The sequence below is a fragment of the Homo sapiens genome, chromosome 7 (assembly GCF_000001405.40).
Source record: "Homo sapiens chromosome 7, GRCh38.p14 Primary Assembly".
NCBI lineage: Eukaryota > Metazoa > Chordata > Mammalia > Primates > Hominidae > Homo > Homo sapiens.
Genome location: NC_000007.14, coordinates 21,402,706 through 21,524,601, shown reverse-complemented (window position 1 = coordinate 21,524,601; position 121,896 = coordinate 21,402,706). Strand labels below are relative to the sequence as shown.

At 39.2% G+C, this 121,896-nt stretch overlaps 1 protein-coding gene and 1 non-coding gene across 10 annotated transcripts, besides 4 other annotated features; both read right to left on the bottom strand.

Moving 5' to 3' along the window:
• Nucleotides 9,780–96,519, bottom strand: SP4 (Sp4 transcription factor). Of its 9 annotated transcripts, none has more exons than NM_003112.5 (6): nt 96,344–96,519; nt 95,810–95,925; nt 93,759–95,313; nt 47,295–47,523; nt 42,479–42,678; nt 9,780–13,580 (listed from the first exon to the last, which is right to left on the bottom strand). In NM_003112.5, exons 1-6 carry the CDS (start codon nt 96,348–96,350, stop codon nt 13,333–13,335), a joined length of 2,355 nt encoding a protein of 784 aa, NP_003103.2. In that variant the 5' UTR covers nt 96,351–96,519; the 3' UTR covers nt 9,780–13,332. The 9 variants fall into 9 exon arrangements, 8 of the variants coding, with proteins under 8 accessions (NP_003103.2, NP_001313472.1, NP_001313471.1 ...); NM_001326543.2 differs by having other exon boundaries at nt 93,759–95,279; NM_001326542.2 differs by having other exon boundaries at nt 95,810–95,920.
• Nucleotides 43,441–44,064: an enhancer, noted in NCBI's record as "OCT4-NANOG hESC enhancer chr7:21520156-21520779 (GRCh37/hg19 assembly coordinates)". NCBI's record gives its function as "activates a minimal SCP1, AML or CMV promoter by ChIP-STARR-seq in primed H9 embryonic stem cells {active_cell/tissue: H9 hESC(primed)}" and the evidence as "EXISTENCE:reporter gene assay evidence [ECO:0000049][PMID:30033119]".
• MIR1183 (microRNA 1183) lies at nt 53,456–53,544 on the bottom strand. The gene has a single exon (NR_031594.1). It is a non-coding gene; the product is annotated as a microRNA 1183 (primary transcript).
• Nucleotides 70,277–70,571: a silencer, noted in NCBI's record as "tiled region #5184; HepG2 Repressive non-DNase unmatched - State 23:Low". NCBI's record gives its function as "represses a minimal TATA promoter and a strong SV40 promoter by Sharpr-MPRA in HepG2 cells {active_cell/tissue: HepG2}" and the evidence as "EXISTENCE:reporter gene assay evidence [ECO:0000049][PMID:27701403]".
• Nucleotides 96,226–96,815: a silencer, noted in NCBI's record as "silent region_17996". NCBI's record gives its function as "represses an Ori minimal core promoter by ATAC-STARR-seq in GM12878 lymphoblastoid cells {active_cell/tissue: GM12878}" and the evidence as "EXISTENCE:reporter gene assay evidence [ECO:0000049][PMID:35858748]".
• Nucleotides 97,196–97,585: a silencer, noted in NCBI's record as "silent region_17995". NCBI's record gives its function as "represses an Ori minimal core promoter by ATAC-STARR-seq in GM12878 lymphoblastoid cells {active_cell/tissue: GM12878}" and the evidence as "EXISTENCE:reporter gene assay evidence [ECO:0000049][PMID:35858748]".

Genomic DNA, 121,896 nt, shown 5'->3' with positions numbered 1-121,896 from the left:
TGTTGAATTGAAAGAAGCACTACAAAGATGTTAAGGAGGGAGGGACTTCTGTGACCCAAGAAATTCCAGTCAGGGAAAGAGTTAGAGCCCCTGAAGGAAAAAGGGGGAAGGATAAATCTGTAAAAAGAGATTTAAATTCCAGGTAATCAGAACAGGAAAGAAGCTTTATTTTAGGAGTATTAGCTCCAGAGAAGGAAGAAGATTTAGGGATTAAATAAATTCATCCAAAGAACATGAAAGGGAGTTAAGTTGTAGGGGGTATAAGCACAATTATTTCTGAACTTCTTCTAAATCGTATTAAACATCATTATTTCTATTTTTGTTCCTTACACCTTTCCTTGAAATCAGAAATGAAGAGAAAGCTCAGAGAAAGTGGTCAAAGTCAGGCACAGGTGGGAATTAAATGAGGATCTGCCACTCTCTCAGCATTGAGGCAGCCCACGTATGTAATTAAAGTGTACATTGGTCTAGTGCTTAATAGTTTAAAAACCTTTCCATACGTGATATCTTACTTATTGGAGAAGGATTAAAGGAGGATATCAGTGTGGTTAGGTCAGGTAAATCTCTGTCTTTATTTTATATTTGCTTTGACTATGCACCCGTTGGGTGTGGCACTGCTAATTGTTTGCATTCTTGCTTCTCTCTCTCTCTCTCTATATATATATATATGTGTGTGTGTGTGTATGCATTACCTAATATGCTGGTAATGAATTGTTGCAAGATATAGACCATTACATGTAACTGAAATATTTCCAATTCTTTAAAGATTAATATGCCCTCTTTAAGACCCAAAATTCCACCAGCATCATAAGCTCCTTTCCCAACAACCACCATCACCACTTACCCAGCAATTTCAGGACCCCACAAAGAAGGTATTCCCCTTTGTGACACTCATAGCAAAGGTTTCTTGGGCTGAGAAATGTTTGAGTTAACAAAGCATTCTTTCAGTTCACACCAACGGCTTTTCCCCCCATAACCATACAAGCCCTGTGCGGTGCATGTAAAGTGGAGGATGTAAATACACTAACCCTCTACGAACCTCAGGTTTGTCCTGAAATGGACAAGATCAAGTTCTTAGAGAGAGAAAGGGGTTGATGGAGGCGGAAGGCAGATAATAAACATGACCTAAAACGTCTTTCACTGATTCTATGAAGCACATTTTCCCCCGTATTTTAACATCTTTGAAAGAGAGATGTGTCATTTGTGGTCTGCCAACAGGCAGGTATGTTGTAGGTATTATTGCCCATATATCTCCAGCAAAACTTGTAGAATGTATACCATTAGTGTAGAGAAAATTCCCAAAGATAATAATGGAGGCTCCTTTTAAGAAATGCTGCATCGTTTATGCTTTTAAGGGCACAGAAGGTATTGGTCGAAAATTGTTGACTTACGGTATATTAGTTATCTATTATTGCATAACAAATTACCCCAAAATGTAGCAGTTTAAAACAACAAACATTTATTAGTTTCTGTTGGTCAAGAATCTAGGACCAGCTTAGTTGGGTTTGCCAGTTCAGGGTCTCTCATGAGATGTAGTCCAAATGTTGGCTGGGACTGCAGTCATCTGAATACTTGACTGGGCTGGAGGACCACTTCCAAGCTCACTTAGGTGGTTATTGCCCAGATATCTGAGCAATATTGGGCCTCTTGATAGGATTATGTATGACATAGTGTGTGGCCTCCCTGAAGCAAACAATCTAAGAGAACTAAGAGGGAAGCCACAGTGACTTTTTATGACCTAGTGCCTGAAATCACAGCTGTTACATCCACTTTATGCTATTCATTAGAAGCAAGTCATTAAGTCCATGCCACACCCAAGTGGAGGGGACTTAGGCTCCATCTATTGAAGAGAGGAATATCAAAAAATTTGTGAACATAGTTTTAAAACTACCACTCGTGGGCAAAAACATGATAAGGTTATCACTGGCCAGGCATGGTGGCTCACATCTGTAACCCCAACACTTTGAGAGGCTGAGGCAGGAGGATCACTTGAACCCAGGAGTTTGAGACCAGCCTGGAAAACATGGTGAGACCCTGTCTTTACAAAAAAATTAAAAATTAGCTAGGCATGGTGGTGTGCACCTATAGTCCCAGATACTCAGGAGGCTAGGGTGGGAAGATCGCTTGAGCCCAGGGGGTCAAGGCTGCAGTGAGCCGAGATCATTCCACTGCATTCCACCCTGGGCAACAGAGTGAAACTCTGTCTCAAAAACAAACAAACAAACAAACAAACAAACAAAGTCACTGATGTGAAGAAACTATTTCATTTATATATGTATGTATTTCAAATTGGCACATAATTGTATGTATTGTGTAATGATCAAATCAGGGTAATTGACACATCCATCACCTCAGACATTTACCATTTATTTGTGTAGAGAACATTCAAAATCCTCTCTTCTAGGTATTTTAAAATACACTATAATTTATTGTTAATTATAGCCACGCTGCTGTGCTATAGAATTTATTACTCTTATCTAACTTTAATTTTGTATCAATTAACCAACCTCTCTATCCCTCTGCCAACTCCCTACCCCTCCCCAGCCTCTGGTAACCTCTATTCTATGAGACCAACTTTTTTAGCTTCCACATATGAGTGAGAATGTGCAGTGTTTTTCTGTGCTTAGCTTATTTCACTTACCATAATATCCTCCAGGATCATCCATGTTGCCAAAAATTACAAATCATTTTATTACAGCTAAATAATATTCCATTGTGTATATACACCACATTTTCTTTACCCATTTGTCCATTGATGGGTGCTTTGGTTGATTCCATATCTTAGCTATTGTAAACAGTGCTGCAATAAACATGGGAGTGCAAATATCTCTTCAACATTCTGATTTCCTTTCCTTCGAATATATACTCAGTAGTAGAATTGCTGAATTAAATGCTATTTCTATTTTTAGTTTTCTGAGGAACTTACATACTGTTTTTTATAATGACTGTACTAATTTGCATTCCTACCAACAGTATATAAGAGGCCTTCTTTTTCTGCATCCTTGTCAGCATTTGCTATTTTTTGTTTATTTGATAATAGCCATTTTAACTGGGATGAGATGATATCTCATTGTCATTTTGACTTGCATTTCCCTGATGATTAGTGATGTTGAGTATTTTTTTCATGTATCTGTTGGCCATTTGTATGTCTTCTCTTGAGAAATGTCAATTCAGATTATTTTGCCCATTTTTTAATCAAGTTATTTGCTTTTTTGCTCTTGGTTGAGTTCCTTATACATTTTGGATATGAATCTCTTGCCAGATGGATAGCTTGCAAATATTTTCTCCCATTTTTTAGGTTGTCTCTTCACTCTGTTGTTTTCCTTTGCTGTGCAGAAGCATTTTAATTTAATATAACCCCATTTATTTTTGCTTTTGTTAACTGTGTTTTTGAGGTCTTATCCAAAAAAATCTTTGCCTAGACCAATGGCTTGATGTGTTTCCCCATGTTTTCTTCCAGTGATTTCAGTTTTGGGTCTTACCTTTAATTCTTTAATCCATTTTGAGTTGATTTTTGTATATGGTAAGAGATAGGGGTCTAGTTTTATTCTTCTTCATATGGATAGTTTTCCCAGTACCATTTGTTGAAGAGACTATCCTTTCCCCATTGTATGTTCTTGAACTCCTGGCCTCAAGTGATCTTCCCACCATAGCCTCTCAAAGTGCTGGGATTAGAGGCATGAGCCACCACACCCAGCCTCCGGTTATATGTTCTTGGAGACTTTGTTGAAAATCAGCTGGCTGTGAATACGTGGATTTATTTCTGAGTTCTCTATTCTGTTCCATTGGTCTACCTAGACTGTTTTTAGGCCAGTATAATTCTGTTTTGGGTACTATAGCTTTGTAATATATTTCAAAGTCTGGTAGTGTGATGCCTCCCAGCTTTGTTCTTTTTGTTCAGATTGCTTTGGCTATTCAGGGTCTTTTGTGGTTCCATACAAATCTTAGCATTTTTTTCTATTTCTGTGAAGAATGTTGTTAGTGTTTTGATAGAGGTTACATTGAATCCATAGATTACTTTGGGTAATACATTTCACTTGCATTTCTAACGTAGAAAGAAGAATGATATATGATAAAATATATCAACAAGTCTAACAGCTCTTTTATAAGTTTAAAAAAGCTTTTAAATGATATTAAAGTAATGGATTATAGTGTAATTGGCAGGGTTTTTTTTAGTGGTATATGAAATAATCAATTGTGTCTTATATTCAATAAATACAGTTAACAGATTTTTTTTTGAAAAATCACTGAAAAGACAGTTTAGGAAGTAATCACATTTGTTGACATACAAACCAGCTGTAATCGTCTCCCTTTCTCTGATTTGCCTTCTAAGATGGTTTGAGGCATCATAATCCACTGAAGCTGCATCTTACATACATTTTACAGGAATTTTTGAGTCAGTCTTAAGTATCCTGAAGTGAAATGACTTTTCCACTTGCATTTTCCCTTGATTTTCATGTTTCTCAGCAAAATCTTTAAGTAACTGCATGGGCCTTTTTATTATCTTAATAACTAAAATAATGGTTTTGGGATTGGGTTTTTCCATCCACATACTGGAAGTCTGAAGCATGGGTAGAGAATAAACGCACCTACTCAGGGTGCACATTAATCTGGGACACCAGTATAACCACACTGGTTGGTTATTAAAATATTGACATAATTCTATACAAGGAGGCAATTCCATACAATAAACTTCTAGTTCCTGACTCCCCTACTACTACCCCATGACCTCCCCAGAACCCAGCAACTAAGGGGAGGGAGGGAGATTGCTCTAGGACCTTCTTCCATTACTATGTCCAGCATCCCTTCTGACTGATGAATGCTGTGCTGTGTTACAATTGAACACAAGAATAAAAGTACTTCCAGCTACTTATCAAATTGGTGGACATATTTACACAGACTTTTAGTACAAATTGGCATCCACAATATCGTGAAAAGCAGAGCAAAACAAGGAGAAATGAGTTTTTTTCTACAGAACCCAAAACTCTGTTCTAGTCATAACTTGCTCCATAGAAACGAAAATACAGGCTGAGCACGGTGGCTCACACCTGTAATCCCAGCACTTTGGGAGGCCGAGGCGGGCAGATCATGAGGTCAGGAGTTCTAGACCAGCCTGGCCAATATGGTAAAACCCTGTCTCTACTAAAAATACAAAAATTATCAGGGTGCCTGTAGTCCCAGCTACGTGGGAGGTCAGGAGTTCTAGACCAGCCTGGCCAATATGGTAAAACCCTGTCTTTACTAAAAATACAAAAATTATCCAGGCGCCTGTAGTCCCGGCTACATGGGAGGCTAAGGCAGAAGAATCACTTGAACTCGGGAGGCGGAGGTTGCCGTGAGCCGAGATCATGCCACTGCACTCCAGCCTGGGCAACAGAGTGAGACTCCATCTCAAAAAAAAAAAAAAAAAAAAAGAAAAAAGAAAAGAAAAGAAAATTTAAACAAGGTTGTAAGTGATAATCAGAATAGGGCTTAATTTTCTAACAATTTTATGTCTGTCCACATAATTAAGGACAGAGAATAAGCAACTATAATGCCAAACCATAGTAACATAAATTTAATTCTGCCTTATAAACTATAAACATATATGATGCTCCACCTAACATGTACACACATACATTTCATGTGTACATATATGAACCTGACAAAGAATAAGCTAATGTAAAGGGCTGCAAAAACATAAAATACATTAAAGTGGTAACTGTTTACAGTATTACTGAATTGGGTTGGAATCTTTTTTCAGTTAGCTTATTCTTTGCCATTAGATTATTTTCCTCAACAGTGATTTTCAGACTTGTTAAGGTGACCAAATACTTGGAAGCCATAATGCCCTTCACACAGCACCATGATTTACTGATGTATTTAATTCCAGCATAACATTATACAAGCAAGGAACAATTTTACCAGCAGAAAATATAACGTTATTATGTTTCCACATCTAAACATCTAAAAAATACTACTACTATAAATAAAATATTTATGAAACCACAATTCATAGCAGGATAATAAATAACAAAATTTGAACCAAGCCAACCACCTAGAAAGACATGATTCAAAGACAAACTGGCGTTTATGACAACTGCTCGTTTAATTTTCTCCTGTTCCCTATAATTTGCTTTTGTCTGATCTTAACACCCACATCTGATTTCTTAAGTCTCTGACCCTGACTTGAAACCTGTTAACTTGCTTCAGATTACCTGAGCCTCGGCTCCTCCCCGTAGATATGGTCTCAATAGACTCCAGTATCTCTGCAACTGCTGGCCTGCCCATTCCTAGGCATAGGGTAAATGGATCTCAAGGAGCTCCAGAAATCCAGCTGAGGTTGGGATGCAAGAAGGCAGAGTTAGCATAGAAAAGAAAAACAGCATCCCTTGTGCCTGAATCTGACACACAGTAAGTGCTCCATAAATGTATTAATTGGAAAAAGCATCTCCAACAAAGGTAAGCTTGGGAATGAGCAGAGCAACTCAGAGTTAAGAACAGGATCTGAAGCAAAGGTAAGAGTTAAATGGGCAAGAAGGCTGTAACTGGACAACTGAAGCTACAGCCAGCAGAGATGCCTCAGCCTTGCAGGGCATTATAAGTTTAGACATTTATTCTATATCCTATCTTATTTCACAAAGAATCTAAAAAGCAAAGTAAAAGTAGAGCATCCTATTATCCTTTTCTGAACCAAGTCTGAGAGGAAGTTGTCTAAGAAACTTTTGAACTCCACATTCCATGTTTTCTTTTTTTGGCTGCAATTTGGTAGGTAGCTGAAAAGAGGGGTACATTTGCCCTGTATGCCTGGGTTTATTTAACACATATATTTCTAAATATAGAGAATGCTTTTAAATATAGAAAATCATCCACACATAAACCCACAAAAGTTAGTGAACAACACATGAGCAGCTGTTTCTGTTTTTCAGTAATTGGTTTGCTTCTTGTTCACCGGTGTGCTTGTCTGTTATCACTTTGAGGTAGGCAAACAGTAATTGTAATTAACATTTAAAAATTAGGAATTAGGCCAGGCGCAGTGGCTCATGCTCGTAATTCCAGCACTTTGGGAGGTGGAGGCAGGCGGATCGCTTGAGCCCAGGACCAGCTGGGCATGGTGGTGTGTGCCTGGGTGACAGAGTGAGACCTTGGCTCAAGGGGGGGGGGGGAAGAAAGTAACTAAGATTTAAACCTTTTATTTTTCTTAGAATTGGAAAAAGACTGTCATAAAATTTTGAGGTAGAGTATGGCAAAGTAGCTCACAGTTTGAGAAAAATATGTTTGAATTTGGAAATTCCCACTGAAATTTCATTTTTAAAATGGGATTTGAGAATTAACTTTTTGATGTATTGTTGCCCATTTTCAAGACATTTCAGCATTGGTCCAGGTGGGAACTATTCCATGCCCCCTGCTATGGTCTGAGCAGTTGTGCCCCCCAAAAATTCATGTTGAAACCCAATTACCAATAATATTACCAGTGATATTAAGAGGTGGAACCTTTGAAAAATGATTAGATCATGACAGTAGAGCTCTCATGAATGGGATTAGCGTCATTACAAAAGAGGCCCCAGAAAGTTGTCTTGTCCCTTTCACCATGTGAAGACACAGCTAGAAGTCACCATCTATGAACCAGTAAATGAACACTGAATCTGCCAGAATCTTGACCTTGGACTTCCTAGCTCCGAAGTGAGAAATAAATTTCTGTTGTTTATAAGCTACCTAGTCTAGTTTATCTTGTTATAGCAGCCCGAATGGACTAAGACACCCGTCTGCCTTTTGGGTTAACTTATAATTAACAATAATAACGTATTAAACACAACTATGTGTTACTCAATATAGTTTTCTTGTTTGATCTTAACAGACCTATGTATTATTCATAATGCTTAACATTAATAAGCATTGCTCTTTTATTCTATGAAGTAGAAAAAAATAAGTGCTTAAAAGTTCAATAACTTGCCCACGGTTGTGTGCCTACTAAGTGGCTGAACCAGGAATCCAGCCTGAAATCCTCAGACTCTCCGTTGATCTCTTTTGGCACGGTGCTTAGCTATTAACCAGGGAGATCAACCCACTGCATTATAAATAGGCCTTTATGCTCCTTTTCCTTTCCTTTCTCTCTTCCTTCCTTCCACTATTTCTGCTTGACATTACTCTCAGGTATCCAAAAATAAATTATTTCATTGCCACCTGTTACTAAGAGGAACAGAGCCCAAGGTTTATGCTAATCAGCCAATCTTAAAAGAATGGAAAATACATGCCTTAAAAGTCCTGCTACCGAATTACAAGTTGGTTGTGTGTATATTAAGCAGACATTACTGTTCAGGCAGTAAATATAGCAATATATTATTCAGTTTCACAAAGGAATAAAGTATTTCAAGTTTGCTGTGACACTTGAAGTCTCTGCACCCCTGAAATTAAGCATCTGAACTTTTAATTAAAAAATAAACAATACTGTATATTTTTCTATTTTCAAGTTGTCATTACCAATGGCATTGTAAACCACACCCTATTAGTATTGCTTTTAGCACTGCTTCAGCTTTCCTAACTTACTACACCAACAGCTTTTGTCAATTTTCAAGGTGATTTATCCCTTTTTCTTTATTATTGTCTTTTTCATGTGGCTGAAATTTCTAGAAGTACAAGAAGCAAACTATATTAAAAATTGAAAAACACAATGACATTTTCTAATTGCATTATCCTTTTTTTTGAGACAAGAGACTCGCTCTGTTGCCGAGGCTGGAGTGCAGTGGCGTGATCTCAGCTCACTGCAAACTCCACCTCCTGGGTTCAAGCAATTCTGCCTCAGCCTCCCGAGTAGCTGGGACTACAGGCGCACGCCACCACGCCCGGCTAATTTTTGTATTTTTAGTAGAGATGGGGTTTCACCATGTTGGCCAGGCTGGTCTTGAACTCCTGACCTCGTGATCCACCCACCTCAGCCTCCCAAAGCTCCGGGGTTACAGGCGTGAGCCACCTCGCCTGGCCTGCATTATCCCCTTTTATACGATATCATCCTGATGCTTTCTAATGCGAATTTTTCAGGTAATTGAAGTGTATCTTTACTTTGGATAGAAAACATCCTTTGACAATTCCTTACTGTCTTATTTGACAGAGTAGCATAAATTCTTTGATTCAGTCAGTGTTATGAACACATTATTTTACAAAGTTGTAACACAACTATGCCTTTAGGACCTTGCTGTACAAGGTTCTCTGTCCAAACACCTTGTAGCCCCTGCTTACTACCTAAAACCTAGAGTCTTTGGAGTCTTCTGTCAGTGGGCCAGCGTACTTCTCTTGCTGCCTAACATCCTACCTCCGCCACCCTGGGCCAAACCCTCGCTTTGCTATGTCTATATCTGGTGTGAGTCTGGAAATGTGTTAGCTGAAGTTGTTACAATAATGTATTCATTATGTTACTAAAGGTCTTCATGAGATTTGCAGGGCTCTCCCAGGAGGAAGACAGTTTCTGCTTGTAGTCTTTGTGGCATCTATGTGGCCTATATTGCTTCTCAGTGATTCTGTGAGCTTAAATAATATTTTAATTATGTTTTTCGTTTTCAGGTCTTCCTATAATTTCCTAACATTGATTGCTTAAAATATTTAAGTAAAAAGTGTCTCTAAATCAAATTTTAATTTCCATAAATGTCTAGAGCAATGGCTACAAATTAACATGCAATTTGAATTGGAGTTCTTTGGCGGTATGTTCAGAGAAATGGTGACCAGATCTCAATACGAGGAATTACGAACGGTGGCCAATGTGTTCTCCAGTGAGAAGCATTTAACTCTCCAGTGTTCATGATAAGTAGGTTGATAGTTCAAATAATTTATTGCTGCTTTATAGTATACATAATTAAATGAAACATGTTAAACTCAAGGGAATTTTTAATAGGTTACTTGCAATTGTTATTGCAGGCAACAACTTGTACATGATTTTATTTCCAAATCCACAAAAAACAAATTTTATACAAATCAGCACTGTAAAAATGTCAATTACAGCCCCAGAGGCTTTGCTGGCAGAATAATTGTCTAAATTCTAGAATATGGGAAACAGGTTTTTTTCTGGATTCATCTTTTTTTTTCATTTTTTTTTTTTTACAAAAAAAATTTACAAGTGAAATGTTACTACAAAACTTTTTATAAGGAATTTTTGCAAAACATTTACATTTTACCATCAACTATTTCTGTTTTAAAATCATTATGTAGATTTAATACCCTATGCTGCACATCAATTTATGTGGGATGACAACTTAGTGACATGCATAAAAAAACACCACAAGGCATTAAAATGGAGACTTAAATACAAATATTGTTGCAATAAAACAGTTATAAAATTGAAAAATAGGACCTAAACATCATGCTTATCTAAGTTTGACAAATTAACTTTTTCTCCTAGATTACACACTTTTATTACTGCTCTCATGAGAGTGTGATAAATGACTTAACATCAAGTTCTAATGTAATCAGCAACACATACACAAACCTAACCAAAGAAAGTATACTGTAAGAAAAAACTATTCTAACACTGGAGTTTTACCATGATAAATACATAGCTTTGCACTGATAATTACAATAAAGAAAAGTTTTATAACGGTGGTAAAGGGAATGAACAGTGAAATGCCATTAAACAAGACTCTACTGCACATCTGTGCCCTATTACTTATAACAGCTATATCCCACTGAGTCAAATAAAGGACACTGAAATTTACGATTCTTCTAAAGACAGAAAAGTAGACTCAGAATGGTATGCAGAACAGACTGTCAAAATATTTCTAATTTCAGTGGTGAAATGTGCACCTGCTAACACAAATTAACATATTTTATATGCTATAAAGCTATCTAGATTCATCTGATAAATTTATAATAGGCCTCATTGTTGATTAAAAAATAACTTCCATTTCTAATGGACATACATAGGTTTGCATTAGAACTGGTTCATGGAATAATGATGCAGAGTGTTCATACTTGGTATTAACAACAACAAAAAGTGTCACTCTGAGGAAACATGATTAAAACATTAAGAAAGTTTCTTTGCATAAAAAAATTTATAGCACTGATTGTGTAGCATAATGATAGATAAAATATATATTTGATGTTTCAGCTCCTATATAATAAAATTAAAATGAACACTACCAAATGCTCCTCTGTACCAAACAAAACAACAAACCAATTCTGATGTTTTAAAGCCAGATACATCAGTTGTTAAGAGTACATTAAATAAAATATACAAAACAATTTACAAAATCCAACTTAAATTTAAAGACTCTGTTACAAGTCTACAAAAGCTTTAAGAAACTTGAAATTTATAACCACAGTGTAAAAATTTTTTTTTTCCTTTAATCTCAAAGCTTTTTTATACAAACTGAAAGCACAAAAGACCTTCAGTTTTATATAACGCTACAAAGGGCTGGCCTAAAGTGTACATAGTGTAAACAGTGATCATTACAGTATTTCTCCTTCATCAAAAATACAAGAAACATCACAATTTTGGAAGAGAATTCGCATTAGTACTTTTCCTGAAATTATAGAGAATGCACAAGAAAACACGTACCTATATTCAAACAGTCCCCAAAGCAATGATGTTAATAAATTGAGCAGGTAGGTAAAAACTTTTAGTTTTCAAATGGTCAATTTCACTGATTATGATTCTGTGTAAATACTTTTTTAAAACATAAAATATCCTTATTAATATTTAAGTTACTGGTTTATAATCCAATTTTTTTCATATGAAACTTTTGGCCATCTTTCCTAGTAAGACCCTTTCCTAGCCGGGCATGGTGGCTCATGCCTGTAATCCCAGCACTCTGGGAGGCCGAGGTGGGCAGATCACCTGAGGTCAGGAGTTTGAAACCAGCCTGGCCAACATGGCGAAACCCTGTCTCTACTAAAAATACAAAAATTAGCCAGGCATGGTGGCAGGCGCCTGTTAATCCCAGCTACTCAGGAGGCTAAGACAGGAGAATCGCTTGAACCTGGGAGGCGGCGGTTGCAGTAAGCTGAGATCGTGCCATTGCACTCCAGCCTGGGCAAGAGAGCGAGACTCCATCTCAAAAAAAAAAAAAAAAAGACCCTTTCCTGTAAGACCCTTGCATAAACAATAATATAGTTTTTTTCTTTAGTCACTTACTTCACTGAAAATTATTCTGCCTTTTCAAAAATAAAAGTTTTGCTTCATAATATATCTATTATATATTAGGCTAATTTTTAGGGAAAATTCAGTTATTGATGTAACATAAAAACATTACTGTGTTATAATTCCTAATTACCTTCTTACATAGCACTAGAAATAAAATGGGACTGGCCAATTTTTAGTAGAGGAAAACAAGAATTACAATGTAGTTAAAAGAGAATTTTCTGCTGGCCTTGGAAAAAAGTGTAATTCTTTCTTTGGCTACCACATCAAAGCATAAAGAATTCTGCACATTGTCAACATAACTCATATTTACAAAATATGAAACTACAGAACAATTTACACTCTATGCAAATATTTCCAAATATAAACATTTTAAATGAAATTTTGTGGTTCAACCTAGGGTTAGGAATATAATCAATCCTAACTTTAGAACATTGCATGTTAAGATGCCTCATTTTATTTTTCTGAAGCTATGATGAGTTTTGTTTTAACCATTTTTTTCCCAGCATTTTCCTAAGGTGTCAACCTAAAATTTAACCTAAGATTTAACTCTATGTTCCTCTTGTGTCTCCAAATGGAGAAAGTAATTGGACTTCACTGATTGTCTGCATACACACTACTATAATGTAGTGGTAATAAAGATCTGAGATGCATCTCAGATTACTGTTTTGGAACTTACCTAATTCAACTGTTGAAGAATTTCTAACATTTAGAAAAGACGGCCAAACTATTTTCGGTTGATTTTCCAAAAATCAAGCTAAGGAAATACAGTATTATCCCTATCATCAGTTAACTATCTGTTTTCTGTGCTATAGAGAAAAAGAATACACGTAAATTATTACTGACTGAATTTATAACAAAGTACTTTCAAAGAAAATAAGTCCAATTAAGGTCCAGCCTGCAAACTACTAAGGTCTTTTTAAACATGTTAACACATGATATTAAGAGATGGGAAGATTCTGTATAAAGGTTATGTGATATATTTCCAAACAACTACAACTTATAGTATGGAGGAAATACTTTTCTGTTTCCAGTACATCAGTCTGCTTTTTGTATTTTTTAAAATTCAACACTTCACGTGTTGACCCCAAACCCTGGAATACTTAAAGAAGCCAAGAATGAAAACATAATTTCCTACTCTGTAATCCACTTGACCAGCCCATTTCCAGATTTTCAAAGGTGTGTAAACAAGTGCAGCACTAGAGGTCTCTGTTATAAATAACTTTTCAGAATTCTTCCATGTTGGTTGAAACATTGGGAGTTGCTGGATTCGAATCTTGAGAAATGGCTGCAACTGTGACAATTCTTGGGGAGCCAAGCACCTCTGTAACAGATGAGTCCAGTTCTCCCGAGGTAACAATGGCAAGAGCTGTCCCACCACCTTTTTTATTCTGGTGCGTTTTGACATGTTTGGAGAGATGATCACTCCGCATAAACCTTTTAGAACATTCCGGGCATTCAAATCTCTTTTCACCTACATAGAAAAACAGTAAATGGCGTTATACACATTTTGCTTAAGTGAAATTATAATTTTTAATAATCTCCCTTCTGGTCACATTATATGACTTTTTGTACAGTTTCACTAGTTGCAAAATGCTTTGTTTTATTTAAAAACGTTATCAAATACACAATGCAAAGAGAAAGACCATGTGATTGAGACGAAAAGACCTGAAGTTTAAGTCCTGCTTCTGCTATGAACTGGAAATAAAAGCTGGAGCAAGTAAATAGCCACTGGAACTCTCAGTTTTCCCATCTACAAAGCAAGAGGGTTTTTAGCAGACAATTTAAAATATCTCTATCAGATGTAACAAATATATATAATGTTCAAGGCTCATGTCCACTCTTCTTCAAAACTGCTAACCTGGGTTTTAGTTTTAATCTTGGAGGCATGAAATATCTTGGAACTATTTCAAATAAACTAAGTTAATAATTTAATAGCATACTGAGTTCTTTACAAGGCAAAAATGGGAGGCAGGCACATGCTACATTCAGAATTTAATAAAGTTTTTAGGTTTCATAAGATAACAGTTTCTGTTGTCCAAAGCAATTCTTAAATATGTTTTCTTCAAAATATAAGATAGTTTTACTGGACCGACTTCTTTGTTTTGGAATAAAAGCTAGTTTAATGTTAACTAAAAACAAAAAGGCCTTTTTGTTTTTGTGTATAATAAATGAGGCATATCAAAATTTGGTTAACTGGTTTATCCTGATGTGCACAATGAATAACTGTTAGCCGTAGATCTTCCCTCTAAAATTGTTACTTAAGGGACTGAAATGTTGTTTTCCCAGTCTGATAAAACTTGGGTAATAAGTGATAGGGTTTGGCTCTGTGTCCTCATCCAAATCTCATCTTGAATTGTGCTCCCATAATTCCCACATGTTGTGGGAGGGACCCAGTGGGAGATAACTGAATAATGGGGGTGGGTTCCCCATACTGTTCTTGAGAATAAGCCTCACAAGATACGATAGTTTTATCAGGGATTTCTGCTTTTGTGTCTTCCTTATTCTCTCTTTGCCTGCCACCATCCACACGAGATGTGATTTGCTCCTCTTTGCCCTCCACCATGATTGTGAGGCCTCCCCAGCCATGTGGAACTGTAAGTCCAATTAAACCTCTTTCTTTTGTAAATTGCCCAGTCTAGGTATGTCTTTATCAGCAGCATGAAAACAGACTAATATAATGAGAAAATTCAATTTGGATAATTTCTTTTCTTGGCCCTGCTTTTGACTTACCAATAAAAAAAATCTATAGGCTCAAGTTGGTCCACGTCAGATATTCTCTCTTTTTCTTTACATTCTCTTTTTCTTTACGTGTGTGCTTTTACTTTTGAGTAAACTTTGAAAAAACCATTAGTCTTCCTTATTATTGTTACAAACAAATATTAAAACTTACAGGAGCACTGCACTCAATACAATATTGTATTAAACATCCATCTGAAGTAACACAAAGAAGATGCACCTCCATGTCATACCACACACCAAGATACATGCTACAAAGATTTAAAACCAAGTATTAAAAAAAAAGGAAAATATTTCTATAACCTAGAGTTTGAAGGTACTTTAAAAAGTACAACAGGTTATTTAGAAACTATAAAAGAGAGAATAGACAAATCTGACTACACAAAAATAAAATACTTTGTATGACTTAAGATTCCATAAAGTTAAAGGAGAGAAAAAAAAGGTCAACAGAAGCATAAAAACAGTGTGATAAAATTTAACACATTTTGATAAGAGCTCTTGGCAAACCAGGAATAAAAATTTATTTCTTTTACCTGCTATACCCCTACATATAATTAATGGAGAAACTTCTGAACTATTACTTTATACATCAGGAACAAGATAAGAATGCTATTATATATATCATTACTATTTTCAACATAATATGAAACATTCTGACGAAGCCAACATATAAGACAGTAAAATGAACTGAGGTACAATCACTGGAAGAAAAAAATTGAAATAGATTATTATTTACAGTTATTACTATTTACATAAATAATCTGAGAAAATAAACAATTAGAATAAATTTGTCGTGGCCAGATTCACAATCAATCGATAATAAGCAACACCATCCATTAATTATATAAATCAACATGTAATGCAAATGTTGAGGCTACAGTGAGCCACTGCACTCTAGCCTGGATGACAGAGCACGGCCTTGTCTCAAAAAAAAAAAAAAAAAAAAAAAGTGTGTAGACAAGGCCCTGACCCCAGGTCAAACACAAACTCTATGCCAAGCCACAGTTGGCAAGCCTGGTCTTGGTATCTTATTCCAGGGTCTAGCTAGGTTCTGACAGGAGGAACCTGGGATTTCTCTGTACAAAGGTGGAGGCAGTGGCCTACTTAAAAAAACAAACAAACTGTATTTAGGCTGGGCGCGGTGGCTCACACCTGTAATCCCAGCACTTTAGGAGGCTGAGGTGGGTGGACCCTGAGGTCAGGAGTTTGAGACCAGCCTGGCCAACATGGTGAAACCCTGTCTCTACTAAAAATACAAAAAAAGTAGCTGGGCGTGGTGATGCACGCCTGTAATCCCAGCTACTTGGGAGGCTGAGGCAGGAGAATCGCTTGAACCAGGCGGGGTGGAGGTTGCAGTGAGATTTGGATGCTAGGAAATAAATTACCTGCTGTAACTGCCCCGGGTGTGCCTGCCTACCAGACACTCCATCTTGCAAGACCACCATTAAAAGTCTCGCTTCCATTGTTTGTGTCTCCAAGTCCATTCTTTGGGTTTGGACAGGTGAATCTGTGTTTCTCACAAACCTGGGGGCCTGTCTGGGATCTCTGTGCCTGCATGGAGTGGGACTCCAGCCGAGAGGGCAGAGGTGTCCCACCCGATTTGGGTGGCCCACTCTGTCCGGGCATCCTGGCTCCCCACAGAAGCCACAGACAAACCTGAGACTGTTATTCAGGAGGCAGCAGAGGCGACACAGGGAGAAAAGCAGGCACTGCAGCAACCAGGCAACCTCGTGCAGAAGCCAAGGGAGGAAAATTGGACTGTAAGTACTGTCTTGGTGGTTGGGCATTTTCAGAGGTTGAGTGTGTGTGACTGAGATGTACCCTAGATATGAAGCAAGTGCAGAGTCCCAATCCATGGTTCCGTTCTCCCGTGAGGAGAATGGACAAAGAATGGCCAGAGAATGGATGAAGTGATTCCATGGGTGTGCAAGAAACCTCCAGTAGGGGGTGCTGAGAACACAGGGAAAAGCTCAGACACAGACTGACCAAAAATGGGAAACAGAAATTCTAGGCCTAGGGGACAAGGGAAAGAGGGAGCCAAAGAGACTCCCTCTGACATTTACCAGCATAGTCCTATGGCCTAAGTTTGGCTCAGATAAAAATTAGGTGTGCCAAGCTTTAATTCTCTATGTGAATAATAAAACCCCAACCTCACAAGAGACAGGTTATGCTCTCTGCTGGATCAAGGAATTAGCCCCATATTCCCACTTAAAGAAGAAGAAAAAGAGCCTAGTAAAAATCCCTCACCCAGGGAAAAGCCCTGGGACCCTATCATCCATGCCCCTCCATACATCTCACAAAATAGGGGACAGGAAAATCAAGGGGCAGCAGGAGGGTTAGAGGAGGAAAGACCTGGACACCATGGCGGAGCCAAACCAACTGCTCCTCTAAATCCTTATCCAAATTTAAGAAAAGAACACTGTAAGAGGGATATTGAGAACTTCCCTATTCCTTCCACACAGCAGGCACCTAGCATGTTCCCTCTTAGGGGAGTTCCCATGGGACAGGGAGAGACTGGCTTTGTAAATGCTCCTCTTGCAAGTATTGAAATTAGGAATTTCAGGAAAAAAATGAAACCACTCCTAGAAGATCCACTCGGTTTAGCAGACCATCTGGACCAATTCCTAGGATACAGCTCTTACACCTGGGCTGAAATGATGTCCATCAAGAATATCCTATTCATAGGAAGAGAAAGGGGAATGATCAGGAGAGTGGACATGACCATCTGGGAGAGGCAACACCCTCCCAGGCAAGAAGTCTCACCAGCCAAACAAAAATTTCCAAATGTTAATCCTGAATGGGATAATAATGATCCCAGGGACTGCGCCCAAATGTAGGATCTCCAGGAACTAATAATTAAAGGGATCAAGGAGTCCACTCGTAGGACATAGGACACATTCACGATTCAACAAGAAAAAGAGGAAACTCCTTCTGCATTCCTATATAGGCTCAGAGATCAGATGAGAAAATGCTCCGGATTAGATCTAGAGGACCCAGTAGGGCAATGCCTTTTGAAGGTTAACTTTGTAATTAAGAGCTGGCCTGACATTACCAAAAAATTACAAAAGATTGATGGATGGAAAGAGAAACCAACTGAGGATTTACTGAGGCAAACTCAGAGGGTCTTTGTAAGGAGAAAGGAAGAGAAGCAGAAACAAAAAGCAAAAATCATGGTTTCCACTGTGGAAGAGGTAGTCAGAAAAGACTTACATCAAGATCCCCCACTTAGGAGACAAGGGAATTATAGATTTCAACACAAAGAAAGAAGGGAAATGCAGGGAAAAGGTCCTAAGACTATGAGTGGATGTTACAAGTGTGGAAAGACAGGGCATTTGAAGAGAGGATGTCCTAAATGGAAAAAAGAAAAGGTGATACCCCTCATGACTATTGATGAAGACTAGTCGGGGGCAGGAGCACCTTCTGAGTAGATCCCACCAGGAACCCTTAATAAATTTGAAGGTGGGACCTGAGGGAGAAGTGACATTTTTGGTTGATACTGGGGCAGCTCACTCCTCCCTAATTCACCAACCAAGGGCTACAGAACTCTCTAAGGAAAAATTGAAAGTATCAGGGGTAAAAGGGGAGGGATTTCAGGTTCCAATATTTAAGAAAATTTTAATTACATCAGGAGCAAAACAAATTGAGGCGTCACTTGTTCCTGAAGTAGGAACTAACCTCCTGTGTCGAGACCTGATTGTGAGATTGGGTTTAGGATTAGGAATAGAGGAAGGACAAATAAAAGTAATGATGGGCCTCCTGACAGAGGAGGAGGAAAGAAAAATTAAATCCCCTTGTGAGGGTTAGGGAAGGCAACAGAGGGTTAAAAATCACACCCTTACAGATTAACCTAAAACAACCAGAAGTAGTTTGCAGAGAACAATATCCCATTTCCACTGAAGGGAGAAAAGGTCTCCAACTGGTAATAGAGGGATTGATTAACGATGGACAATTAAAACCCTGCATGTTACAATACTCCAATTCTCCCAAAGAGCCTGATGGGTTGTATAGATTGCTACAAGATCTAAGGGCTATAAATCAAACTGTCCAGACCTACCACCCTGTGGTGACTAAACACTACACCCTCTTTAGTAAGATACCCTATGAACGTAAGTGGTTCAATGTGGTGGATCCAAATGATGCATTCTGGGCATGTCCCCTAGACTTTAGGATTAGGGAACCTCTTTGCCTTTGAATGGGAAGATGCTATAACTAGGAGAAAACAACAGTACCCCTGGACTGTGCTGCCACAAGGTTTCACAGAAGCCCCAAACGTATTTGGTCAAATCTTAGAAAAAGTCCTGGAGGAATTTCAACCTTCCAGGGGAACCCAGTTGTTACAATACATAGATAATCTTTTAATTTCTGGGGAGAGGAGGACCGAGGTATCAGAAACCACCACAAGCTTAATTTCCTAGGAGAAAGGGGATTGCGAGTATCTAAGAACAAACTGCAGTTTGCAGAAAAAGAAGTTAAATATTTAGGACACCTGATTAGTGAAGGGATGTGAAGAATAAACCCAGAGAGAATACTGGGAATAGTGGGTCTGCCTTTGCCTAAGACAAAAAGAGAACTCCAAAAATTTTTAGATTTAACTGGCTACTATAGGTTATGGATTGACTCATATGATCAAAAGACAAAGACTCTATATATCAAGTTACTAAAAGAAGAACCCAATCCCTTGCAATTGTCCTCAAAGGAAATTCAGGTGGTAAAAGAGCTAAAGCGGGCCCTCATTACAGCCCCGGTCCTGGTCCTCTCATCTTTAGAGAAACCATTCCATCTGTTGGTAACAGTGGATCACCCTTGGGGTGCTCACTCAAACCTGGGGAGGGAAGAGGGAATCTGTTGCTTTTGCCTCCAAGCTTCTCGATCCTGTCTCTCAGGGGTGGCCCAAATACGTGCAAGCAGTGCTGCCACAGCCCTGCTGGTAGGAGAGTAGAAAGCTAACCTTTGTTGGGGCCCTAATAGTAAGCGCTCCACACCAGGTCAGGAATATATTAAACCAAAAGCCGGGAGATAGTTTGAACACGTTCTTCATAAAATATGAAGCCATATTATTAAGAAAAAAAATTATTTGCTTGTAACAACAAATATTTGCCTAAATGCAGCCAGTTTCCTATGGAAAGGAGAGGAGATCAAAGACATCAGACCAGAACTGCTTAGATATCATAGAATAACAAACCAAAGTAGGACCAAACCTTAGGGAAGCTCCACTACATGATGGGATAAGGCTCTTTGTGGATGAGTTGTGACGAACGAGAGATGGCAATGCTGTCACTGATGGAGATAAACACTCCCTATGTGAGAAAGGTAGATTACCTAATGGCTGGTCAGCCCAAATCTGTAAATTATATGGTCTTAACCCGGCCATAAAGCTCCTTAAAGCCAAAGAAGGCACTATATATACTGATTCTAAATATGCTTAATGGGTTGGAACACACTTTTGAAAAAATCTGGACAGAGCAGGGTCTAATAAATAGCAGGGGAAAATAATTGGTACCTGGGGAACTGGTCAAACAGGTTTTAGAAAGCCTCCTCCTTCCAGCAGAGGTAGCCATAGTTCATGTAAATGGTCATCAGAAAGGGAACACTATAGAAGCTACAGGAAACAGGCTTGCAGATGAAGCTGCTAAGCAAGCCTCCCTGGACGAAGAAATTAGACTATGTAGCCTGCTCCCAAACATCCCTAAGCTAGTATTAAGGCCCCAGTTTACCAGAGAGGAGGAGGAAGAATTAGACAGGACAGGGGTCACTCAGACTGAAGATGGCAAATGGGTACTTCCTGAAATAAGTAAACCCCTAATGAGAAAACTAGTATCTACATTACACAAATGGAGTCAATGGGGACCCCAGGCTTTGTGTGATACAATACTTAGGAATTATGGGTGTATAGGGATTTATACCCTTGCTAAACAAGCATGTGGAAATTGTGTTAACTTGTCAAAAGATAAACAAAAAGGTGATTAGAAAACAGGAAGACCTCCGGAGTAAGACCACTTCAAAGCATTCAAGTAGATTTCACAGAAATGCCCAAAGTAGGAAGACTAAAGTATTTACTGGTGATGGTAGATTACCTTTCAGGCTGGGTAGAAGCCTTTCCCCTTCCAACAGCCACTGCTGGGAATGTGGTCAAAATAATATTAAAACAGATTCACCTAGCTTTGGACTGATGGAAAATATTAATTCAGACAATGGAAGCCACTTTACCTCAAGGGTGTTAAGGTGAATTATGGAAGGTTTACAAATTAAATGGGATTATCTCACCCCTTGGCATCTCCCTTCCTCTGGAAAGTAGAAAGAATGACTCAAACTCTCACAAAGCATATCACCAAACTAATCTTAAAAACTAAAATGCCTTGAACCAAATGTCCCCCAATAGCATTCCTTAGATTAGAACAAGCACCAATAAAAGACTTGGGATTGCCCCTCTACGAGTCATTATATGGGCTCCTATATTTGCGCAGAGCTACAGATCTTCCGGCTATGGAAACCAAGGATCAATTTTTAAAGAAATTATATAGTGGCCATATACTCCACCCTGTCATCCCTTAGGTTAAAACGACTTCTAACTCAAACTTCACCTCTTGAGTTCATGGCTCACCACTTTCAGCCTGGTAACTTGGTGCTGATTAAGACTTGGAAAGAAGACAAGCTCCACCCAAGCTGGGAAGGTCCCTATCAAGTGCTCCTGACCACTGAGACAGCCATGCGAACAGCTGCATGAGGTGGACTCACTATACTCGAGTCAAGGGACTGGTAAAGGAGACCCTGGAAAGGAGGGGAAAAGACCAGTGGAAAGTGCATGGGTCACCTAAGGAACCCTTAAAGTTAACTCTGAGAAAAATCTAAAAAGAAAACATGGGCTGGCCCCAGTTCTGGAAGACTCTTGGTTATATGGGTTAGGGGCAGACATCACAGGGAAAGACCCTGTAGGGCGATTTATTCTCAAACTCATCAAAAACTCAACCCCCCAAGTGTCTGGTACTACTCCAAGCCCAGGCCCTAGTAAACACTTTAGTCCACCAAATAATGATCCTAAAAGGCTAAAAATAATTGAGGTAAAGGATGTAAAGCAAACCTTAAAAACTGAGGGTATGGGGATGTGAATGCCTGGGTTGAGTGGGTCACATTTTTGGTACAAGCCCTCAACAAGAGTAACTACTATGCATGTGCTGCGGGAGGACCTCAGGCATGGGTGGTTCCATTTCCCCTAGGATGGAATACTGATCCTGAAGTAATGTGTTGCATGTTGGCTCTATACCGAGACAAGGATGCATGGGAAAATGAGACTTGTAAGAGTCTGTCATTGCTCTTTCCCGCATTGTGGAGAGAGGTCAGAACCCCTCATTCTCTACAGGGAATATGAACTACTCCTCTTGCCTCTCCAGGCAGGGGGCAGAGTTCAATAAGCCCATGGGAGAACTCTCAACTTGTACCCACATCCTAAGCATCACAGGTTGAGTCAGGCAATGGCAATTACTCAGCTCTCCATACACCACGGCTGATGTCTGGTGGTACTGTGGGAAAAAAGGATGATAAGTTGTTACCGTCCAATTGGACTGGGACTTGTGCTTTAGTCCAGTTGGCCATTCCCTTCATCCTGGTATTCCATAAGATACCCGAAAATACACACGGCTACCAAAACCGGAGAGATTTGACGTATCTTTTGATCCCAATATATATGTTAACTCTATAGGAGTTCCGGGGGGGGGGGGGTGCCTAATGAATTTAAGGCCCGAAACCAAATAGCAGCTCGGTTTAAGTCAGCACTCTTCTGGTGGTCAACTATTAAGAATGTGGACTAGATTAACTACATCTATTATAATCAACAGAGATTCATCGATTATACTCGGGACATCCTCAAAGGGGTGGCTAGCCAGCTAAATGCCATCAGCCAAATGGCCTGGGAAAACAGGCTTGCGCTAGACATGATACTAGCAGAAAAAGGGGGCGTATGTGTTATGCTGGGTGGGAAATGTTGTACTTTCATTCCCAACAATACTGCCCCAGATGGGACCATCAGAAAAGCTTTACGAAGACCAACAACTCTAGCCAATGAACTGGCAGAAAATGCTGGAATTGATGACCCATTTATGGGTTGGCTAGAAGATTGGTTTGGAAAATGGAAAGACATGGTAGCCCTCAATCCTTACATCTCTCATAATTGTGGCAGAAGTCTTAACAGCAGTGGGATTTTTGTATTAACCCTTGTGTGGGGGGACTAGCACAGAGATTAAAACAGCTATTAATAAACAAATGCCCATGACTTAACCAGCAAAATAACCTGGTACTATTAGAAACAAAATTAAACTCAATCTCCTATGGAGAAAGTAAAAGACTTCTAGAGCAATTCAAGGACAAAAAGGATTTAGATGAAAATGAGACCGAAGGAAGTAAACAGAAAAGAGGAGGGACTTTGTGAGAAAATGTTTTAAATGATCTATTTTCAAGGCATGATAAATCTAAATATACTGGCAACCAGCCTGCGGATGTAACAAACTGCACGGCTCACGCACCTAGAAGGTCACAATGAGCAAACAGAATGTAGAGAAGGGGTCAGCCCATAAAAGCGAAGAAAGTTTCATTATTGGGAAATCGAAACTTAAGCAGGGAAGGGAAGATTACACCCTTATTAGGGGGATAATGAAACTTGGATGATGTCCGGGAAGATTGTAACCCTGTAATACTCGACCTATGAGGAACTAGGGGAGGGATTTGCATGCTAGGAGGTAAATTAACTGCTGTAACTGCCCTGGGTGTGCCTGCCTACCATACGCCCCATCTTGCAAGACCACCATTAAAAGTCTCGCTTTTGCTGTTCTTTGTGTCTCCAAGTGCAGTCTTTGGGTTCAGACAGGCGAATGTGTGTTTCCCACATTAAGTAACATGGTAAAAGGGACTGTGCAGATCTAACTAAAGTTATGGAGCTTAATATAGGGATATTATTCTGAATTATCCAGTAGTGCGTAATGTAATCACATGAATTCTTAAAAGCGAAGAGCTTTCTTTAGCTAGAATCAGGGAGATTAGAATAGTGAGGGGAAACGTGCCCTGCTGTTGCTGGAGGGGGCCACATGGACAGTATGAGAAGGAGTGTGGGCAGCCTCCAAGTGTAAACACTGGAGGCTCCCAACTGCCAGCTGGCAAGGAAACAAGGACCTACATTCTACAACAGAAAGGAACTGAATTTAGCTGACAATTCAAACGACTTTGGAAGCAGGTTTCTCCCCAGGGTCTTCAGTAAGGAATGCAGTCCTGCCAAAGCCTTGATTTTGGCTCTGTGAGAAACTGAGCAGAGCACCCAGCTGAGGCCCCTTGAACTCCTGACCTAGAGAAACTATGAGGTAATAAGTGTGTGTTATTTTAAGCGGCTAAATTTGTGGTAATTTGTTGTGGCAGCAATAGAAAACTAATCTAGTTACATATGATATAACCTTATAAAAAATTTAAAGCCCAATAAATTATAGCTGACCTAATATATGGCTCAAGATATGTAAAACATCTTCATTACAAATATCCAAAGTACGTCAAGAACAAATTTCAAATTTCATTTCTTCATGAAAATCTCAATGTATCCCAAGAAATTTTTAATAAACTGAGTATAGGAAAAAAAATGCTCCTTTTGCCTAGATTATCTAAGAGAATACCATGCTTTATCACATTAAGAAAATGTAGTCTTTTAAAAGGATTTAAATACAATGTTCCAGAAACTACATTCGACTACTTACTATTTTAATATTCTTAACAGTAATTTCCCTTGGAAAAAATTTGCTGAGATTTCAAATGGAATGATAGATTGGAATGGATGAGTGGAATAAACCAGATCTTTTAAGCTTTCTGTATCTGAAGCACCTATCAAGAGTCAGTTATCTAACTGTCAGAGTTCTGCCTATAATCTGTTTTTCAAATTGCTACTCTCAAAACTAAGCTATGACAATGTATGAAACATACTTTTTAAATTACTAATGCTATTTCTAAGTTTGTCATTTGATAATATACCTCCATATTTATAAATTAAAATTAATTTCAAGAGCAAATTAAGGTAATATATTAGTTTCCTCGGGCTTCTATAAGAAAATACCACAAACTGGGTGGCTTAAAACAACATAAATTTATTTTCTCACAGTTCTGGAGGCCAGAAGTCCAAAATTAAGATCTCAGCCCAGCCTTGCTCCCTCCAAGGACTCTAGAGAAGAGTCCTTTCTTGCCTCACCCTAGCTTCTGCTGACTGCTGGCAATCCTTGGCATTCCTTGGTTTGTAGCTGCACTGCTTCAATCCCTGCCTTTGTCTTTGCCTGGACTTTTCCCCTGTGTCTTCTCCTCTTATAAGGACATCAGCTATTGAGTTTAGGGCCCACCCTAATCCAGTATGGCTTCATTTTAACTTCATTTCATCTGCAAAGACCCTATTTCCAAATAAGGTCACATTCACAGATACTAGGATTAGGATTTAAACATATCTTTTTGGAAGAAACAATTCAACCCACTAAAGGGACATTTTTAAATGTGTGGCATTTAGAGACCGTAAGACCGATCCTTTCTCTTCCTCCTCAAATTCCTACGTAATTTGAATACAAAGATGAAGACCTTTATGAAAACCCACTTCCACATAATGAATAGTAAATATATTCTTTCTTCCTTATGATTTTCTTAACAGTTTTTTTTTTTTTTTTTTTTGAGACAGAGTCTTGCTCCATCGCCCAGGCTGGAGTGCAGTGGCGTGATCTCGGCTCACTGTAAGCTCTGCCCCTCAGGTTCCTGCCATTCTCCTGCCTCAGCCTCCCGAATAGCTGGGACTACAGGCCGCCACTGTGCCCAGCTAATTTTTGTATTTTTTTTTAGACAGGGTTTCACCGTGTTAGCCAGGATGGTCTCGATCTCCTGACCTCATGATCCGCCTGCCTCGGCCTCCCATAGTGCTGGGATTACAGGCGTGAGCCACCGCACCCGGCCTAACGATTTCTTTTCTCTAGTTTACTTTAAGAATCTGGTTTATTATACATATAACATGCAAAATACGTGTTAATTGACTATGATCATTAAGGCTTCTAGTCAACAGCAGGCTATTAGTAGTTAAGTTTTAGGGGAGTCAAAAGTTACACGCAAATTTTCAAATGCTTGAGGGTTGACTTGCCTCACCTCTGTGTTGTTCAAGGGTTAACTGTAATCATTTTTGAATGTAAGGACTCAAGTTATTCAAACTGAGAGCCATGTAGTTCCTGAAACACCCCTACCTTACTCCCAGTCTATCAGTCCCTCCTACACTCTTTCTTACCTACGCGGCCTAGAATATCTAAAGTCTTTTCATGAGTACCCTACATTTTCCAGTATCATTTACCTGGGGGTAAAAGTAGATAGTTGCCCTTGGTATACACTAGGATTGGTCCCAGGACCCCGTAGATCCCCAAATCATTTGATGCTCAAGTCTCTTATATAAAATGGTGCATACAGTATTTGCATATAACCTACACACATCCTCCCATATACTTTAAATCATCTCTAGATTACTTTTATGACTAATATAAATAGTTGTTATATTATTTTTAATTTGTATTATTTTTTACAGTTTTTATTTTTTCAAAAATTTTCAATCTCTAGTTGGCTGAATCTGAGGATGAGGAATCCACATATAAGGAGGGCTGGTTGTAATAAGGGGGGAAAGATGATAATTTGAGAGAAGTCATGCTTTAATTTTCTTTAAGTAGAAAACTGAGAGTAAGGCGAGGTTGAAGGGGAGTGACAAGGGATATAAGAAGACTTAAGGAGGTTTAGATAATAATTAAGTTAATGAGAAAACTGACAAAGACGACTAAGATTGATAGGCAGTTCTGAGAAACTGGTTGAGATTTGAGACCATGAATTTATAGGGACACCAATCTGCATAATGAGTGATTTTTCATTTTTTCCTGTAGCAATTATCAACTCAAATATAGAAGCTCTTTGGTTATTTCATTATAAATGCTTTATTTAGGCTATTTAATCCACTTTGTTTTAACTATCATCTATAAATAGATGACTACATCAAGATCCAGATTCCGAAACTCAGCTGTGAATTAGACATTTCCTGGATGTGCCACAGACAGCATCATTCAACATGTCACAAAGAGAACTCATCAACACAAGGATCATTCTAATCCTTATGATGCTTCAGAAAGAAAGAGGGGGCAAGAGCAAAACCAAGAAATGATGTCACTGACCATGGTGAAGAACCTCCAAAACTTTGCTCTTCCATAAAAGCAACAAAAACCTATGGGAAAAAAACTGTCAAAAGCAACCATTTCAGATTCTGGCAATTAATCAAGGCTTGCAGCAATCCATGGAAGTGTTTATTCAAGAAAAATGGCTGAATTTCTGTAAGAACAGCAAGCTTTGTAGTATTTTAACTTACTAGTCTCATTTTCCACTCCCCACCTCTGTGGCAGCCTTGAAAAATAACAGCCTGAATTCTTGGCACCATCTGGCAGCCACTAGAGGGGGTGGAACACAGCTGAGGCTCTTTCAAAGCCTAATTCCCAAATAATCATTCCCTGAAGACTCCACTTATAAAACTGTCATATTTAATCTGACTCTGTGAAGTAGCCCCATGAGAAATGCCTTCTCCCAGATGTAAGGCAGGGCATGTGTTTGTCTAAAACAATTAGAAGCAAGTATTTTAACTTCATGGATGCCCAAGACAGGGGATAATAATTGGGACAAACAATAGACTAACCAAAAGGCTTTAAAGGAAAAGCTAGCTGAGAGCTAAGAGATTCAGAAGAGCTTTAAAAACCTGTGACATATACACAGGAATCTAGAAGGTCATACATGTTTAGAAGGTCACACACGTTTAGTGCTGTGAGCCTGCTCAGAATAGCATGAGAAGGCCCTAACTAATCTGTGCCTAATCCTGAGGCTCTAGGTAAGCAGAAAGTGAAGGCTAAGGCAGAGATGTCAAATGACTGGCTGAGTGCTGAAGGCAAGCTGCAACATGCACACAGAACCTTTCAGCACAGGCTGAGAGACTCATTAGTTCCAAGGTGTTTAAAGAAAGAATATTTGAAAAATAGGTAAAAACTTCCCCAATTTGAAAAAAAAATAAATAAATAATAATCTGCATATCCAAGAAGCTCAATGAACTCCGAGTAGGTTAAATGCAGAGAGTCACATCGAGTCACATTATAATCAAACTGCTGAAAGACAAAGACAAAGAGAAAATCTAGAAAGCAGCAAGAGTAACTACATTTAGAGCCTTGGAAGACAATTAGCCTCTTGAGCCTTCAGTTTACTTATTTATGAAATGATGGGGTTGCACAAAATAATTTTCAGGAGTCCCTTTGGCTCTAAATCCTATTATCCTTGGCAGAGTTAACAGAAGTGTTTGCCTGATACTGAGGCATGCACATGAGGCTTAACAGAAAACTGTTCTGAATTCTTAAAATATAAAATAGTAAATCTCTCTCCCTTTTTACACTGTAGTCTCTCAAAATGAGTTTGTCTCCACTTTTTTAACATTTATGTTTTAATTTATATACAGTAAAATTCATTTTTTTGGTATAGAGTTCTATGAGTTTTGACAAATGCATTCAGTCACATAATCGCCACCAAAATAAACACACAGAAGAGTTGCTATCACTTCCAAAAATTCCTTTGTAGTGTCTCTTTGTAGTTGAACTCTCCCTCCTCCTTGCTTATGCCCTAGAAAACACAAATCTGTTCTCTGTCCTTATAGTTTTGATTTTTCCAGAATATCACATAAATGATATCATATATTATGCAGTCTTTTGATTCTGAAATCTTTCACTTAGCATAATGCATCTGAGTTTCATCCATGTGGCTGTTTATTAATAATTCATTCCTTTATGTTGGGGAGTAGTACTCCAATGTATGGATATTTTTATCCATTCACCAGCTGAAGGACATTTGGGTTACTTCCAATTTTGAGTAATAAATAAATAAATCTGCCACACACACACACATGCACACTCACAGCTTTTTTTGTGTGAACACAGTTCTTACTTCTCTTGGGTAAATACTCAGAAGTAGATTTGCTAGATCATATGGTAATTGCATGTTTATAAGAAAATGCCAAACTAGTTTCCAAAGGCAGTGTGTCATTTTGCATTCCCACCAGCAATATATGAGAATTCCAATTGCTCTGCATCCTCACCAGTACTTGCAGTTACCATGTTCTCATGGTTCTTGCTTTTGATTTTAGCCATTCTAATAGGTGTACAGTAGTATTGCATTATGGTTTTATTTTCCATTTCCCTAATAGATGATATCAGACATCTTTTCATGCACTTTTCCGTCACATACATATGTTCTCTGGTGAAGTGTCAAATCCTTTGCTCATTTAAAAAAAAAAAACTGTTAAATTTGTTTACACTGAGTTTAAAACTTCTTAAGGTGTTCAGCATAAAAGCACTTTGTCAGGTATGTGATTTTCAAACACTTTCTCCCAGTCTGTATCTGTATCTGTTAAGAGTTTTCATTCTCTTAACAGGATCCATCACAGAGCAAAAGTTTTTAGTTTTCATCAAGTCCTATTTACTGATTTTTTCTTTTATGGATTACACTTTCGGAGTTGTGTTAAAGCACTCGTAGCCTATCTCAAGGCTGCAAAGATTTTGTCCTATATTTTATTCAAAAAGCTTTGTTGTTTTAGGTTTTGGATTTAAGTCTCTGAATCACTTGGAGTTAGTTTTTGTAAAAGACTTGAGATATGTAGGTTAAAGGTTTTGCATATGGCTAATTCTTCTATACAATTTATTGAAAACGCTACTTTTTCTTTACTGAACTGTTTTTGCACCCTGTGTGTGGAGGGGAATTTCTGGACTCTATATTCTGTCTTACTTATCCATGTGTCCTTCAAAACTACACAGTGTTGATTAGTGTAGCTTTACAGGAACACCTAAAATTATGCAGTGTAAATCAGCCAATTATGTTATTTTTGAAACTGTTTTGGCTATTCTAATTGCTTTGCCTTTCATATAATTTTAGAATCAGCTTGTTATCTATAAAAATGCTGCTGGAATTATGAGAAGGATTATACTGAATCTGCAGATATGTTTGGGGAGAAATTACATGGAAACAATATTGGGCCATCCAATCCTTGAATACAATGTGTATCTCTGCATTAATGTAGTTCTTCATTGCATTCTTTCATCAATGTTTTAGTTTTTAGCTTACATGTCTTGCATATATTTTGTTAGATTTATGGCAAAATGTTTCACTGTTTTCATCATATTACAAATGGCACTCTTTTTATAAACTACTTATATCCCGTTATTCACTGCTAGGATGTAGAAATACAATTCACTGTTGTACATTTATCCTGTATCTGGCAACCTTGCCAAACTCACTAGTTCAAAAAGCTTTTTGGTAGGCACCACGGATTTGCTATACAGACAACCTGGTGTCTGCAAATAAAGATAGTTTTATTTCTTCTATTAGAATCTGTATGTCTTTTATGACATTTTCCTGCTTTACTGCACTGGGTAGAAATTCCAGTACTATGGTGAATAAGAATGGTAAAATCAGATGTCTTTACCTTGTTCCTGATTCCACAGGGAAGCAAAAGGTCCTTCATCATTAAGAATGATGTTAACTGCAGATTTCTAGCAAATGCCCTTTACCCAGTTAATGATGTTTCCTTCAACTCAGTTTGCTGAGAATTTTTACAGAAATATATGCAGAATTTTGCCAAATATTTATTGTGTGTTTGCTGTCATGTGATTTTTTTTCTTTTGTCATTATTAGTGAATTACATTGACTTTTTCAAATATTCAAACAGCTTTTCATTCTTGGAATAAACTGTACTACGTAACAATGCATTATCCTTTTTATATATTGCTGGATTTGCTAGTATTTTGTTGAAAATTTTGACAACTATACTTACGATATTGGTCTAAGTTTTTTTCTTTGGTATCATGATAATGTGAGCCTCATAGAATAAGTTGAGAAGTGTTCCTTATTTTCTGAAAGAAATTGTAGAATTTGGTATTATTTATTCCTTAAATGGTAGAATTTGTCAATGAAACCATACGGGCCCAGAGTTTTCTTTTGTCAAAAGTTTAAAATTACAAATCCAATTTCTTTAACAGATATAGGAGCATTCATGCTATCTATCTCTTCTTGAGCCAGTGTTGGTAGCTTGTATCTTTCAAGGAGTTGTTCCATTTTATCTAAGTCCTCAAATTTAGGTTGTAGAGTTATGCATAGCATTCTTTTTATTTCTACTCTTTATTATTTCCCAACTTCTTATTTTGAATTTAATTGGCTCTTCATTTTGTAGTTTCCTAAGGTGGAAGTTTAGACTATTGACTGAGGACCTTTCTTTTTTTACCAGTAAAAGCATTTAATGCTACGAATTTCCTCTAAGCACTGCTTTACCTGCATCCCACAAATTTTATGGTGTATTTTCATTTAATTGGAAATATTTTCTAATTTCCCTTGAAACTTTTTCTTGGCCCATGTGTTGTTTGATTTCTAGATATTTAGGGATTTCCTAGATATTTTTGTTATTTGATTTCTAGCTTAATGATGTGAGAACATACTTCGTATGATTTTTTTTTTTTTCACATGGAATCTCACTCTGTCGTCCAGGCTGGAGTGCAATGGTGCAATCTCAGCTCACCGCAACCTCCACCTCCAGGGTTCCAGAAATTCTCCTGTCTCAGCCTTCCAATTAGCTGGAACTACAGGCACATGCCACCATGCCTAGCTAATTTTTGTATTTTTAGTAGAGGTGGGGTTTCACCATGTTGGCCAGGCTGGTCTCAAACTCCTGATCTCAGGTGATCCACCTGTCTTGGCCTCCCAAAGTGCTGGGATTACAGGCATGAGCCACCATGCCAGTCTGATTCTTATTTCAAATTTGTTAAGGAGTGTTTCATGGTCCAGAATATGGTCTACCTCTGTGAATGTTCCATGTGCTCTTGAATAAAATACACATTCTGCTGGGATATTCTTTAAAGTGGAGTGTTATTCAGATACTCTCTTTATCCAGAGTATACAGCTGGATCCTTTTTAAAAAATGTCATTGGACAGTATCTCCCTTTGGATTAGTATAATTTATACCACTTGCATTTAGTGTAATGATTGATTTGATTAGATTTTAAGTCTATCATTTTATCATCTGTTTTTAAATTGTCTGTTTTTCATGCTTCTATTTTCCCTTTTCTCCATTTTTTTCAGATGACAGTCAAGTATCCCTTATCTGAAATGCTTGGGCCTATAAGTGTTTCAGATTTTGGATTTTTTTCCCAGATTTTTGAATATTTGCAGAATACATACTGACTGAGCATCCTAAACTGAAAAACAACACACTCCAATGACTATTTCTTTTGAGCGTCCTGCTGGTGCTGAAAAAGTTTCAGATTTTGGAGCGCTGTGAATTAGAGATTATCAACCTATATTTGAATGTTGTTTAGTATTCTCATTTAATTTACAAAATTATTAAAGTCTATAATAATTATCAGTCCTATATATAGGAGACATTTAGGGGAGTATCTCCACCCACCCTCTCTGTAGTGGTTGGTATATATCTAACTTTTCAAAATATATATAACAACTTCTATATTATCAGAGTAAAACAAAGCAGCTTTTTAACTATTGGCTTCCTTACCCTCCCTTTCTGTTATATTGGCCATATGTATTACATCAACATACAATGACTATCTACAAGACAATGTTAATTTTTTTTAACTGTAAATAGACATATGTTAAAGAATTTCAGCAGAGGAAAAACAGTCTGCTCTATTTACCCAGGTATTTAGCATTTCTTTTGGCAAGTGGCTGAGAAAACAGAAAAGACGATTTATTTTTATTTTTTGCCCTTCCTTCATTATTCAATTTCAAATTTCTCTCTGGTATAATTAATTTTACCTTGAAGAACTTCCTTGGCATTTCTATTGAGGCAGATCTGATAGCAGCAAATTCTCTTAGTTTTCCTTTGGAAGTATCTTTACTTTGCTCTTGTTACTATACTGTTTTGAGGATATTTTCCTTGGACATAAAATGGTGAGTTGATAGTTGATAGTTCTTTTCTTTCTCTGTCCTCCATAGTTTCTAAGAAGAAATCCGCCATAATTTGAATTTTTGTTCCCCGGTATATAATGTGTCCTTCTCTTCTGGCTTCTTTCAAGATTTTTTATCTTTGATTTACAGCAGATTGATTACAATATGATATTGTTTTCTTTTAGTTTCTGCTTGGGATTCAACGAACTTCCTGAACCTATTATACCTAACATGGGAAGTCCCAGCCATTATTTCTTCAAATTTTGTCTTACAGCAGTATTTTTCCTTTCCTTCTGGGAGACCAATGACACAAATTTAAGACCTTTTATTATTGTCCCACAGATCCCTGCAATCCAGTTTTTTCTGACTCCCCAATCTTCTTCCTTTCAATTCTTCAGATTTTATAATTTCCAGTGGTCTATCTTCAATCTCACTGACTCTTTCCTCTATTATCTCCACTTAGCTACTGAGCATCTGATAAACTTACTTTTAATATTGTATTTTTCTAAATCTAAAATTTCTATTTAGTTCTTTTTTATAGTTTTTATAGCAGATTTCTCTGCTAAAAACTTCTGCCTTTCCATTGATTTCAGTCACGCTTATCTTTAGTCCATGGATCATGGCTATAAGAGCTGCTTTAAAGGTCTTATCTGATAATTCCGAAATCTAGATCATCTTGACATCTGTTATCTTCTCTCTTAATAAAAAGTCAGCTTTACGTGGCTCATAGTATGTTGAGTAATTTTGGACTGTATCCCGGACATTTTGGACATTATATTGCAGAGACTTTAGGCCCTGTTAAAAATTCTCTGGAAAATGTTTTTGTTTTAGCAGGCACTCAACCCGTTTAGGTTCAGACTAAAAGTTCCATCTTGCCCTCTTTGAGCAGCAGTTCCAACATTAATTCACTTTTCAAAGGCTTTGTTATGCTTTTTGTCTCTGCTCAGCACATGCTGGGAATTGGATGGTGGTTTTTAAGATGTTTAGTTCTTGAGGCCTTTGCTGTGGTTCTTTGTGTCTGTGCTGTGCATGCAATGCTCAAGGTTGAGCCCAGTGCAAGGTTGAACCCAGGACTTCTTTTGATCTACACACAGAATTAGGAAGCATCTTTTATATCGCTCTCAAAATTTCCCCTATGCCTTTCCAACCTCCAGTTGTCTCACCTTCTAGTTCCTCCGGCTAGAAAAGCCAAGTTACTGGGGGCTCCCATAATGTTCTGCACTTACACCACGACTGGGACCACCTTCAGAGTAGAAGTGGCAAGACAGAAAAATGATGTTGATTTACCTCAGATTTCTTGGAAAACAGACTCTATTTTCTAGTTCCCCTAGCCAGAGATATGGGTATTTTCTAGAGATTTTTTGGTGCCTAAGCTGCTACTATTTCAGTGTAATCTGCAAATGGAACTGGTTTTGGAGCAAAAGGCCCCTTTTCTTGCTTTTCTGGTTAGATACAAGAGGTTTCTCTTAGATTGTTTGCTACCTGCACCTGCTATGCAGTGCCCGCAGGGTTAAACCTGGGAGACAAAGGAGGGAAAAAGATCTCTATGAAATGAACACATATGATACACTGTTATTCAAATTCAAGTTTTCACTTCATTTCTCAATTGCCTGCTATAGTTTGCTTTTCATTGTCCTCATTTAGATACTTAAGAAAACAAATAAGTAAACTTGTCCAGAGTTTTTAGTGTAGTCAATGGAACAGACAAGTTGTAGATAACTTGGTCCATTCTGGCCAACAGTGGACACAAAGGGCAACAGTTTTGATGTTTCACATACTAATTAAAACATTTATATAAGAAAATTCTGGGGCTGGGCACTGTGGCTCACACCTATAATCCCAGCACTTTGAGAGGCTGAGGTGGGAGGATCACTTGAGGATAGGAGTTTAACGCCAGCCTGGGGCTGGGCACAGTGGCTCACGCCTGTAATCCCAGCACTTTGGGAGGCCGAGGCGGGTGGATCCAAGGTCAGGAGATTGAGATCATCCTGGCTAACACAGTGAAACCCCATCTCTACTAAAAATACAAAAAATTAGCCGGGTGTGGTGGCGGGCGCCTGTAGTCCCAGCTACTCGGGAGGCTGAGGCAGGAGAATGGCATGAACCCAGGAGGCGGAGCTTGCAGTGAGCCAAGATCATGCCACTGCACTCCAGCCTGGGTGACAGAGCGAGACTCCATCTCAAAAAAAAAAAAAAAAAAAAAAAAGAAAAAAGAAAAAAAGACCAGCCTGGGCAACATAGCAAAAACCCACCTTTAAAAAAAAAAAAAAATTAGCTAGGTGTAGTGGTGTAGGCCTGCAAGTCCCAGCTACTCAGGCAGCTGAGGTGGGAGGACTGCTTGAGCCCAGGAGGTCAAGGCTGCCGTGAGCTATGATCACATCACTGCGTTCTGGCCTGGGTGACATGGTCTCAGCAACAACAACAACAACAAAATTCTGTGAGAAAACTTCAACGAAATTGATGGAGTTTTCTGTTTCATCTGTTTTGATCAAATATTCCTTATTTTGTTAAAAAAATTGAAGTTTCATTCCCAAATGAATTTTACAGAATCTGTTTCATTTCCACTTAAGCTTATAATTATTGATACAATTATAAATACATTTAACTTTATATAAAATTGTATCTTGGCTAAAACACTAAGTCGTCATATATTATAAAGAACCTATACTGCAGTTGCACAAGACTTTTTAGGGGCTCTTTTGAAAAGGATTTTTTCTTAGCTGGTGAAAAAGAATTTGAGATCTGGTTAAAGATCCCTATAACACTAGTTGCTAAAAATCATCCCTAGATTGCCTTACTTCTAAGTGGATTATGAATGGCAAATAAAACAGTCCAGTAAGTAGGCAAAGTATCTACAATAAAATATTCACAAAGTACACTATATTAACACATGTAACATAAAAGTGTGCATATCTATATGACATCGTTATTATAGACATTATCCATTTAGTTGTATCATTATAGTATTTCCAAGTTATCAGTATTTTTTTTTTAAGAGACGGGGTCTTGTTATATTGCCCAGGCTGGAGTGCAGTGGCTATTCACGGGATCATAGGCACTATAGCCTCGAACTCCTAGCACAAGCAGTTCTCCCGCCTCAGCCTCCTGAGTAGCTGGGACTATAGGTGTGCACTACTGCACCTGGCTAAATGTAACCCTTTAAAGTTTAAGAGAGCAGCATGATTACATGTGTTTGTTTATTCTCCCCACTGAGACACCCATTAAAATAATAGTAAAGGCATAAAAGGGTTAAATCTACAATAACAAAAAAAAAAAAAAAGGAAAGGAAGTCCATCAGCAAAACAATGATTATATCAAATGTCTGCAAACTAGAAAATAAATTGTCAAGGAAGAGAATATGTTCTAGAAGACAGTCAATGTCTTCTGCTGGGAGGGAGACATGGAACATAAAACAAAATTAAAGTCCATACATAGACTATAACTACTATCAAAAAATTGGGGCAAAATGTTAATATTAAAGATTTGTATCTTAAAAAAACATGGTTGCACAGCATATTATTGTATTTTGGTAATTAGGCATCTTCCAGTGTAACACAGTGTTCCACCCAGTTACCTAAAATAAAAGCCACTAGCTTGGCAGAGGCAGTGGCTCACACCTATAATCCCAACACTCCAGGAGGCTGAGGAGGATGGATTGCTTGAGCTCAGGAGTTCAACACCAGCCTGGGCAACACTGAGAAAAATCTGTCTCTGCAAAAAATAGAAAAATTAGCCAGGTGTGGTGGCATGCACCTGTGGTCCCAGCTACTCGGGAGGCTGAGGTGTGAGGATCACTTGAGCCTGGGAGGTGGAGGAGGTTGCAGTGAGCTGTGATCGTGCCAGTGAACTCCAGCCTGGTGACAGACAGAGACCCTGTCTCAAAAAAACCAAAACAAAACGCCACTAGCTCATAAAGTTTTCAAAATCTTTCACTTAAGATTTCATCAAATCACCACCATGACCACCACCACCACCACCACCACCACCACCACCACCATCATCATCATCATCATCATCAACTTGAACAAAAACAAAGAATCACTGGACAATTCAGGAACGCCTACAACACTGGAAAAAGATACAGACAAAAAAATCATCCTGGAGGAAACATAAAATTCTAGATTAAAAAACTGAGATAATTTCAGCAAGCACCTGCATCCATACAATGAGAACAAAATGCAGTAAAACAAAACAAAACCCACCAACAATGATGGAATACACTATTGGAAATTAAAATGCAATTCAATAGAAATATCTGAAAGTAAACTTAAAAAATTTCATGGAAAATAAAATGGTAATGAGACAAAAGATATAAGAGAAAAACTGTAAGACCAAAAAAAAAAAAAAAACCCTAGAGATTCCAAAATATGTCTACTAAGAGCCCAGAGAGACAGAGAGAGAGAGACAGAGAAAGAGAGAGAGAGGGAGAGAGGTGACCCAGAGTACAAGTCATTAGCACAACAAATAAAAATCTATTCTCAGATACAGCATTATGAAATTAGCAGCACACCACAGATTAAAAGGCGCCCTTAGCGTTAAAAACAAAACAGGGGCACTTCAAGAAGACACAGGAACTAATGTGAAAGACCTTCCAATGGCCAAAGGTGAAACAATTTGAGCAAGAAAATGATAGTATTGAATTATAACCCAAAGAACAAAAGAACTACTCATGAGACCATACCAATGTAAATAAATGATTGCATAAATAATTGGAGAAGAAAGTATAAGTGGTACAAAGAACAAGGAAAATTGAAAATGACCTTTCAAACATCACAGTAATAACTGCTGCAGGCAAGATCCACTGAGGAATGCTAAAAGTGAAGCTTTAGTATTTTATTTGTAAAAAAGCCCCCCAAACTCCTCTAAAATAGTAATTATTGTGGTGGTTTTAACATATGTCCACAAATTCTTCGATACTTCTCCCTTCAGGAGGTGAAGCTTAGTTCTCTTCCCCCTGAATGTCGACTGAACTTAGTGACTTGCTTCTAACAAACAATATGGAAAGAGAGAAACTGTAACTTTACAGTGAAGAAATGTGGCACACCCTACATTAACCAATACATCAGGGTTAACATCACCAATAATGAGATAATCACATTACATACTTCCTCTTATATGATAAGAGAAAGACACTAATGTGCTATTCTTCTCATGACAATTCACAATCTTACTCTAATCATTAGAAAACATTAGACAAACCCAATGTGACAGACATTCTAAAAATACCAAAACCACTTTCAAATGTGTCCAGGTGATAAAAGACAAGGAAAGGACTAGGAAAAGTCACAGATTGCAGGAGACTAAGGAAACATGACAAACAAATGCAGTGTGTTATTCCAGACTGAATCCTGGAAAAGAAAAGGTATATTGGTGGAAAGTGTAATTAATAGTATTGCAACAATGTTAATTTCTTAATTCTCATAAGGTACTGTGGTTATACAAGAAGTTTACAATAAGGGAAGCTTGGTGAATGATATGCGAACTCTATGCTAGCTTTGCAACTCTTCTCTAAGTATAAAATTATTTCAAAATAAAAATAAAGCTGCAGGGAAGAAATCAGGTCACCTACAGAAAAAAAAAACAAGAAAAAATAACAAACCTCTTGTTGATAAAACAGATGAAAGAAAATAGAGCTGTGACAATGTTTTAAGAGAATGTAATTTTCAATCTAGAATACTGTATTAGCCAAACAACCAAATTAAGCAGAAAGAGAAAATAAAGAATCCTTTAGACAAATTTATTTCCCCAAGCTTTTCGTTAGGAAGCATTTCAGCACGTTTTCCAGCAACGAAGAGAGTAGACCAAGAAAAATGAAAACACGAGATCTTGAGAACCAATATGAGATCTAAAACGAACAGAGAAGGGAAGAAATCTCAAGATAATACCCCTGGAACAGGTCTACAGAAGAAACTGTTCATGTTCATTAGAAAGATGGAAGGCTCCAGAAAAAAGGAAAATGTGACTGGAATTCACATTGTTCTTAAAAACTTGAAATAACTAAAGATTATTTCAGGTAAAGTCAAACAATACAAGAAAAAAGAAAAGGCATTGTCTAACTTTATTGGAAATAGAGTGGTGAGTTAAGAGAGAATGCCTGGCCTGCATACAGTTTTTCAAAAGAATCTTAATGTCTTCAGATGGTGCAAAGTGAAGTAAATCCTTAATTCTAAATGCAAGAACTCAATAGATAGTATAAAATATTGATAGATCAATAAATAACAGTGTTTAAGTATATGATTTAGATACATGACAGTCATCCTAGAAAGAACAAAAATGCAAAAATAGTTAAAATAGTTAGCTATGATATTCTCTGGAAAGCAGGATGGGGTGGGGCAAAGAGCCTCCTTATTACAGTAAACTTTTCTGTGATTTCATTTTTAAATACCATATGCATATATTGTTTTGAAAACCTTTACAAATTTTTTTAAAAAGCAAACAGATCACTATTTTCAGCAGTGAATACAAATAACTCCATTCATTCATAGCCAAGTCAATAAGTTTCTATTTGTAGTAGTGGTTAGACATCAAATAAAGCATAGTTGTTGCTACGAATGGTTAAGGCTTTCAACTTAACATATTAAATGCTTAATCAATACTTATTTCAAAATATATTTTTTCATATTCTTTTAGACAAATTTAACAAACAGGAGTTACTCTGTTAAATCTTTAAAAGTAACAATTTTAAGTATACTGATATTAATATTTTTTAGTGTCAACCTGTTTTAATTAAACAATTTTATGTGTGATATATTTAAGATGTTTGAACCACTGAAAGTAAGCTTAAAGTATATTGGATTATGAATTGTCAATCCAGTAGATAATAATGGTGTGAATCTTTTTTTTAAAGATATGCCCCAAATCATAATATTTGGTTTTGAAGTATATGTATATATAAATTCTTAAATAAATTTGTTTTGTGTATCTGCAAGTGTGTGGATGTGTAAGAGAGAGGGACTTTACCAACTCATCATTTCTTAGACAAAATGAAGCAATCATAATGTGAGGTTCCAAATCAAACAAAGTAGAAAATTTTCTTGGCTTCCCTAATTTATCCCACTGCTAATCCAGGATGGAAACACTGCATCCTTTCATGCAGACCTAAATAGCAGAGTATTTTTCTAAAACAGATATCAACAACTGGTATGGAATTAACTTTTAATCAATCATATTTGCCAACGTCAATGGTGTATATACTATACAGAAAGATTTCAAATTATCTTTTTTAAAATTAAAATTCAGAGCTTTACTATAATGCTAACTTTTTCAGGGATTGCGACGCTATACTAACACAGGGTGAGCATCCCTAATACAAAAATCTAAAATCCAAATTGCTCCAAAATCTGAAACTTTTTGAGTGTTGACACGATCCCACAAGTAGAAAATTCCACACATAAGTACTTAACACAAACTTTCACACATAAAATTATTAAAAATATTGTATAAGATTACCTTCAGTCTTTATGTATAAGGTATATATGAAACAAAAATGAATCCCCGAAGTATTGCATTGTGCACATGCAAAATCTGAAAAAATCCGAAATCTAGAACATTTCTAGTCCCAAGCATTTCAGACAAGGGGTACTCAATCTGTACTCATTTGTATTACTACTTTATGTGTATATCAAATTAAATAACTTTATATTTACCATTTTTAATAGATTTCATAATTTTTTCTTTTCTGATACTACTTTCTAATCTTAAAATGGAGCTAATTTCTATGCCGGTGTTGCTGTTGTTAGAATCAAATGAAGTAATATATTCAAAATATCTGACTATAATATAGCAGCTGATTTAGAAATGTCAGTTTTATTTCTCCCTTTGTCCCACATGTATCTTGGTACAGGTTTAAAGTATAAAGTATAATTCAATAATTTATTGAAATTAATTTATTCAATAATGAAATACTGAGTCCCAAATTCTAAATATTCTGAAAAGGGTAGGTGTTCTGGGCAAAAAAAGAAAAAAAAATAAAGAAAGAAGGAAAATTGCCCAAAAAGAAGTCAAGGCTTAATATAAAACCACAGTCATTAATATAGTAAGAGCATTGGTGTAGGAACTGGCAAATAGATAAAAACTTCAAAACAGAGAAACCAGAAATTGAACCACACTTAAAGGAGACATTATGTAAAAGAGGACAATCAATAGAGACAGAATGGGCTGTTTAAGAAAGGGCTTTCCATATGAAAGAAAAATAAAATTGTATTCTCATTTCATTCCATCAACAAAAAGAATCTTGAGCGAATAAAAGATCAAACTTACAAAAATAAAACTTTAAAGCTATTAGAAGAAATTGTTTTTTGAGACTTTATGACCTTGGGACAGAAGAAAAATTTATAAACAAAAAGCAAAAGACAAAAGAAAAGATTTATATTTGACTAAATAAAAATGTAAGACTTCCATATGACAAAAGGTATGACAAAGATAAAAGACTAGCACTAGTCCTTTATTGAAAGGGAAAAGTATAACATATAAATCATATAAATAAGGAAAACTTCTGAAAGAAAAAATGAGAACCAGAATTAAAAAACAAAGCCATAAATGACTAATATACATATGAAAGGTGCTTAATCTCATGGATAACCATGAAAAACACAAATTTTTAAAATAAGAAACAATTTTAGATTGAAAAAAACTTTCAAGGCCTGACACTACTGGGTACTGGTGAGCACAAAGTGGAAACTATCAATCACTGCTAGTTAAATAGCCACTGTAGAGACTCTTTAGCCATTACCTAGCAAAACCAAACATACACATTCTCTATGATCCAATAATTCCACTTCTCACACATGTTCTCATCAACTAAGTTTGTGATAGCACACACAAACCCTAGCAATAACCTCAAACAGTATGGGAATGAATTAATATAGTGTGGTAGACTCATGTGATAAAATATTATATAGCAGTTCAAGGAAATTCATATATGCAAATATACATATATGTACAAACAGATCTCAAAACAAGTGAAATTTATAATTCTGCAACATTGTAACATTTCATAACACACACAAAACATTTTTTATGTAGATCCATTAATCATATATGTCAGAGTATTAAAAGTGTACGTAAAACTTAGACACATTAGATTTATAGCAGCTGCAGTCTTTGAAAGGTGAAAGGGTAAACATGATGTTCACTTTATAACTGCTTTGCTGTATTTGAAAAAAAGCAGAAAATATAATATTAACAACTGACCATTCTGACTGAGGGTTGTTAGATGTTTATTATTTAATTATTCTTGATACTTTGGTGAATTTTCTGGATTTGTTAAGAAAAAAAAAAACTAAAACACACTAATGAAAGTCCCCATTAAGATGATAATTCAACTCTCTTTTCACCTATTTAAACACTTATGAAAAACAATGTATGATTTCAACATGCTAAGATTACAATATAAACAAATGGAATAAATTCCACTTGTCTCATAAATATGCTGATAAAGTTTACAAAAAGTAGAATAAAATGTATCTCAGAAATGAGGTTAAAAATGTTCATCTTAAACATCTTCCATATAATTGCTAAAGTAAATGCCTTCTCCTTCATTTGCATATTTCCAATTTGATAGCTAAACTATCACTAAAATTTTCATGTAAAAACTGAAGAAATAAGTAAAAAGTACAAGTCCTAAAATCAACTAACCTGTATGGGTTCTTCTATGTCTCTGGAGCTCATCACTCCGTGTGAATCTTTTGCCACAAAACATCCAGTTGCATATAAAAGGTCTTTCTCCAGTATGCCAGCGAAGATGTGCTCGTAAATGAGATGTTTTGCCATAAACTTTACCACATCCTTCAATATGACAGATATGCTGCTTCTTTTTTCCTGGTTCATTACTGCCTCTAGCAAAAACAAAAACCGAACATTAATTACACTGCCAAATAGTAGGTTTACAATTATAGAAAAATTAAAAAGAATCAAGGTAATTAAATGATGCTTCTCTGAATAGGTTTGATCATGATGCCATAACTGTAGTTCAAATCAGAAAATTTTCAGTTAAAGACAAAATAAAACAGGTCTGTGTACCAAATTGCTATGAAAATGTGTTAATCTCAAAGAGTTTATGCTCTATTATGGACTCACGTTCCTGGTCATAGTGGGCTCTTCCCTTGGGAAAAAAATCTCTCTAAGCCTTTCAAAACACTTGAAACTTCTCTAAAATTTCAAAAGGATGGCTAAATCCAGTTAAAAGTGTAAGATGCAGAGTTTCGTTTCTAGCAGGGCAGTGTGAGGAGTTCCATGGATCTGTTTCCCAGTGAAAATTCTAAAAAAAGCAAAAAATACCATTTAAAGTCTCTGGAAATGGTTCTAAAAGCAAATAACAGCAAATAAAGAAACATTTATTCAAGAAAATCTCACAGAAATTGGTAAGAACAGTAAGAGTCTGTGGTATTTGAACCAAGACTCTCCCCTTCCCTACTTCCTCCCGTTTCCACACAGGAACATTAGAGACTGGTGCAGCTAAGAATATGATTCCTACTCTTCCCACCTCCCGGTCAGAGGAGTATGGCCCCAGGAGGGGCAAGATGTCTGCATTTCTTATCTTACCCCTGGTTGCCTGTTGCTAAGTTCCAGGCAAGTGTAGCAGAACCAAGTCCTTAGCCCTGGGACATAGACTCTACCTTGGATGTGGCATGATGAAAATACTGGGGTCCAGGTTGCCCTTGACCTGGCCCATTCATAGTTCATAAAGTCAAAGTTCTAAGCCAGGAGAGGCCAGTTGAGAAGACCTGAGGCTATTGCTGCCCCAGCAACCAGGCACTCAGCTCTTAAAGCAGGGTTGTAACTCAGAAAGAAAGCCACTGTCTCAACCCCCGGTTCAAAAGCCATAAGTCAGAAACACACCATAAAACAAAGAGCTCCAAATCTCTTCCCAAAGGAATTGACTTCATTTGCAAGACAATGTGAAGAAGTTCAAGCCTAAGGGTACTCTCAAAAAAAGTAGAGATGGTTTCAAAAGGCAGTTAATTGGGAGAAGACTAAGAGATTCACTGGAAATAAAGGCTTAACTACAGGTTGGCTAGTTTGCCAGAAAGAAGTGAGCAAAGAGGCTGTGAAGAACCTTCTTAGGGTCAGAAAAAATGTCAAATATTGAGATTCTTGGGAAAAGTAAACAAAACTAACAAACTTTTAGCTAGACTGACCAAGAAAGTAGGACTCAAATTATTAGAATCAGAAATCAAAGAGGAGATATCACTACCAACCTTATAGAAACAAAAAGGATTACAAAGGAATACCATGAACAATTCTACGGCAATTACTTGGGTAACTCAGAGGAGATGGACAAATTCCTAGAAAAATACGGACCAAAATACTAAAACTGACTCAAGAACAAATAATCAATCAGAATACACCTACAACAAGCAACTAGACTGAATTCGTAATTAAAACTACCCATAAGAAAAGCCCAAGAACAGACAGCTTCACTGGTAAATTCCACAAAACATTTAAAGAATTAATACCAGTTTGGAGGGAATACTTTCCAATTCATTCTATGAAGCCAGTATTATCATTACCAAAATCAGATAAAAACAATACAAAAAGAAAACCACAGACATCTCTCTTATGAATATGGATGCAAAAATCCTCAACAAAATACAAGCACACTGTCAACATTGTACCAGAGGTTCCAGACAGAGAAACTAAGCAAGAAAAAGAAACAGAACTCCTGCAGAGTAGAAAGGAAAAAGTAAAAACTATCTCTGTTCACAGATTCCATGACCTTATACACAGAAATCCTAAAGACTCTACTAAACAAACAAACAAACAAACAAACAAAAAAACTGTTATAACTAATCAAAAAGTTCAGCAAAAGTTGCAGGATAAAAGATTAATACATTAAAAAATGTATTTCTACATACTTGAACAATCAAGAAAACAGTTCAACTTATAATAGCATCAGAAATAAAATTGGAATTTAACAAAAGTACAAAATGTATACTCTGAAAACTATAAAACATTGATGAAAGAAGTTAAAGATTAAACAACCAGAAATACTTCCCATGTGCATAGACCAAAAGATGTAATATTGTTAAGCTGGCAACCGTCCCCAAAGTGATCTACAGATTCAATGCAATTTCCATCAGAATACCATCTGGTTTCTTTATAGAAACTGACAAACTGATTCTAAAATTCACATGGAATTGCAAGTGTCCCGAAAGAGTCAGTACAATTTTGAAGAATAACAAAGCTGCAGGACTCACATTTCTCGATTTCAAAAGTTATTACAAATCCAAAGTACTCAAGATAGTGTGGTACTGACATAAAGATAGTCATATAGATCAATGGAATACAACTGAAAGTCCAGAAATAAATCCATGTTCTATGGTCAACTAATTTTTGACATGGGTGCCAAGAACATTCAACGGAGAAAGGACAGTCTTTTCAACAACTGGTGCTTGATGAACCCTTACCTAACACCATACGTAAAAATTAACCCCAAATTAATCACAGACCTAAATGTAAGAGTAAAAACTATAAAATTATCTTAAAAAAAAAAAACAACTAGGAATCTTAATGACTTCGGATTTGGCAATGAATTCTTAGATACAATACCAAAAGCAGAAGCAATAAAGGAAAATAGAAAACTCTAGACTTCAAAATTAAAACTTTGGTGCAAAGGCACTATCAAGAAAGTATACAGACAATTCACACAATGGGAGACAATATTTTTCTTTTTTCTTTCTTTTTTTTTTTTTGAGATGGAGTTTCGCTCTTTCACCCAGGCTGGAGTGCAGTGGCGCGATCTCGGCTCACTGCAACCTCCGCCTCCTGGGTTCAAGCAATTCTCCTCCCTCAGCCTCCCGAGTTGCTGGGATTACAAGCATGCGCTACCATGCTTGGCTAATTTTGTATTTTCAGTGAGACAAGGTTTCTCCATGCCGGTCAGGCTGGTCTTGAACTCCTGACCTCAGGTGATCCACCTGCCTTGGCCTCCCGAAGTGCTGGGATTACAGGCGTGAGCCACTGCGCCCAGCCAGGAGACAATATTTTCAAATTGTATATCTGATAAGGAATTTGTATGTAGAATATATAAAGAGACAATTCCATAATGAAAAATAAATAATATAATTTAAAATGGGCAAAAGATCCAAATAAACATTTCTCCAAAGATACAAACATGGCCAATAAGAACAAGAAAAGATGCTCAATATCATTAGTATCAGTAAAAACAAAACTGCAGTGACATATGACTTCACTAGGATAGCTTTAATCATAAAGTCAGATAATGACAAGTACTGGCAATGATCTAGAGAGACTGGAACCTTCATACCCTATTGATGGAAATGTTAAATGGTACAGCCACTTTGGAAAACAGTCGGTAAGTTCCTCAAATGGTTAAACATAGAATTACAATATGACCCAAAAATCCATTTCTAGGTAATTTCATATAAATACAAGAGAAATGAAAACATATGCCCACACAAACAGTTCTACACAAATGTTTACTGCAGTATTATTCATAACGGCCAGTGGGTGGATAAAACCAAATGTCCTTCAATTGACAGGATAAACAAAAATATTGTATATCCATAGAGTGGAATATTATTTGTCCCTAAAAAGGAATGAAGTATTGATCATACTGTAATATGGTTGAACCTTGAAAACATTATGCTAAAAGAAACCAGTCACAAAAGACCATGATTCCATTTATATGAATTGTCCAGAAAAGGCAAATCTATAAAGACAGAAATTAGTTGTCTAGGATGGAAGGATTGGGATAAGGGGGTGATGCTTAAAAAAGATACAGAATTTATTCTGGGGATGATGAAAACACTCTAAAATTGATTGTAGTCATGTCTACACAGCTCTGAATATATTAAAAACCACTGAATTGTACACTTTAAATTCGTGAACTGTATGGTGTACGAATGAGTTTTATATCAATAAAGTTACGTAAATATTTTATGAAAAAGAAAAAAAATGGGCTGGGCGAGGGGGCTCACACCTGTAATCCCAGCACTTGGGGGGCTGAGGTGGGTGGATCACCTGAGGTCAGGAGTTCGAGACCAGCCTGGCCCACATGGTGAAACCCCGCCTCTACTAAAAATACAAAAACTAGCCGGGTGTGGTGGCGGGCACCTGTACTTAATCCCAGCTACTCGGAAGGCTGAGGCAGGAGAATCGCTTGAACCCGGGAGGCAGAGATTGCAGTGAGCTGAGATTGCACCACTGCACTCCAGCCTAGGCAGCAGAGTGACACTCCATCTTGTTGGGGTGGGGGAGGGGTGGGGAAGAAAGAAAAAATATTTTTTAAAAGTGTAAGGAACAAGGCGGAGGACCGCTCAAATTTCATTCCTAAAATAGCCCAACTTAATTCCCTTTCTAATATTATATATCAACTTCTAGGCTACAAAGGTAATGAAGTTCTAGTGACCATCATTCCCAGCCAATTACTTGGTTTTAACTGCTGTTTTATGCCTTCCAAATAGACACAGTTGAAAAATACAGCATTTACCTTCCTTCTCCTTCCCTACAATTAGGACAGGAACAGGCAACTCTTCGAAGCCTCTTGCCAGGTTGTACCTCTTGATCAGAAGTCTGCTGGCCTTGCTGCAAATGCACTTGTGTGAGTTGGTCAGGACTAACAGCACCTATCGTGGCATTAGCAATTCCTCCAACTGCTACAGTTACAGGAGCTATAGTAGCTTGCTGGACTTTTACTCCATCTTGTCCTTGCTGCTGACCTAAAAAGGAAGAAAAAAAAGAAGTATTGTAATGTTTTCTACACCTAAAGAAAGGATTAAAAAAAAAAATCTATGTGCATAATAAATTTTTTCTAACAATCTGTGTAAAGTACAAAAACTAAGGGGTTAATGGCTTATACTATGTCAATCCTTCTAAAATATAGTATTCTTACTTTAGTGGCTCAGGTTGCCTATGTATCTAGATAACGGAACTATATACATACATCATTTAACTCACTTTGTGGCTTAATTTCTCTCTCCATCTGTAAAATGAAGATAATACTTGCCACTTACCTACTCACTAAAATACTATGAGGATACATGAGATAGTCTAAAAGCATTTTGAGATCCTAAAAGATGTTATATAAACACAAAGCTTTATTACCATTTCCACGGTAAGCAACATATCTTATCATAACAAGAAAATACAGGAGTGAAAAGTCACTAAACAAAGGATTAAGTTTTATGGACATCTTGCATTCCTAAATAGTTTAAATAAACATCTCTTTATTGATTCGACTTTTTTTAGTGTATACATAAAGTGGTTTTTGAAATGCAAAACCACCCAAGATTACTACATACTGTCACTGTAATCATAAAAAGACATTTAAGATATTATTACTTTATTCATTCATGTTATATAGCTTAGACTTCATCACTCAGATTAGTATATATACCAGCTTGGCTTCTTCACTTTGGGAAAAATATAATAAATAATGCACAATAAAACAACAATAAAAAAATCTATTGGCATGGCTTAACATTATCCTGAAATACAATGCTTTTTTTTTTTTTTTTTTTTTTTGAGATGGAGTCTTGCTCTGTCGCCCAGGCTGGAGTGCAGTAGCACGATCTCGGCTCACTGCAACCTCCACCTCCTGGGTTCAAGCAATTCTTCTTCTTCAGCCTCCCTAGTAGCTGGGATGACAGGCGTGTGCCACCATGCCCAGCTAATTTTTTTTGTATTTTTAGTAGAGACAGGGTTTTGCCATGTTTGCCAGGCTGGTCTCAAACTCCTGACCTCAGGTGATTCACCTGCTTTGGCCTCCCAAAGTGCTGGAATTACAGGTGTGAGCCACCGTGCCCGGCCTACAATGCCTTATAATTATCTTTTCTTTCACACAGTTCTACATTCTCTCCATCAGGTGTGGGAATAACAAGTATGTGAATGGACTGAAAAGAAAATACCAATTTATGAAAGAATGTTTCTACCTCAGAAAGTTGATGTAAGTATTAAGTAAATTTACAAATCCTCTACCAGAGTGCTGGCACGGAATTGCTCATTACATGGTAGCTACTGTTACCAATTCATCTCTGCTGAGTTCAGTGGCAATACAAGAATAAAATATGTCACTTTGGGAGGCTGAGATGTCAGATCACAAGGTCAGGAGATCGAGACCATCCTGGCTAACATGGTGAAACCCAGCCTCTACTAAAAATACAAAAAATTAGCCGGGCGTGGTGGCGGGCGCCTGTAGTCCCAGCTACTCGCTACTCAGGAGGCTTAGGAAGGAGAATGGCATGAACCTGGGAGGCAGAGCTTGCAGTGAGCTGAGACTGTGCAGCCTGGGCGACAGAGCGAGACTCTGTCTCAAAATAACAATAAAATATGCTAGCAGAAACAAACATACCGGTCCTGCATACAAAATAAAAGGGTTTCTTTCAGGCCAGGCGTGGTGGCTCAGGCCTGTAATCCCAGCACTTTTGGAGGCTGAGGCAGGTGGAACACGAGGTCAGGAGATGGAGACCATCCTAGCTAACACGGTGAAACCCCATCTCTATTAAAAATACAAAAAATTAGCCAGGTGTGGTAGCACACACCTGTAGTCCCAGCTACTTGGGAAGCTGAGGCAGCAGAATCGCTTGAACCCGGGAGGCAGAGGTTTCAGTGAGCCGAAATTGTGCCACTGCACTCCAGCCTGGGCGTCAAGAGTGAGACTCTGTCTCAAAAAAAAAAACAAAAAACAAAAAACAAAAAAAGGGTGGGGGAGGTTATTTCAAAGCTGCACATGTAGTACCTTAAATGTATGGGGCAACCAAGAAGAGGCAATAAAAAGTACCAAGTAAGAAAACAGTACACATTTTCTAAACAAAATTAAACCTCTGACTCTCCCAGCCAAAGTCAATCTCACTCTCCTCTGCGTATCCACAGCACCGTTAATCCTTCTGGTAGCACCCATAACTAACATGCACATTAAAAAATTTATTTTGTCACTGTTTTAGTAAGGATACAAACCCTCTACTAAAATTTACATTTTTGTACACCTTTGAATTAGCATGGTGTGGTAAGTAAAGCAATGCAAGTGAAGTGAGAGTTGTAAATTTATGACTGTGCACTCAGAGATCCTCAGTTTCCTCAACTCTAAAATAGTAACACTGACTTCCATAAAATTTCTGCTCCCTATCTACTTTAAAGAGCTGTTCCTGAGGATCAAGTTGATTTTCCAGGGGTAAAGGCTATATAAATTATAAAGCAATACATAAACAAAAGGTATAATTATTTTGTTTCAGTGTTTTTGAACATGTATTCAGTAAAACTAGATGGCTTAAGGATGACCTTGGCTACAAAATCTATTCAAACTACTTGTGTACCAAGAAGCACAGTGATACACACACTTTGTTTACTGCAAAAAATGCATTTCTAGAAATGAGAGTACTGTCTGAACAAGCACTATACAAAATCTACAGCATGGTCCCTATGGAGCTGCAGGTATTTTAAGTTGGTAAGTACCCTTTACATCCCCTGAAGACACAGGTATTTTTGGCCGTGATTCTCTGACTACTTTTCTCATAACATTTATATAACAGTCATTACTTTAAAGGTCGCAATAATATTTAAGATGACCTTTATTTTGGTAAAGAACTGCTAGATGAGTTTCAAGTCAAAGCTAAGTCTGGGGGTGAGGGGTGGGGAAGAACTGCTAGAGATTCCTGATCCCTCTGGTCCCCTGACCATGTCCTTGACACACTCCTCAAGCCTCCATATTGTGAGCATTTCTTTGTTCAATGCCTAAACAACTTGGAAAGTTATTTCAATGAATAACAGAGGCAAATTATATTTGAGTTTGTATATTGAAGCCCGTTAATTGACTTCATCTAGATGTTTCACAGACAGCTAAGTTCAACATACTGCTTTATTTCCACTGCCATCAGTAAGCCACCAAACTCCAGAGCAAGACCTCCGAGGCCCCACTTAAGTTTAATTCTATTGACTTCTCAGAGCTCATCTCTATTAGTCTCTCCCTTGCTCACTCTGCACCTGATATACTGGCCTCTCTTCTGGCCCTCAAATAAATCAAGCTCATTTCCTTCTTAGGGACTTTGCATATACTCTCCAGTCTAAGTGGGGATGCCTTTGCACCCAGATCTTTGCATAGTTGATTCCTTTGTAATATTCTGGTCTGAGTTCAAATCTCTCCTCTTTAGAAATGCCATTCCTGACCATCCCATCTAAAAGCTCCCCTCAATATATCACTGTATCATCACCTAGTTTTGTCTTATTTGTCTTAAATTACTTTGTCCTTTTATAATTTGGTCTTCACCTCACTTCTGAAGGTAAAGTGCCATGAAAGTAGGGATCTTGCCTATTATGTTCACTGCTGTATCTCTAGTACCGTAACAGTGCCTAATAACTCAATAACAGTGCCACTCAATAGCATATGCTTAATAAATCAAAGTTTAAAAATAAAAAATGATTTCATCTTCCAGTCTTGCTTCTGCTAATGTCCCTGTTTCAGTAAATGCTACCCCTATTCTCCTTGTTATCCACACTGAAAACCTTAAAATGTCATCTTTTAGGCTACTTCTTTACTCATTACATCCAGTGATGACCAAATTTTGAAGACACTACTGCCTAACAGCTCTTACGCTAACCTGTTTCCAAGCAAGATTATCATCTTGATCCAAGCCCTTGTTCAATCTGTGCCTCTACCAACCTAAATTGAGCTTTCCCTCCTTTCTCATCCTTCACACTGCTGCCAGAAAAATAAAAAAGTAGTGTTCTGATCATCTCACTTTCGTGCTCAATAACATTTAATCATTCTTCCACCGACCAAAGTCTGGCATTCAAAGCACTCTACCACAAGGACTTACTCAGCTCCTGGTTCACAGTCTTCCTTCTAATGACCAAATCTATTGTGCATTTTTTCAGTGACCATTACAGGACTGCTCTGCTGCATTTGACACCACTCGCCACTCCATCCTTATTCAATTTTGACTCTGTGAGCTAACTTCCTACATTTCAGAAACCCCTTCTTCTCTGTTAGCTCCTTTTTGTTTGGTTGCTTTTTTTTTTCTTTTTTTTTAAGAGATGGGGGTCTCACTCTGCTGTTCAGACCAGTCTTGAACTCCAGGGCTCAAGCAATTCTCCTGCCTTGGTCTCCCAAGTAGCTGAGATTACAGGCATGCACCACCATGCATGGCCTTAGCAATTTTTTAAAATCAGCACTTAAATCTAAATTTATGTCACTTTCTGAAAAGATTTATCAGCCAGGTGCAGTGGCTCACACCTGTAATCCCCGCACTTTGGGAGGCCGAGGCAGGAGGACTGCTTGAGCCCAGGAGTTCAAGACCAACCTAGGCAACGCAGTGAGATGCCATCTCTTAAAAAAATTAAAAAATTAGCCAGGCATGGTGGCATGTGCCTGTAGTCCTGGCTACTCATGAGAATGAGGTGCTGAGGTGAGAGGATCACTTGAGCCCTGGGGATCAAGACTTCAGTGAGCCGTGATGGCACCACTGTACTTCAACTTCAGCCTGGGTGACAGAGAAAGTCCCTCTCAAAAACAAACAAACAAACAAACAATCAAACAAAATACACCCTCTACTCTTCCTAGGCCACTCTCCAGGGTTCTGACTTCTCATTCTAACTCTCTTCTTGGGGGACCTCATCTACTTTCATAACTTTTACTGCTATGTGTAAGCTGATTAACTCACAGATCTGTGCCTTCCACTCAGAAGTGTCATACTCTTACTATCAACTGCCAGTGAACACTTCCACCTGAATCCTCACAAGCAATCTAAGAACCAGATAGCTTAGCCCACTTTCCTAATATAGCTCTTTTTCACCATTCAAATAGAAAATTTGGAAGTCATTCTTGATTCCTCTCTATCTCCTTCACCCTGACAACAAGAGCAACTATTGTTTTATATCTACTATGTGGTAAGGCACTTTACTGGATGTTTTCCATATATTGTTTCACATCCCTATGGGCTAAATATTACTGTCCCAAATTTTTATTTTTAATAAATGGAGTCTTGCTCTCTTGCCCAGGCTAGAGTACAGCGGCACAATCATGGCTTACTGTAGCCTCTAACTCTTGGACTCAAGCAATCCTCCTGCCTCAGCCTCCTGAGTAGTTGGGACTACAGATGCATGCCACCACACCTAGTTAATTTTTAAAATTCTTTTAGAGATTATGTCTCACTATGTTGCCCACGCTACACTCAAACTCCTGACCTCAAGTGATCCTCCTGCCTCAGCCTCCCAAGTAGCTGGGACTATAGGCACAAGCCATGGCACCCAGCTTACTGTCCCAATTAAGATGAGAAAACTAAGGTTCTCAGGGGTATGTAAAACATCCAAGATCCTAAAATGGAAAAGTGACAGAGCTGGGATTTGAACCCACACTTATCCAACTCAAAAAGCTATTCTCTTTCCACCATATACATTATCTATGTTGATCATAAGTCCCTGTTAAGTCTACCTCTTCAAAATATCTCAAATGTCTCCATTTTCACCATACCTATTGCTTGTACACTAGTGCAAGCCCTTATCACCAGTTTTGCCCCTTCTAATATTCATATTGCAGACCTAGCTCCCCAAAAAGCCAATGGGCCCTCCATACATTCACAATAAGGTCAGTATTTCTTAGCATAGTACATAAAGTTCTTCATGATCTAACTCCTGCTTAGTTTTATAACTTCATCTCTTGGCACTCCTGCTCCATGCCCACTCTCACCATCACCTACAGTGAACTCCTGTCTTCTCTAATGTTCTGTGTCTCCGAGCATTTGAATAATATAGCTGGAATCCAACACATTCTCCCACCCCAAACCTCCATCTCCCTTGGTCTGACAAAAGTCTATTCATCTTACAGATTTTAGTCTTTAATCCTTCTTACCAATGAAACTGCTTTGTAAAATAATTTTTTTAATAACTCAAAATTTCTTGGTATTGTAACTACACATTATGGTGAAACAGACTGAGGATGGCCGTTCTTTTATTTTTCTTCCACATTACCAGAGGTAAAACATTCCAAGGCTGCTTGGAGCAGCCAAGCCATCTTTCTTATTCCTTTTTTGTTCTGCTTTTTTTTTTTTTTTTTTTTCCAAATATAGAAACTGGGCCAAGGTAATGGAGGGGGACAGTTTGTTGGTAGGTAGTAAGACATCTGAATTGCTAACTATTCAACAAGATCTAGCTTGTTGGACATTTCTTGCTCATTTTCTTTTAGTACCAGTAGTTTTTTGCCTTAGTAGAGTAGTAAAATTTGAGACGACTTGAATTTAAGCTAACACGTAGAAAGGAAAGTCAGGTTTAGCTGGTAAAGGAAAAAGGCATATTCCATATAGAATAACCTAGTTCTCTGGATTGTGAGGCAGGGGCCTATGCCTAAGCCAACAAATTCTAACTTGAATTTTGGTATACCTAGCTCCCTAAGGGATCTCAAGAATTGGTTGAATTAGAATTTAAGTATTTCTGGTCTTACTAGTAAGACACCATCTCACTCCATCATAATATTAGTCATAAATTATTTCCAACAAAAGCTGCTCAAGAAAGAGGCCATCTGTGTGGTTTTTATGTCATTTGTCCTTTGGCTACCAAGGTTCCTGACACACTGAAAGTACTTAATGAATGTTTCTTAAATAAAGCGAATGATAATCTAAAATCTATACAAACATAGAAGCTTTCTTACGAAACTCGGCCAGCAGTATATCACAGGGCTGCTAAATGACAGCTAGTTTACAATACACATGCACATGGGTGACAAGACAGTAAGAAACCAAATCAAGTGGATATCTGCTACACTTCCTCCCTGACTCACTGATATGGCAGTCAGATCATTTAGAAGCAGATCCCAGAGCATAACTCTCAACCTTGGTTCTGAAACTATGTACTACTCTCTCAGGTATCAGATTTCTCCTATGACATTTGCTATCTACATTCAGCAAGGTGTTTTTTTTTTGAAAAGAGTATTATAAAAATATTAACTCTAAAAAATTATAGGCCCAGCATGGTGGCTCATGACTGTAATTGCAGCACTTTGGGAGGCCGAGGTAGGTGGATCACAAGGTCAGGAGTTTGAGACCAACTAGTCCTAGCCTGGCCAATATGGTGAAATCTTGTCTCTACTAAAAATACAAAAAAATTAGCCGGGTGTGGTGGCGGGCACCTGTAGTCCCAGCTACTTGGTAGGCTGAGGCAAGAGAATCACTTGGATCCGGGAGGCGGAGGTTGCAGTGAGTGGAGATCTCACCACTGCACTCCAGCCTGGGCGACAGAGCAAGACTCCGTCTCAAAAAAAAAAAAAAAAAAATTATAACTAAACTTGCCATTTAGGGAATAGGCTAAGATTTCTCCCTTTCTACCTATTTTGATGAAAATAAATAGTTTAGTATTACAAACACATACACTTTAAGTTTCTTTTTCTTCTGATTTTAAGAACAAAGCATGCTCACCATAGAAAACTATGAATGAGGAAATGAAATCATCCAGAAAGTAATTACCCATAGATTACCACTATTATCATTTTGATGTGATGATCTAAGTTCTGTTTTAATCTTTGTTCAATGTATTTTGATGCTGATACAACTTTACTATATAAAAATTCTGTATTATCCTCTTTTACTTATTTAGTAATATAAGTACTTCTAAGTTATTAATATTACAAATTATTTTAATAGTTGTGCAATATTTCATCATATACCATAATTTACAAAGCCATTACTGTACTGTTAGATATTTATTTCCAAATACTTATTATAAGTAACATAAAGTAATGAGCAACTTGAACTAAAATATTGTTTATTATTTCCAAGGGATAGTCCTAGAAGTGAGATTACTAAATCAAAGGACATGAAACATTTGTAAGACTATCTAGATTATAAAATTACAGGAGTATATATAAAGAGCTGCATTCATTTACATTTCCACCAGAAGTATGGGAGAATGCTGTTTCATCTCATGGAGCATGAGAAATTCAGTAAAATGTATAAAATCATTTAATAAACAAAAAATTGGATATCTCACTGTAGTTTCTAATAGAAGTGATTACTGCTCTCACCTCTAATACTGTACATTTCCTTAAGGTCTAAGCCAATGTAGTAAGGCAAGAAATAACAGATCTATATAAGAAATAAAGACTTAAAAGGAAGTAACGAAACTGTCATGATTTACAAAAGATATAATTATATTACTTAGAAAACTATAGAAAAATCAACAAATTATTATAATATGACATCTGTACATCAGCGAGATGGCCAAATACAAGAGCAACATAAAAAAGCAACAGTTCCCAACCATATCAGCAACAAACAATTGAAAAAGAAAAAAAAAAAATTCCATTCATAATAGCAACAATAACCACAAATATCTGAGAAATCAATCTAATTAGTAATATGCAAGATCTTGAGGAAGATTTAATAAAGGATATAAAACAAGACCTCAAAAGAGAGAAATATATGTTCTTGGATAGGAAGAATCATTAAACTAAATGTGTCAATTCTTCCAAAATTATTCTAGGAAGTGAATGCAATCACAAATTTAATTCGAAACTTTTCCATGAAAGTCTGCTAATTTGACATGTGAAAAATCAGCTAAGAAAAGTCTGAAAAAGCAGAATAGTAGAATAAAGATATGTAGGTAGCTACAGTAATTAAAATAAGGTGCTGTTAGCTTAGGAATAGGGACAGAAATGAACACAATTTAAAACAGATGCGTGTGTGTACACAAAATAATCCAACTGTGCCTTATTTCTTCTTTTGGAAAAGACGATTTGCAAGGTTTTTTCTTATAGTAAATAGTAAGTAACATTACTCTGTAAGTAAGACAGATCCGCAAATTTGAAAAACAAAACTATTTATCTATCTACCTATAAATAAACTCACCAACCAATAAACTGAAATTGACCTATTTAATAATAATCATACAGCAGGTTCAAAGTACATGTGTTTCTTAATTATGTTTTGTGCATATAACCTAGGGAACAAGGTTTTCTAATATAACTGATCAGGAAAAACAAAAGCTGTTGATTTCTATGATACAAAACTTGCCATGGGGGGCAGTGGGATTTTTTCTGTTCTGAATAATACTAAAATGATTCTTAACTGAGCCTACCTAGATTGACTTCCTTTACAGATTAAACTTGGAATCTGCCTAAGAAAATGTCTAAGGTCCTCTCAAAAAATATGTCTCCTAACATTGCAAATAACTTTCAATAAACACACTCTAAAATAGGATTTGGTTTACATAATGATCTGACTTAAAATAAGCAAGCAGGATGTATATTCCTAAACATAAAAAGATAACCAAATATGCTTAGGGCTGGGGAGGATAGAAAGGAGAAATGGGGAATGACTGCTAATAAGGGTTTCTTTATGAGGTCATATAAATGTTCTAAAACTAGATTGTGGTGATAGCTGCAAAACTCTATCAATATACCAAAAGCCATTGAATATACACTTGAAGTTGTTGTATAATATGGTATGGATATATATAAATAAAGTTGTTTTTTTAAAGGTAACTAGATTTAAAAAAAAATTTTTTTTTAATTCTACTTTTGTTGGCTCTAAGTACCTTTAAGCCAGTGGTTCCCAAATGAAGGTAATTTTGCCTTCCAGGAGATACTCAGCAATGTCTGGAGACATTTTTGGTTGTCACAAAGTGTGAGATTACTGGTATATAGTGAGTAGAGGCCTGGGATGCTGCTAAACATCTTACAATGCACAAAACAGACCCCAAAAACAAAGAATTACCTGGCCTAAAATGTCAATAATGCTGAGATTAAGAAATCCACTGAAACTCAGCACTGGAATAACTCAACTAACATTTATGCCTCTCATTCATATCATTATAAACAGCTATAACAAAACATATGAAAAATTAAAATATGGTACATTTGTGTGATCCCTATAAAAACTACATGAGTCTCCACAAAAACAGAAACTATATGACTGAATTAAAGCCTTTGAAAAGAGAGCTACATACATTTGGGAATAGGCTGTGACAGTTTTGACAGACATATGACTAGAGAGATTCCATGGTACACTGGTGGTAAAAAAAAAAAAAATCCTAGATTTGAAAATTATGCTTATTAATTACAAAATACTTCTTTGCCTTATGGAAGAGCTTCAATGACATGTTTTCCTGTAGATGAACTATAAATGAAAATATTAAGAAATAACCGAGTACCTTCTGTATCTCTTAAATGAAGGTGAACCCCATTAGCCAATGACTTCCAGGACTATCAACATACTATGGGTTATGTACAATCTGTGAACCAATATTGAGTTACTGAACAGGCGCAACAGTTTAGTAGAGCCGAAAGTAGAACTTTTGGGTCAAGCAGACCTGTTTCTGAGTTCTGATTCTCCCTGCAGTTTCTTCCTTTGAGGACCTGGGAGCTGTGGGAGTTGACTGAAATAGTGTATATAGCACACGTCTTAGCATAATGTCTGGAATATGATAAACACTCAAGAGGAATGTTAACTCCAGTAAAACAAACTGCAAATGTATTAAGTACAAATACTTAACAGCCATTCACATTTCCTTAAGTCCTAGCACTTTGGATGTGGACTTAGTATAGAAGTGAGATTTATTCATACAGCAAACTTCTACTGAGTACCTGCTATGTGCTTAATGCTGCTGGAGAAATGATAAATAAGATCTGACCAGAAGCCCTCACCTGTAGGGAAGACACACTCAAATAAATAATTATAATATGCACAATAACAAAAATGTGCATAAAATGCCTACTTAACAGAGAGGACAGTGATTTACTGTCAAAAAGAAACAATGAAGGCTTCACAGAGGAGATGAATCCACTGACAGGTGGAAAGAATAAAGGCAAATGGGAAGGCAGTGGGAAGGCTATATTTAAAGACATAACCCTGAGACAGCATACCACTGGAGATTAAAGTTCAAGGAGGTGAGGGGGCTAAAGATAGGGTTGGAAGGATAGATCAGGAAGGGCCTTAATTAAACCTTTTTTTTTTAAGAGACAGGGTCTTGCTCTGTTGCCCAGCCTGCAGTGCAGTAGTGCAATCATAGCTCACTGTAATCTCAAACCCCTAGGCTCAAGCAATCATCCCGCCTCAGCCCTCTCCAGTAGGACAACAGGCAAGTGCCACCATACCCAGCTAAATTTTTTATTGTGACAAGGTCTTGCTATGTTGTCCAGGCTGTCAACTTCTTAAAGAAGGGACTTTCTAGGGTAGGAGAGAGGGAATCCTTGTTAAGGTATTATGCCCATCCTTCCCATCCCCAATCCAGAATACCTGCCACACAATAATCACTCGCACTTACTCAATTTACTAAATGGCTATAATCGAACTAAACTATTTTACACCTATACTTTGTCTAATGCTGTCTTCTAAGATTTGGGGAGGTTATGCATATTTCCCAAGATTACATAGCTGCTATTAAGTGGCAAAGCTAAGATGTGAACCTAGGTCAGCCTGAATCCAGAGCCCTACACTCTTTTCTGGTTGGCTATATTCTCTCCTTAAGCACTAGGATATTATTTGGACTTTGCAGGCAACAGGGAGTTAGAGGTAAACACAGTAACACCTGTCTATCAATTCTGATGCTTGAAGGTATTGCTCTTTTGAAACTCCCTGAGCTAGGAAGGAAAGGCAACTCTAGTCATTTGGTGTTGGAGAGAAAAGCTTAGGAAAACAAAGATATACACCCTCTTTGGTACCTAGTTATTTCTATTTATTCTAATCTTGCTCCAGATAACTGTCAACTATTCTCAACTCTGTTTATGTTGAGGAAATCCTTCCTAGCCGGAAAACCCTAGAAAGATATGAATACTTTCTTTAAACAGAATTTGCCATATTTAAAACAAAACAAAAAAAATTTTCTAATTTTCCCTCATTCTACGTTGAACCATACTTGCCTAAGTTGATGGTGAAAAATAAATCAAAAAAGGAAAATCTGGCTAATTCTATGTGAAATTGTAAATAGTCTTAAAAAGTTTTAAAGCTACTTCCGGTCCTTTAGATGTACAATGAGTCACCATAGTAGTAATGCATTGCTATAGCCTCTATCACCAACTTTTATTCTACATTGGGCTCTATTACCTCTTGACAGTTTTTATAACTTGAAAAGTCTGCAATTGGAAGCCTATGAAGGTTGTGAGGAAGCTTGGCACAGTGGTGCACACCTGTGGTCCCAGCTACTCAGAAGGCTGAGACTGGAGAACTGCCTGAGCCCAGGAGTTTGAGTCTAGCCAGGGCAACACAGTAAGACCCCATCTCTAAAAAAAAAAAAAAAATAGAAAATAGATTTTTAAACAAAGATTGTGACAAACGGAGCAGGGGTGTATCAGATCTCAGTTTTAGGAAAACTCTGAAATGTCAAGAACAAAATAAACATGTGAAAACGTAGAGGCAGAGATACCAGTTAGGAAAGAAGCTATTTTACCTTCCAGATCACGAGGCTCTGAAAGAGAGCCCTGACTGGCCGGGCGCAGTGGCTCACGCCTGTAATCCCAGCACTTTGGGAGGCCGAGGTGGGCGGATCATGAGGTCAGGAGATCGAGACCATCCTGGCTAACACAGTGAAACCCTGTCTCCACTAAAAATACAAAAAATTAGCTGGGCGTGGTGGTGGGTGCCTGTAGTCCCAGCTACTCGGGAGGCTAAGGCAGGAGAACGGCATGAACCCGGGAGGCCATGCACTCCAGCCTGGGTGACAGAACTAGACTCCATCTCAAAAAAAAAAAAAAAAAAAAGAGAGCGCCCTGACAAGGGAATGAATCAGATATAAGAATAAATAATAATTATCATAATAAATAGTTGCTAGCACTTAGTGAAATCTTTTCTGTGTTCTAAGCACTGTGCAAAGTACTTTACATATCTTATCCCACTAAAGTAACATGATTTCTGCCATTTTACAGATGAGGACAGTCAGACCTAGAGAAACACTTGATCAAGATTTAAGTGGCTAAACTAAGACTTGAACCTTAGAACTATAAACTTTTAAGATAATTAATTGATAAAGATCAAATAAATCTATAAGTATTCTAATTTGAGTGATGATGATCCCATTAACAGAAATAGGGGAACCCCGGAGAGGAAGCAGGTTTGGAAAAAAAATCAGTTCTACATTCAGATGTCTCCTACAGACACAACCCAGCTCAAACTCTGTCTTCAACTAGAACTGCTCTTCCTCCAAGAAGTCAGGCTTGGCACTATCTCTTCTCCAACCACGATATTTAACTTCCTGTCCCTTTCACTCCGTTTATTTTTGAACTCAATCTTCATCCTCACTTTGTTCCCTAGTTATGTGGACACACTCTCAATCCAACCCTCCTCTGGCTTCGCTTAGCATCCGTGGTAATCCCTTGTGTCTCGCTGAACTTCTGCCACACCTGATGGTAATTCTTATCATCCACTTTCTGGTGTTCTTAGGCTGCTAAACACCAAGGAAAGAGATTACAGGAGGGCTAATAAAGCCCTAAACTTTACATTACCTGAGCCATCACTGTTGCTTGGTAACCTTTCATTCATCCTATGCTGGCAATGTACATAGCCCTTCATTGGCTGTTCCAATTTTTTTCCCTCTGTCCTCAAATCCTCATTCCCCTTTCCTTGCACCTTACAATCTGTAGATGATTTTGCCTCCTAATTTACTGAGAAGTCACCCAAAAGTATCTTTATTCTCCCTTCTATTATCAGCATCTGACTGGTTCTCCAAACATTGACTCACCTTTTTAAAATCTCATTTTAGAAGCACTTTCACTTGGGTGACAGACCCTGTCTCAAAAAAAAAAAAAAAGAAAAGTTATTTATCAGTGCTGTCCAATATGATAGCCTCTTGCCACATGTGGTAATTAGCACTTTAAATGTAGTTAATGCAACTGAGGAAATAAGTTTTTAATTTTAATTAATTTTAGGTTTATAAGCCACATGTGACCAACGGCTTTCATATTGAACAGCACAGTTCTTAGGTCTTATCAAATGATTCAAACACAAAACCTGCTGAACTTTTCTCAATACTCTCAAGTCAACATTCAATACCATCTGAGATTCCTCTTAGCTGCTGACATACTACCCTGTTCTCTTTCTATTTCTCTGATGGTTCTCACTTTTCTTAACTTTCTGCTTTTGGCCCCCAAAGACCAGGTGTAACCCTAAGTTCAGTTCTCATAATTCTGCAATTCAAACTCAAAACTGTCTGCCTCAATTTCATACACTGCCATAATTTCTACACCATCTCCATGCAAAAGACTTTCATATCTAGACTGCTGATTCTGATCTCTTCTCAGGACCAATCTCCAGATACAAACTAGACACTTTCAACATACTATTAGCTCAGACTTATTAACAAATATCAAAATTCAGGTTCATCACTTTCATTTTCTGGAAGTCATTTCTTTCAATGGCACAAGCACTTTCATGGTCATCCAGATTCAAACTCTACAGAATTACCCTTAAAATATTTTTCCTCTCTCCATTCATACATCAAATTCTTTTTTATTTTTATTTTTTTAAGACTCTTGAGAACCACATACTTTACACTCAAGTTCAGACTTCCCATCACTGATATCTGAGTCAATACTATGGTCCCGAAACTGGCTTCCCCATTTCTCCTACGTCTGTTAAAAAACAAAACTAGCTTGGGCAACATGGCAAAACCCCATCTCTACAAAATACAAAAATTAGCTGGGCCTGGTGGCAGCACACCTGTAGTCCCAGCTACTTGGGAGGCTGAGGTGGGCGGATTGCTTCAGCCTGGGAGGTGGAGGTTGCAGCAAGCCAAGATCACACCACTGCACTGCCTGGGTAACAGAGTGAGATCCTGTCTTCAAAAAAAAAAAAAAAAAACTAAAACTAAAACACTGCTTTATAAATGAAACTTCCTGTCCCCTACCCCTCAAAAATATACACATTCACATACCCTTTTCACCTGTCCTTGGTCTGACATCGTCATTCTACAACCAAACTTCTACCAACCTTGTGAACTTCATTTTCTAACATTCTCCTCAAAGTCTCCACTAGAACTTTAAAGGTCTATCCATTCTTTCTTATACAAAGCATATTCCAACTTCCTATTGAGAGGTGACAGCGTGCTGGCAGCCCTGGCTCACTCTCGGTGCCTCCTCGGCCTCGGCGCCCATTCTGGCTGCGCTTGAGGAGCCCTTCAGCCCACCGCTGCATCGTGGGAGCCCTTCTCCGGGCTGGCCGAGGCTGCAGCTGGCTCCCTCGGCTTGCGGGGAGGTGTGGAGGGAGAGGCACGGGTGGCAACCGGGGCTGCGCGCGGTGTTTGCAGGCCAGCTAGAGTTCCGGGTGGGTGTGGGCTTGGCGGGCCCTGCACTTGGAGCGGCTGGCCTGCCGGCCGGCCCTGCTGGCCCCCGGCAGTGAGGGGCTTAACACCTGGGTCAGCAGCTGCGGAGGATGCGCCGGGTCCCCCAGCAGTACTGGCCCACTGGCGCTGCGCTCGATTTCTCGCCAGGCCTTAGCTGCCTCCCCGCGAGGCAGGGCTCAGGATCTGCAGTCCACCATGCCTGAGTCTACCCCCACCCAGCCGTGGGCTCCTGCACAGCCTGAGTCTCCCCCAACCCCCGTGGGCTCCTGCACGGCCTGAGTCTCCCCAACAAGCACCGCCCCCTGCTCCATGGCACCCGGTCCCATCGACTGCCCAAGGGCTGAGGAGTGCGGGCGCATGGCACGGGACTGGCAGGCAGCTCCACCTGCAGCCCTGGTGCGAAATCCACTGGGTGAAGCCAGCAGGGCTCCTGAGTCTGGTGGGGACTTAGACAACCTTTACGTCTAGCTAGGGGATTGTAAATACACCAATCAGCACTCTGTATCTAGCTCAAGGTTTGTAAACACACCAATCAGCACTCTGTGTCTAGCTCAAGGTTTGGAAATGCACCAATCAGCTGTGTCTAGCTAATCTTGGTGGGGACTTGGAGAATCTTTATGTCTAGCTAAGGGATTGTGAATGCACCAATCGGCACTCTGTGTCTAGCTGAAGGTTTGTAAATGCAGCAATCAGCACTCTGTGTCTAGCTCAAGGTTTGTAAATGCACCAATCAGCATTCTGTGTCTAGCTCAGGGTTTGTAAATACACCAATCTACACTCTGTATGTAGCTAATCTAGTGGTGACGTGGAGAACTTTTGTGTCTAGCTCAGGGATTGTAAACGCACCAATCAGCACCGTGTCAAAATGGACCAATCAGCGCTCTGTAAAACAGACCAATCGGCTCTCTGTAAAATGGGCCAATCAGCAGGATGTGGGTGGGGCCAGATAAGAAAATAAAAGCAGGCTGCCCGAGCCAGCAGTGGCAACCCGCTCGGGTCCCCTTCCATACTGTGGAAGCTTTGTTCTTTTGCTCTTCGCAATAAATCTTGCTGCTGCTCACTCTTTGGGTCCACACTGCCTTTATGAGCTGTAACACTCACCGCGAAGGTCTGCAGCTTCACTCCTGAAGCCAGCGAGACCACGAACCCACCGGGAGGAAAAAACGACTCCAGACTCACTGCCTTAAGAGCTGTAACACTCATCGCGAAGGTCTGCAGCTTCAATCCTGAGCCAGTAAGACCATAAACCCACCAAAAGGAAGAAACTTCGAACACATCCCCACATCAGAAGGAACAAACTCTGGACATGCCGCCTTTAAGAACTGTTAACACTCACCGCAAGGGTCCGTGGCTTCATTCTTGGAAGTCATTGAGACCAAGAACCCACCAATTCCGGACACACTATCTTTTGTACAATGCCTTCCTTCTTTATTCCTGTTAGGGCTCTCCTTTTCTCAAAGAATTAGTTCAAGCCTACCAGGTTTCATGGAGTCTTTTATTTCTGCCCTGGCTCTCAGAAGATTCATCCTGCTCTTAATTTTAGTATTACCATCTTTTACCATTCATCTCTCTTTTAGCATATGCCACTTGTATTACTTCTATGCATTACCTTTTATTTTAATGAATATTCTGTCTCCTCAACTGGAACATAACCTTTTGGAAGGCAAAGGCTTCTACCTTTATGCTCTCAGAACTTAGCCTTGTGCTTAGACTTAGTAGGAATTTAAGGAATAAGTCCCAAAGAAATGGATATGCAGTTGAGAAGTGGTAAGAGGACAAAGTTAGTAAACAGGACCACTAACAATTAAATGGATAAAACAGGAAATAACGGTAAAAAGCAATCTTCCATGAGAGCAGAAAATATGAGCAAAGGCAATCACAGAATCAGGTATTAGTGTACTAACCATCTAAAAACAGTATAATCTTATTACAGTGATCATCAAACGATTCTTGGGACTTTTCTGTTTTACAGGCAGTTCATCCAAAGAAGTAATGCTCAAAATATATTACCTGGGTAAAACACAAAGAGTTTATGGTTAGTATCTTTCCCCTCTGCCATAGTATTTATTTTAATGAAATCTGATATACCATGGCAAGCTGGCAGCTTGTGTGGGTGGGTATAAGAATTTCCAAAACACGGTGGCTCACACCTGTAATCCCAGCACTTTAGGAGGCTGAGGCAGGTGGATCACAAGGTCAGGAGATCGATACCAGCCTGGCTAACACAGTGAAACCCTGTCTCTACTAAAAATACAAAAAGTTAGCCGGGCGTGGTAGTACATGCCTGTAGTACCAGCTACCCAGGAAGCTGAGGCAGGAGAATCGCTTGAATCCGGGAGGCGGAGGTTGCAGTGAGCTGAGATCGCGCCACTGCACTCCAGCCTGGTGACAGAGTGAGACTCTCACTCAAAACAAAACAAAACAAAACAATTCCCAAAACATTACAATGATAGCTTTAATTCTATAGAAGTTTAAATCAGTCTAGCTCTGGAAATACAGAACTAATGCTCAGTGCTAAGAGGGTACAGTATGCCCTGTCAGTTGTTAGGGTCATAGCTTAAAATAGCTGCATAGTTTAGGGCCAAGAGAGGTTGGTCCAACACTGTTAAGCTGTCATGGATCAGTCTAACTCCATAGATGGCTATTTTAAGCTGCATCTCTAAACAGCAAATTGAGCAATCAGGAAATACTAGATTTCTACATTCAAGTGTAAATGAACTGGCCACAGATTTTTCTCTAATATCGTGTGTGGGGGGAGGGGAGCGGGAAGGGGGTGCCACCTAAGAACCATCTTGCATATTCTACCAAGCAATCCAGATCTATCTTCAGTAGTAGGGAATTCAGCTTTTCACCTCCAATTAAGGTGAAAAGAGTATGAGCACTTATTTGGGGAAAAGGAGGATTTAAAAAAATTATTATATTAATTTTCTTGGACACAAATGACTTTTGGCATTTCTGTGGTGAAGGGAGAAGAGATGAGAACACAGGCAAAGAAAAGGTTTCATTCACTTATGTGATGAATTCACAGTATGATTTTTAAAAACTCATTTATAGACATAAACTGGCCGGACGCAGTGGCTCACGGCTGTACTCCCAGCACTTTGGGAGGCCGAGGCAGGTGGATCACCTGAGGTCAGGAGTTCAAGACCAGCCTGGCCAACATGGTGAAACCTTGTCTTTACAAAAATTAGCCAGGCATGATGGCAGTTGCCTGTAATCCCAGCTACTCGGGAGGCTGGGGCGGAAGAATTGCTTGAACCCAGGAGGCGGAGTTTGCAGTGAGCCAAGACTGTGCCATTGCACTCCAGCCTGGGCAACAGAGTGAGACTCCATCCCCACCCCACCCCCCAAAAAAAGACATAAACCTTGACAGGAAAACTGCACTTGATGGAAAAGACTTATTTAAATAATTTAAAGACGTGGTCAGACAAGAAATGAACTTCACTGTAAAGCTATAATCAAAGCCAAATCCTTTTAATACATGACCCCAACATTTCTTCTTCGAAAGTTATAAAAACTCTTAAGAGTAATTTAGCCTTTTAATTTCATCACAATAAACCCCCAAAAGACCATGAATTTACAATACCTATGTTACTATTTCTAAAATTAGTACATTTTAGAAATACATTAATTGTATTTCATTACATTAATTGCTCATAGCTAAGATAGTTCAAGATTATTTCTACATATGTGCGACTGCACTCCCGTCTTGGCCAACAGAGCAAGACCCCAACTCCTAAACACAAACACACACATGCATACACACACACACACCCCTATTGAAAAAAAAATAACAGTGGGTCATGGTCATACCGCTTACCCCTTTGTCACACTGGGGGATTTAATTATTATTTTATATTGCTATGTTGTTGGTTTCTTTGAAAAACTCAATGTGCTTCATCATCTTAGCAGACAATGGTCTGTTAATTATCAAAAACACTCTTGGCCTGCTTACTCTAGATGATTCTGAAAAGGAAAGGAACATGCAATTGTTCTTATTTCTAGATATAGTAAAAACTATAAATGTATAAAAAATGGAACCAAATAATTAAATACAAAGCAAGTTTTTTTTCAACAGAGCTTCATCTACTCAGTAAAGTATTCATTAAGCACCAACCACATGCAAGGCACAATCTATACACTGGAGGAAGCGAAGATGATAGCACTATTGAAGTGTCAGAGGTAGTATAACGAACCATTACTTAGCTAAATAACTATGTATGTTTTCCATTACAAAAGCTGAAAGTTGGGGCAATAAGAGCATCTCAGGGCCTCATGCTAGACCAAGTATAAGAGTTGGCAAGAAAAAGGAAATCTGGCAGGGACCAGATTATTCTTTATCATTCTCCTATGATAAAAGGTTATATTATAAAATAAAGTTGCTAAATGCTTTACTCAATATATAAAAAAATCTTATTTTATTTAGGAAGTTATAGGCTCCCTGGGGAGCAGATACATACTTTGGTGACATGTGACTCAGATATGTTTCCCAGTGGTAAGATACCTCTATGCCTTCCTTCTTAGGCTGGAGGCATTCAACCCCTGTAGGAAGTTTTCCTCTTCCTTTCACTCTCCTGCTTACTAACCAACCCCCAGAACTATTCCTCTTGGCCACAGTGGCTCTGCTCCCCCTCCACTGGGCTGATCTCTCAGTTCACCCTGACAGATAGCTTGTGGGGATGGGAAAGACCTTGGGGTCTACATCAGGCAGACCTGAGACATTTTATTTGAAAAAGCAGAGGAAATCCCAGACATATCACTGACAGGCGGCTTGTGAGAATGGTAGGGCTAAAGCCTAAGACCGTGTGCTGTCTAGGATTTCCTCTGCTTTTTCAACTAAAATCGGCTCTTTCCCAAAAACTCACACCACCTTTTCTCCTGTTTTCCCTGTGGGTAATCTGAAATGGCCTTGCACACCCGCCAGACTGCCTGCCTCAGGGGCACATCTGCCTCTTCGTTTTCACTTTGCATGCCACCTGACTTCTTAAACACACACTCCCTGTTATTCATGTGTCCGCAGCTCTTGCTGTGTGCTTGGCAGCAGACAGGGGCTCCCTTGTGGATGGATATTCCCTGAGATTTATACTTGTTTTTACCCTACCAGCTCAGATGACCTCCAACTCTTCCTGTCTGTTGGCACATTGCTGAGACAAACACTAATCGGAACCCTGGCTCTGCGAGCTCCTTATGACTTACCATACACCTTTTGTTCCTGTTAATGCCCCAGGGCCAAGTTTTCCAGTGTCTTTTGAAGCAGTTTGCCTGCCTGCATAGGGCTTCACTCTGAGGCCCTTTAAAGACCTTACCCACTTGCTTTTTTGGAGTTAGCAACCCTTTGGGAGGAGAGAAAATTCTTCTTTTGCCATTTGTGAGTTCTCACCCCAAGCCCCAAGTGCTCCAGAGGTTCCTCCTTTAGGTCAAGAGGGCCAATAAATGTTGCCCCCTCAAATCCAAGGGCTGCTGTTTTTGCAAGCATATGAAGGCTTTCCATGAGTATTCCTCTAGCTTCTTCCCACTTCCTCCTGTAGCCTCCATTTCACGAATTACTTCCATGCCCTTCCCAATATGCACCAAGATCTTCAGGGTCATATTTGAAGGGAGGGAAGTCCAGCCCCTTGTGGCAGTTAGCTGGAAAAGCAGGCTTCTCATCTACTTAAAGAACACGGAAAATGGGAATCTGAGAAAAGAGATCATCATTTTGTTGCTAAAATGCTGCAAGTGAGAGTCACTCTAAGGTTATGAAGACAAAGATATAGGCTGGCCCAAGACTGCAGACAAAAGAGACCCATAAGACAGAGATGAAGGTTGGTTCCAGGCTAACAGATTACCATTAGAACAGGGTTGAAGGCACAATGATAGGTACACAGTAAGACAGGTTCATTCCGTAACCCCAAGGATGAACTGGGGGGCCCTGTTCATATTGGTGTCTCCAATGTTCTCAAATGGGTAATTGTGACAAGACACTACAAAGGTTAAGAGTACATGGTAAGACCAGTTCATTATGGAACCCTAAGGACGAATGGGGGATGTCCTATTCAGGATATAGGAAAGTAAGAGGGGACGCTTTCTTTTTCTTTTTCCTCCTCTGATCTCTCTTCACAGATGGGTAATCATGTTTCCATACCCCAGGACATGCCCCATGGATGCATCCTCAAAAAACTGGGAAAAGTTTGATCCTTCAAACCTTAAAACAAAAAACTAGTTTTCCTTTGTAATACTGTTTGGCCTAAAAATAAACTGGACAAAAACTACAAAAGCCTACTCCTTCAGTTAATTGCAAGTGGTGTGGGAAGCCAGGCTACTGGAAGTCAAACTTCCCCAATGGGATAATCAGGGAAAAATCCCTGCACAGCTTGACCCCTCTGCCACAAGCTCAGCCACTGGAACAGGACATTCCTGAGGGTTGAAGCACGCCCCCACCCCCAAGACAAAATCTCAACTCCTGACACTCTTGAGCTGAAGGGGCTCTCTGCTCTGGCTGGCTTCCAAATCAGACATTGTTGCCATCAACAGTACAAAGCCAAGGGAAACTCTAGATGTGGCAAGTAAAAATTATAAATTTCCCTTTTGGGTTCAAAAGCTGCCTACTCTGTGCTAATGTCCTGCTCTGATCAACTCTCCTCCAAATCCTGTCAGGTAATGGGGGCGTATGGCACCCCTTCCCTAAAAAGAAAAGATTCACACCCTTTTGGGGCAAAAACTTACTTTCAAAGATGGGTGCCCAACCTGTGAATTCATCTGTCTAATAGCCCCATTTCTCTTCAGAAAGCTACCTAAATCTTTAACCAATAACTTCAACTGGAAAGTCCTACCTCAGAGGTTTAGAGAGAGCCCACATGTATTGGGAAAAGCCTTAGTAAAAATCTAACCAAGCAGTCTTTTGAGGGTGGATAACTTCTACAGTATATAGATAACCTCATCTGCTCCCCCTTCATAGGACTCACACAGCAACAAACCATAACTTCCTAATAGAAGGAAAATGACTTTTATCTAATTCAAAGGTTATAAAGGTAAAGAGGTATTTTTGGTAAGGAAGGTTAAAAAGAAAAGATATTTTATATGAGAAAGGATCTTGTATGGTAAACTATTGTCCTAAAGTAAAATGGTTGTATAAAAAGAGGGATGTTCAAGCCAAGTGAGAGAGTCCAAGTATGTTGTAGATGGTCTGTGTAAGTTGTAAAAAAAAAAAAAGTTAGTAAAAGGGAATTTATAAAGAAATGTTATATAATTGTAAAGGTTATTAAGCCCACTAAATGCTTCCTAAACTTCTACTATGACTCTTAACTGGACAACTTGTCTGCTTTAAAGCTACATAAGGCCTGAAGACACACAGAGTTAGCCATGCCCCCTAGCTATGCTGGAAAGAGTCAGACCTTATCTACACTTCTGTCTGGTGTCCTAGGCTCCACACCTAGTACATAATTAGAATTTCTTACTTACCAGGTTTTCATCCAAAGTAAAAGCTGCTAAGAGTTAACCATGTAACATGTACTTGAGACTACTGAAAAAAAGAGTTTTACATGTAAAACATGTAAGTAAAGTAAAATGTACTTTTGGTAAAATATCATAAGAAGGCATGGGAATATAGATTTTTTTGGCCTAGTTTAGGGAGTTAAAGAATTATTTTAAGTTAGATAGGATAAAGCTAAAGGTTTGAGCAAGTCGTGGCAGATGTGTGAAATATTAATCTTGTAAAAGAAATCCTGTGTGAACACGTTAGCTAACATTAAAGGGGTACTATTCAGACTATTCATAAATTAAACATTGGAATAAAAGCATAACACAGTTTTCTTAGAGCATTCTTCTGGTCTTTAACAAAAAAATTGTAAAGGGTTATAAAAGGTCTATGACAATCTTACAAAATGAGGGCAAACTGATTAAGATTGAATAGATTTGTCTATAAGGTTTTATTAAGAACTGGGTTTGACATCAATAGTACACCAATGCAAAGGTGAAATCCAGCTTTCTTTGGGCTGTATTTGTGTAAGTGTGTTATTGGTATGGGTTCCAGAATTATGTGAAACTCCTACAATTCTGATATGACTAGGCATACATTATCAGTAATAATTATAATTGTTAAGTTAAATTATTGCATGCCACAGAGGCTAACAAATTTCCTTTTCAATTGTGTCTGGCTGTGGCTGCCCTAAGACTTTTTATCATCCACAGATAATTGTTACCTTGTTTTAATCCTCTTTAAAAGGTGGTTTTATAATTACTGATAGGCTTAAATGCAGGTTTCTGATAACTGGAGATTGTGACATAGGATAAAGAAAAAAACCTTTCAGGACTCTCATGAAAGCTGAAATGTTCATGAATATAAAGCAGAACAGGAGTTAACTGCATGGACTGAACTAATAGAAGACTAAAATAATCCTTTTATGACTTTTTGCTTAAAACATTGCTAATTCTTTGTTTTTCAACGCCAAGAAAACTTTTGAGCTATTTACAGCTTTTAACAATTGAGTAGGTCGGGCACGGTGGCTCACACCTGTAATCCCAGCTCTTTGGGAGGCCCAGGCAGGCAGATCACAAGGTCAGGAGTTCAAGACCAGCCTGGCCAATGTGGTGAAACCGTCTCTACTAAAAATATAAAAATTAGCCAGTGCGGTGGCAGGTGCCTGTAGACCCAGCTACTAAGGAGGCTGAGGCAGGAGAATCGCTTGAACCTCGGAGGTGGAGACTGCAGTGAGCTCAGATCGTGCCACTGCACTCCAGCCTGGGTGACAGAGTGAGACTCTGTCTCAAAAAAAAAAAAAAAAATAATGAGTAAAGTATACTCCTATAAACAAAATTTGGAACATACTTCTCTCAGATTTCTGCAGAATTTGGAAACTACTTGTGAGTATTCTTAACTAATGGCAATATAGTTATTTGCATAAGTGCAATAAAATCTGTTTTCTTTTGCAACAGGACACAATTGGAGAAACTGGTTATTTTACCAAGGTTTTGACTGGAATGGCATGCTTTCCTTTAAGAATCAAAATTGACTTATAAAGCCAAGAAAAGCCCCTCTGGAAAACTGAACTCATACATTGTCAACACAGTCCCTGTACAGGATTCCCGACCTGTGGCAAGTAAAGAATGTCACTTTTGACAGGCCCAGGAGCCCCAAGCAAGACAAGGGGAATTTGTCCAATTCATACAGGTATTTGATGGCACCAACTGATAGCTGGGCTTAAGGTTTTAAAAAGCCTTATCTGAGACTCCTTATGGAAGGAAGTTCCATCAAAGCCAATTTTAAAAGGAGCCTATATGGCAAATAATTATTCTTGCTGTGCTTTATGCAACTCATTAGGCCAAGTATAACAGAACTAAAGCTTATTTTGCAAACAAATCAGTCCTATCATAATTTGTTCTTAATAAAAATGAGAACTGAAGAGAAAAATCATGTTTCAAGAACTATGGTACTACTGTTATCAAATTTTAGTCTCATCAGTTGTTATTAAGTTTTTTTCTGCCATTTAGAATAACTCTGCTCATTCCTGTGAACCAACCAGTGATCTCTGGCTACAGCTCAGAAGAAATAAAAGGGATGGGTAATGTAAAAATCTGGGTCAATATTCTAATTCTGGGCATGTATCGGAATTGGTTAGCAACCCCACGCACCCAGGTCTCAGCCGGCATGACTACAGCTGGCATGACTGCAGCCACCTGCCTGGCATGTTGGGAGTCTCAGAATTCTCAGAATTCTTTAATCTGTCCTCATCCCCTTATTTTGTCTTAACATCTCTACTTGTCGTTTTTGGCCTCTGTCTTCTAAATCTAATAATCTGATTTGTCTCCTCTCACCTTCAGGCCATCCAGCTCCAGATGATCCTCAGTAAAGAATACCATCCTCTCAATATCCAAGAGTCACCCTTCTATAGGGGACTCCTAGACTGCCCATCAGTGGGACATGACAGAGGCAAAATCCTGCCCCTGTCTCCCTTGGACCTGGCTGAATTCAGCTTTCATCAACCCACAGAGCCACCCTGCCCTGACAGCCAGCAAGAGGCCAAGACCTACAGAACAACCACCATCATCCCTGTCAGCAAGAAGCAGTTACAGAAGACTGACCATCCATTTTCCCCAAAGAACTGGGGTCTTGGACTCTTAAGGGAGGAAATGTTACAGTAGGTAGTCAGATGTGAGCAGGACAGAAAGCACCCCCTAACCCCGCAACCAAGAATATCAGGTGGTCAGGCAGTTGTTAAACTGTCGCTCTAATATAGTAATTGGTCACAGCCAGCAACAGGGAAAGGCAGTCTCTCAGTAGCTAGAAACACCTGAAGCTGGCAATCAGCAGCTTCCTGATAAGATCTCAGGAGTTGGACGAGTGAGCTCAAGCATACACACTAAGAGGCAAACGGCAGAGTTTAACTGATATATGAGCACTAGACTGGTAAGGGAAAAAACAGCTCAAGAGAGCATGCATAAAACTTCAACAAACACACTGCACGTGCAGCCCCTCCCAAGTGCTGGCAGGCCACTGCACATCTGGACAGCCCAACCCAAGGGAAGAATCATGCAAGAAGTAACACAACCTCAGAAACACACCAACATATAAGACCCCAAGTCAAAGGTCAAACCACACACTTGACTCTCATGTCGCCCGCTTGGCCCATTTCCATGTACTTTACTTCCTTTCATTCCTGCCCTAAAACTTTTTAATAAACTTTCACTCCTGCTCTAAAACGTGCCTTAGTCTCTCCCTCTGCCTTATGCCCCTTGGTTAAATTCTTTCTTCTGAGGAGGCAAGAACTGAGGTTGCTGCAGACCTGTATGGATTCACGACCACTAACAAAATGACATGCAATTCTAGTAACAAGCTAGTATGTAGTATATGAAAGATTTTCCTGGGCAGAGAGTTAACTTCCTTACTAAGTTATATCCTGTTTAAGCACTTGCATTATTAAGAATGTATTTCCTTAACCTAAATTTCTTCTTCCACCATAATTATATCACAATTTGTTCAATCTTCTGAGGAAATGGAGAACTATCACAAGTGGCTGTATGGAGGACCATTTTTAAGCCACTTCTCAGGCTTCATCTCCCTCTTCCTTAAAATGTGGAACACCAAACTGGATCCAATACTTATATGAAGGCCCAATGAAAGAGAATATAACAGAAACCTATTGCACCCCAAAGCATGTATATTTACCTCAATATTACTATGCCCACCAAAAAAGCCCCCTAAAATTAAAAAAACAAAAATCACTTTAAAAAATCCACCAAATTTCCTAAATCATTTTTGTTTCACTATAAATTATTGATATCCCTAGTCAGCAATTTCTCATGTTGGCTCTGTTCACAATATGACTATTTGACCCAGTCAAATTTACCATAAAAACAGAAATCCTGGAAAATCTTTACAATGAAGTACCTGGCTTAAAGGCTGCTGCAAGTTTCCAAGCTTACAAATCTAACAGCAAAAGCCAAATAAAACAAAGTAAGAAAAAAACATAAAAACAAGTTGAGATACAAATGGGTAGATGTGGGACATAAAATAAGTCTCTGGGATCTATTATTAAAAATAGTTTTATAAAATAAAATATAAATAACTATATTAAATTTTAAATTTTAGTTTTGCTAGATGGAGAAACTGTATCAATTGGAACAATTACCTAGCAACCGAACCACTGCCACTTGGGATAGGAGAAAACAAAATTAATACCTTATTCCCTTGAGAAAGGCAAGAAGAAAAGACTTGCCTATAATTTTTTTCCCAATAAAAAATGCTTACATTTGAATGTCTACTTAAGCCTGAAGGAATCAGACCTAGGTTATCCTGGTTTGCCAATAACTAAAGGTGTGATTTGGGTAAACCATATATTCACACTGGGCCTTAGTTTTTCCATTTATAAACAAAGAGAGCAGAACCAAAGATGATCTGTAAAGGGAGCTTATAGATGAGAATTTGTCATCTTCCAAATCAAGTTTAAAGTTTTTTTATACACATACATTATACATATGCATGTATATATACACACACGTATACTTAAACATATGTACATATTTACCTATACACGCATATGTATTTCAGTACCATTCTGAATCTCTTCAAGTTACTTCCAAAAAAAGCTTTAAATCTAACAGTATTTAATACTTTCTTAATAATAAGATTCTTTGCCACAAGGATTGAAAAAAAATCAGTAGCCCAAAGTTTTAAAAGATAGTGTATTAATAGAAAATTGATTGCCACTGAAAAGATAAGTTTGTTACAGTTCCCAAGAGGAGGCGGCACAACCTGCCATAGGATGTGGAGCATACGGGTCAGTTAGGAGACAAAAGCAGGAGTAGAAACTGTTGGCGAGATCCTTTATTGTGGTTTCCACCACAAGGAACAGGCAAAGCAGGGTAAACAGGCTTAGGGTTGGCTAGTTTGAATAACTTTAGAAGACCGTGGGGCACAGGGGCTGTCCCTAGTTGTTTGGTACCTCGCCCTGGGGGGTGATTAGAGCAGGTGGTCTAAAGTATGAGAACCTAATATAGGAGGTGGTTAGGATGCAGGCTCTGGATTGGTTGGTGTGTGTTTTGAAAAAAGCATTTGCAGGAGAATTGTCTTTAGGAAATGGTTAACCCCGGAAGAGGTAGTCCTTCCAAAGTCAGCAGACCTCAGATGTCAAAGCATAATACATAAAATAAAAGGGTTAATATACTCAATCAAGCCAAGTAATAGAGGAGTCTCATTTCCATTGGCTATTTACTGAACATGCACTATATACCAGCATTGTTATATGTTACAGATGTAAAAACGACAATGTAATAGAAAATAAGACTGTAAAATGTTAAACATACACACATAATAATTTAGAAGAAAAGAGTAAAGGTAAACAAAACGATGTAATAATACTTTACACCTATCAGTACTCTGGCATTTACAATACATTGTCACACATATTACTCCATTTAATCCTCAGAAAAATCCTGTCTAGTAGGCAGGCTATCTTCATTTTATAGGTGTTTATTACTGAGGCTTGTGAAAGCTAAAGGAGATTCCCACATCACAGACAGTAACTAAAAGAACAGGGAATTGAACCCACGTCTCATTCTTGTCCATTTCTATTTTCACCAGCACCACAATGTCACCTTCATTTTAAGTTAAATCTATATAATTATCATGTAGAAACAAATAGCTATTCCTAACCACTGAGGATTGACTGCTCAATGATCTTTAATAAGAATGGCCTAATATTACATTAAAAAACAGTAGGATTCTTAATAATTAATGAAACACAAATTCTTTACTAAGAGTACTTGCCAGTGGTACTAGAAAGCACAATTTTCTTTTTTAAAAAATTTCTGTATAATAGTAGTGAGCTAGACCTCAACTAAACTTTCTAAGACATTACTTCCAAAACAGCTCTTTTATTTCTCAGTAATCATGGGTAACTAAATATTTGTTAAAGTGGTTCAAAAAATTTAGATTAACCTACAAAATGAAATCCAAGCAAATATTATATTTTAAATTCCTGTATTTTATTGTTATTTAATTCAAAAAATTCTTCACGGGGGGTCATTCTGTAAATGCATCCTTTGACTTTAATGCAATCCTATTATGTAAAGAAGTACTTTCTTCCAGGCCAGGCACAGTGGTTCATGCCTGTAATCCCAGCACTTTGGGAGGCCGAAGCGAGAGGATCACTTGAGGTCAGGAATTCAAGCCCAGGCTAGCCAAGATGGTGAAACCCCATCTCTAGTAACAATACAAAAATTAGCCGGGTGTGGTAGCACATGCCTGCAGTCCCAGCTACTTGGGAGGCTGACACAAGAGAATCGCTTGAACCTGGGAGGTGGAGGTTGCAGTGAGCTGAGATCACGCCACTGCATTCCAGCCTGGACCACAGAGCAAGACTCTGTCTCAAAAAAAGTACTTTCTTCCCAAGACAGCAGCTAGAATCCAACATTAAACTCTATGCATGCCAGTAGTTGTGAGGCTGAAAATGGTATTCTCCCTGCCTTAATACTCTAACAGAAAATTCAACAGCTCCAGCAAATAGTTTCCACTGTTCTAATGAGACCTCTTGGACTATAAATCAGTTATGATATTCTTCACCTTCTAGAATATTAGAAAGTTGTCTCCTTTGAAACTGAAATACAAAGATCCATCTAACTCTTCTACTAAATTTCTAGATTTTACAACTACTGTCCCTGGGGCACACTAACCAGAAGTCCAAGTCATAAGGTGCTAAGGTAATAAAATGGTTAGGTAGGTTAGGATGGTTACCCAAAGTGAGATGGCAAGAAGGCAGCAAGGACTATGGTAAAATCTTTGGTATAAAGTATTGGGTTTTGGAAAGGTTAGGAGGTAATATTGAACAGAAGAGCTCTATATTACAGGGTTATACTGCTTGTAAGCTAGAGAATCTCAGGCCTAAGCAATCACACACTATGGCTTTAAAGGGCAGCTGGTTTCTAACTAGGCATCTTCAAGGTCTGTATCCGCTGGCAAGGGCATTCTGAATAGTCAGATGAGGTCCCAGATGGCAATCTACATGCCCAAGGGTTTAGGGACCTGGCCCCCATCTTTGCTGTTGCTGAAGGCTGGACATGTGGCTAGTCACAAGGGCGCTAGTGAATGAACCATATTCTAAAACATTCTGTGAATCCTAAAAATGACTTAAACCTAGAGACTAAACTTCTTTAATGGAGAATAGCGTTAGAGTCAATATTAGATTTGGCTTCAAGAATCTGTCAAAACATTTTTTGGAACCCAGGCTTGGGGAAAGAAAAAAAAAAAAGAATTTGTCAAAACAAACAAACCCGTATATGAACATGCTCCATTCACAGTTTAAAAAGAAATCAATTTGATTTTAAAACTAGCAATATTAGTAAATAGTATTTTTCCTGAGCTTTCCCACTGGCTCAGTGAAATAAAATTAAGCTGATTTAGTACCTACATATTTGTGCTTTATAGAATTCTAACACTAAATGAAAGTACCTATAGAATCCTAACACTAAATGAAAGTACCTCAAGTATTTCATTTTACGAAACACACTACACACACATACATTCACTGTACAAAAGAAAAAAACCAAGACCTCCATTCCCAAAGGTTACAAAATTGTTTAATGGCAGAGACAAACTGCTACCTAGCACAGAGCTCTTTTTTTTTTTAAATATGTCATAGTTACACTCTGCTCATCACAAACCACTTATGGAATGAAACATGTTTGCTTTCCAGTTTGAAAATTATACATAGTTACCACTACCAGTTCAGACAGCTGCCAAAGAATCATTTTTAAAGTGCTGAAAACTGTCTAAGTACTTTGATTTCAACAATCACGTTTTCTTTGTGGCTTAGGGTAAGGATAGGAGTATGAAGAGGTGGGCTAATTTTTAGAAATATCCCCATATGAGCTGGTATCCTTAATTATAGTGAAGGTGCGGGAGAACAAGGAAGGTGATGAATAGGTATAGAATATAATCCCTTTAAGTTTTCCCTGAATGTGTTTATAATGAGTAAACATATACACTAAGTATGCACACACCACACACACACACACACATATATATCTACCTACATATGCGTGCACACACACACACACACACACACACACACACACACACACACATACACATAAGATACACAAAATGAACTCGATCATATGTTTTGGAAATACGGACTAAATTAACTATTCTATTTTCGTATATTGTGAATGCACTCTGATGTATCAAACTCTTGCAAAATGTAAATTGGTCTTCAATTCTCTTTGGTAGCTTGTTACTAAAAAAAGAGAGAAAATCCTTTTAAAACTTTTCAGGGAAACCATGATTTCCTTGGCCTCAAGGATTTGTGATGAAACAGCAGAAAAAATTTTGAAGCCACACAAACTCTGGGTTCTTTTCTCAACACCCGCCATGTATCAATTCTGTAACCTTAGGCAAATTATTTAAACTTTCTAAGCCTTGATTTTCTCATCTACTAAAAACAGCAATAATCTAAGATCAAGATAAAACAAAACTCACCCAGAACAAAGTATAGTCTCCATGAATAAAGAACATGTCTGTTTTGTTTCCCCAGCACCTAGAACAATATGCGATGTATACAATGGCAGATACTAAATATTATTTATCCAGCAGAAAACAATAAAGTTGCAGGACCAACCCTGTCAACTAAGCTAATGCTACATAAAAATTACATGCAGGATTAGCTAAAGAACATAAATTCTACACATATACTAATTCTTAGGGTCTCTGGGTTTTCTTAATGTTATTTCCTTCAGAAAATGGGCATAAATTCCTATCTAATGACATCTCACATCCTCATCAAGAAGCAAGTCATGAAATTTAAGCCTTACAAGGTATATTCTTTTTGGGGTTTTACAACTATTAATGAAAACAAAATACAAGACTCCCTCTTTTGGGCCCTTTTCTTCAAAAAATAAAAGAAAGGGAAAAAAGAATACATACTCTTATTGCGCTTATATTCTTAGAATCTGTGTTTTTTCATTTATTCAAAATTAGTTTGTGATACACAAATATTTAGTCAGGGAGATGTTATTACTAGCCTCAAATTCCCAATCAACACAGTCCATCAAAGTAATAAAAACTTTCTTTCTAATTCCCTTTGTGGCATATGTACCTCAAACCCCCAAAAGAACACAAGGAGTGGAGCACTCAGCTAAAGATCTAGGAATCTGTTTCTTATTGAGCATATTACAGTAATTACAATAAAATACTTAAAGTAGTAGTGGTTAGCTGTAAAGGGAGATTACAGTCCTATTCACCCGGACTTGTTTTATAAAGAATTTTTACTTACTAGCACCCTAACTTACTGGCTATATGATCTTGGCCAAGTAAATTAACCTCTGATAGCCTTGGTTTCCTGTTCTATAATTTGAGGTCACCACCACCACCTTCTTCATAGGATTGTGAAAAATAAACAGTTAATACACATAAAGTGCTTAAACAGTGGCATATAAGAGACAAACAATAAACTGAGTCCATAAATGATCACAGAAAACAAACACTACAGTATACAGAGAGTACACAATTCAGGGCAGTAAGTGGTAATAGTACAAGTACGTTTAGACTCTGGTTCCATCATTCACTATGTGGCCATGAGCAAATTATTTAACCTCTATAGGCCTCAGTTTTTATACCTGAAAGGAGAGATGTCAGCAATACTTACCTTACAGTGTATTCTGAAGATTAAATAAGTTAATAGATCAAGTGCTGCATGCATTATCTGGTATACTATAAACGTGCAGTAAATGTCAGCCAAAATATAAAACAAACATAAGGTTCAAAGAAGTACCCTTTTACTTCTTGTTTCATTCATTAAAGAAAACTGCATAATTTCTCTCCCCACTGGAATATTATGGAAGCAGGAGTTCAGTCCCATGTTATTCAATCATCTAAGGAACATATCAAGCCGCACAATACAGATGCTGAGTATTTACTTGCTGACTGAATTCATGGATGCAGTCTGCCAGTAGGGAGTACAGGTAATAGATGAAAGTCTAACAAGGGGATATTAAAACCATTTACTTGCCCTATAATTAAAATCAGTAAAGGCAGTGACAACCTACCAATAACAACAACAGGTGAGAGAAATTCTGAAAATAAAAATACGCTTTAACTTTAAAAACCTATACTAACAAAATCAGAAATAATAAAGTTTGCTTCAACAAGCATGTTATAGTTTGTAGTATTTATGACATCTGTCAAAGATTTGTCTCAACCTGGTTCATATGTAGATTTAAATATTTGGAAAAACCTGCAGAATTCACAAACCACTTTTAAGTATTTCTTTCTCTTATATAAATCCCGTTAGTACTTGTCATCATATTCACCTAGTCTCTTCCTCTTCTCTCTTCTCCTTCAACTCCCTGGCATAGATATCCCCAACTAGACCAGAGCAAGGATTTTCCACCCCTTTCCCAGCCCCACACCAGGCACAGATACCCACTTACCAAAGCACAGATCACTATCTCGTTCCTATACGCCTGTGCAAAAGCAGCTCCGCTTCTGTGAACAAAAAGCTATGGTGACTTGACTCATTATTACAGAACTGTACTAAACCCCTTCTGACTGGCCACATTAAAAGGCATCTACATAATAATATCAGAGGGACAGAATCAACCTGGAAATTTTACATACCTTCAATTTCTTCTCAAAGTATCCCCTAACTGGTAAGATTCTTACCTTCAACTGTCTACCAAAACATATGAAGCAATCAGATTTAAATTCCCTTTATTTCCGTTTACTCATCACTTTTCCTTTTACGATCGTAAACTCTCTCACTCCTTTAATATATATCTTGAGTCTATTCCAAGGATCTGTCCATCCCATTCTCCTATGAAATCAAAGTTCTCCACCTGTGTCCTTTCTTCTGGTTCAGTATCAGAATGACAGATACTAAGCAATGCTCATCAAGGTGTGAGAAAAAATAGAATTATAAATTAATACACATACTTACATATATAACACAGACTCTACTCACATGAGGCTCACAATTCAACTTTTATATGAACACTCCTTGAGCTAATTCTCAATTTTGTAATGTTTACAAAATACTAATTGAGCCAGGCATGGTGGCTTAAACCTGTAATCCCAGCACTTTGGGAGGCCAAGGTGGGTGGATCACCTGAGGTCAGGAGTTCAAGAACAGCCTGGCCAACCTGGTGAAACCCCATCTCTACTAAAAATAGAAAAATTAGCTGGGTGTGATGGCAGGCGCCTGTAATCTCAGCTACTCAGGAGGCTGAGGCAGGAGAATCACTTGAACCCGGAAGGCAGAGGCTGCAGTGAGCCAAGATCGTGCCACTGCACTCTAGCCTAGGCGACAGAGTGGGACTCCGTCTCAAAAACAAAACAAAACAAAAAACTACTTGAATTTCAAAAATTGCATGTGAAATCCAACATAACCTGAAGTGGCCCTTTTCTTCCTTCTGATATGGTAAACTTTTTAGTCATCCTTTGAGTCTCAGCTCCAGTTATCACCCTTTCCATGAAAACATTCCCAGAACCCTACAAGCAGAACTAGTTCTTCCTTCTTCTGGGATTCTATTAACACTTCATTCACAGCTTGTATAAACCAAACACCACAAAGTAATTTAATTAGCTATATGTATGACATATATAGATATTAGATGATATCTATCATGTACTATTGAGTCTAAGATGCAAATGATCATAAGAAAGAAAAAAGTTCTGCTAATTAAACTATGACATGCCTTTGATTACAAGGTGTGTTTTAATTTTATAGATTTAAAATGGGCCCAGGCGTGGTGGCTTACGCCTGTAATCCCAGCATTTAGGAAGGCTGAGGCGGGTGGATCACCTGAGGTCAGGAGTTCAAGACCAGCCTGGCCAACATGGCGAAACTCCCCTCTCTGCTAAAAATACAAAAATTGGCTGGGCGTGGTGGCGGGTGCCTGTAATCTCAGCTACTTGGGAGGCTGAGGGAGGAGAATCACTTGAACCTGGGAGGCAGAGGCTGCAGCGAGCCGAGATTGTGGCACTGCACTCCAGCCTGGGTGACAGAACAAGACTCCGTTTCAAAAAAAAAAAAAAAAAATACACACACACACACACACACACACACACACAAACACACACACACATAAAATGAAATAAAAATAAAATGTAAAAAGCATGTCCTAGAAGCAGAGAAGTACAGTGTGTCTCCCACAACAGATAATATATCCTATGAGGGCAGAAAACATGTCTCACTTCATCTTTAGTTTCTCAATGCCTATTACCATGCTTGATACAGAGCAGGGGAAAAGAACAAACCAACCTGATGTTTTTACCTAATCCCTTACCATGTCTTTCACGTCACCAGTGTAGGTCCTAGAAAAGTTCAACAAGCTGTTTTTTATATTTAGTAACCATTTACTTCACTACCACAGCCTTTCTAGGGACCACTGTGAATTCATAACTAAATTACTGCAACAACATCCTTTTATCTGAGCTCCTGCTTTCTAACTTTTCTACACTTTTATCTACAAAGAAACACTCTCATAAGTATCATTTGCATTGCAAATATTTTTACTCAATATCTCCAATCCACTAGATTCAAGTTTTTCAAATTTATTTATTATTATTATTTTGGCACAATCTCTTCTTGAAACAAAATGTTAGGAAATGGTTCAAAAAACACACTTGTGTGGCTGATGCAGGAGTGGAAGGCTGTTTGGTTGGCAAACCCTGAGCTACTCTGTGAGACCACTAAGCCTCTAGGAAGCACACAGAAGAGAACCCATCATTCCCTGTGTTAGTTAAAAGCTTCCACATGATAGCTTTGTGCTTTTCCAATCTTTGGTCCCCATCAAGCTCATTCCAAGTTTAGCAGCTTGACTCAAGCCATCCTCACTCTTCACCTGTCACCCCCAAAGTCTCAAATGTCCACTTTCCAAACCAATCTTTAAGGCCTATTTCAAGTCCTATCTCCACCAGAAAAAGCCTTTCTTGTTTACTCCCCACTAACCTCACTGACTTCTGAGCTCTCACACTTGTTTTCCATGCCTCAAAACCCAGTACTTACGTATAAACTCTCATATGTAGTTGCAGCTGCCATATAATGGTTTCATGTATGTAAATCTTTCTCCTGAACACAAGCATCATTTTAAGACAGGTTTAGTTAGTATCTTCAGAACCTAACAAGGGTTAATCAGACAGCAGACATTTAGTTCTTACTATACTGAAATACACCACCTGTTTGCTGCTGTTGTTGTTGTTGTTGTTGTTGTTGTTGTTGTTGTTTTGAGACAGGGTCCCGTTCTGTTGCCCAGACTGAAGTGCAGTGGCACGATCTCAGCTCACTGCAACCTTCGACTTTCAGGCTCATGCAATTCTCCCACCTCGGCCTCCCAGAGTAGATGGGACTACAGGCATGCACCACTATGCCCAGCTAATTTTTGTATTTTTAGTAGAGACAGGTTTCACCATGTTTCCCAAGCTGGTCTCAAACTCCTGAGCTCAAGTGATCTGCCTGCCTCGGCCTCCCAAAGTGCTGGGATTACAGGTGTGAACCACCACGCCTGGCCACACCACTTCTTTTCCACCTGTTAATACACCTCTCTCCATACACCTCACCTCACCCTTGCTTGCACTTTACCAAAGCTTTCTGAAATTCCTCTTATACAAATTTCTCGTTTACCTCTGACATATAACTCAAGCTAATATCCATACCTAAAATATCTCATTCCCCCACTTTACTACTTCACATTCTTCTAGTGGGTGTCACTACGTAGAGATGTCACCAAGTTACCACCTCCTGCATACAGTTTTCTTTACATTATTCAAAGCCTTTTCATACATATTAACTTACCTAATCTTTGAGACTCTATGAGGTAAAGAAGGTAGGAACTAATATCACTATTTTGCAAATGAAAAAAAGGAATGGAACTACAATTATGATGTTTGCCCAGAGTGGTACAACTAATTGGTGGGGGCGGGGAGTACCCAAGCAAAAATGTGAGTTTTAATTCTTAGTGTTGTGCTCTACGAAGCCTCTAAGTACATGTGGTCTGCACGAATAATAAACCTACTATAAGAACCATACCTCTGATCAAGCACAGGTATTTCTTACCTCCTTAACTTTATTATCATCCCTGAGGAAAAGAGAAGCTTCATAAATCTGAATTATCACTTTTTCTATTCGAAAGATTCTTGCGTCTTAAACATTTTACATACAGAGAGACATATTTTTAAGAGACAAGGTCTCACTCTCTCACCCAGACTGGAGTGCAGTGACAATCATAGCTTACTATAACCTTAAACAGAACTCTTGAGTTCAAGCAATCCTCCTGCCTCAGCCACCTGAGTGGCTGGGACTACAAACATGGGCCACCACATCCAGCTGATTTTTTACTTTTTCCTTTTTTCGTAGAGGTACAGTCTCACTATGTTGCCCAGGCTGGTCTCAAGCTCCTGGGCTCACGTGATCCTCCTCCCTCAGCCTTCCAAAGTACTGAGATTCCAGGATGAGCCATTGCACTTGGCCTCAAACATTTTCAAAAAACACCTTTGTACCAGATATTCTGAGCCATGAAGAAAGGGACTACTGCAGCAGGACTGTTCATGGAAAAAAAAAAAAAGGAAAGAAAAGAAAGGAGGGTGTGAGGGGAGTAGGGAATGAGAAATTACTTAATGGGTACAGTGTACATTCCTGCAGTGATGCACACACTAAAAGCCCTGCCTTCGCCACTATACAACATATCGATGTAACAAAATTGTACTTGCACCCAACAAATTTATACAAATAAAAGATCAGCATAAATAACTTAAAAAAAAAGGCATACAGATTTGCTTGCTCTGTAGGGAAAACTGACAAATTTACAGCTGTGAGTGCTTCCCACAATTTGGGCTCTTTTAGGATCCTAGATTTTCCAATTGTTCTCTAATTTCCACTCAAGAAAAAGTAATCACATTGTTCACACTAAAGTGACAGTATCAGAAACACAACTATGGTTAAAGAGCTAGAGCAGTCCCCCCTTATCAGAGGGGGGAATATGTTCCAAGACCCCCACTGGATCCCTGAAACCATGGCCTGAACCCTATACATATTGTTTTTTCATACATACATACATACATACCTGTGATAAAGTTTAATTTATAAATTACACAAAGTATGAGATAACAACTTCTCTTTGGCATATATTTGGCTTATCTTGGATATATCCAAATTGCCAGCATTACTACTTTTGCACTTTCAGGCCATAAATATGTAAAGTAAAAATACTTGAACACACTGTGATACCACAGCAGTTGAGAAGGTTACTAAGTGACTTGTTAGCATATACAGAGGGTATAACTGGACAAAGAGAAGATTCCCATTCACCCTGGACAGACTGAGATTTCACCACACTACTCAGAAAGGCATGTAATTTAAAACTTGTAAATTGTTTTTTTCTAGAATATTCCATTTAACATTTTTGGACCATAGTTGACCACAGGTAACAGAACCCACAGATAAGAGGAGACTACTATACCGAGATAACATATCGTAACTACAAATTCAGTGTCAGAACTAAAGCATATGTTTAAAATACTAACGTTTTGGTATTCACCAAATAAAAGAGGAAACGACATAGAAAAATAGCACCTAAGTACACAGTAAATTTAAGAATGAACAGAAATATATTAATTTATGAATTACAGTGCTACATTTATTGCTTAATAGAATTCACCCTCATACAGCCTCTATGAAAAAAAATGGTAAATATCACCCACAATCTCCCTCACAAAAATCCCTAAAGACTTAATCATGTAAGTTTAAGACTTACAGAGAACTCTGGCCATGTGCTGGATGGAAGTACCCAGAACGAAATAAAATATATATTCTAATTTCATAGACCTTAAATTTTAGAATTAGAAGAAGACTCAGAGTTTATAGTTTAAGCAAATTTTCTATATGGTACAAGAAATTCTTCTGCAGTCTACAAAATCTTTGACCGATGAACATCCAATCTTTAATGAATGATCACTACTTAATGAAACAAACCATTCCACTGTTGTGTAACTCTAGTCTGTCTTTGTGTGTGCATATACATATGTTTTTCCAGGGCCAAACAAAATTATAGAACTACGTTAGAAAAAAAAAAAAAGCCCCTCATATATCTAAAGACAGCTGTCACAATTTCTTGTTTTCTTTTAAAGATAAAACTCCGTTCTTTGATTATTGCTAGTACGAAATGTTTTCCACATTCTTCATTCTGGGAATCCTTCTTGATACATTTGCGAGTCTGTCAATGTCCCATTTAAAATGTGCCACCCGGTACTGCGCACAATATTGCAGAAGTATCTCACAAGCACAAGGTACAGAAGCTTTATTCTACTCTCAGTTCATTTTAAGCCAATACATCCCAAATCATTTTCACAGGTCCTCCTGCCAAGCCAGGTTTTTTACCTTGTAGGTATGTAATTCCCTCCATCTTAAGGAGAGGATCTTACCTGTTAAATGTATCTTACTAATTCTGGCCCACCATTTCAGCCTATTAAGATCACTCTGAATCTCAGTTCTATCATATAAGCACCACCTCCCAGCTTTGTCTCATATTTGAATTCAGTAAATTCAGCCATCCTTCAACCTGGTATTTGAAAAAAAAATGTCAAACTACATCAAAATTAGAACCCCATGCCATAGTGTGAGACCTCGTAAGGAGGTGAATAATAATTACCACTTTTCATTCAATTGTGCAACCAGCTATGAGCCTTCAAAGAGGCCACAACTATCAATACTAAAATCAAGATAAATTATGTTAACATTATTTCCTTTGGATACTCATCTGGAAATCCTAAAGAAAGAAGATATGAACCTAGTTTCTTAGTGAACCCATAGTGGCTCCCAGTGATTCCTCGGTTCTTTTTTAAAATGCTCAAGAGCCAACTACTCAATAATTCATTCAAGGACTTTGCTAAGGACGGTTATCAAGCTCATTTGTCTGAAGTTAAGAATGTTTTAAAAAATTGAGGTGTTATTCATGCCAAATCTTCTGACACTTTTTACCATGCAGCATAAATTTTAAGTTATTGATACTAGCCTGAAACTGAATCTGAAAGTTCCTTCTGACCCTAGGATAACATCCATTTTTATCATCTTGACTTCCAAAAAGCAAACCCAAAAATGCAGTAGAAAGACAACTGGAGGAGAAGTCAAGATTCTAGCCCTCACTTTGCCATCAAATATAAGAGGGTCATTTAACCTTTCTGGGCTTCAATTTCTTCATTTCTAAAATAGGGCTAAGGAAAGAAGGTGGGAGAAAGAGGCTCATTTATTTTTAAGTTACCTTAGTAACTACAATTTCATTAAGCCCTCATCTCACCACACACTTAAATAAGCAATTTGTGGTTCAACAGGTTTCCTTTGCCACAATTTGCTCCTTCACTAGGTAGCAAAATGACAAGCATTATGAACATCCAATCTTAACAGCCAATCTTAACTCAAATCCGCATCAGAAAAGTACAGAAGAGCACATATATGTGTACACTCTGATATTAGGCCAGGTTCCCCCGTTACTGTCAATCCTTACTGTGTAAGGATTGACTTAATGTAGCAGTGCAGAATCTTCGACCCATATTTCTGCTTTCACTTCAAACAGTAAAAACACAAAATGCCTTTATAAATAGACTTTAGCAGCAGTATCAAAAGGTTACAACTGCTGAGCCATAATCTCCAAGATTCTTTCCACCTACAATTCTATCATTTTGTAAGTCTGTTATTTCTACAAGATCTATGCGTAGCACCATTCCCTATCTTCCTTCTTGATTAAGTAAATTTAGAGCTGTGAGTGCTTTCATGCCTGCCCCAATATCCTCAACCTGCTTTCATGCCTGCCCCAATATTCCCTAAGTATTACTCATTATATATTCCGATTCAGAATTTGAAAAGCAGATGATTAAAACTCTATTTTCAGCCAGACACAGTGCCTCATGCCTGTAATCCCAGCACTTTGGGAGGCTGAGGTGGGGAGATCACCTGAGGTCAAGAGTTCGAGACCAGCCTGGCCAACATGGCAAAACTCCACCTCTACTAAAAATACAAAAATTAGCCAGGCGTGGTGACATGTGCCTGTAGTCCCTGCTACTTGGGGAGCTGAGGCCGGAGAATCACTTGAACCCAGGAGGTGGAGGTTGGAACAGATATCGTGCCACTGCACTCCAGCCTGGGCGACAGAACGAGACTCCATCTCAAATGCAAACAAACAAAAAACTCTATTTTCCTTTGCTAATCTATCCTGAAGTCCTTCTTAAAAAAAAAAAAAATGCCCTTTTACAAAATTAATGTGGCTCTACTTTGAGTACTTTTCATCTTCCATGAAAAAATCATTCAATAGGTAAAGCCAGCTTGGTAGTTCAGAACCTAAGTCATTCGTATTGAATACAAGATTTAAGTTTCTAATAATGAATTCCAATCTATAACAAACAGTATTAGAAGATTTTAAAGAAATAAGATTACTGGAGTAAATCTGACTCCTCTGAAAAAAGACTAGCCAAACACAGGAGTACATGAGTATGTATATATACAGATGCCCATTAGGGAAATCCAAATTAATAAAACATATATGGCAAAGGAAAGCCATATTTGCATTAAACCTCAAGCCAATTTTCCACCTTTAGTAGCTCTGGAAAAAAAGATCAGTGTAAGAAGTTAATTTTACTGGATTGAATTCAGTTTTAAAATTAAATATAAATTTTAATTATTTTCTTTGGTACCTATTTTTACCAATAATGAAGAATTGGTCCTCCCATTTCTGGTTTCATACTATATCCCCAGGTTTCATATTTTAATTCCTTGGAGAAGTAAAGAAATTAGGTAAGAGAGTCAAGTTCTTGAAGGGTCAGCAGTATCTTATTATTAAGTCTGAACTTCCTCTGTGGGAGAACCAGCATAATATTGTTAATTTCCACTAAAATTGACAAAGAAATATTCATTCATCAATCAAAAGGCCTACAGTATGATCTCTGTTACTACATATGATGATTACTGCCAAAAATAAGTCACATTGTGGACCACTCCAAGTTAATTACAGATTTAGCTATCAATTGTTCCTACATAGCTCTAAAGTCTTTAAGGAAATGTAACACCTGAAATTCACTTTATTTAGGGCTCTTTGACTAGTAGAAGACATTGTGAAAACAGGTAGTTAACTCTCCTCACTTAGTTAAAATAAAGGAGCTTAAGCCAGAGGTACAATTAGTTGTCTTTGAGCTTAAAGTAAGGTTTCTGCTTTTCCTTTGAAGTCAAACTCAGCACGTTCACACTTACAAGTGGGAGCTAAAAAAAAAAAAAAAATGATTACACATGGACATACAGGTGGAATAACAGACACTGCGGACTACAAAAGGTGGAGGGCAGGGTGAGGGTGGAAAAAAATACCTGTTGGGTACAAGGTTCACTATTTCGGTGATGGGTACACTAAAATCCCAGACTTCTCCACTATGCAATATATCCATGTAACACAACCGCACTTGTACCCCCTAAATCTATTTTTTTTAAAAGTAAAAGTAAAAAAATTTTAAGTTAAATTTAGAATCCCAATAACAAAACAAAAAGTATGCAGAGCATACACATATTTAGTTCCTACTACAATTCTAACTAATGCTTAGCATGAAGGTCAGGATTTACAGCTGAGACCAAAGCACAGAAACACATTATACTGAACACGTTGTTAATGGGAAGAGGATCCCCCTAGGTTGTTGCTAACATTCTCATTTCATAAAACGAAGTATGAAGCTCCCCAGCTTCAAGTACTGGTTTCATTAGATTTACCTTGTATGATTTTACTTTTTTCTGTTCATGTCATCTAGACTTCCCTTAATCTCCTGAAGAGTAAAATGAGAATAGTGGATGGTGGAGAGTTTTAGCTCATTGTCCTTGAGCTAGCAATTACATTCCGTCAAAGCTACTAATTTTTCAAGGCTTCTCATAAAAATTTCGAGCAAAATTTTCCCCACAAATTAAACAATACCATTCTCCTGGGGAACAACATGAACCGACCAAGAAAGTACTTACAGATGAATGGGGACACAAAGTAAAAGATCTGAACTTTCAGGGCTCATTTATAAAAGGGCGATATGGGTACTTATTGCTCCTTCTCCCCCTTGTCAAGACAGAAAAGTTCCTGGTGTCTCACTCTTTGTGTCTTTTTTTTCTTTCTTTTTTTTTTGAGATGGAGTTTCGTTCTTGTTGCCCAGGCTGAAGTGCAATGGCGCGATCTCGGCTCACTGCAACAACCTCCACCTCCTGGGTTCAAGTGATTCTCCTGCCTCAGCCTCCTGAGTAGCTGGGACTACGGGCATGTGCCACCACGCCCAGCTAATTCTGTATTTTTAGTAGAGACAGGGTTTCTCCATGTTGGTCAGGCTGGTGTCGAACTCCCAACCTCAGGTGATCCACCTGCCTTGACCTCCCAAAGTACTGGGATTACAGGCGTGTGCCACTGCACCCGGCCCACTCTTAGTGTCTTACAAATGCAAAGCCAAAAGAAATTAATGAAAACAAAGTTGTTTCATTAGCTTCATTAAAACCATTCCAAGGCATTACTCCTAATTACAAAGTGCTATTTTCTCCATCATCTTTTATACCTTAGTTCAAAGAGCATTTGTCAAGCACCTACTAAGCTAGGCAATGGGGTAAAATCTGCAAACTAGGCCTAGATTAACTGTATTGACTTGCAGACATCAAGCAAGGTACACTTCTGGTCTTTGTCAGACTGCTGTCTTTTTAAAAGGATTGAGCATATTTATTAGAACATAAACAACATCGACAAAATTTTAAATCTTTGGTTTCAGGGGGAAAAGAATCCAACTATGTAGAGTTCAAATTTCCTCCTCTACTTAAAACAGAACCACCCAAATCATGTAAATCCTTTAAGTGAAAAAATTATCCCTGAAAATGAAGGAATAACCACACCTATTGGCAGTGTTCAGCATACAGTAGCCATCTCAATACACACTTGTGAAATAAAAACTAAAAAGTTGTAGTTGCCACCAAAATCTGTTCTCTGAGGCACAAACGAACTAGCTCAACACCCCCACTTGCTTCCATATTCTGTCTTCTGGTTCACTGCTGATGACCAGACACTTGATTCTCAAACTTCAGTGAGTTTGTTTGTTTGAGAGAGGGTCTCGCTCTGTCACTCAGGTGGGAGTGCAGTGAGGCAATCACAGCTCACCGCAGCCTGGATCCCCCGGGTACAAGCGATCCTCCTACTTCAGCCTCCCAAGACGCTGAGACCACAGGTGTGCCACCACACCCAGCTAATTTTTTTAAATTTTTTGTAGAGACGGGGTCTCCCTATGTTGCCCAGGCTGGTCTTGAACTAGTGGGCTCAAGCAATCCTCCCACCCTGGCCTCCCAAAGTGTTGGGATTACAGGGATGAGCCACCACACCCAGCCACTTCAGTGAGTTTTACAATCACCTGGAAAGTTTGTTTGAAAGGCAAATCCCTTGACCCCCACAATTCAAAACTTACAGTACCAAAAACTGGATCCTGTGTTTATTTTAATGCACCATTCAAGTTAATCTAAGTTTGGTTGGCCAAAACATTTCTTTACCCTCACAATGGCTAAGGGAAAAACCTCTGGATTGCAAAAGTTATCAACTAGAGAGCAGAAAAATTGATTACTTCTAACCTAAATTATAAGTTAATTCTCTTAATTAATCACAACTCACTAATGCTTAATAAGCAAGATGAAATGGAAGTGAAGTAACTTCTGCTTTGACAATGCAAACTGTCATTCAACCCACCAAAAACACTTTTCTGAAATACTACAATTATTGTCAAAGTTTTTAGCAAAGGAGTAGAAATAAAGCAAGTTAAGGATTGTAATCCAGAGAAACATTTATGTAATTACGCTGTAATAGTTTTAGGAGAAAAAGTACCGCAATGGAAACACTAACTAGATGACTGTCCTTGCCACTAGCCACATGTGGCTACTTAAATTAAAATTAAATAAAATTTAAAATTCAGTTCCTCAGTTGCCCCACACACATTTAACTGCTTAACAGCCACATGTAGCTAGGTAGATAGAAAACATAAACATTTCCAACATCACAGACAGTTCTGCTGGATAGCGCTGGCCTAGAAGCACTGGTATCTAGATAAAAAATATAATCTCGGTTCTCCTGAATCAGAAGGCTTTATCTGGCAATTTACAATTTTACATATATATGCCTACTTCAGGTATTAACCATAAAAGAAGAACCCTAGCGTAATTTTTCTGCAACTTGTTTCAAGAAAGATCATTCAAAAGTGATAAACTTATTTATCCCACATTATCAAAATAGAAATATTTAACTAACAAGGTCTGGAAGTATCAAAGGCACTAAAACACAACGAGGTTTTCATCAAATCAGAATCAATGAAAAGGGTTTAATTACTAGAAAACAAAAGTTATTAGGTACAATAAGACTGGTCCAAAAAAGATTAAAACTACTTCCCAAGTACTTCAGAAGGAGCTATTTATATGCATAACAAATAACAACTGCTTTTACAATAGGTTTAAAAATAACTTTACCACAATTAATTCAAATTAGTGACATTTTACTGTCAACATTTTTCATTGCTTTCCACCAACCTTACATTAAACATCTACAAATCACACAATGACCATGATTTAATTAAATATAATTTTATAAATGAAGGATTATTCATTCAAATCCTGATAGTAGCATAAAAGTAGGCATAAAAGTTAACCAAACAATTTACAACTTAAAATTATCTCTCAACTGCATCAGTATCTAGTTTAAAACCAGTGTAATAAAACACAAAAGCATGGGCGACAAGATGCTGAAGCTTGAGAAATAACTTCCACTAAAAAAAAGTTAGCCTTATTACACCACAGAATTAAAAGTTCAACAGACTCACAATTATATATACCAATTCAGTTTAAAACTACTTTCCCTCAAAGAAGAGATAAATATCATTTCGACTAGGGTTCTTTCTGAAGAGCTGGAATGTACTCAAATAAGACCACTAAATTACAGAAGGCAATTATGATTCTAATCAGAAAGCTCTGTCCCATAAAACAATACTTTTTAAAAAACTAACAAATTTAACACATTATTATAAAATCTACAAAAGTGAACATGTCACATTGATTACTACAGAGCTATGTTTGTTAGTATAATATTGCTATTTCTGGTTCCTTATGATTGTGTGTTTACTTCAGAGGTCTACGTCAAACCTTAGAATTAGGAGAGAAAAGCAATAATTGTTATGAAAAACTATTTAAAAGGTACTTAAAAAGATGTCAGAACTTACCTGCAACACTAGTGATTGTAACGGGAACTCCCTGCACTTGAACACCTGCAGCACCCAGGTTGGCAACGCTCACTGTCTGAAGGTTAGGCACTGATGCAAGCTGGGCAGTATTCAAAGTTATTGGGGCACCAGCAACAGCCACAGGAGCAATCTGAGCAAGAGTTGTGCCACCACTTGAAGACACTGGGGTGATGGTTAATTGTTGGGATAACCCAGCATTCTGAACTTGCAAATTTGAAAGACTCTGAATATTCTGAACCTGTACAGTTTGCCAACTGATTTGCCCTGAAGGTGTTAAAGTTGGAGCCCTGATAAGCACCTGAGTCGGATTTACTGCTTGAAGTTGAACATTCTGTAAAGGCTGCTGCTGGATGGTCTGAATCGTCTGCCCTGACTGGAGTTGAAACGACTGTGGTGGAATAGCCTGAATGATCTGTTGCTGAGGCTGTTGGATCTGGATCTGCTGTAAGATAGGTTGGCCTACAATTTGCACCTGCTGAAGAGAATTTGATTGATCCTGTGCATTCTGCATTCCATTAGGCTGAAGCTGACTGGAGCTCTGGGCTTCAGACTCAGTAGCAGCAGGTGTTTGAGATTCTTCAATGGTGCGTTCAGAACTACTGGCTGATGTGCTTGCATACTGGCCAGTATCTGCTGAGCTCACTAATGTGTCACTGCTTGTCAAAGACGTTGAAGCAGTGGTTGTGCAGGTAGTGGAGGAGGAGGGAGATTCTGGCATAGTACTGGCAGAAGTAGTGGTGTTGGTGGGTGTGGAAACTAATTGATTCCCATTGGAAGTCCCACTATCAGCAGTAGCAGCAGGCTGGCCAACCTGCCCAGTCCCTCCTCCGGCAGCCACGTTGTTTATCACTGGCAAAGCTAGAGTCACTCCTCCAATGTTAATTGGTAGGGTTGTTACAACTTGAGCCTGAGTACCAGGAAGAGTCTGTAACTGCAGTGGTATTGAAACACCAGGTCTAATTTGGACCGGAACTGTCTGATTTGCCAGGTTTTGAGCAAGAATATTCCCAGAAGCTGTCCTGTTAGCAGCTGTGAGTATAGCTTGATTATTACCTGCAGAAATGAGCTGAATTTGACCCTGCAAATCCTGTAGAGATGAACTACTAGTTGGATTGATTTGAATTTGTTGACCTTCCACTGTCTGAAGTTGTGGAATTACTTGGTACTGTACACTACCACTTGGATTTTGTACTTGTATGACTTGAAATTGACCAGGGGTGGAAGAATTACCTGATTTAGTTTTTGTAGGAGATGCACTCCCGTTATTACTGCTGGAAGAACTAGACGAACTAGAGGCTGGTTGAGAAACGTTATTCTCTTTTGAAGCAGGAGGAGTGGAGGCAACAAGTTGCCAAGCGTTTCCAGCAAGTTGCGTTGTTACCAGTTCTAGCTGTTGTGGTTGATTTTGAAGTTGCACCAATCCTTGACTTGGATCTATAATAATTTGTTGTTGTCCAGTTGCTTGATTTTCACCAGGAGTCCCTATTTTGCTGCAAGTAGCTGCCAGTAAAGCCAGAGGAGAGGGCTGAGAGTCCTACCCAAAATGGGACGGTAAAGGAGAGGGGGGGGGGAAAAAAAGTGGGCGGATTTAGTGGAGGCCAGTAGTTGCCAGGGGGTTACTTATTTTGACAGCTCTACATAACAATTTAGGAAGCAGCAGAAATCAAAAAGAAATACGAACAAAAGTAGATAAGAACTATATGAATAAGGAAGCAAGTCCTATAATATCAAGTTTAAATAAAAGGAAATTTCTTTACAACTTTGTAAAGTGTTATGTTCCTAAACTCAAAATGCCCTTGGGAACACACACACCGTTTTCTTATAGTCTGAATTCCTGATGTAATTTTAAACAGCGTTATACCCTCAAAGAGGTGAAAACTTGATGAATTTACAATTTAAGTTCCACACTCTCAGAAAGATGCTTTGAGTGGATAAACATTTTATTCTGTTACTTCTGGACATTCAAAGGGCATAACTCCCTCTCTCTCCTAATGTGTCGTGATGAATTTTTTTAATTTGTTTGCTTTTACCTGGGAGCCTGAGGTTTTGGGTTTTTTATTGTTATTCTCTGGCTCAGAGGTTTTCCCTCCTTCTGTAGCCATCGCCGCTGCCGCTGCCGCCTCCTCCTCCTCCTCCTTCTTCTGATCTGCAACAAACCCCCCCACCACACACACACGACAACAGGTTATTAGGATTATTATTATTCGTCTTCTTCCTCTCCTCTTCTCCCCCCTCCCCCCGAACATTAATCTCCATAAACCCGCGATCCACGCACACCGGCAGGGGGTGGGGGAGAAGGAGGGAAGGGAGGAGGGGGATATCACAAAACGTGGTTTGAAACCCGACCCATCGGCTCCAGAGCAACACCCAGAAGGAGGTTGTTCTCTCTCAGACATTAAGACAAAACACAACCCTCCTTCCCTCCCCGATTCCCTCCCGCCCTCTCCTCCTCCCCTTAAAGCATCTCAGCGGCCCCGGGGGAGGGGGGAGAACCGAGCAGGGTCTGGGGAGGGAGGGAGAGAGGGAGGCGGCGAAGGAGACTGAGGGGGGTGGAGAATACGTACCGCTCATCCCGCATTAACAGGACAAACCCTCAGACGGAGACACTGGGATAGAGGTGGGTGGGGGTGGGGGCGAGGCGGGAGGAGAGGCCGGTCCCGCCCGCCCGCGGTGGCTCGGAGGAGGCTGTAGCTGGCACAGGCTCTGCCTCTTTTTCCGCGAATGGCCGCCGCTGGGCTGTGGCGTAGCAGCTCCTCTCTCCGCCCGAGCCCGGCTGACTCGCCCTTGATTGACAGCGGCGGCGCGCGGCGCGGGCGGCGGCGCGGGTCGGGGGCGGGGCCAGGGCGGTGCGAGCCTGGCCGACTCCCCACCCCCCTCGGCCTCTCTCCGCCGGAGCCTCCGACTCTCCACCCCTTCCCCCAGCGGATTGGCCGCCGACCTGCCGGGGGCCGGGGCGCTGGGGCCGCCTCCTCTCCACCCCCTTTCTCGGGGTTATTCCTTTAGCAGCTCTTCTCCTCCTCCCTGGCTCCTCTGGCGCTCTTTCTCTCGGCGTTCTAGCTCAGGAGCGCTGCCGGTAGGCCCTCCATACAGCCAAACTTGTTGTCTCAGGATATCCCGCCCCCTACTCATTTCCCAGCGCCCTCCACTCAAAAACCCCCTCCAGCAATCCCTCCAATTGCCACTAAAGAAAAAAGTAGGGCCCTTGATCCAGGCAAGCGAGAGCGGCGGACGTGGGCGCGCGCGGACCACCAACAGGTCGGCGCGCTGGGTGAACTGCCCGCTGCCCCCGCGCAGGGAGCATGGCTTTCCTGAGGCGCATCCGGACCCGGGCGCCCTTTTTCCCTGGCTCTGTCTCCATTGGCTGAGCCCAGGGTGACGCGCGCTGAGTGGTGGGAGAAAGGGGGTGGGGCACTACCGCGAAGGCTGTCGGTACTCGTAGTTTCCGGCGGTCGCGGTGCCTTCTTCGAGGCACCGCCTCTCTCCCGCCCCCGACCGAGGCCTGGCTGCCGAGCGGAAAGCTGCCCGAGGGGGCGGTGGCGGCAGGGCGTGGCCGGGGCCGAGTGGGAGTTGAACTGAGCGAGGAGGAGGGGGAATGGGTGTTGTTTGCCTGGGCCTATCCGCCGCGCGGGGCTGCCCAAACCACCTCTGCCGCCGCCTCCTCGGCTCCAAGCCGCTCCCCGCGGGGCGAGCTCACACCCGGAGCGCTCGGCGATTGAGCGGGCGGCGGCGTGGGGAGGCGGGGTTTGCTGTCCTCGGGGTTTGAATGAACCCGGCTTCTTGAAGCAGCGCCCTCGCCTTGCCTTTCTTTGCTCACCTTCCCCTCAGGCCCCCTGCTTTGAGTCCGAGGCCTGTTTTCTCACGGAGAAGGATCTTCCATTTTTATTTGTTGTCTCTCTGGCTGGCAGCTGGTGCAGAGCAGTGACCCGCCTTCTAAGAAGGGTTGCATCGCGTTTTGCCTAAAAGCCTAAGTGGTTGGCGGAGTTCTAAGCCTTATCTGACAAGAGTCTCCGGGCGAAGAAAAGCCCAGCTCCATAAGGGTCAGCCCCGCTTACGGTGTAGCGTAAGCAAGCGTAAGGGCAAGTGGAATTAACATCTGGCTGCACAAAGCATCTTACTGTCAAATGCACTTGAGCAGTGTCCTGCCTCAGCTTTCCTACAAAGTCCTGAAGTCAGGATGATGCCATGGAACGTAATCAGCGCCTGATTAACTGTACCAAAGGTGGAAGTGACCCCACATGTAAATACTGGCCTTGGGAACAAGGCATGCTTACACCCCAGGCTCAAAGCCATTGTCTCACTTCTTACCTGGGCTTCACACTCAGCCTTGGGCATTTTTGTCTCCTGCCTGAGGCCTGACATGTTGCAATGGTGAGGAGGTCCCAGATGCTGAACTTGACTGGCATTTCCTTTGCTTGTTAAGGTAATTGCAAAATCAGCTGATGACAAAGCCATGCAGCAAGACAAAGCAATTCGAATAAAGAATTACATGGTATTGTCTACCCCATCTTATACAATGAGCCAGAGATCCCTGAACAACGTGCTTTTTCCCCATCGTGTACAATATAGAAAGCTCAAAAGTGCTTCTTACATTTACGTATATACTGTCTCTATCCTCAGGTCCCCTCCTCCTCCCAGTTCACCAAGATAAATGAAGACATTTTGCAGTCTTATGAATTGGGGCTTTCATTGTCGTTTTCGTTTGGAAAACCTGCTTCAGAGAGGCAATGTCACTGACTCTGAACCATAGATTAAAAATAATGCTTCGGGAGGCCGAGGCGGGTGGATCAGGGGGTCAGGAGTTTGCGACCAGTCTGGCCAACATAGTGAAACCTTGTCTCTACTAAAAATACAAAAAATTAGCCAGGTGTGGTGGTGTGCGCCTGTAATCCCAGCTACTCGCGAGGCTGAGGCAGGAGAATCGCGTGAACCCGGGAGGTGGAGGTTGCAGTGAGCTGAGATCACGCCATTGCACTCCAACCCCGGGCGACAGTGCAAGACTCCGTCTCAAAAAATATATAATAATAATAATAATGCTTACCATCAGTATGAATCTGCAAAGTCCTAAATATTCTCCACCCTATAGATAAGTGGGAATACTGGTATCCATGAAACATAAGTCCTGCTTTTTATGGTGGACCAAAGTCTTCTAGTCCCTGGCTGTTATGGACTGAATGTTTGTGTTCTCTGCCCCCTTCCCCATTCATGTGTTGAAATTCTACACGGGGCGCGGCTCACTCCTGTTATCCCAGCTCTTTGGGAGGCCAAGGCGGGCGGATCACTTGAGCCCAGCAGTTCCAGACCAGTTTAGGCAACATGGTGAAACCCAGGCTCTACAAAAATTAGCCGACGTGGTGGCGCTGTCCTGTAGTCCCAGCTTCTTGTGAGGCTGAGGCGGGAGGATCACTTGAGCCCAGAAGGCGGAGGTTGCATTGGGCCAAGATGGCACCAGTGCACTCCAACCTGGGCAACAGAGTGGGACTGTGTCAAAAAAAAAAAAAAAAAAAAGAAAGAAAAAAAAAGGGAGAGAGGGGAAAGGGAGGGAGGAAGGAAGGAAGGAAAAATTCTACCCCTTAGTGTGATGGTATTAGAAATTAGAAGGTAGGGTCTCTGGGAGATAATTAGGATTAAATTTGGAGTCCTCATGAATGAGATTGGTGACCTTAGAAGAATCAGGAAAGAGCTTGCTTTTCCTTCCTCTGCTCTCTTCTATTTGAAGATAACAACCAAAAGTCCTCAGTGTGATACCCGGTGGAAAGCGAGTTTTGCTAGGGAGGTAATATTGACAAAGACTCTCTCCTTTGACCAAACTTTAATCTGGTTATTCTAAGTCCTCTTTCTGACTAGGTCCTGACCTGGAACTCTGTCCTTAGTTTAGTGGCTTTGTTCATTTAGTCCAGTTTTAGCAAGAATCCTGCTGGGTTGGTTGGGTAAAAACGCCTCACCCTTAATATTTGACCATACTTGGTATCTCATCAAATTCCTTATCCCCTGTTCTCGATATCTTAGCACCCTGGCCTGCCTTCAGCAATAACCCCATTAAATTGGTTTAGCCAGAATCCTCCTTTATTCTGGAAATTTCCCCTTAGTAATTTTCCATCCACTGACTCCATCCTGCTCCTTGGCTTCAGATCTCTAGTTGTCTTTGTATTCATAGTTGAGCCCAATCTCTCTCTCCCACTGCAAGACCCCATTGGATAGTCTCTCCTTGACTAAAGTCTTTATTGCTGTCTTTAACAAGTATCCTGAATTATTTTTTTCTTCAACATTGTAAATATAAATTCAACAAAATACTCGGCCTCAGGCCTGCGAGGGTGGTCTTTTCCCTGAGGAAGCAGTCTAAAAACATTCCTTCCTATGCTCATTATTGCCTAGAAAACAGTGGCTTTCAAACTTTTAAAAAAATTATGACCCACAGAAATAAATATATTTTACATCATGGCTGGCCCAGTGTGTACTTTTTAAAAATTTATGACCCTGGGCCAGGCGCGGTGGCTTATGCCTGTAATCCCGGCACTTTGGGAGCCCAAGGTGGGCAAATCGCTTGAGTTCAGGAGTTCAAGACTAGCCTGGGTGAATCACTTGAGGTCAGGAGTTAAAGACCAGCCTGGCCAACATAGTGAAGTCCCATCTCTACTAAAAATACAAAAATTAGCCAGCCGTGGTGGCAAGTGCCTCGGGAGGCTGAGGCAGGAGAATCCCTTGAACCTGGGAGTCAGGGGCTGCAGTGAGCCGGGTGCTATAGTGAGCCGGGTGCTATAGTGAGCCGAGATCATGCCACTGCACTCCAGCCTGGGCGACAGAACAAGACTCCGTCTCAAAAAATAAAAAAAGGAATAAGTATATTTTACATATGGCCCAGTGTGTACACACACAGAGGAAATCAGCATTTGTATGTGAAATATTTAATGACACTAAGCACTGACCATTCAGCTCAAACACGTCCATAAAGCTGAAATAGTGTCCTAGAGGTAGAAGTCCTCTGCCACGAATTATCCTTGTAGTTGTGGAATTGAGAGATCCAGAGGGTTGGGGAACAATGAGGGGACTTGCCAAGGAGGGGACTTGGACACTAGTTCATGGCATAAATGAGAAAAAGGGACTGTATTTGAGTGTCTCTTTTAGGAAGTTTCTTTTTTTTTTTTTTTTTTGAGACGAAGTCTTGTTCTTGTTCCCCAGGCTGGAGTGCAATGGTGTGATCTTGGCTCACTGCAACCTCCGCCTCCCAGGTTCAAGTGATTCTCCTGCCTCAGTCTCCCAAGTAGCTGGGATTATAGGTGGCTGCCACCATGCCTGGCTAATTTTTGTGTTTTTAGAGAGATGGGGTTTCACCATGTTGGTCAGGCTGGTCTCGATCTCCTGACCTCACGTGATCCACCAGCTTCGGCCTCCCGAAGTGCTGAGATTACAGGTGTGAGCCACTGCCCCCAGCCAGGAAGCTACTCTTTAAATAACTGTTAAGCTGCTTCATTTTTTTTTTCTTTTTTTTTTTTTCCTAGCACCCTCCGAAAGTTATACAAATCATTTTGTATTTGGGAAGCAGATAGCAAAGATTTGGAGAGACCATAAACCAGAGAATAGTCAAAGCTTAACGTCCACCTTTGCTCAAAAGTGTATTAACTGAGAGTATAGCCAACCAGAAATTAGACACAGGACTCAGTGAACGTATTTCACTTAGAACAAATAGCCTCCTTAGTACATCTGGACCATGCATAGTTGTTACCATAATAAGGCCCTGGTAGAATATAAAATCACATTAAAAATAAATTCCTTAGCCAACAATAATTGTTTTCAGGAAGGAGAGAAAGTTTTAGAAAGTTTAAGTGTAATGTAATTGGGATATTCATATACATATATATATAACTGTCACTAGCAAGTGAATCAAGATAAACCTGCAGAGTGCTGTGTTTAGTAGATAAGTAGATGGCCTTGCTATTCCTCACATGCATGCATTTAGCTTTCTCATAGTCTGCCCATGTACAACTTCAGAGAAGATTTAATTCACAATTTTTAAATGTGTGAAGTTTATTATTTCAGCCCAGTTACATGTATAGTTAATTCACATTAGAACACAATTAATAGCTATTGGCAGTTATTGGAACATAGCATATACAACTGTTCAATATTTTCTATCAATCTATATGTGCAAAGGAGTATAATGTGGCTTATTATTGTTGCCATAAAAGATATTTGGTCAATGTGGACGTTAAGACATAGATGAATTAATTTCCCTAAGGTTATATATGAACTTGGTGATTGCCAAGTGCAGTGGCTCATTTCTGTAATCCCAACAGCTTGGGAGTCTGAGGTGGGAAGATCACTTGAGCTCAGGAGTTCAAGACCAGCCTGGGGTGATATAGTAACACCATGTCTCTAGAAAAACTAAAAAAAAAAAAAAAAAAAAAAAAAAGCTGGGTGTGGTGGCATGCACCTGTTGTCACAACTACTAAGGAAGCTGAGGTGGGAGGATCGCTTGGGCCTGGGAGGTTGAGGCTGCAGTGAGCTGTGATGATACCACTGCACTCCAGTCTGGGTGACAGAGCAAGACCCTGTCTCAAAAATAGATAAAAAATAAAGTTGACGATTTAAAATCATGAAAATATAGAGCAAAAATGCCTATTGTATTTACAATTGTAACTTTCCAAAATATGCCAATTCCAGATACTCAATTTATTATTTTTTCATTAATAATCTTTCATTGGATAAAACCACTCAGATTTATATTCTGGTCTGCTGCTTATTAAAAGTACAACCTTTGGGCAAGTGACTTCAACCCCTCTGAGCCTCATTCCTTCATTTATAAAACAGTGAAAATGATAATATTACCATCTCATGAGGTTGTTTCAGGAATTGAATGAGATTAAAAGATTTTTTAGAATAGTCTCTGGTAAACTCTCATTAAATGTTGGCTGTCATTTTAATCATTATTATTAATATTATTACTAAATTATGCTAGTTTCCACAAGCAGTACACAGAGGTGTATGAGTGAAAGGCCTCTCTATTCTATCTACCTCTATTCCAAACACTGAATTCATCAATGTTAACTGATAGTATATCCTTTCTCACTTTTCTCTAGTTTACACATATCATATATGTGTGTTTATGAGATTTTTAACATAAAATTGCACACACACACACACACACACACACACACAACATATATATGCAAACTTGGATTTTTTACCTTAATATATTATGGCCATCTCACCAGGTTAAAAAATATATAAATTGAAATTACTATTTTAATACAACATACTGTTCTGTGATATGAACATATTTTATTCAATAAAAATACCTGGATTGATAGCCAGTTTTCACCCTACCATAAATTGTAATAAACCATAAATTGTAATAAACTTAGTTACACCAGTACTTGTAAAAATATTCTTTTATGTTGTTACTTTTGTTTTACTAGAGAGGTTTCCAACAGTGGAATTGCTGACACAAAGTGGATATTTAAAATCTTAATATATACTGTAAGATTACTGCATGAAAAAGTTTTTTATTTCATATAGTCACCCAGTAAGTGTGAAAATGCTCATTTTCCTATAGTTTTACCAGCATAGATTATTCCAAACCTCATAAACTACTGCAGCTCTGATGGGTGAAGAATGTATTGACCTGGCTGCTAGAGGGGTTGAGCATCTTTGCATTTGTACAATTCCCACTGGCCATGTACAATTCCCACTGCAGCAAACTGCCTGTTCATATTCTTGCCTCTTTTATTTTTTATAGTATTATTTGTATTTCTCTTACCCATTTTCAGGAGCTAAGTGTATTTTGTAAGATTAAGGCTTTGCTTGTCATTTGTATTGCTAATATATTTTTCCAATATTTATTTATTTATTTGTGTATTTATTTAGAGATGGAGTCTCAATCTGTTGCCCAGGTTGGAGTGCAGTGGTGCAATCTGGCTCACTGCAGTCTCCGCCTTCCAGGTTCAAGCGATTCTCCTGCCTCAGCCTCCTGAGTAGCTGGGATTACAGGCGCCCACCACCACGCCCAGCTAATTTTTATATTTTTAGTAGAGATGGGGTTTCGACATGTTGGCCAGGCTGGTCTCAAACTCCTGACCTCAGGTGATCCACCCGCCTCAGCCTTCCAAAGTGCTGGGATTACAGGCGTGAGCTACTGCGCCCGGCCCCAATTTATTAACTTTTATCTTTTGCCACATATTTTGTATAATGTACTTTTAGCTCTATTTTAGAAAGGTTATTCTTAACCTAAATGAATGCTTTTCACAGTTTATTAAAACATATTTATATCCCAGCACTTTGGGAGGCTGAGGTGGGCGGATCACGAGGTCAGGAGTTCGAGACCAGCCTGACCAACATGGTGAAACCCCGTCTCTACTAAAAATACAAAAATTAGCTGGGTGTAGTGGTGTGTGCCTGTAACCCCAGCTACTCAGGAGGCTGAAGCAGGAGAATCGCTTGAACCTAGGGGGCGGAGGTTGCAGTGAGCCAAGATCACACCACTGCACTCCAGCCTGGGCGACAGAGTGAGACTCCATCTGAAAAACAAACAAAACAAACAAACAAAAACATGTTTATATATTATATACACAGGGATATGTTACCTTTTGTACTATTTAGGCAGCATCCACTATAATAGGAGTGGATAATTATTTTCTGCTTCCTCTACCTCCTACCCCTCCACCATAACCCCACCCATGCCCCTGGCATATGCACGTAAATCCTAAATGCCTAGAAGAATGCCTGGCCCATGGTAAGCATTTGATACATACTTACTGTGTCAATGAATTGTAAAGCTTTATTAGAACTACACAAATAAAATGGAGTTACCCCATCACAGCAAAATTACAGCAATTTTTCTTTTTATCAGATTTGGAAAATAAATGGAATGGCCTGAATTAAAACATAAACTATGAAATTCACTAAGAAGGGGGCTAGAGGAATGTATCCCAGAGGAAGCACTCCCAATATTATTAACAGATAGTCTCCCTAGCAGCTGCAGGCATTGATTTTTAATGATAGTTATGGATTCTCTTAACTATCCAAGGGCAGCCAGTGATAATAACATTCAGGTTCTATTTCCTGATTTATTTTCATTGATAATATTTTTCTTCTCTAAAGAACTTGAGTCATAGGTAATAAAATAGTAAAATATAAATTGAAATAGAAAATCAGTTCCAATGAAAAAGAGAAAACAAACATGACCAATAGTGTCAATGTATATGTTTCATCTGAGCTTTAATTTTGACCCTGAGCTTCCTAGCAGCCACAGCAAGTACAGAAACATGGTTGGTTGTGTAATTGCATATCAGAAAGAAAAAAATTGCCAGTTTCTCAGAGATAGCAAAGCATTTCCTAGCTCCAAAGACTGATAGCTATTTCATAAATGTCATTTGAATGTTAGGGCTATGACTTTGCCATTTCAGGCATTTAAAATGCTTGGAAGGGGGCACATGTTCTCAGGATCTCCTGAGGGCTGTGTCACAGGCAAAAAAATTGTTTAACCAAAAAATGCTTGGAAGAATTAATTGTATTAAATTTAGGAAAGTAGTTTGAACTAATTAATAAATTACATACATGAAATTATTTTTAAAATTTTTGTGTTTATTTTGAGATTAATAGAGCATTAAATCAAATATTGGGTAAAAATTATTATTTTATTCAAATACTTATAGACTTAAAAATTGACCAATAAGGTGTGAAAATTGGACTTGAAGGCCTGAGGAACAAAACTGTGACTTTAATAAATCGAATGTTAATTTAAAACCCAAGGGTCTGTAATTTTGTTATTCTAAACTGTTCAAAAGTCTCCCTTGGATCAGTCATACCCCAAATCTCAGCACCATGCAATATACCCATGTAACCAACCTACACATGTAACCCCCTGAATCTAAAATAAAAGTTGAAATTATTTGAAACAAAAAAGACAAAAGTTGCCCTGGGACATTTATAGAATTTATACCAACACCCTTAAAATAACTAAATGAATCAACTGGAAACTAGATATTTAAGAATATCTGCCATTGCAAGAGATTTTACTCTTTAGGTTTTAGTTTAATTCTGCTTTCTAATAACAAGAACAGTTGTGTACAAAGCCTACTCTGTTTTTTTATAACAGATTCTTAGTTTAAATACAGTAGTCAAACAAGGCTCAGAGGAACAAATATCAAGTTCATCTATAAGTGAATTCAAAGTTTAAAAATGAAGTATAAAGAAGATGGGAAGTATTCATTTTAAACTACTCAGGATTGTTTTCTGGTTTGTCAAGCCACTACCCTTTAAGCCCACTCATATTTTTGTGGGGCCATGAAAATACAAATTTTTTTAGAGTATCATTAATAGAGTTCATGCAGCTTGGCTAATAGCCATTCCAAAGTGAGTGAGGTCAAGTAGGGTAAAACTTAGCTGGCTTTGAAACCAGGCAAGCAAGGGCTACCATCTTAGTTCTCAAGTGAGTTACTTAACCTCTCAGAGTTTCCTCATTAGTATGTAAAAATCTTCATAATAATTTCTACCATATAGAGTTAGTAAGAAAGTTAAATAAGGTAATCTCGATGGCAGGTACTTAATAATTAATTTGAATTTCTTTCCTTCTGGTTTACAGTGTTTAAACCATCTTTCATGAAAATTAAACCTTGATTTTGCTGTTCCCCTGTATGTAGTGAGGAAATAATAGCTTCTGGGGTCATCAACCTTTTTGGACTTTAGGGTCTATATACATTTTTGTTTTTTAAAAGCAATTTACTATAAAGCTTACAGAAAGCAGTTCAAATTTAATGTAAGAGGGTGGGGAAGTCTCCTTTTATCTCCAAAACGATCTGAACTCTGAAGTTTACTAACTTCTAGACCTAAAAGACTTGAGTTTGTCTAACAAAAGGAAAAGGCATTAGGGAGATGAGAAGGGCTCTTTAAGGTAATGTAGAAGAAATGTAGGAGGAGAAGAAGGGCTGGGATGCAGGAGAAAGAGTGTGGCAAGGAGAGTAGCAAGATTGAAAACTGCAGGCATACATGGGTTGGCTTCCCTCCAAAGGGGCGTATCACCTGAGTGTGGCTTGTGCACTCAAGGAACATGATACAGGAGTTGGGGTGCTTCTCCATCTCTACACACCAGGGAAGGTAACGAGTTCCTAGACAAAACAGATGGAATATTGGGAAAAAAACAAAAACAGAAGGCAAAAGGTTGAGAGAACTCCGTGTAGAAAAGGACATAAATGGCAAATGTGACCAAAAAAGAAAAAAATACGTATAATTATCCTGTTCAATGAGCTCTGCCCACAAATATTTTTTTCCAAAGGTGGTAAGTGGTTTGAGAAAATTTGGGTTAAAGTATGATTATGAAAGGGGTTAATGTCTGTCATGCATCATAGACACAGTGGTGTTTTGTGCGAGGACACTTGTAGGTGTGCTGTCTTCTCAGATAATGTGTCTGGAATATGCCAAGAAGCCTTCTTGTTAAGTCCTGCCAAATCTTTGGCCAACTCCTGACAGATCATGTGAATGTGAACAACATAACCAAAAGAAAAGTAGGAAGTGTTTCTCAGGACTGTGAAGGCTGGGGTGGAAACAAAATCAGGGTACCATGTAATTGGGCAAGTTGCAACACGGAGTCAAATATAATATCAGTAATACATTTCCATAGTGATGAATGCAAAGTCTTCAACAAATTAGTATAGCAGTAGGGTTGCTTTGTTCTCTGTTAGTCAAGCCAAATCCAGAATGTTTTTTAAGAAGGACAGCAACAACTGGAAGAAAAGATGGGCCAGGATGGCAAGAGACGAGAATGGTTTTAAGGATGGTGGATGATTTTGGAAAGGGTACTGTAACAGTCTTCAAATATTTCAGGCCTATTCATGAAGAGGGATTAGGTTTACTTTAGGTACAGTAGATCCTCAAATAACGCTGTTTCATTCAACATCGTTTTATTGTAACACTGATGAGAAAAAGAAATGAATTCCCAGCAAGGCCACTCTGTGTGGAGTCTGCACGTGCTCCCCATGACTGTATGGGTTTTCTGCAGTCCTCTGGTTTTCCTCCCACATCCCAAAATTGTGCCCGTTAGGTGAATCGTCATATCTACATGGTCTTGGTGTGAGTGAGTGAGTGTGTGTGTGTGTGAGTGCACTCTGCCACAGGAAGGCATCCTGTCCAAGGTTAGTTCCCACCTTGGCTCTGAGCTTTGGGGATAAGCTCCAACCACCTTTGACCCTGAACTAAAATAAGCAGGTAAACATTACATTGTTTTATTAATCTTTCTTAAATGTATATGTAGCTCACATTTATTTCAATGTTTAATACTAGAAGTGTCTGGTCTTGCTCTGACCCCAGGCTGGAGTGCAGTGGCACGATCATGGCATTGTAGGCTGGAACTCCAGGGTTTAGGTGATCCTCCAGCCCCAGCCTCCCAAAGTGCTGGGATGACAGGTGTGAGCCACCATGCCTCGCCTGTTTGGGGTCTTTATTTAAGTTTGGCAATGTTTTTGTGACCAGAAATATGCCATGGAAACTTAACACTTGTTTATATGAATTAGCCTATGGTAAAATTGGTTTGTTGTTTCTCTTAAAGTCACAGTTTCCAAGAACCTATTGATGATGTTAAGTAAGGACTTACTGTAGTTTCAGAGGACTGAACTAAGATCAATAAATGGATGTTGGCAGGAGGTAGATTTTGGCACAATATAAAAAGAACTTCTGGGTTGGAGAAATGTTGGTAAAAGGATAAATAATTTAAATGCATAAATCCTAAAGAATGAGAATGATCTGAAATGAAACAAACTCCCTTGAGGCGGTGAACTCGTCTGAATCAGAGGCATTCAAGCACAGCCTCAACTATGACTTACTGGGAATGTTGTAAAAGAGGATTTATGCATCTGACAGCATCCAGACCCAAATTCTGTGGAGACCAAAGTTTTTAAGGTTGGGGGGCACTTTTTCCAAACAAAGGATACAAAATTATGAATAAAAATAGATACAGAGGCTTAGAAGGCACTTTTGCGAGTGAATGGTCCTTGAAACTTAAGCTTCAATAGCTTTGCAGTAAATTCATATCAAGGAAGTCAGTGGATATCAAACAACTGTGAGATTTAAATTGTTTCTAAATAATGAATAATTCTTCTTTTTTTTTTCTTTTTTTTTTTGGAGACGGAGTCTTGCTCTGTTGCCCAGGCTAGAGTGTGATGGCGTGATCTCGGCTCACTGCAACCTCCACCTCCTGGGTTCAAGCCATTCTCCTGCCTCAGCCTCCCAAGTAGCTGGGATTACAGGCACCCGCCACCATGCCTGGCTAATTTTTTTTGTATTTTTAGTAGAGACGGGGTTTCACTATGTTGGCCAGGCTGGTCTCGAACCCCTAACCTCGTGATCTGCCCATTTCGGCCTCCCAAAGTGCTGGGATTACAGGTATGAATAATTCTTCTTAATTTTAAAATAATTATCCTGTTATCTCTGAGACAGGTAGTGAAAAGAGAAAGGAAATGAAGTAAGACACACCTAGCTTCCTATCCTGCCTCAGCCAGGTAACCTGGGGCAAACTATGTGATCTCTTTGAGCCTCAATTCCTTTATCTGTAACATTGAAGTGATGATGTCTATCTTGAAATATTTGAGGGGAAAAATTAAATAAAAGTGTGTATGTAAAGCGCTGATATATAGAAGTTGTGCAATTCATGATAGCTAAACTGAAAGACTAATAAGATTTGGGTAGTCATAAGGATAAGATTTTTAAAGATGTCATTTGGAGTTCTCGTGTCATCAGGAAGATGACAAATAATCTTATTTCACATCCTCGAATTTAAGGCGTAAGACAAGAGTTCATAAAATGTCACCAAGCTGTGATAATCATATTAGGCTTCCTTCAGCCAATTCTAGCTTGTGAATGGAATGGAAAAAAATCACTCACATAACTGGTTGGCCAAGATAAGAACCTTTGTACTCTTTGTTCCTTCTTCTTTCTTTCAAAGTTCGGGATCAGAATCAAGGACTAGGGCATTTCTTGTCACTCTGTATCCAAGACGCAAGTGGCCAGGTTTAAGTGTACACAGATGGGCCACATTATCAAGGAGGTAGTAGGTTGGCAGGAAACTATTATATCATGCAGCTCTAGGACACCATTCATCTAGAAGACTGTACTCAAATTGAACTCCTCAGTCCAGCAGAGATGGGGTCACTTGGGAGCTTGTTAGAAATGCAGAATCTCAGCCCCACCCATGTGTTTTAACAAAATTTCCAGGTGATTCGACACACAGCAAAGTTTGAGAAGTGCTAAACTAAACAACAATGTCCATGGCTCCCCCCCGCCCACAAACTTCTGCAGTGCTCTGCAGTTCTGAGGATCCCTCCCTTGGGTTCTTGGAATGCATTTTCTTTTTTTTTTTTTTTTTTTTTGAGACTCTGTCGCCAGGCTGGAGTGCAGTTGCGCGATCTCGGCTCACTGCAACCTCCGCCTCCCGGGTTCAAGCGATTCTCCTGCCTCAGCTTCGTGAGTAGCTGGGACTACATACACGCGCCACCACGCCCAGCTAATTTTTTTTACTTCAGTAGAGATGGGGTTTCGCCATGTTGGCTAGGATGGTCTTGATCTCCTGACCTCATGATCCGCCCACCTCGGCCTCCCCAAGTGCTGGGATTACAGGCATGAGCCACCGCGCCCAGCCTGAATGCATTTTCTTTTATAAGGTCAGAAAGGTAAGAAGGAGTGAGGGGCTGGCCTTCTTTTCCTAAGAGAAGGCCCAATCTGCCTGATTCTTATTGAGCTTTCATTCTATGGGTTCTCTTCCTTTCATGCAACTCATGAGACAAGGTAGTTCAAACTTGAGGGCAAGTTATACTTTGCAGAAGGTCCAGGCATCTCTCTGGCTACCACATTCCCTTCTAAGAGGTGGAAGAGGAACGATGGGGCCAAGGGTTGGCTCCTACTCCAGAGAGAGGCCCAGATTCTCTAAACCAATTCTCTTTATTTTTCTCTCTCTTCCCTCCTCTTCATCATCATCCTTTTTCTTTTCCTCTCTCTATCAGCTGGACAAAATAAGCCAGGGAGCAAATTCATTGGGAATGACTCCTGCCCTAGGAAGACCTAGATGACAGGCTCAACCAGTGTTGGAGCTCACTCACTCTCTTATCTTTTTCAAGCTAATCAGTATGTTCCAGATCCACCTTTCCTAACCTTGGCTGTGGCCTTGAGGAAAAGGGGAAAGAGGAAGAGAAACCTATTAGGCATGTATTATTTTTAAACCTCCAGACTAAACAAAATGAATCCTCTATTTGTCATAGCACAGCTTCTCAGGATGCACTGACATTTGGGAAGGCTCATTTAGTACAAAAAGACATGCCTTTGCTGCCAGTGACTATGTGTATGTTAATTACAAATACTTAGCACTTACTGTGTTATATATAAGCACTTTACATGTATTGACTGATTTAATCCCCCATTAGCTCTAAAAGTTAGGTGTTATAGTTGTTCTTATTTCACAGATGTGAAAATAGAGGCACTCAGAGTTTTAATAATTTGCAAGATTACCCAGAAAATAAATGGTAGGGAGTGGGGATTTGAACCCAAGTGCCTGGTGCCAGAAACCTTGCTCTTAACCTGCCTCTGACACTTGTCTCCAAGGAACCCTGCAAAGAGAGTTGTTTGGTTGGCATGTTCCTGCTCCTCCAGCCAGTTACCATCCTAATCGCATTACCATTCCCTACAGAGCTCCTTTGTCAAAGCACAGCCACAGATTTTAAATCATGAAGGATGTGTCTGACTTTGGTGAATGCGGCTGTTTGTTTAGTAGACCAACCAGATTTACAGATGAGAAAAGGAAGCATATCATAGGCTCAGAAAGACTTCCCACAGCACCAATAGTTTTTTTTTTTAACAACAACAACAACAACAACAACAACAACAAGAAAACCCTCAACAACGAAAAAACATAAAAAAGAAAAGAAATATGAAGGCCGCATAAGATAATTAGGGTAATTCAACCAAAGAGAGACAAAGAGTTACTCTTTTCCTAAAGCGAATTTTCTAAGGGTAAGATTTTCAAAACTGAACCAGTTAAATGTATTTCCTGTTCTCACCCACAGCTCCTTGCTTTGGGTAAGCAAGTATGCTGTTTACAAAGTACTTTCACAGATGTTTACTCTCTGATCTTCACAGCACCCCAAAGAGGTTGAGTATCTTGCCTAAAATAACACAAACTAAGTGGCAGAGTTTAGACTGCAGCCTGGTGTTCTGAGGTAGAGAGGCAGCTTCACTGCCTGCTCTCTGTTCTTTAGTGATAAAAGAAGAGTGGAAAGACATGTGAATCTCATACTTTAAATTTGGAAATTTCCAGTCACACAGAAATAACAGCTAGCAAGTTATCAAGGGCTTCACCATTCACCAGATGCTGACCTAAGAATGTCACATGGTGTAATTTGTTTAACCCCCAAAATAGATCAGTGAAAAGCCTGTTATAATCCACATCTTGCAGATGAAGAAACTGAGGTATGGAAAAGTTAAATGACTTGCCCAGGCTCATCCTTCTAGCAAATGGCAGAGCTAAGACTCCAACCAGGACACCTGTTTCCAGAGCTGTTCGCTTATTACCAAGCTCTCCCATCTCTGCTGAAAAATTAAGATCAAATTGACAAGAGAACTGAACAGCATTAGTCCTCAGAAACATCTGTGATGGAAAAGGGAGAGTACACAACATGTTTGTAGTGGGAAGAAATATTATTACAATACTCGCATGTTAAATAATCATTTGAAAGTAAACAGGATTATCAGTTAGGTGTCAGCATGGAATATTAATGATTAATAAAGTGTATCAGCTTATATAATCTGTATATCTTCCTGTGTAAGGAGCTGTGTGGAGTGATGGGGGCTCCAAAGACAAGCAAAAGGTGCTCCTGGCTTCAAGAAGCCCACAGGGAAGCTGGAGAGATGACAAACCATCATCACAGGAGAAGTTATACAACCCAGAAACCATAAATAAAAGTTCAATTGAAGCCATAATTGAAGAGATGTCACAAGGCAGTAGGTGATTAATTGCAAAATGAATTCTCCAGTCAATAACTGTAATGGGAGTTTAAGGCAAGGAGCAATCCCTCCAGGCTGGGGCTGTGAGGGAAAACTTTGTCAGGGAGCTTGAGCTTGAATTGGATCTTGAAGGATGCCCAAAATGTGAATAGCTGTAGGGTGGGAGGGGAAGGGAATTCCAGACAGAACAGTGTAGGTGAGCCGAGGTGTAGAAGCAGGAAAATACGGGGAAAGCACATTTGAGGTGGGAAAAAAAAAACAGGAGGCCTGGCTGGACCTGACATAACTCCAGGGCCAACCCCTCAACCCTTGGAGCTGCTGCTGTGGAAAACACTTCATAAGGCACCCTGGTACTATCCAATCTCGAACCATCCACCTGCTGTCTGCCTGCCTTCCTACTTCTAGGCCAGGGAGCCCTTGGTAACACATGCAACCACAAGATGGGCAAATCCTTCCAAAAATCTTGTGTTCTTCCCACACTCATGTCTGTTTCTGTTTCTCATGTGAATTCCTTGAGAAGTACAATCTATCCAGGCAGCCTGTTAGGAATATATCTTTTGGAAAGCCAGAAAATTTTACCATACTTCCCATCCCTGTCTTTATTCTTGGAGACTTTCTTAAAAGCAAGTTCCTCCTGTTACAGTAGGTAGCTAGTCAGACATGAGCAGGGCAGGACAGAGCACACCCTCCTGCCTCCACCAAGAGGCAGGCTCCACCAAGATGTCTGGTTGGACAGCCATCAGGTGATGGTCAAGCAGTTGTTAAACTGTTTCTCTAAAATAATAATTGGTCACAGCTGGCACCAAGGAAAGGCAGTCTCCCATTATCTAGAAACACCTGAAACTGGTGATTAGCAGCTTCCCGATAAGATCTCAGGAGGTGGGTGAGTGGACTCAACCATGCCCACAAAGAGGCAAAATGGCAGAGTTTAACTGTTATATCACCTTCCTCTAGGAGCACTGCACTGGTAAGGAACGAACGCCTCGAGTGAGCATGCGTGCAACCTCAGTAAACGTACTGTGCATGCGGCCCCTCCCAGGTGCTGGCTGACCACTATGCATGTGGACAGCCCACCCCAAGGGAACGATCAGGGGAGGAGGATGCCGTCGTATAAACCCCAAGTCAAAGGTCAAACCATGCACTTGATCTCTCAAGTCACCTGCTTGGTCCTCTTGCAAGTGTACTTTACTTCCCTTTGTTCCTGCTCTAAACCTTTTAATAAATTTTTGCTTCTGCTCTAAAACTTGCCTGGGTCTCTCACTTTGCTTTATGCCCCTGGATTGAATTCTTCTTTCTTCTGAGAAGGCTGCAGACCTGTGTGGATTAGCCGCTGCTAACATCCACTCTGCCTGTGTGTCCCATCTGCTCCAGGCTTCAACCATCAGCAACCTATGCCCACAGGTCCACCTACACCTCCCAGAGTGCCCACTGGAAGGCCCCTGCATGGTGACAACACCCTGACATGCTCACATTCTTCCCTCCCTATGGCTTCCCTCAATGGAAACATTTCTCTGAGTTATCTCACATACAGCACGTAGGGTCAGAGTCCTGCTCACAGCCATTGTCATGGCCTTCATTCAAAAAAATAGTCTTTATGCCTGCTATGGATATAGCAATAAGCAGAATGATCAAAATCCTGCTGTCTGGTAGCTTACATCCTTTGGGAGTGGTTAACCGGGGAAAAAAAGTAAATGTATGTAAAGTTCAGTGGTGATGAATGCAATGGAGAAAATTTAAACAGGGATGTAGAGTAGGGACTACCTGTGGAGGTGGTACAGGAGGAAACTAGGAAGGGGACAGCTAAGCAGAGATCTGAAGGAGATGAGGGAGCCACTAGGGGAAGAGCTTTCCAGACATGAGGGAAAGCAAGTGCAAAGGGCTTGAGATGGTCACAAGTTTTGTCAGGTTTGGGGATGGCAAGGGAGCCAGTCTGGCTGGAGCAGGATAGGCAAGTTGTAAAGTGGCAAGAGCTAAAGTCAGAAAACAGGGCAGGCTAGTCAGGGAAGGCCATGGTGAAGATACTAGGGGTACTCAGTGGGAGGTGGGAAGTCATGGGACGGTTTGAGTAGAGGAGTGCGGTATCATAGGATATCTATTTTGTCTTTGTCCCCAGTTCCTGTCACAGAGCTCCTAAAGCCCTTGGAATTTTCTGAGTGACAGGAATGTCTGTTTTCAAAATGAACCCCTTTCTATAAGACCTGAGCTTATGCTAATGAAGTGGCTTAAGGTGAAGCCTCTCTTTTTTTTTTTTTTTTTTTTTTTTTTGAGACGGAGTCTCGCTCTGTCGCCCAGGCCGGACTGCGGACTGCAGTGGCGCAATCTCGGCTCACTGCAAGCTCCGAAGGTGAAGCCTCTCTTAGATAACCTCAGAATGGGGCCAGTCACCAGAAAGACCAAATAGTTAGAAGATTAGAGGGTTAGAACTTTCAGCCCCACCTACTAACATCCGGGATAAAGGGAGCAGAGTGCTGGAGATTAAGCTCTCTGAAAACTCCAACTAGAATTGATAAGCTTCTGGATGCTTAGTATGTGGAGGTGATGGGAGGGTGGCATGCCCAATGAGGGCGCGGAAGCTCCACTCTGCCCTCCACACATACCTTGCCTTATCCATCTCTTCATCTAGCTGTTCATCTGTATCCTGGATAATGTCCTTAATGATCAACCAGCAAATGTAAGTAAATGTTTCCCTGAGTTCTGTGAACCCTCGTAGCAAATTAATTGAATTCAAGGAGGAGGCCATGGGAACCCCAGTTTGTAGCCAAGTCTGTCAGAAGTAGAGGTGATGGCCTTTTGCTTGTGACTGGTGTCTAAAGTAGGGTGCAAGTCTTGTGGGACTGAGCCCTCAACCTGTGGGACCTGACACTGTCTCCAGGTAAATAGTGTCAAATTGAATTGGATTATAGGACACGCAATTAGTGTCTTTTGGAGAATTGCTTGGTGAGTGGAAAACAAAAACAAAAAACCTAAACATCTGGTCACAGAAGTGTTCTGTGTTGAGTGTGAGAGAGAAAAATAGAGAAAAAAATTTTTTCCTTTATAAGGAGTAACATGGTCAGAAATATATACAAAAAAAAGTTTCACCCAACTGCTAGATGATAGATGCAGGCAAATAGGTTCAGAATGATTCTTCTTCCATTATTTTATAAAAATTCTGCATCTGTAAGTAAGGTCATGCCATTCAGTTGTAGCACACTCTCCACGTGAGCGTCACCTTCATACCTCTACTTCCTCATTGTCAGTCACTGAAGACCTCAGCCTTCATGAGAAGGTTTCCTCTTCTCAAGACTTGCCATCAAACAGAATTTTGTTCATACTCGGGTCCTCCATTCAACTGATTGTCTTCTTAGCTCATTGACTTTATTCCAAATATCTTCACATCTTTTTCCCAATTAGCCATTCAGTCTCATTGCTAGGTCAAAACTCTACCTTCACCTGGAATTTGATCTACTTTTGAAATCATTAAGTAAACATTCCATTTTCAAATTCCAATTGCCTGCCTTTGCAGTTTTCTTGCTTATTTACTCCTAATTCAGGTATTCCCCAACTTCATGGAAAACACCAGCTCATTTCCTGTTCAATCTAACTCAATCCTTCCTACTCAATCCTTCTACAGTCATTATGGCTATTTCAAACATTCTTCACACTTCGCAAACCCTTCATCCTACTTGCCTCCTCAGTGACTTTTAAAATGAAATGCATCAAACTCCTGTCACCCTGTTTACCACGCTCATCCCTCCTTCTTTCTTCAAATCCCACAGAACGAAGCTAATGCCTTCATCTTGCTCAGTTTCTCAGCCTCTCCCACCTTAGGCACTTGCTCCACAGATATCCCTGCTCTCAGGGCTCTGGCTTCTTGCCTTCAGCACTTAGTCATGCTCACATCTTTCTTACTTTGGAAACACACACACAAATAACCCCAAGCACTTTACCAAACCACACCCCTTTTTTCTTCTTGCCTTATCTTTTGCTCCTCTTCACAGCCAAACTTATTGGAAAAGTGTTCTATTCCCTTTTGTGTCCTCAGCCTTCCTTCCCATTCGATTTTGCTCTCACTTTATTCCCCAAGATTGCCCTTGATATTCACCAATTTCCCTCTCCAGGCTTCAACACTCTGCACTCACCATTACTGAAGCAGCCCAAAGACAGGCCAAGCTCATGCCTGGTATACTCTTTCCTCCACGGCAGTAGACTAACTTCTGTTCATATTTCTTGTTTCAGGAACTTTCATGGCTTCAGGGAAGCTATTGCTAACACACCATACCCTCCAAATTGCTGGGTAAGATGCCCTATGCGCTGTCATGGCATCTTGTACTTGCTAACATATGCCCATGGCCAACAGACAAAATGGGCCCCCTGTGGCTAAAGGAGCTGCTCAAAGTTAAAACATGAGAATGAGGCACCCGTGACTAGGTGAGGGAGCAGTCACCTACTCTGGGTTCTTGGCTACAATCAAGCCAAATCAGTTCCTCCTGTCAGTGTCAAGATAGACTACAGCTGAAAATTCCCCAAATGACCACCAACAGACCACCTGGTGGCAACCTCCCACTTGGTGAAACCTACCACCTGGAACCAGCCACTTAAGAAAGACTAATTATTTGGGGCTTAAAAGTCATCCAATCAAGATCCTATTCTTCCCTCCCTTTCTCTCCCTCCCTTCCCTTTCCCTCCCTTTCACTCCTTGCTCTGCCTTTATATAATAATCCCTAACTCTTCATCCTGCCCCACCCCACTTTGGACCACATTTTTGTTTGCACTGAAGGCTTGTATCTTTCCAACTGCAGACTGCTTTTAGAAAATAGGGTTCTCAAAAAAAAAAAAAAAAAAAAAAAAAAAAAAAAAAAAAAAAAAAGAAGAAGAAAGAAAATAAAGTTCTTCCTTTTTTCTCCAAGGATCTCATGGTCTTTTCTTAACATGCTTAATCCTTCTTTACATTTATCACATTGTATGGACACTTTACTCATGAGCCTTCCTTGCTAGACCATAAGCTATTGGGGGTCAAGGTCAATCTATATGACAGTTCTTTGTATATGCCTGGGTTATTTCTGTTTGATACATGCTCCTTTAAATTAAGTATACAGCTAAAGGTGAATTACGAGTAACGGCATATAGAACTTGCATTTTTTCTCTGATATTAAAAAGTAATTGAGGCCGGGCGCGGTGGCTCACGCCTGTAATCCCAGCACTTTGGGAGGCCGAGGCGGGCGGATCACGAGGTCAGGAGATCGAGACCATCCTGGCTAACACAGTGAAACCCCGTCTCTACTAAAAAACACAAAAAAATTAGCCGGGCGTGGTGGCGGGCGCCTGTAGTCCCAGCTACGCGGGAGGCTGAGGCAGAATGGCGTGAACCCGGGAGGCGGAGCTTGCAGTGAGCCGAGATCGCGCCACTGCACTCCAGCCTGGGCGACAGAGCGAGACTCCGTCTCAAAAAAAAAAAAAAAAAAAAGTAATTGAAAGTGTTCAACCAAAGGAGTGGCTTGATCAAAAGTCTGATTTTGTAATAATCTCTTTTACTACCTGGTTCTCTTTGCCTCTATCAACCATCTCATTTCATGGAGCTGTCAAAGGACAAAATTCCAACAAATGTAGTGTAAAAATCTCAGTTGGCTTTATTTGTGGTTCTAAAATAGAGCAACACTTCATTCTATAAAATATAATGTATTCCAATGAGCTGAGCAGAAGAGTTTGGCTTCATAGAGAAGGGCTGAAGAAAGCAGAAGCAAAGAACAAAGAGTATGTTAATTACTCTTAGAATAATAGGAAAATAACTAGTTAACATTAGGTTATTTCAGCCTCCTTTATAAATAATTAATTAATGTTTAGAGGTGGGGTCTTGCTGCATTGCCAGGGCTGGTCTTGAACTCCTGGGCTCAAGGATCGTCCCACCTCTGCCCAGGATACCTTTTTAGTGCAAAGGAAATTTCATTATCATGCCAGTTGAAGATTTAAACTGATCTGTTTGGGAAATTGGCTGTTATTTCTTTCTCCTAATTTCTTAGAAAGTCAGATAATAACTTAGTTTGGGTTTGGTGATGTGGAACTTTTAGCATGGGTGACTTCATTTTGATTTTTAGTCTGGTCTAAAATGCAGAATCTTAGTCCAAAACAATGGTTTCCTAGAATTTTTATTTGACGGGGCTCTATGAAATTCCTATTCTACTGTGTGCAAAATTACGCTCACCCTCGAAGTCTTTCTATTTTCCAAAATAGGAAGTAGAGGAAGATAAGTTAGATAGAGAAGGAGCAACGTTGGGTATTTACATTTGAAATGTGTGTGGGATAATCAGGTGGAAATGTCCAGTGGGTAGCTGAGTAACTGCATCTGATGCTTAGGAGAGGTCTGAGCTAGAGACATGTAATTTGGACTCATCAGAAAATGAGAACGTGTGTATGCTCACCAAGGGAGAGCATGGAGAGAGAAAAGTAGAGGGCTGACATGTGGAGCCCTTAAGGACACAGCATGTGGAAATGGACCCAGGAAGAAGATTGGCTGCAGAAAGTAAAGTATAAGGGACTGGTCAGAGAAGAGGGAAAGAACCCACAAAAGGCATATGGTGGCCTAGGTCTAAACCCCAACCTTGTTCTTTGTGCAAGCCCTCCAGCCTGTTCATTCTCCCTGCCCTCCAGACCCTGAGATGAAGGCTACAGAACTCTGCTGCTGCTGCTGCCTTGACACTCCACACATGCAGGTAATCTAATTTTAATCAGTTTCTCATCATTGGATAGAAGTAGTTTATCTTTGACCAATTCCTATCACATTAACCCCGATAGCTATTCTAAATCTCCACTCTCCCAAGAATTGTAATCATTCTCTCTCTCCCTGTTTTTTGAAACAATAGCTTTATTAAGATATAACTCATATACAATTTACACATTTAAACTTTTAAAATTTAAAAATTAAAATAATTTGAAAATTAAAAAATTTAATGATTCTTAGCATATTCACAGATTTGTATAACACTACTACAATAAATTTTAGAACATTTCATCACCGCAGGCCGGGTGCAGTGGCTTATGCTTGTAATCCCAGCACTTTGGGAGGCCGAGACAGGAAGATCACCTGAGGTCAGAAGTTGGAGACCAGCCTGGCCAATATGCAAAACCTCGTCTCTACTTAAAAAATACAAAAATTAGCCAGGCATGGTGGTGCACACCTGTAATCCCAGGTACTTTGGAGGCTGAGGTACAAGAATCACTTGAACCTGGGAGGTGGAGGTTACAGTGAGCCGAGATTGCACCACTGCACTCCAGCCCGGGTGACAGGGCAAGACTCCATCTCAAAACAAAAACAAACAAATAAAAAAGAGAACATTTTATCAACCCAAAAAAGAAATTCTGTACCCTTTAGCCATCACCCTGTTCTAGCCAATCACTAATTTACTTTTCATCTATATAGATTTGTCTACTCTGAGTGTTTCTTATAAATAGAATTATAAAATATGTGGTCTTTTGTGACTGACTCCTTTTTCTTAAGATAATGTTTTAAGGTTTATCCATGGTACAGCATTACTGTAAAATATGAAATACATTTGGTCTTTGTCCTTAATTCCTGGCACAAGAGCATGTCTTTCTGTTATTCATTATTAGCCCCTTTTGACCACTCCTGAGTTTATGCTAAACTTAGAGTGGCCATCCCTAGATAACCTCAGAATGGGAATGGTCACCATAAAGACCCAGTGATTAGAGGGTTAGAACTTTCAGCCCCACCCACTGATCTCTGGGAAGTGTGCTTGGGAGGGAGAGTGCCTATAGATAAACTCTATAAAAACCCTTGAACAATAAGATTTGATGAGCTTCTGAGTTGCTGAACACACGGAGGTGCTGGAAGAGTGTCATGCCCAAAGAGGGCATGGAAGCTCTGCGTTCCGACTCTCAATCTTATCCTATCCATCTCTTCATCTGGCTGTTCATCTGCATCCTTCATCATATCCTTTATAATAAACTGGTAAGTGTGTTTCCCTGAGTTCTGTGAGCTGCCCTACGGTATTAGTCCATTTTGCATTGCTATGAAGGAATTCCTGAGACTGGGTAATTCATAAAGAAAAGAGGTTTATTTGGCTCATGGTTTGTAGGCTGTGTAAGCATGGCACCAGTAAATGTTTGGTTTCTGGTGAGACCTCAGGAAGCCTTTACTCATGGCAGAAGGGGGAGGGGGAGCAGGTGTGTCACATGGTGTGAGAGGGAGCAAGACAGAGAGGGGGAAGGTCTCAGATTCTTTCTAACAATCCGAACTCATAGTAACTCATTACCATGGGGAGGGCACCAAGCCATTCATGAGGAATCTACCCCCATGAGCCAAACACCTTCTATTATGCCCCACCTCCAACATTGTGGATCACATTTTTAACATGAGATTTGGTGAGGAGAAATATCTAAACCGTATCAGCTAGAAAATTAATCAAACCCAAGAAAGTGTTGTAAGAACCCTGATTTATAGCCTATTCATCAGAAGTGTAGTTACGTCTATTACATGTGATTGGCATCTGAAATGGGGGTAGTCATGTGGGACTGAGTTCTGAATCTGTGGGATCTGACACTACCTCCAGGTAATCAGAAGTGAATTGAGATATAGGGTACCCACACATCTGGTCACAGAAGTGTTCTGTGTTAAGTGTGTGAGTAGAGGGAAAAAACAATTTGTTTTTTTCCTTTACAGGCATGCATCAGAACTTCACTCTTTTTTATGAAGAAATACATTTGAATGATAGTTCATATTATAGATATAACACATTTTGTTTTTCCATTCATCAGTTGGTAACATTTGGGATATTTCCACCTTTTGGCTATTATTGAAACTGCCTTTGCAAAATTATGACTGAGACAGTGAAAGAGACCTAACCTAATTGACTCCATCTTGCTTTTAACGTTTAAGCTGTCCTTGTTCCTTCCTGGGTGTAGGCTGAACTAACTTCGGGAGGAACTTAGTTTATAGTTTAAAACTAAGACGATAATAGTCCTTTCCTAAAACAAACCTCCTTCTTGCCTGGGGACTAGACTGCCTTTATAGGACTAACAAATTTGCCACAAGATTAGAAATTATGGCTTAGGAGACATGCAGCTGGAGGTTACAAGATTCTGACCTTCCCTAAACTGCTCCTAAGATCAGTGCTTGAGATATTTTGCAGACCCTGCACTTGATGGA

What these genes read in the sequence shown, in the direction of transcription:
- SP4 (NM_003112.5), bottom strand. An exon ending in CCAAAACCTCAGGCTCCCAG is followed by an intron (nt 95,314 to 95,809) that starts GTAAAAGCAAAC and finishes CATTTTGGGTAG; the next exon opens with GACTCTCAGCCCTCTCCTCT. An exon ending in TGTAGGGAAGGAGAAGGAAG is followed by an intron (nt 42,679 to 47,294) that starts GTAAATGCTGTA and finishes TGTTTTTGCTAG; the next exon opens with AGGCAGTAATGAACCAGGAA.